Source organism: Anas acuta, chromosome 17 (assembly GCF_963932015.1).
Source record: "Anas acuta chromosome 17, bAnaAcu1.1, whole genome shotgun sequence".
NCBI classification, from domain to species: Eukaryota; Metazoa; Chordata; class Aves; order Anseriformes; family Anatidae; genus Anas; species Anas acuta.
Window position 1 is genome coordinate 10,550,241 of NC_088995.1, and position 121,896 is coordinate 10,672,136.

Sequence of the window (121,896 nt, forward strand, 5' to 3'; positions counted from 1 at the left end):
CAATGACACATTAATGCTGCCAACTACTAAAGACTGAATGTGTAACTATCTTGTACCAAAGCTTAATGTAATTCCATTCATGTTTTAATACACTGCATGCTGTCTGCTGTTTTCCTGGGGAGAGAAGGGATGGGAAAACACATTTTTGTCTGAGTAACTTTCCCCCATGATGGACATTCCATGCCGCATAGTTAGTACGCGATTCTACAGAATATATTAATTGCAGACGCTGTTAACTATAATATTGAATCTGGAAAACTAAAGACTCCAGAAACATACGTCAAAGTTGGTTTCAGATGCAGCTGAAAAGATCTCAGAATCTTTCAGGTACAAAGCTATAAGCAGTTATTTTTCAACTATGTAACGACTCAAACAGCAAGAGATGTGCAAATTCAATAAGAAAAAAAGGCTAAATGAAACTTGGCATGCTTCTTGCCTGCTCCAAACACCCCTATTTTAAACACAACCTGACAAATGTGTCTTCAACCAGTTCAGAACAGAGGACAGCAAATTATGCTGAAATCTGATGAGCAGAAGAAGGCTGCATGAGGGCTGGGGTGGGGGTAGGGGTAGAGGGGAGGGTTGTTACTGTAGAACTTGTGCTTTTTGCTGGTGTGTATTTTCTTCCAAACTCCCCAGTTATGGTATCGCAGCATGGCTTCAGTAGGATTTTTGTTGGCATATGTGCACTGGCAAGCAGAGTATCTGTTACATCACCAGCCTGTCAGATGGAAGGAAGATGGGCCTTACTCTGTAACTGAGATTGTTAGCTAATGGCTATAGCCAATCCTGGGTGTGGTGCTTCCCATCATTACTGTCAATTTGGGCAAGATCCATACAGCAAAATCAGGACAACTGGGAGAAATTGCATGTCATCAGCATGCTACAACTTGAAAATGAAGCCTATAATGGTAATGCCTTTTGGCTACGGAACATGAGGGAACAGTGGGCATTTGTGCATGATTTGCAGCTACAGGAGGTGAGAGACAAAAACAAAGCAGAACAACTTGCTCAAGATACTTGCGCCCAGGTGAAATCCTATTGCCAGGATTTGGCCATCCAGTCAGTAACAGCCAAATACTGCATGTAGTCAAATGCATACCGACACTGTTTCCTAACCAGAAAACCAACTTATAATTAAGCAAACAAAGGGAGAAGCAGGTGACCTGCTTTCAGGCAGTCATGAACAAAGATGCTTACATCTACCAGCAGATACATTAAGAAATTTTGAAATGCTGAAGCCAACAGATAGCCACCTTGCCTTCCTTCCTTAACACATACCATCTATTATTTTTCTTCTTTATATCTCTCTCCTACACCCAAATCATATCTTTAAGCCCTAGTCTTCATAGAAAAATAGCTGACAGAGCAGCAACTTTAGCTTTAGCATTGGAGGGAAAAACCTCAGCAACCCAACCAACAGAACTTGGGTACTTCTTATTTACATAAATTTCTTTCTTATATTTATGTAGGTGCTTCCGTGATTACCAGATTTCTTAGTTCTCCTTTGTTTATTCACCTGCAGAAGCTGTTTACCTCCTATGTTCTTCTACCACAAATATCATCACTTAATTATACTATCTCAGCCAAATCAGAAAGCTCATAACCAATCCAGTCATTTGCTGACAGTGATGATTTCAGCAATTTTCTTGTAGAAGACAATACACCAGCCTTTCCCCATAGCGATAAACTATGAAGTTACCTTCATCATCTATTCATTGACACACTGGAACATTGCCACTGAAAACAGAGCTGAAGTACCATCATTGCGTCATTATTTCTCCAACGGCAGATAGCTATGCACCACGTTTACTTATTAAAACCTTTTAGAATAAAAATAATGTGCCACTGACTGGCTTTCCAACATCTACCATTACCTAAGGTAACTGGAATGCCAGAAAAAAAATTCCCCATCTGGTTTATATTATTAATGCAATAGTGGAGGAAAAAAAAAACTTAATCTATGTCCTTGACAATCTCTAGTGCTCATATGAAAAATGCATTTTATTAGGGAATTCACACTACGCATGAAGCACAGAGACATTACTTATGGTTTATATACTTGGCATTTAAATTTATTCTGAGAAATGCAACTGGCTTTCAGTGTGATGTGCTGAAGATGTAAGTGACTCTGCATGTCCTGGGAAGGGGAACACCCTGTGGAAAACAGTAACTGGAATATTTCAGGTGAACAACTTTTTTTCCCAGAGTCATACCTGTACCGCTGCATTACACTTAACTCATAACTGTGATGTGCTCTGAAGAACAGTATTTTCTTTGAATTTAGGAAAATGCTATGCTATAACTAATATGAAGGAACAGCTTCCTTTCCAACACAGTGTTGGAAGCCTTAAGGCTATCATGGTGTCCGATTTCTGACACCACAGCCGTAGGAAACTCGTCACAGTACTGAGTTTCTTAGCAGCTCACCTTCCTCCTCCTTCCCTGAGCTATGGCCTCCACGTGCAGGTGGGTGCCAATACAAAACCAAACTGTGACAATTGTGTACTGTTCTCATTAAATTCTTCTTTATCACATTTGCTTAGAACTGCTCTAATAAATTCAGAGTCTAGAGTCCCTTTTTCACGTCATGGGTCCTACTGGCAGACTGAGCCCTAAGTGCTAGTTCTCTGGTGATACTAGCAGACCATATGCCATCACAGTGTCCCATAGGTGATGTGTCATTGTCAGTTGCCCATGAACTTGCATTTTTTCATGTAACTGTTCAGAAAATGGCATTAACTCAACACACTACCTAAAAAAAAAAATCCCCAAAAGCTGCAAGCTGTAAGAGTAATTCTTTTTCTTCCATGAATTGGTACATCCAGTAGCTCTCTTCTTGAGAGTGATACAAGGACACACAGGGGCTGTGCTTCATGTCTTCTTCACTGTGTTATGGGGACAACTGCCACTTAAAATAAAAATTAAGGCACTCAGCAGTAAAGGGGCTATGGATAGGCCATTTTCACTTTCATGAACCTTTATTTACACAATTCATTTCCACACCTAGTTAAAACCTACTTAACCCCTTGTCACTGTTGGAACACTTGCTAAAGTTGTCTAGATTAAGTGATATTTATTGCCATTCACTAGCATATACTGAACTGGTGATTATGAGACCTACTTCTGAACCAGCTATTCCAGGTATGTGTAGCTGCAACATAAACTGATATATCCAATTAACTAATTTTCCCTGTCCCTGGCTAGGGCTCTGCAAGTGCAAAAGGAAGCTAGTTGCCTAAACCTCATGCCCTCTTGGTGCTAGCTGGGCTATGCCTCTTCTTTTTGTTTGTGAAATATTTAATGGAATATTTCTGTCTTTCCCACAGCAGAAGGAAAGCTCTATCCATTCAAGCAGAACCTTTGGAAAAGCAATCCTTTGTTTCTCATTTTTATAAGTCATTTATAATGTTCAGGGCATTCTGAGAGCTGGATACTACTAACATGATAAATGAAGATACAGAGGCAATGCCTTGAGTAATGCTAGGCCTGTGTGCCTGTTGCAACTTTGGTAAAACCAGAAACATGTGAGAGAGGGTTGGTGAGTTTTTTTTGTGTGTTTCTTTTTTTTTTTTTTAAATCCTCACCATCTTTTGCTAAGTCTAGTCACATAGCACAAGCATTCTAACCAGTCTGTGATTAATTAGCCAGAGATCTGCAACAACTCTTCTTCATGACTAAATATTTTTTTAGTCTATCAAACTGTTAGTGCAAAGTGGGATAAATGACACTAGAGGGCCAGTGATGCTGACCTGGAGGTTCTGTTGCTCATTGAGGCTCCAGATGCTAAGCGCCCTTTCAGATGAGCCCGAGATCCCCTTGGCCTTCTCTGAGTCAAAGTCAAGGCTCATCACTGGTTCCTGGTGGCAAAAAAGTTGGCTCAACACTTTTCCCATTGACAAATTCCAAAGGACCACTGATCCGTCTTCATAGCCAGCCAGAAGCAATGGTTGGGAACCACAGTTTATCTGATAAAGAGAAAAGTAAAATTGGTTGAAAAGTGAATAGTATGTTAAGAAAATTATCACCCCTGACTAGGTTTTAGTTCAAGCACCAAGAAAATAAATGAAAATGCCGACTGGTGTAGATGTGAAAAGTTTAGAAGCCTGAATATTAATGCTACCATTAATGACAAATCGTGGGGGTCCATCTGTGTTTTTACAAAAAGTGTTACCAGGTAACTGCTAACATGCACATATGGCACCTGTATCTACGTATAAACTTATATATTTGATATACATACTATGTATCTAACGTACATACATATATACACACATACAAAAAATAACTGAAAAGCCAAATTATTGCCATCTATATCACCTGAAAAAACACTGCCTGAAGTCTTCAGAAGCGTTCTTCATGGCCTAACCTGCACTTGTGCTCCTTAAAAAAAAATTACTTATGCATCAAGTAATGATGCTCTTAAGTACATTTTATTTTATTTTATATATATATATATATATAGCTATACAAAACTGCATGGACATTGCAAGAAGTGCCATGCTTGAAGAGTCCAGTTTCACACTGACAAGGGTAGGGTTACACATATGGCTCATTTACGCAAGTGCACGGCCGTGCTTAAAGGTAAACACTGATCGGTTCTTCAGGAATCTCTGGGTGAGTCACCAAGGGGTTAACAGGCGCCTAAGTCCCACTGTAACCAATTGAAAGCTATTTTGATTAATGATGTCACAGGCCAAAGGGCATGGCACCCTGGGCAGACACCTAATTTATTTAAGCCTCTGAAATAACTCAAAGAAGGGAACATTACTGGATTACATGTCACACTTAAGGAAAATATTCATCATTGCTCCAGCCAAAAGACTAATGACCCTGTAAGCAGTAACTGGTTATGTGAGTGAAGATGCAAATCTCTAATGAAAAGAAACTAAAAAACAGGCATCTGTTAATACCAGTTATTTCTTTAACAGGAGAAAACCCACCAAAATAGACACTGGGATTACAACTACCTCTTGCAGGGACGTCTTAACCTAAGAATTGCATCCAATAGCTTATTCAGTTATTTCCAAACCCTGTCCAAACCCTACAGGGTTCCGTTATTTGGTATTCAATTCAAAATAAAGTTAAAGGATGTTTAGAAAACTTATTTTTTACTAGCATCATATTATTGAATGAGGTTCTTCAAACCAACTGGCTGTCACTGGCATGACACAAACCTGAACTAGCCAAAGGCGCACCATCTCCATTACTGGTCCAGACCATTCTCCCACTGGTTATTATTTGTTCTAGGGGCAGTTAAACTAACAAGAGATGGGTGGTCCAGGTACTATGACTGCTGAGTAAAAGCCTGATGTTCTTTCTCAGATTTATTCAACCCAAAGAAGTGTTTGAACAAGGAATGTATCTCACTGTGTGGGGAACAAAATTGCTCCTTAAAGTGAACAAACCAAGGCAAAAATCTCCATCTTTCTAAGCAGGTCTGCTCACACCTTGAATCCTGCATGAGCTCATCTGTTACTTGAAGGTCCCTTTTCCTTTGAAATGGCTGGGACCTTGCTTTGGCTAGAAAGGCCCTCAGAGGTCTTTCATAATACCCAGAAGTGGACACTAACTTTCCGTCAAAATAATGTAACATCAGAGCAATGAATATGTCTCTAATATATGCGACTTAAAATGTTAAATCATCAGCTATTTTGGATGGAGAGTTTTTTTTTTTTTTTTTTTTTTTTAATGTTGGGGAATTGTATTTTTAAAATCTCAATTAAACAAACATTCCAGATTTTTTTTCATACTTACTAAAGATTAAAACCTTCAAAGCAAGAAAGTATTTCATAGGTACTTCAATTAAGTTTAAAAAAGCCCCAGATTGGGCAGAAAACCAAAAAAACAATTATTTGTACTCTTTCTATGAGCACCTTACCCCTCCAGGGCCCTGGGGCTCTGCAGAAGGTAGAGCTTTCATTTTCCAATGAAACAGGATATGGATGGGCAGGGTTGGGTCCTCTGCCTCAATTAAAATGGGGTGGCCATTTTTTGTAGATGCTCATAACCCAGCAGCCCTCATTAAGACAAGAGTGACAGGTGAGTGCTCAAGCATCATGGCGAATGCCAAGCAAAATCATTTTTTTCTGCTGTGGGCATCTTAGCTTAGATTTGAAAAGCAGTAAATTGTAGGTGAGATGTAAGATTGGTCTATCTTGAAAACAAAGTACTGTTTTCTGTGAAATCAAGGCCTTCCACAATTCTTCTTGATTTGTCCAAACTACATGAAACGTATAATATTTTAATGAATACATATACTTGAATTTAAACAGTAATAGCTATTGAAAGATCACGGAAGCTCTCAGACTGATGCCTGGGCTTACAAAGCAGTGGTTCACAACTGCCTATTTATTTCAGCTGCTAGTAATGAACACGTCTGGAGAAAAGTCTTCACTTTCACCAGCCGTGTTCTGGTTTCATTGGAAAATTTAAATTATAAATCATTGTTCTTCCCAAGCAGAATATTTTCTTGTTGCATTTGGATAACTGTCAAGGAAGGAAGAAAAGGTGATGTGCTGTCAGCTCAACAGGAATAATTGGTATAGTTTATATAAAGTAATAACTCTGCATTTCCAGTTTCTACATGCATTGTTCCTGTTGAATTATTTTGTTTGCACCATTACGCAACATGATGCCTTCCCCAAGGAGTGCAAAAAATTTAAGGGAAGACTATCCTTACTCCTGTAAATCCTACCCCACCCAATTAGTAATAGCAGGAAGGTGTAAAGCTGAAGGGATGATGTATTTAAGAATATGAACCTTCACAAGGGAAAAAAAAATTGAATGAACTAATACATTTAAGGACAGACCTAGTAAAATAAGAGGGAAAAAAAAGTTTACAAGCAACAAAATAAACTGCTGCCAGCTTCTTAACTGCTTAGAGAAGGCTTAATCCACAAGTCTAACATAAGCTGCAGCTTCATTCCACTCTATAGTAAAGTTTGTAATTCAAGCTGCTGCTAGTAAGGTGCATTGTTTCCATACATAGATCTTTTCTATTGGCATGCAGAAAAATATGATGATACACATGGCTGTAGTCCCCAAGCTCATGTTGGACAACAACCCTAACTATACTTACTTCAGACCATTATGTGGCTTTCTCTGTGTCAGCCTCTGTTTCAACTTGTTAATTTACTGTGCCATAAGCAACATCAAATAGTCTCTTAGGCAACGTATTGCCCATAAATGATGGGTTGGGGAGTGCTCATCTCCTGGGTATGCCTATATTGCCCAATGCAGGAACATAGAAAGAAATCCTGAACTGCCTATATTCAGGAAGGGGTGCAGCTGGGTTTGCTGCTTTTATGGTTTCACCGAAGTGAAACCACAAAACAGAACACAGAGCATCACTTTGGTGTACCACATGTAATCATTTGCCCTTAAAAGCATCCTCCTCCCCCATGCTTTTAAACTGAGTTGCACATATTTGTAAAAGAACAAATACAGCTGTGAGACTGTAGGGGATTATCTGTCCTTGCCTGTTGCAGTCTAGGAAGTTGTGGTGACTTCCCAAAGCCAGAATCTGCATGAAGTAAATTATCCCTCATAATTCCCAGTCCTCTGCTTTATCCCCACTAGCAACAAAATTAAAAACTAACTAACTAAGAATCTCCACCTGCTCTGCTTCCTAGAGGAATAGCAATGTTACTGCTCACAGAAAAGATGGAAGACAGAGGACTTCTTATACAGGCTACAAAATCTTCTACACTGAATATTTCCTCAGTTATCTTCATCTTATTAAAACATGTCCAGGAAACAGCCACATTTATTTCAGTGAGTACTGAACACTGATTGCCTTTTTAGAATAAACAGCTTTCTGTTTAATAAAAGCCTAATCACTATTTCATTTGCCTTTTTCTTTTTCTTTTTTTCTTTTTTTTTTTTCTTTTATTTTTTTCTCCTAGCTAATTACACCATGGGACCTGAACTGTGGCCTCTCCTATTTTTGCCTGAAGTCAGCAACTGAATTCCTCTGGACTTCCAGGACCCTGAGTGAAGACACTAATGCCTCAAATTCACAACTGATTTGTACTTTCTTCAGCTGAGACCAATACAAATCTTCAGACAAACCTGCAGGATTCAGCTCAGATGATACTGCAGACCTGTGGTATGTGGTCAGGAGTTAAAATAGGGAATCAGCTTTGTAACCAATTCTTTCAAGATTTAAAGCCAATCACAAACTCCTTCCTCCCTCTACTGCCACCTTCTTGTATTACTTGCCTTTCACTACTGTCGCCCCATAAATATTATTTGCTAAATGCTCTGCAAATGCTTTTTGTTTTTTTCATTAACTGTTTTCATTTACCTTTTTGTCCAAAGCCAATACAACCATAAATATTTGTTCCTACTGTATGCCTGTAATAGAAATGTTCATAGAGTGCTTCCTTATCCTGAGGGCACTGAAGTGAATGTAACCTACCATTAAAATCACTGTTTTTAAGTAACCCAATCATTTCTCATCATTCTTAATACAGCGAGAAACCATATCAAACAACTGGGTTTAGTAAGTCACTCATTTTCTTCTTGATTGATGCAAAAACTGTATCTATCCTAAGGATATAAAGCTTTCCCTGAGTATTTGCAAATCTTCCATTAAGGCTTGGAAAGCTCTGAAAGTTACATTAAGGATGTTCACAAATCTTTCCCCCCTTTAATAGTATAATTACTTGATTGGTTTGATAATAAATCAAAATCCAGGTGAAGAAAGATTCATGTGCTTCATATAAAATGAATCACAGGGAAAACATTTCACAATTAGCAGGCACTCTTGCCTTACCTGCCATAACTTCAGACACATGGGCATGCCCAACTTGGCACCCGCCTCTGGCTTCAAGGTACAGACTGATGTCTTGGATGGCAGCTCCAAAACCTGAACCTGACATCAGGAAAACAAGAGAATTTGGTCAGGCTCCAGGTCAAAATTCTGCTGCTAAAAACACAAGTCTTTTAAGGTGATTAAGGCTAGTGTAAGCGCTTCCAGTAAAAACTGTCTGGAGGAAACTGGGGAATACATGCTAAGCTGGACTGGTAGGGGAATCTACAGCTATCTAAATAAACGCATTGTTTAATGAAAGATCACGCAGAACTGCTAGAACACATCCTCATCTTCTGCTCTTCTGTTTTTGTCTGTATTTTACAGTCTTCTTCACACAGACTGGATGATACTGTGCACACAATACATAATATTGCAGACTGCTTAACCTGAAAACACTACCCTGCTTCTCCCTTTCCTCTTTTTCCATCTTTGTTGCTAAGTTTTTTGTTACATTCAGTTGTGGACATTTCCATTATCTCCTCTGTTGTGGCATGGTAACACAGAGCTTGTGTGGATATATAGCCACTATTTATCTAGCTATCTAGGGTGGAGTTTTTTATTTACTGGCTGAATGCATGAGCAAAATATCAAAATTTAAACCCCAGAATCATCTGCTAATGCAAGCTGGAGCACTGATGGCATACAGGTATTTTACTACAATATTGTCTGACCCTGCTTTGAATAGGGTCAGACAATACTGTATTTAACACCTGGTCTCTGTCTACATAGCAGCCTCTACTTTTGCTTGTGCTGATGGTAATGAATTATGGCTCTGTCTTCTTTTCTTTTTTTAAAACATGGGGCAAGAAGTCCTTACTCTGCCAAGGAAGTAGCTCATTTCCACCTCAGGATGATGGCAGGCAAGATCAGGGGAGTCTGCCTTTGCAATTTGGCACTGGAAGGTTTTGAGTCTCTTGACAGACACAAAAGTGTCTCTGGACTGACTCTTGAGCCTGGAACTATGGAGAAAGGTAAGTTCTTAGTTATCAAAAACTTGCTTTGAGGAACATTTTGTTTCATATTGCTCTTTCTCAGATGCTTCCTTTATCACTCAGGTGATGTTTGTTTTAATTAACCAAACAATGGTCTACATTATCTCATAAAAATAAAGGACTTCAAATATTTGATAAATCCAGCATCACCAGCCATCCTCGGCTATTTCAGAATGTGCAAAGGCCCAATAGTGCTGTTGAACAGCCCCAGTCATGCGAATTTCCTTAAGCATCTGAGATGAGGTATTACACAAATATGGCTCCTCTGGGAGCCATCAATCAAGACCACGGCAGCTGCAATGGCTTTCCAATCCTATACCTTTAGTTCAAAGCTTGCCAGAACATCTTCCTATTTCTAGAGGTTGTCAGCTAGCCTGCCAAAAGCCAGCTGCACTCTAGGACTGCAAGTCGACAATGTACTAAACACAATATACAGAACACTTTCTAAAGCCAGTTAGCAATGGAGAAGGAAATCATTCTCCAGATTTGAGGGATGAGGACTACAGCACAGAGCCATCCAATGTGTAGACCAAACCTATTAACAGACCAAAGTTTTATCACCTGGGAATTCTGGTTCTCTGGAGCTATGCTCTTAACAAAAGATTCTTTTCTCTTGGCAACTTTCTTGCTAGCAACATAACGACCAAGTTAGCTATTACAGGAAATGGGCTATAAATATGAAGATGACCCGCTCTCATCTCGTGTCTTTCATCACTGGCTCTCCAAAGGGCATTGCTTGCTAGATCACAAGAAAACCAAAACTGTAACTTTTATTTAATACGGAAGGGTAAACACTGGGATAAATGCACTTCTGCAGGTTAAAAATAAAAAAGTCATTCCTTTGCTTTATCTTGATTCAAAAGGGAAGAACTAGTACAAGGGCTACAGTTGGGCTTCAAAGGACAAAGAAAAACACAAAGATGAGAAAAGTTTTTTGCAAAAGGCAGTCAGGCATGAGCTGCCTGTGCTAGATTGACAGTTCCAGAGATTGTCTGCATTAGAGGCAACTGAGCCTTAGAAATAAATACTATTTCATATATTTTGACAACTGTAACCTAAAACTTGAAGTTCTGTGTTTATATTGGTTTTGCTTAATAGGAGAAAGATTTTCCTTTGCCTGAGGTTAATAGTGTTCCTGGGTGGCTAAAACTGGCCACAAGGAAACACACCCTTTTTCTTTTTCACATTAATAAAGCTTTTAACATGTTTCTGGCAAATTGGCAAGAAAAGTGCGTGTAACTCATAATTGGTGATTTAAATGCAATCATGAACAAATAAATGCCTGTTCAGATCTCATTATTTATGGACTGAACCTGCTTTAAGACAAAATTACTCTTCTTTGGGCACCAGCCAAACATAAACACTTATTAAGTCTTAATTTTAATCATAAGCTGCAAATGTACTGTGTCTCACACAGTGCTGCCTATTTGGAAGCACTATATATTATGGGAGTACGCGAATTTATTGAAACCTGACACAGTTCTAATGTAAAGGTTCATACACAAAGTGGGATTCTTTTACTTCAGGAGACAGCAAATCATTATCAGTTTGCAGGACCCAAGCGAACAAATGAAAATAAAACAGAGATGAGCTGTAAGAGACATTGGGGTAAAACATCTCTTTGGATTAGATGACTACTTAATTCTTCATGAACAGAACGTGTGTACTCTTTGCCTGACACAAACGGTTCTCCACCTGATAAAAGAGTGCACTTTTCAATTTTGCTAAAGTTAAATATTATTGAACACTTCTGTAAAATGGAGGTAGTTCCTTGTTTGATCAGAACAATATATGGGCCTTGGAGTAGTTTTATTTACAGATACAGTGGTTGTTTTTATGGGCTTACTTGGTTCTGTAAAATGCTGAGCATCCTGGCTGTGATCCAACAAAGTACTTAAATATATGGTTAGCTTCTGAACAATAAAAAGTTCTTATTTTCTTGCAATACAGGCATCATTCCCACATATTACTTAGTATATAGAAAGTGTAACTTTCAGTTTCAAGCTATGCATCCTAGGGTCCAGAAAAGCTCGTGACTTTTTATATTCACAGACAGCTTGCAATAAGTTACAATATTTTTCTTATTTATTTATGCCACTTCTTCATTTTATTTTTTGTATTTTTGGTATTTTGATGTCAAGCATCTGAATTATTTTATTTTTGCAGAATGTCCTTAAATAATAATTCAAAGAAATCAAAAAATACAATTTCTACAAAACAGAAGTGGAAACTGCCAATAAAGCTGTCAGTCAATGATTGGTGTGATAATGGGTATTAGATGTGGACTTATCCAGTAGGAACTGAAATGAACCCTACAATTATTTCAAACCATGCAAACCTCTGGCTGCTAATAGTAATTCAACTATTTCCAGCCAAAGTACCAGTTAAAGAATTAGCCTGAGGTGAAAGACCACGTATCACATTACAAATCACCTGTACCTCCGCTTCTCTCACCAGACACGACTCTCAGCTAGAGATGGAAGATGAGTACTGCCATCTGATGACAGACTTTCTGACCATTAGTTCCCCAGAAGGACTGTTTTCCCCTTTTACAGCATTCAGCAGCAGCACCAGAGGAGTTTTCAAAACTCATGCACATGAAAGACCAGCAGCAGCTGCAAATACTTAAATGTCAGACAAAACTTGGGGTGGTATCCTTGTTATTGGAGCGTGAGTTGTATAATTCAGTCATCTTCCTGGCAGGTACTAGTGATTAGAACCCCTGAAGGTTCCTTGTGCTGTCCTCTCTTGAGCAGAGTATTTGAAAGCAGTGATGAACTTTCTGAACTTTCTTCAGAACTTTCCAATTTAAGAAACAAAAGCAATCTCGCGAGCACCAGAAAAAGAAGTATTTCCTACCTCGTCCAGGGCTTTGGCTGCCATGGCCATTAGCCAGCGTCCCTGTGCCACCTTTAACAGAGAACATCTGCAGAATCCCACATTCTCCGTGAAGACAGAATCTGTCACTGAAGCCCGTCCCTCTGCCAAGTCCCACAGGCAGATCTTCTGGTCACGACCCTGGCTTTTACAATAAAACAAGTTGTTCTGTGAGCAGCAGGACTGAGAAAACCTGGCTTCCTGTAGGTTGGTATCTCAAAGTTGGGTGTTCAACGTGTAGTAAGGGCTGAGCTTAGTATGGCTTCTGCAGGTCTATTAATAGGGTCTTTCATGAAACGTGTGCTAACTCGGTGTCACTGAGTCTCTACGCTTCTACTGGCTGCAAAACGGGACAGTAGGTATTAAAGTTTTTAAAGCAGGAGGGAGGACCTGAGTCAGTCAGATACATGGCAGTCACAGTTAGCCATGTTTTCTTACAAAGAGACCCTTGATCAAACACAGTTATGCTATATGCGCAAATATTTATCATTTTTAATGATTATTTGAATATTTACATTATACTTACATTTCAACATTGATTAGAACTAATTTAAAGGGAATCAAAAGTATCTACAGAATAGCACATTTAATATTCTTTCACCCTAGCAATGAAATGGAATTATCAGGCATGTTGATAGCTGAAAGACAAATAGCAAGAAAGACCACAAAGGTAAATGAAAAGCAACAGTCATTCAGTGGTCAACTTCCACAGCCATAGGGAGGGCAGAGAAGACTGCTGTAACTGTCTGTGAGGAGAGGGACTGGCAAGCAGCAGGAATTAAACAATAAAACACTGCAGCTGAAACATCCAAAAAAGAAAAAACAGTGGCTGCAGCGGCACCACTGATGTATGAGTGCAGCCCAGTCAAGCACAGGCTCTCGTGGACCCCTCTCCATGCCACAGAAAAGTCCATGGGTTGGTCCCAAGCAGTAAAGCCAAAGACACCACATAAAGGGCGTAGCATCAGTTGCTACATATTTATGTGATTCCACTTCTCTGGAACAAATTACCACTTTGGAGAAGCTCTGGTTTTCCCAGTTCGCAGAGTACAGTAGCACAGGATGCCTGTCCTTGTGTCATCACTTGGGACAAAGAGTCATCAAAAATCCCTCATCTATTTCTCCTTTTAATTAGCAGTATCACTTGACAGAAGTATGTAACCAAAACAGGGGTAGATGCGAATCTGACCAATTAAGGCTTCTTCAACATCAGTACAGGAACTCCCATCTGCTGCTCAGCTGAGTGACAAACTGAAAACATTTCAGGTACTGGGCATACAAACAATGTGGTACTGCAAGAAATTGTGGTGATTTAGTTTTAGAACAGAGTAACAAAAAATACAGCTAAGTACTGTCCTAGAATTGCACTGCAATGTGAACTGTTATAAATATACACCAAAAATAGAGGTAATGAAAAACTATAATTATACAAACAATGCTCATTCACTAGGATTTTATGGGGGAGAGTGTTGATAATTGTACTTAAGTAGATAAATATAAATGCTAATGAGTTCCACTGTATATTATAAGAGATGTCTTCTCTAGATAAACATGTCAGAACACCTCCCAGTCATACAGACGCTTTGGCATCCACTCTGCTCTAGATCACCTGTCTAATCCAAAGTACACAAATCTTCCCAACCTTCCCTCACTAAATGAGAACGCAAGACATTTTGCAATGCAGGCATGCAACTCAGCATTCTTGCTCATTTTCCACCATTCCACCTCTGGTTCTTCTCTTCCTTCCCTACTTTTTCTCCCTCTCTCCTCTACTTATAAACTGTATCAAATTTGATACTCCCTGAGAACCAGTTGTGAAGCACTTAACTTCATATCCAAGTTCATTTCCTTTACCCAGAGACCTCACATGATCTCAGTACAAGGATGCTACGGACCCAATGAAACTACAATGAAAAAGGATAGAACTAATTTCTTTATGATACAGATGTAGCCACATACTACATCTAAAGAAATCAATTGTATATTTTCTTCCACCTTTGGTTCTTCACCTTTTCTGGATTTTTGTATTTCTGTACATTTTCTGTATGTGTCGAACAGACTCCAGAAATGAGAAATTGCTTTTTTTTTTTATAACTCAGGTACATAACAGAAGCAAGAATAATTTCCACTGCTTTTTGCCTTTGCTAACCTGAGGAGCCTGTCTTTACCATCCATTGTTTCCACCCAGCAGACAGATTTTCTTCCATGGCCATCCAGTGCTTTGTCCACTCTGTGTGTTTTTAGGTTCCAGACATTGATAAGCCCATTCTCAGACCTGGCAGTAATAACAGATATTTTTAGTGTGACCATTGCACACAATCTGATAAGACTGTCTGATACTTTTCTTCCCCCCACCTTAAAACTGAAGTTGTATATACAAATATAACATGCCCATCATTCACCAGTCATGCATTTTGTTGTTTTCTCCAGATACTATTTATCTAAATAATATACTTTATTTTAAAAAGACACGTCTGTATGATGCTCAGCGTAGCTAGAAATCCTGATTTACTTACCCAGAGAAAAGAACAGGGACATCAGGCTCTTGGACTCCACAAGAAAAATGTAGAGCGTGGACTGCAGCACTGGTGCCTCGCAGCACAAACTGCGGATCCGGAGGTGGTGCAGCCATCCAAGCAATGCACTGGGGGAGCAAGATGACACAGGTATTACAGAGGGTAAGACAGCCTAAAGTGAAATTTTAACTATAAAAATATTCTGACCAGGACACTTGCTTTGCTTAGTTACCTTCTTCTTCAAATTGCCATTATTGGATGCTATATCTATTTCCCAAGAAGTTCTGTGGAAGTATTTCCTCCTAACTTTGACTGATCAAGCACCTATCAAATCTGCTTTTTGACACTAGGTAATGATCCCCTTTTAAGCTAGCTAAGTGCTGAGCTGTCCCTGTGTATGCACATACTTGTAAACACAAAATTGTTCAGCTGCTCTCCCTGCTGCAAAAAGGAGCAGGTACTAAATGCAAGAAACTGGATATCCAGAATTTCAGTGGGCAAGCAATTTATCATTCCACTTAGCCTCTTGGCAGGTCTTACCCTTTCCTCCCCATAAAAATGCTATTTCTCAGCTTTGTACCCACAACCATTTGCAGAAGATCACTGCAGCGAATATGTCAAGTGAAAAGAATTTCAGATGAGATCTGAGCTACGATCATTTTTACACACGATTGCCATTACTCTCAAGTGCTTGAACTTTTGGTTCCAAGAATGGTTACTTGAAAAAAAGAAATGCATTATTTCACCCTAACTTGACTACTGTGTTATACATTTTAATCCAAGGGGTTTGTATTCCCCAAAGGATTAATAGAGATGGATGCTTTCAGCTTTATGTCATTGGTTCAAATGTGGCCCAAGTCAGCAAAGAAAAAGACAAGCATTTGGGGAAGCATGTTGCCCAGTCAAACATGGGAAATGTGAACAATGTATTATGAACTAACAAAGACAATTTGTATGATCTGATTAGGCAAACACTTACTGATTTGGCACTTTTACAAAGGATTTCTGCAGCAGAAAAAAGACCGTTCACGTTCGCATCTCTGCAGGCAGTTCCTGCACAGTCACCAGAGGACAAGGACAACTTCCCCGTGTTCTGACTAGTGACAAATGACCCTCCAGACTTGTGCAGGGGCAATGTAACCAGCAGCTGCTACAACTCTAATTTGCAATTAATTGGAAATTGCATTATAGCATGCATTACAAGAAGAGTTTTCACCTTTAATTTTTTTCTGCTTTCTCTGTGAATTTTTCTCTGTGCTTATATTTGTGCTTCTACCTTTCTGTCCTGGCTTCATACAGAAAAGGGTAGCTGTGTCACAGCTGATGCCAACTCTAATTGCTCCTTCCCATGAAATAGGAATGATAGGATTACTTCCTATCATGCATTGGACCAGATTAAACAAGAAGTTTTCCAAATTCAGTAGGGTGATTTTATGCCTCCTGGCTCACAGCAAAGGAATTGCAGAAAACCAGAACAGAGTGGTAGAGCTACAAGTTACATGGTAAAAGCTCAATTTTCAATTGTCAATTCACCTCAGCAGCTTTTGAATTGTGTTTAATGGATGCACCTCATTTGCATGTCTACCTTTGGTGTTTACAGATCACTAATCACCATGGTATCTATAGGTCCTAATTAAACACAATTATCTTTTAGGACTAGTGATGTGGATAACCTCCATGTTTTAGTGCCCTGACTCATCTGTTTTATGATAGTGTCTGACAATCTAGATGTTCAGCTGGAGCAGATTTTCAGATGATTACATGCTGCACAGGTTTGCCCCCATCCAGCTCCCACGTGGCTGTCAGTAACATGTTTCACCTGTGTTACAAACCTGTTGGATTATGTATTTTGTCACCAGAGGTCACCTTTTTGGACACTCCAGCAATATGCTGTCATCCTCAAAATGACACTTTGGAGAACCACATGTAGTAGCTAGGTGGCTTGTCAGAGGGGCAAGGTCCCTCTTCACAGCGCAACGAGCCTGGGTTACTGTACTAGCAAGGAAGACAAAACAAAACTGAGTCAAACCAGAGGCTGCCTGGGATAACAAGGCAGGTTTTTAATAGCATTTTCCTAATTACTGACACAGAAGTTTTTGCTGACAGATACCAAGTGTGTGCCTCGCTACAGGGAGGGTTTTACCTGGCATGAAACACAGTATGAATGCATGTCTTTACAAGGGTAGTCTGTCAGAAAAATCTTTGGACTGGCTACAGGAAAAGCAAAAAACAAAATAGCAACAACTATGAAAACGTATTTTCAGTCTATAAGCAAATCAAGTGACTTTTTACTTCTTTCATCCTGGATCTTTGCTTGCTGTTTTACTGATCAGAAAGGCAAATCTTGAAATTGAGCTTAATATTAAACCTATCTTGGTTTTTATGGGACATGTGATGGATATGACTTGTTATTACTTCCTATCATGAATCAGCAAATGAATGGCAGTACAACAGTATTAAGTGTCTCATTTTTCTTCCTGCAACTATGAAAACGCATCTCTGCTGCCTTCTACGTCCATGGATGTAGAAGCTTGGACAAGTCACTTAAGAGCAAAATTTTAATAAAAGTTCTTAGGTACCTAAATCAGTCCCCCAAGGACTCAAATGGATGGAAATTTTCTACACTGGTGCCTTAAACCCCCCTGAGAAAGCATCAATCTGTTCTTACTGACACATTAGCCGCCTCAGAAACAGGACGTTTAGCCTACCTTCAACCACCAGGCAGCTCACTGTCTCCAATTTACTTTTATGGATAAGGAACTACACTGCAGCATACTGATACTAGCAGACAATATTTATAGCACGCTTTGCTAAGACAGACAGCTCCAAACATGCTAAATATGATGCCTGTGTGAGCATTAAAGCCCCTGGGTAATTTTTTCAAAAGTGCCCAAGTGATTTAGAAGCAAAAGACTCATTTCCAAATAAACATTCAAACCTAAATCTCTAGGACTTTTTAAAGTTTAACCCCAGGTGTCTGAAAATGAGTTCTCTAATTAGCACAACATTTATTTTCTTGTTAACTCCATCTAGCCTCAGGGAGACCAATCTGTTCTTGTTAACTGGGGATATCTACAGTGAATTTAATTAAACGAATTTACTTAGTATTTAGGCTGGTCTGAGATCAAAATTTGGCTCAAGGGCTTGAACTAGCAAACTGCAACCTACAGAAGAAATTTCATTTAAAAGCATCCTATGTTTGTGCCTGAGATATCCTCATGCTCCAGTTCCTGCTGCCTATGTAAGCGCATTAAAATATATGAATGGTTTTGCTTAAGGCATAATTTGTTTGCAAGAGGAAATCACCAGGAAGAGATGAAATACCCCATCACCATTCTCGTCTTGTTTCTTAAAAGATGTTCCACTTTTGATTTCTTCTAGCCTTCCCTGTGCTGGTAGCAGGATCCTCTTTTAGAGGCTAAGCTACACTCCAACATGATACAAACAACTGAAGGTATTTTTCACAAGGTGTGCTGCAAAGCCCTGGGCTCCTGCACAGAATAAATTGCTAAGCAAGCCGCAATTGGAAAACCCAGCTGTTCAAATCAGCATTTCAGTTAGCAAATGGCTAAACACAGCAATTGTTAGGCACTAAAAAGGGTTTTGTACAGCAAAATATGCTTCTGCAAAATGCCAGAACATTTGAATTTCCTTCAAAATTACATTATTTTAGAGAACAATTCACTATTTATGTCCTTTATGAAGCTTATTTTGTTTAGGTTGCAATTAGAATAATCTTCAAGCCATTTGAATTTCTATGCAGTGGTATTCCAGTATCATCACTTCAGCATTTGATATAAAAAAGTTAAGCTTTTATTTAATGAGAGTCATTTAAAATATGTAAATGTCAAAAGGATTACCTTAGAAAAATCTCTCAGAGAATTAAAAACATTAACAGATTCCCACAGGAAAAATTCCAGCAGAATTCAGCAACTCTCCTGTTCCCACTCCTGTCACTAGCATTTCTATCACACATAGAAGCAAAAACAAATTGCTATTAAAATATCATCCAAACACCCTCCTCCCCCTGCAAACTCCACGGTTCAGTTTGAGATACCAATGGTTCAAACAAAGACAAGAAAAAATCCTCTTTTTCTGTAGGCTCATTCACGATAGTACAAACACCATGGTAAGAACTTTTTCAGGTATAGGGGAAATAAATCTCTCTAGGCATGTCTGGCAAACTGATTTGGGACTGAAACCAGCAGGTGTGCAGACATAATTACTACTGCAAAAATTCAACACATCCAGGTGTGCTCACAGCCAGATATATGAAATCCCTGTTATTTTTTGAAAATTCCTAGTCTACCAGGTGCCACCCTCCCAAAGGAAAAATCAAAGCAAAGAATGAGTTGGGAAAGATGTGAATAAACTGATCTTCCCCCTTTCCATGCTGTTTCTTTTCCATTCATACAAAGCCCCTTTTTAGCCTGCACTTCTGCGCGTACCTGCACTCACTCAGAGGTTTTGTGACACTCTGCCGCGTCCCATAGCTTAGTTCTAGTGCGCAGCTGTGTTTTCAGAGTGGGTCACTGGCTGTGCCTGTAGAGGAAGTCAGTGGAAATAAAAGACTCCATCAAATTAATAGTGCAGCACAAAAAATTTTGTTCGTTCCATTACACTTACAATCTCCAGTGTTAAAATACAGCAGGCAGCCTTTGCAGTATGAACTTCCCAAACAGTCGTCCCAAGTTTCCAGCCACTGCAACCAGCTGAGTTTCACAGCAGTGAAAACATCCTTTGCCCAGCAAACCCCCTTGTAAGGGCTGCCTGGGACCACCGTGGCCGCTCCCTGTCCAGCCAACTGTTGCCTTGCTGACGAGCCAGAGTGACAGGCGTCCCTGCAGCACCCGATGCGCCGCGCTGGATTACAGCGCTACAGCACAGCTGGTCTTGGAGACATCTTAGACATCCCTGGTTGCTGCAATGTAGGCAGCAAAAAAGAGGGAACTTGCAAGACAACTTTCTGAAGAAATCTGTCTGCACCTGAGTAAAAAATAACTGACTGTACAAAGAAATGCCTTTTTGGATCGTGTAGCAAGCTAGCATGTACAAAACACTTAGGGAAAAATGAAAAGGCCATTTAAAATCCAAAATCAAAAGCCAGGCAGCCTGATTTCTGAAAGGGACCCCAGTCCTGAAACACGATGTGCCTGTTGTGTGCAAAGGCTGAAACCCACACTAGTAAAAGCAGAATCAGAAGGAAATCTCATACAGCAACTGCCTGCACAGGTCAAGGGATGTGGGAGTGCTACACAAACTGTTGCACAGGTCAGAGCCTCGGAATATATGTGAAAATTCACTCATCAGTCAACTAACACCAGCGTTACTCTTTCAGTTTAAAGCTCCATTTGCAATCTTTGGTGCTAAATGTAGATATAAACTGTACTGTAATTTTATGATTTCCTTAAAACTAATTTTAAAGAAAATAGCTGATTTAAATTGGGAAATAGAAATCAGTAGATATCTTTGAATCAAGAAATTGATTTCAAGCAGAAATTAGCATTTGTAGAAAATTATGATTTAACCAACAAGAGGTATTAATAAAGCACTCAATTTTTAGAAGAATAATCTATTTTTTCTATTAAAATTGGTTATTTTTCCATATTACTGCCTCCTATCTATGACAACCAAAGGAGCAATTAAGCATACTGATGTGTATTCGTAACTGTCTTTGAAAACTAACACAACAAAAAAAATCACAAGAGTGGACTGGAAGCACTCAGTAGTGTGCCTGCACTGAAGAATACCGTGTCTGCACAGAGTTCTACATAGAACGCTTTTGCTTGCAAAACTTATTAGACCCCTCAGTGTCAAAGAGAATGCAACGTATACAATCTTCTATTAACTGATATTATAAGCCTGCTGCCACATGGGCAGCATTACAACTGACAAGAGCCCTGTCCTACTTTGTACAGGCTGGGAACACTAAATGCTGTCAGGGCCTTAATTCTGCATGGTCACCAAGTCATTTCTAATGGCTAACAGTGACTGCCTGCTCACAAACACACTTCAAGAAAAAGTCTCATTTTGAGAAGTGCTGAGAACCTCCATTTCCCATTGACTTTGAGGGAGGCTAGGAGTTCATCCTCTCTCAGGAGCTTCCCCAAACTTGCCTGGTCTCTTAACATTTACACAATGAATGATGGAAGTTTCCACATTTTAATTGTAAAAATCAATGGACAGATAGAAAACAAAATTGCTTATCAGCAATTGGTGATATGCCAAGAAGTCTTATGGGAGCAGAAGAGAAAATGACTAATAACCGTCTTGCAATGGAACACATTTTTAATGATTTCCACTCAGATAATAGCTCCTCACAAAGCGTTAGCATCTTTTCTGTCTCTAAGCATCCCTTAACTAAAAGATGCTAAACCACAATATATTATGATTTTAAGTAATGAAGTTTGCAAGAAAAATGTATGTAAGTGTCAGTGTACAGCCTTCAGGAAGACTGAAACCTAGGCTTTTGTCTTAAGGTTCACTTTCAAATACTTCCATCTGCAATTTTTTAAAAAGTCACTGTATAATAATTATCTTCCATATGAAAACATAGATTCAACATGGGAACAAAACTAAGAATGACTGTAATTATTTGAAAGACACTGAGTTAGCATATGGATCTCATTGCCACTTACAGAGTTTGGTCACTGAAACAAAAAGCTATTAATCAATATGTAAAAGCCATAAATTAACATAAACATTAATCATTCTAATACTCCCACTGTGTCAGACTGATAATTTTTTTTCAGTCTTTCATTCTGACATATTCGCCTTCAGCTATCAGCTGGTTGACCTTTTTTAACACAGTTAAACATTTTGGGCACTGCAAATCTTACTGAAGTAAACATTTTGGAGACAGCAAAATATCATGGATACGTTTATGCCAAAAATATGGGGACTGAAAACATGAGAGCTCCTGCTTCACAATGTCATTGCACTAGCTTTTAATAAAGGAGTCAAAAATACATCATTGAAATACAGCTGAAGTGGATGAAATTCTAGCGTTTCATAAACAGGTTCACTTTGCAGACAAGGGAAGACACCCATGTGTTTTACTTTCTGAAACCATTAATTGCTTGATAAAGTGCGATGATGTAACTACAGTCAACCACGTTTGTAGAAAGCAGGCAAACACAAAAACACACAGTAGCTGAGCTCTGTGACACACCCTCCCATAAAGGTAAGGCGAAGGGGAAACAAAACAAAACAAAACATACAGGACTACAAATGTCAGATCTAAAGAACGTGAAAATGCATAATATAAGTGAAAAGAAGGATTTATACAACAGCCTTCCTGTACCATACCATGAGACCTAAAATGAATTTATGTTTGTACACTCGATAAATCATGGTAACCTAGCAGAAAAATGATAAGCCAAGGACCATCAAAAGCGTGTTTTGAGTAGCCTCCAGTTCAGCCATGCATAGCAATCTGTCAGCCACAGGGCTCTGTCTGCCCTTCCTCCTTAATTAGGGGTGCTGCCTAGTGCAGCATCAGCTACAAATCTTTTGGTTCCAAGAGCTAATAATGTCCTCAGATAGCATGGGCTTAATTAAACATCTTCCAGACATTTTAGCAGACATTTCCTGCAATAATCTTGTTTAGTAACAAACTATTAAAAAGAATTGACAGAGAAGAAATATATCAAGTTGTTACAGCAACTGAAGTTATTTGGGCCAGAATTATGTGTCTGCAATTAAAGATTCTGTAACTCTGAGCAATTAAAATATCACTTTATTTGAAAACTAATTAATTCTAAACACATATTTTTCCCATGACAAACTTTTATGATTATTTAATTTATTCTGTTCTAATTACTTTAATTAATCTACTCTTGTACAATATTATACTGTTATTCTGGCATTTGACCAATGAAGACAATAAATTGATTGCAGTTCCGTTGCGTAAGAGCAGAAACTGTCATGCCAGTTTCAACACCGCGTTTATTTATTTGTCTGTTCTATTACTTTTCTTTTCCTCCCACAGGGCATAGGAACATGAAATACAATACACATCAGATGACATTTTGTCTTCTATACTTTTCTCATCAAAGTGTGAAATATAACTTAAGAGGTTTTGGAATTAAGGAAATGTATATGTAACACGATATTGCATAATAAAAAATAACCTATAGGAAATTAACCTATACATCTAATATACATCGCACATGACTTATCAATTGATTCCTGATGTAGGGAACCAAGTCCAGAGCTGCTAGAAATGGAGTAATTTCCATTGGCACTGAGCTCTGCTCGGGATCTGGCCTGATACAGTCAACAATAAGGGAGAAAGAGGCCAAAACCCATTTTCATGCTTATCTTAAAATTACATCCATTTTAATATCTCAGTAAGTTTTTCACGACACTGTATTTTAATTTTGCATCATTACCTTATATTCAACTAAAACAAAAGAACATTAAACCTTTCCTTACTCTGTAAGTATTCTGTTTGGATTTAACTATGGTAAAACAGAAATGCATACAAATATTTTATTACATTAGAAGTGTATTTTATTTTGCTTTGGCCACACCTGAAGTAAAAATTACTGTCACTTACAGTTTGAAGTCCTCAAGTTTCTTTGAACAAGAATGTCCCTGAAATTCAATTCTTGCATTTTTGGTGGGAGGAGATACTGAGTAGCATCCTTATGAAGACAAAAATGAAAACAATGTACTTTTTAGGTACTTTTAAAATTACTACTTCTCGCGTTCGTGTCTGTACACTTCCTGATGCTTGTGAAGTAACTCCCTATATGCCTTACCAAGAGTGAGACACCTCACAAAGGTAATCAATTACATTAAAATGCACTGCAAGTTGAGCTCTGACAGTGCTTTCCGAAATCATTCCTTTTAATTTAATCAAGCAGTTTACATTTCATAGAATGAAAAAGAAAACTACTCACTACACTCACAAAATGCATGTTCATTAAAAGAATCAAAAACGATTCTGCTCTTACCTAACCAGGCTAAATACTTTACCAGAATTGCCACAGTGGGACATACATTTATATCAGAATATTGTACCTGTGTCCACCCACCCTCCTTTATGTTCTCAATATGTGCTTCACTAAAGACCATACCACTTGGTACATACGTTTTATTTTTTCCAAGAACCTTTTCAATATAATATTTAAACAAAGGAAAGCCTTAGAGTTATACATGAGTCAGAGTTACACTTTATGAAGTATTTTTATGCTATGAAACACCCCCCAAAATTCAAGCCTGATTAATAACTTGTTTATTAGGATTCCAATCCAATACAGTATAAAAAAATGTCATTTGGATAAGACAAGCTATTGGAGAGAAAATTAGTGCTAGGAATCTAGTAAGAATCACTATAATTCCAGTGCAAACAGGAATGACATTTACAAGGCAAATATTACCTGAATATCAAATAATAAAAAAATGTTTATTTTAACAGTTTAGGCTAAGCTTATGCTTTAGATACAAATCCACAATTGCTCTTTCCTGCCAGTTTGATCGTGTAAGTCTATATCCATTTTGCATAAGCATGTAGGATGCATTAATTAAATATATTATCATCTCCAACACTCTGAAATAAGGCTGATCATACATTAAACAGTTAAATTATTAAAATGTGGATACCAGTCAAAAGCTGGTCACAAGTTGAACAGCAGCTGAATGCTGATGATGCCCAGCTCCCAGTCTCTAGTACTGACTGCTACATGTGCGATGTGCTGATCAGTTCGTCTCTCTGTTATAAGGAATAACACAAATGGAGAAAAATAAAACCAAAGTTCCAGAACAGAGTTACATGGTTTACACACATAACTTCAGACTACTCCTGACATCCAAGATAAACTACTCCTGAGCAAAAATATAGTGAAAATGCAAAACCGTTTCACCGCCTTAATTTGAAACTTTGAACAATTCTGCAGTACCTGAACTTGAACTCCCAGACTTTGAATGTGTGCTGAATAGCCCCCCTATTGTACTGCACTTTTATTCTGGCAGGAACTGAAGTGTCAGTCTTTCATCAGATAATCAGATTATGTCATGTTCTGACCAAATTCATTAGGAAAACTTTTACCAGCCCTATTATCTCAAACCAGAAAATCTAGATCAAAGTATAACCGATTTTACAGCACAAGAAAACTGTTATAAATATTTAAACACTAATTAAAAGGCCCCTTTTGTTAAAAAAAGTAAATAAATAATTGAAAGCTACCTCATCTTATAACTGCAATTCAAGGCAACTGTATGTATCTGGTACTTCTCAGAACAAACAGGACCTATATATGGTGGAGGGTGGGAAGAAATGCACTTAAAGCGGTCATCTGAGAAGATGGAGGGTTGCTGGACTTTTAAATCATTTGCCTAAAGTAAGTCACATTGAGCGCTCATTCTAGTGACAAAGGATTAACCCCTGAATGTCTCTGCTAACTCCATTCATATCAGATATACACATCTACTTCACCCAGATGTACTGCATGGACATCACCTCCTTAAGGAGAGAAAAAACATACTTTAAAGGAAATCCTACATCAACGAGTAATTCCTCAATAAACACAATTATATCGGTAATTTTTTTTCTTCCTAAAATATCCAGGATCTTGTCTCCTAAAAAGGTAAATAACTGTAGTCATTTGACAGACGTATTTTCTGCTGAGAAGCAGATATGACATCTGCATAAAACAAAGACAATGTGAGAGATTACTAAGTATTTTCCCTTGTCTTGTTTTCAGGTGGATAATAAGCACAGCATAAGAGGGAAACAAAGAATCCATATTAAGATTATTAACAGAGCAAGGAACCGAGCACAGGCTAATCCATGAGCAGGAGCAGCCACAACAAACAACAACAGGACAGTCATCAATATTGATTTCACTTATTTTTCAAGACTATAATCAGATTCTCCATCTGTAACTAAAACTTTAAAAGTATGATAATTTACAGAAAGGAGATTAATTTAGCCATTTTGAGTCAAAGACGTATTTCATAGCTTCATCCCAAATCCTGTATATTGTTAGGATCCCTTTCCCCTTTGAAGACTTAGTGAATGATTGAAGCTTCTACTTTCTGAGAAACAGATAACACAAGACTAGTAATCTGACTCTAAGCCACTGGATAAAGGCAGTTTGTTTCCTCTTAGCCCATCTGTCAACACCTCTTCAGTAATTAGTCCTAATTATTACAAAGGGCTAGCCTCCCATTCGCATTATTAAATCAGAAATAGTATCATAGCCAGGTATCTTTCAACGCCTACCAGACTGGCGACCTTCGATTTCATTGAATCTTCTATCAGTATCCGCCTTTGGAAGAGCCTCGGCAGTAATTTTAGCATCAGCTTCAAAGATGCAGATCCCACAGTGGAATTCCAGGGATGCATTCATATACACACCCACATCATGTGACAGGAGAGCAAGCAACACAATTGACCTTTGCATTGTTCTCTAAACTCCCGTGATATAAAACACACATCTCTATTTTATACAATAGAACTGTTTTTTGCCTGCATGCTTAGAAGTGCTCCTTTGAACTAAAGGCTGCTAGGAAAATGGTGAAATTGTGTCTGTAAAGATGAGGGTCAAATCTTTGCTAAGAGAACAATACATCTGAAACTTTTTTTTTTTTCACATCAAGATAAATTTGCAAGAAGTAAACAGTGACTAAAAATACGCATAAATATATTTAGGTGTGAAGAAGACTTAAAAGGCTTTTTCAGTTTATTTTTGCCTACAGCTGAAGTACTTCCACATAAAACTGGAAAACAAAAAGGACAATTACATCAAAATGCTCACAGAACCAGGACTCAATTAGCTGAGGTTTTAGTCAGAGAGTTTTAAGCTCTTCATTTGTGTTAACATGGAAAAAAAATATATAATTTTAAGAACCAAGCACCCTGTTTCTCTTGATTAAAACCCAAACATGTTTCCCAACAGCACATCTGAGACCACTAGTGCAGATTTCTTTACACTGGATTTCTCATCAACAGAACACCACTACCAGTTTCCTCAGACACAATGAACTGACCTGAACTGCACCGGTGTGGCTTTTGTAAGTCTCTACTGAAAGTGTCCAGAGCAGAGGAGCTACACAAATACTCCAAGGTCTGCATGTAAAAAAACACCCAAAATCCAACACATCCTCTAATTAAAACAGAGCATATTTTTGTTGACATGCTTAAAGTTTCAAAAAATAAAACATATACAGACAAAACTTTTTGAAGAGCTTTTCTGTATACTACACTTAAATGAATTAGTGTTGTCTTCCATCTTTGCAGGACCCCTCTAAATGTTACAGATGTTGACAATGAGGCAATATCCAAATTCACTTACAAATAAATTGATGTAAATAATAAAAAGGCTAAGCACTATATAAAAAGCAGTAGCCTAAGTACTTTGGGTTTGACTGAGTGATCAGGAGAGGGGCAGGCACCAAGCAGAGTGAGAGGAGAAAGCCCCAGCCCACAGGGTTGTCACTGCAGCTCTGGTGGCACTAAAGCCCAGGGCCTGGAATGGGGACCAAGTCCCAGGCTCTGGGCCCAACCCATGGATGTGGTCAGCACAATGTCCCTCTTCTGTCTCATCTTCTCAGCTTGGCCTACTTCAAACCAGCACAAAGACATCTCAGTAGTGCACAGTACGGCAGCGTGAAGGAACTGCTCCTACTCAGCTTCCTGCATACCTGTGCTGCACACCTTCCTGCTGGAGTACTCGTGGCACCATACAGCTTCACCGCACCTGGACGGCTTTTCACTTCACAGATAACTAAAACTCACTGCCAAGAAAAATAAACAAACTTACACACAAACTTAAAATTAATTTTCCAAGTTGTACATTTTCCAAATAAATGCCATGTTAGTAACATGCATAGTAGCAGGCAGGCATCTGATTATCAATGGATCAGACTTTGAAGCACATTAATACTTCAGGTATTAACAATGCAGTATTAACATGCTTGCTACCGATTTTTCTTGATTATCTTATAAGAACTCAGCATATTAACAATCAGAGCGTCCAAAGGAAAGCATTCAATGGTGCTAGCATTGCATAAGGAATGCCCAGCAGGGTCAAGCGAGTAGTCTGTCTAGCCCAACACCATTTCCAGCAGTGGCATGAATTTAGAGATGCTAGCTAGGGAAAAGGCTGACTGCTTTGGCAGTCCATTCCCCCCAGGCTTCCCCATACACAGTTGCTACATTAATGAAGTTACAAGACACTGTAATTTTACTGTCCATTTGTAGTCCTCCTGTCCGTGAAATTGTCTAATCCCTTTTGAACCTGCTGATACCACCACTGCCTTCACTACCTCCTGTGGGAGCAAATTCACTATCTGAAGTTTCAGAAAATTAAGGCGTATTTTATCTTACTTGTTTTAAACTTGATCACCTACTGGTTTCATTGAGTGCCCTCTAGTTCCTGCATTACAGGCTTTGGAGGTCAACAGTTTCACATTCAGCTTTTTCATCACTGTCATGATTTTGTAAACCCCAGTGATAAATCTATCTTCCTCAAAACTGAAGTGTACCAGCCTTTTTTCTCTCTCCTCAAAAGGCAGTTGTTCCATTTCCCTTGATCATTTCAGTTGTAATTTTCAGTATCATCTCTAACTCCATTAAATCCATCTGGAAAAGCAGAGAATTGAACATAGTACTTCAGATGCAAGCCCACTGTGGCTTTCCTTAGTAGCAAAGTGATACCTTGATGTGACAAATCTTCAGTGACCTCAAAAATCATGTGACTTTAAAGAGAGAAGTTACTTCTTTCTTCAGAGATGCGATTCTGGCTAATACACCTGGCAGAGGAAGCTGTCTTTGCTCTCAATAGTTTAGGATTTCTGCTGTAGGGCAAGCCAACAGAAAAAAGACTAAGTGTAAGTGTACTGTCCAAGGACCTACCTCCGGAAGAAATATCACCGTATTTTAGAAAAGCACTTCCTGAAACACCTACACTTCCTACAATTCCTAGTTTAAATCCCAGAGGAACTGATAGTGTTCGCTGTCCATCCAAGTCTAATAGACTGCTTCCCTACACAACTGTGTACCTTTCAGAGAATTGAAAGGTCCTATCTGTTCTATATCAATGCTCAGGAGCTTTGGTCCATTTTTGTGGCAGTAAACTCTGTAGTTTCTCTTGCTCTAATCCCATCATGCTAGCAGCTCTTTCTCTCTATTCCCAGCTACATGCATTGAAGTGTTATATTCCACAGCTAACCAGATCACTCCCTATTTTAAGGTTACTTTGTACTATTTGAAAAAGTTGTAGTAGCAACAGGATGTTTTTTTCCCTTGATTTTCATATCATTAACTTTCATGGATGTAAAAGCATTTAGGTCAAAAAGAGACAATTATAAAAGCACATACACACAACATAAGCTCAAAAGAAAAAAAAAATCACATCCAACCAGAAGGAAGCATATCTTTGTTCCAGCTGCATGAGTTGCACAGTCATTGAGGAGGTGGTGCCAAAATCTCCCCAATACTGGACACATCGTTGCCACAATACAACCTCAGCCCTGCTTTGGCCTCACTTCTACCATTGCATGCCCAAGTCTTACAGCAAAAATCTACAAGACACAAGAGCCACCTCTCCCTGTGGATTTTAATGAGACTGCTCACATAGTGAAAATGTTTACACACATCCGTGAGCAACAGCCATGGAACAATAACTTACTAACTGTCTTTAGCACTCTCAAATGCAAAAGTCTTCATAATAATGTGTTTTCTATAAAACCAGATTATAATTTAACCTGCGAGGTATGTTCCTTTTTCAAATCTGCAAGTACTAGTTTCAGGGGAGAAGTCTGTGCCAAAGCATATTATACCTACTCTAGCAATAAATTCTTCATGGATGAGGTTTTATACATAAATTACCTTCATTTACAGTCTCAGAATGCTCTTCTAAATTTTACGGGATAATATGAATTATGAGTACCCATGTTTTTCTTGTAGGTCTAATGTGAGACAGACTTTTTCTCATATATGCAAAAGATTATGCAAGTGAGTTGTACTCTACACCTCTCCCTCTCCGCCCCTTGTTGAACAAATGCGCTAACATAGTCCAGTCATTCGCTTCTGAGAAGTGTACGGCCTGCTATAAAGATATGCATGTATGAATTAAGTCTAACCAGGATTAAATATGAATCACATGGTTAAATAAAAGCAATAAAAATATCTGAAAGTTTTTTCTAAACCTTATAAACTTAGATTTCTTAAACTGCTATTTCTTTGGTTTAGTTATTGGTACATTTATGGTTTGGCAAAATAACTCCTTTTAAGTAAATTGTACATTGAAAGTGCACGATTTATATTTAATTGAAACTACCATTGTAATCTTTACAAAACTTGGCTGGATTTCACTGGCTGAGCTTTAGGTATTTTGCTGGTTCTGCTGGATTTTTAAAACCCTAGAGATGTGGGAATGGAATGAGTCTGTTCACTATTATTAGTAGTCTCTAGTAAATACAGTTGGTGACCCACTGGAACCTAAATCCCAGCCGTTCTCCATACATCCATTCAACACTGGGTGCTTTGGACTCAGTTCATACACACTTGCCTCAGGAGCAAAGCGTCAGGTTTCCACAGGAGCTCTCACTTCGGGCTATCACAATGAATGTCAACTGGCAAAGAGTACCATGACCCCAAGGCCACAAACTGCTCTACCCACAGCATCTGAGGGGATTTAGAAGCTCTAAGACCAGGTTTGCAAGACCAGGTCCAGGATCAGTAGAAACTACAAGGTCCACTGTATTAAGCAGCAACACTGCCAACGATGCTGCAATGTACCCGCGCTTGCCGCCACTGAACCAAGGGGAGAAACAGCAGGAATGGTACAGATGGTGTGGGAAGGCTTGCTGGGCTCCCACAGCAGTGGGGGAGGATCAGGCATGAAGGCTCACCAACAAGATCAGACAAAAGAGAAGACACTGAATCATATTAAAGTAATTACCAGAAAATAAGACTTCTGTAAAATATTTGCAATCAGCTAGTTCAAGCCTTCAGGCTCAGTCTTGTATCGGGCTGCATGTAGTGGCACCACCCCAGGAGGCGCTCCAGGAAGAACGGGTGACTCAGAGACACCGTTCCTCCCTGGCTCCCTTCCTCTTGCATGGGAGAACAAATAATTTCACCCGTTCTGAATGAAATGTACTCCCACATCACTCCTAGCTAGCTCCGTAGTACAGGAAGGCATGGCCCTGCTCCCCCCCACTGCATGCCCTGCTCATAGCGAGGGAAGGATCAGGCATGAAGACCCCATTGCATCTCCTTTCCTTCCTCCCCAGACCCAAACCTGCTGCCCAAAGCAGCCATATGGGACACATTCGTTTCCCACTCCTGCCCCGAGGTGCTTCTAGGGACAGGAATAATCTAGCACGAAGATAGTATCAGTATGAAAGAGAAGAGAATCCTAGTTAGGAAGAGCATATGTCGTCACTAGATAATGATAACCACATTTAATGGGCACAAGCATGAAGACGTGAATTTCAGATATTTTCTCTTTATTTTTAAAATAGGAGGTATTATAAAATGCCCAATTACATCATCAGCCACTATGCCATATTTATGGCCGAAAATAACTGTAATTAAATGCTAACTGTTGATTTCAATAATTTAGCAATGGAGCAATAAAATAAGCAATGGAGCAATAAAATAAGCAAGTGCCTTTAAGATGTTATTTCCGTAATCAGACAATGCAAGAGGGGCTAAATGACCTGTCAGGACCTTAAATGTCCCAGGAAGAGACATGAGATTTAAGGTGCAAGGATTCTCAGGTTCTGGGCTCTGCATCCCTCAGATCTTTTTTTTTTTTTTTTTTTTTTTTTTACTGCTAGTTTGTAGTGCAGCTGGTGGCTAGTTTATGGCAGAAGAAAAAGTGAATTCCTGTCTCATGTAAGTCAGAATTACCATGCCACCTTAAAACTAGTCATTTGGGAAAAACAAAGGCTTATATAGAGACCAACAATATTAAAGAACTGAAGCAGTGAGATAGTTCAGTCTACCTCAAATTAAACTTATTCTAGACAGGGGCTATGTCTGCACACGTATGTCCACTGACAGATGAAGGTTATCTGTATTACTGTTGGAAAATCTTTCAAGATTGTATTTGACAACAACAAAAAAAATTAATTGTAAAATGAGTTCCAAACCATAACCTTTATTGAGAAGTAGCATCCAAATTATAGGATATTAAGGATATTCCCAGTAGATATTCTCAGTAAGCTGTCTGTTATAAAGAGGGGAAAATACTGTAGTATTAAATATTAATAATTCTATTTGGGGGCTAAATAACAGTCCTGGACAAATGGTGATAAAAACTTTCAGCAAGCAGGAGTAAAGCCCTGGTAAACCAGATGCGGCACCTGTCCTTAAGCAGGAAGAAGTGCATGCAGTCCTGAGCAGCGCTGCCTCTGGAGAACAGTGAGGGGAAGTGGCCAGGCCACCTTCTCCCATCTTGGTGCAAATGATGGGCCTTTTGGAAGATCTCCAGCACAGATCCCGATTTGCAAGGCTCAAGTGCTGTTGGTGTGCAAGACATCCAGACAGGAGAAAATCATGGGTAGATGTGGAGCTCCTACAGTGCCTTCACCCCTCCCGCATGCCCTGCATAAATTGGAATGGATTATACTGAACAATTCTTCACAATTTGCATTGCATTAAGAAACTTTTATCAAAAAACAAAAACAAAAACAGAATGAGCCCACTTCCACTCACGTTTCTGACAAACACCTGTTTTTCTAAGTAGATTTACAGCTGAACAAAAACTGATCTGGAAATGTCCAGTACAAACTAAATGTCCTGTGAACAAAACATGGCTGATTATTCTTTGCTACCTTCCATGCTTTTCCTTGACTAATAACAAAATACAGTTTGTCAAAAAACACATTTCCAAGTAAGAAAAAACACCACTTCCAGTCCCACAGCCCCATTTTTATAATAATAATAAAAAAAAGTCTTCCATTAGCTTCAGTGGTTGGGAGGGAGTGGGAAGAATGTGTTAGGCTGCCGTGGAGGAAGTACATAGGCCAACTGGAAAAATGAACTATAAAAAGCTTTTCTTACATAAACACAGGAGGAAGTAACCAACACCCTCAATTGTTGAAGTGAAAGGTGGGGGGCCTAAACAAACTAGAAAAAAGGAGAAAAAATTAAAAAGTCCTGAATGTCTTGCATGTTCCCAATTATTCTCAAATTTGAGTCTTGTTCAGTAAGGTCAAACTGTTACCAGCAGCAGATCTGTCAAATCTCACGCAAGGAGCATAAATGCAGTGTAACAGTACCAGGCCAGAGAAGTTTCTGCACCTAAGACTGCACCACACATTTACACAACACAACACCAGAGCTCTCTCCCTCTCTGCAACCTACTTGCAGCTAGGTAGCGAGCCCTCAGCACCTGGGACGTGGGATCAGATTGCAAAAGGCAGACCTCAGCTCCAAGGGCCGCTGCCAGCCAGTGGGTGCCCAGCTGCACGCCAGGGATGCTTTGCCCCAGGCACCCAGGAGCAGCTCCCCCAGCCACGAGTCAATGTGGCCACACCTCGTATGCCAGAGGATGAAGGAATCTGAGGGCCTAACGCAGGTGCTAGGAGTCAAAGCACAGCTTCAGTCACATAGGCCCGTTGCAGGAGAGAAAATGTATTAGATCAGATGGCTAAACTGGCAGGCCAGAGATGTAAATCCCAACATGGCAGGTTACGCAAAAGGAGGGCAGCAAAGCTGGCTGCGCGATGGCACCTCCTCTGCAGAGACTGCTACAGACCCAACAGGAGCAAGCCACCACGGATACAGGCTCATGCATTTCCACGTCCCAAGCAGCAGTCCCATACTCCAAGTACTCTGATCTGTAGTCTCTGAGGGAGATAGATACAAAAAAGAGCTCCCATGATGCTTTACTGACACTTCAGTAGTCTTGTATTTTTCCATTAAGGCATTTTCCTTAACTGTGAAAATATACTGGCTCATGGCATTCAGCATAGTCATGATCTTCTGGTTACAGAGCTTGAACTAATCAACAATTATTCAGTGGGTGCAGCAGAGCCAGGTCAGAATGTAGATACACGGCACGTAGGTTCTACCAATCCTGACAAAATCATTCAACCATTCCTTCCCAGCCAACCGTGATATAAAAGAACACAGAACTGACCTCAAATTAGGCTGAAGTTTCCTTCTACAAGATTTCTAATGAACTTCATTTCACTTAAAATTTCTAACACGGTTCTGAACATCTACCATTTAAAAATGCCTACAAATTAAAACCAGAGAAGACACCACAAAATATTGAAGTGGAAGCAGATAGACCACATCTTCTCCTGCCCCCAGAACATGTCAAGTTGTTTTGGAATTTTTGACAATAACAATTAGAAACACACCAAACACTTGGACAACACAGACCAACCAATGTGGGATAAAACTGTGTTCTTTCTCTTCTTCTTACTTAAGGAAGGTGTCAGCGTTGCTTTGCCCAGAAGAACAACGATAACGAGCTCTGGCACAGCGTAGCGCGTTAAATACCAAAAGCACAAATTCAGAAGTAGCCAGTCTGCTTTGCCCCTGGTATAAAGGGTCAACACAAAATGGACCAGGATACTGGGCTCTTTAACGTGTTTTCCTGATTCTGCAGAACACGCAGAAGGAGTTTAGCGATAAGCCATTTCTCCCTCCTGATTTCAAACTGAGAATCCAGGGCTTTACCCACAACCCCAGGCGCGGTCATGGCTCAGCGCAACCTCACTCCCACGTGCCTCCTGTTCTCCCAGGTCGACGTGTGTGCTCGCTTTGCTGCTCTGTCTCACTCTGCTTTTTTTCCCCTCCCCCACTGTGTCCACAGGTCTTCTCCAAAATTGCATTCTGCAAAACCTACTGATCCAATAAAGCACAGCTCACCCTGTGAACACTGAAATCCTTGTTTGCAGCTCTTCTTCCCCCACCTCCTAGCACTAACTAGGACTTTCCTTCCTCAAATCATCTCACCACTTTCTCATAGCAAAATTGGCCCTGTAGACTTCCAACTGATTCCTGATGATCTATTTATATGCATAGAGCATCCTGCAATTTTATAATGTGAATTAAAAAAAAAAAAAGTCTTAAATGCTTACACAATTCTCCTGTCTCTAGTTCTCAAGCAGTTACTTTTTCGATACTCAAATTCAAAACCTGATGATAGAAACTTGCATTTTAGGGAGAGGGACATAGAAATTCCTCATCAACTGAACAAGTTGAGCTATGCTTCTGGGTATGTATTACAATATCTTTTTTGCATCACACCTAGTCTACTAAATATACAAAACACTGAGCAAGTGATAGTTTTGTCAGCCACCAGCTAATCAAATGAAAAATGATTAGGCTTAGAAAAATAATAAAAGCAGAAGCCAGCTGTGCATTTGTTGGATGAAAATCCCAGTGTCTCCCATGTTAGCTCATGTGCATTTCAATTTCTGGGAAGAAAATAATGGGAGTTTCTCCACCCTTTCTCATGTGAGCCATAAAACAGATTTATTACCTAGGATATATTCTGTGTTTTCTCCTGAGGAAAAAAAGAAAGTGGTGGAACAAGTTCATTTTTTCCCTTCTACAACTAGGATTTTCTTTATAATAAACACAGAGCTAAATTTTGGTATCATATGGCCCTTCTATTTAATGCTCTCGTCACACTTTTTACCTTTCTAAATCTTGAAGTGTAGCATTTTCATTTCAGTGGGGAATATACAGCTGCTCCAGCTGTCCGAGTGTGAAAAATCTGTCCTAAGATTCCTATCTGGTACATTTTAAAGCAGAATCCTTCCCTTCCCTAAATCAAAGAAGCTTAAAAACAAAACAACAAAAACAACACAACCTACCTCTGTTTTACATTTCTTTTCAAATAGTTCCTGCTCAGCTTTACCTTACACCCAACATTTGCCCACTAGCTCTGAAAAACTTAATACTGCAAACTCAGAGTTTTAGGACAGGGTTGAATATCACCTGGGAAGGTTTTCCTGTACTTTTTTTTTTTTTTTTTTTTTGACTCTAACAGTCACATTCAGATCTTTAAAAATAAATCATGAGAGAGTTAATTTGGTGACTAAAAGATTTTTTGCTCCTAACACTCCTAATTTGCTTAGTGTGGTACAACAATTCTAAGTTTCTCTGAAGAGCGGTGCTGGTAAATCCATTTACAGTGGTTTTCCCTGTAACTTCCACTTTTGAGATGCAGAAGAGACTGATTCATATTTTAAATGCTTCTGAATCACGACACAGCCCGGCTTCTCCAGCTTAGTGGTCTGGAAACTGTCAAGGCTGATACATGCCTTTTAAAATGATATCCAGTAATACCCCTTTAAGTAACTCTGCGGACTCTGTAACATTTGTCACCTAAAGGTGACCTACAATCTTCTTTTGATAACAAGCACCTATTGTTTAATGAGTCACTTTTCTCAGCACAGTGCACCTGACATCCCTCAAAGTACCAGTCCTTTCAAATAATCCCACAACATAAGAACACTTACACCAAGTCATAAACGCCATTGAAACAATGCTGGAAAAGATGAGCTATGCCATCATTAGCTGCATATAATTAAAATGTACCATAGGAAGTACGTATATATTGCTTAGGAAAAGCAAAGAGTCTACTTCTTGTTATACAATTGTGCCAGCACAAGGCTCAAAAGGGAGCTGTTTTGCTTGGGCAAAAAATGTGCATTTTTTTTTTTTTTGCAGATTTATTTCTTTCTCACTGCTTTGTGATCACTTTTACTGCTCCACAGAGACCAATATTTTCAAAAAAAACCAGTAGTTAAAGAAGTTTTCAAGCTATTACTAATTTGAAACCCTTCATTTGTACTACCAAGTATATTCTAGTGAGTTAAACTGCATTCATACAAAGAAAACATAAATCCATCCACACTGATTTTTTTTCACATCCAAGTGCTATTACGGCCACTAAGCTGACCTTTTCTCTTTATAGGACATACCCACAAACATGTAATATTGTGCTGAGGTTCAAGTTTCTACAGAAGTAACGTATCAGTACCACAACTTAGAAAAGGTGTTCAGAAAGGAAAGTTCAAACATTTTTTAATTATTACTAAATTTGTCTTCACAACCTTGGAAACCTAACATATAAATAATCCAACCTACCTACAACAAAACAATTTATTATAGAAGAGTAGTCACAGCAACTATTTTCTGCAATGAAAACAATGTTTCACAGACAAATTAGAAAATGAGAATCTTTAGTATTAGATTCCCCATATATGTTAATTAGCTACAACTGACTGATTTCCAGTTCTTACTATTCCAATGAAATGTTACGTTGTTACAGCTGAGCTTGCAGAGAAATAGTGCTCCAACTAAAAATAAAAGGTATGCAAACACAAAACAGAATATAGCCAGATGTACAATAGGATACAGAGCCAACAGACGTCTCTTTCAAATGTACGAACATACAAGGGTCAGTAGTTAAGGGCCGCATTGCAAAAAAGAAACTTGCTGCATTCTAAAATGATCAATAGGTTCAGGAAAGTTACGGCCATACTAAGTCAACAGATTTGCTCCTTAGTACATTCACATTCTCATGCTGTATGTAATTCTAATGCTTAAAAAAAATAATCTTTACACCAATTAACTAAAACCAGACTATCTATTTGAAATTAGAAGCTGGCAGCTATTCCAGTGCGTGCACAAACATAATTTCCATCTGCAGAATCTTTATAACTGATAATGACACATCTGAGCCAGAACAAACCAAGTTAGATTTCCTGATCACAGGATATTTTACACGAACAAGAAAAAACAAGCTTACCTGCAAATCAATAAAAACGTTAACAGGAATAATTAAAAAACACGAGCAAGTTTAAAAAAAAAAAGTTATGCCAGTAGTTTCTTTAAAATATAGAAAATTAGTTAGAAATAAATAAAACATCCTCTGCATTCCATGTAACTTACACAGACAATGCGAATTATTAATGAAATGCTTCCCAGTCACAGAGCCCACTCTAAAAGACTCAGAGAAATACTGCTAAAACTGAGGTTTGGTGGAGGGAGCTTTATATGAATGACAGGTCACAAAGAAACTGTACATTTGAAGAGCATTTCAGCATGCAGAAATGCTCTTCAAACAATTCACAGAAGGAGAGCAGAAGTTAACCAGTGATTTTGATCTCTCACGTCCTTTATTTTTTCTAGAGCACTAGAAAATGCCTTGCCTGTTTTTTTACCTTGTTGTTTCAAAATGAAGTTATTGCATCCGGGCATTGGTTTATTTTCTATTGTAAAGTGGCATATTATGGAATTTTATAAATTTGCTTCATTTCAACCACCACCACTACTGACAAGAAAAATGTATAATAAAAGAATCCAAATTTCAGCTATCAGCATACAAATGTCATCCAAACACTGCAAGATTACATTCAGAATGACAGCTAGGTCCACAAAAAGCTTCACAGAACACAGAGTGCCCATGCTGAAAATATCTGTTACAGACTGGTACAGATACTTCATAAATTTGCAATAATTCGCGGCAGAATCAGACTGCCAGTAGAGGGAGCAACAGCAAGTAAACCCTGCTACCCAAAACGCGGAAATACTGGTGCTGCCCCTCAGTGAATGAGGAGCAGCACACCCATGCCAGGTACCACGCAAAGACTAACGAAGAGTGTTAATTTTTTTCCTTTTCCCTTTAATGAAGCAATATGTGAGAAATGCATTAAGGCAAGATTTCTACTCTTTTCTGATATTTACCTGTTTATAACAAGCTAGTTCTGTACATTTCTGCAGGCTGTCTCTGAATTAAAGTTTGCACTACGACGTGTTGATGTATTAAATATAAAAGCCTCGGGTCGCTCTGTGTGGGGGGGGCGTCAGGGGGCCTCCAGCTCACAGCAGGGCCAGCTGAGGCCAGACCGTGCTGAGCAGCGCTCTATCCAGGCAATAAATAGTGCGTTATTTTTTCGTATTACTGTATGTCGCATTAAATAACAATACCACGGGTTACTTTAGGAAAAGCTTTCAGCTGAGGGGAGTTGGAGCACGCAAGAAAACGACCCCAGAGCAAGGCCCGGGGCAGGGCGGGTTTCCAGGCCAGCAGGCCGCGCTCCCCTCACGGCCACCTGCAGGGCGGCCCCGCCGCGCGCCGTGCAGCGCCTCAGCGCCGCTCCCTGCCTGCTGAACGCCTCAGCACCGCTCCTCGTTCGGGCCACACAGCCGGGCTGGGCTGCGCAGCAGGGCCCGGACGAGGCGCTCCCTGAGGCGTGCGGGACCCCCTGAGGCGGCCGCCTCAGCGCCCGGCCGGGCCCGCAGCCCCCACCTCACCTCAGGCAGCGGGCGCGAGGCGTTGCCATAGCGACGCGCATGCGCACTGCCCCAACCCCCCCTCCCCTCCCCAGCGGCCGCACCGAGCTCCCCCCGGCGCTGCCCCCCCCCCCAGTCTCTCACCGGGCGGGCGGGGAGGGGCGTGGCCGCGGCGCGGCGCTGCCTCGGCGCTCCTGGGCCGGCGCAGCCCCGCAGCACGGGGCCAGGCGGCCGCAGAGGAGCGCCGAGCGCACACGTGATGCCCGGCTCCTGGCGGGCCGGGGCCGCGCATGCGCTGTGGGGGCGCTGCCGGCGGCGTGAGGGGGCTCGCTGAGGGGGGGCCCGGCTGCACCCAGGGGTGCTCAGGGGAAGCAAAGCCCGGCCGGGAGGGAAAGGCTGCCCTACCTGGGACCCTGTCACAGGGCTGTGCTGCTGCCAGGCCGGCTAGAAGGAGCAATAAAACATTCTAAACAACTTTTCTGTCACTTTTGACCGTGGAGCCAAAGAGCCTTTCAAAGCTAAATTACAGCCGGAGTGCCACACTGCTATTAATGCCTACCAGCGTGCTATCTTGCCGAGTTCTTCAAAGTAAATCCAGAATTTGTATTTCTACTCAAATTCTCTCAAACCCATCATCAGAAGGAACGCTGATTCTTGCACACAGCACACTGAGGACTGTATGATGCCTCTTAGCATGGAAAATGTCCTAAGCACCAGCAAATACCTTCAGTATTTTATAATGCCCCACACTTCTGTGCATGTTTTGCTGAAATGATTTAAATTAAGAGATTTAGAACAGCAGATCATTGCTATAAAATGCAATTCCTAGTGAAAACACATGTACAGCATACTTTCAGGTCTTTAAGTTGTTAGGAGCTAGATGTTTATTAGAGCACGGTGCAGTTACTATTCCCTGCAGTCAGTGACAATGAAATACCCCTTTCACAACATAAAGATAACGAGTTATATGGCAAGATAAGGTGGTTACCAGAATTCAGGAATGACAGAATCCAATTAATTTAACATGAATTAATGCAAGATCAAATTTATCACAGTTGGATGCAATTTGTAATTGAAAGTCACATTACAGTGCACGTTTTTACATGTTATCTCCCATCAGTAAGAGATCTCAAACACTCTCCATTTTGAACAGCAGCAATGTATTTATTGTATCGCCCATAACTCTTCCTTACACATCTGCTGTGAAGAACATCAGGGACTAACATCAGGGACTAGCAGCCCGGCTGTGTGCCAGGGGCTTTGCTATTGCTCTTTCTCACAGAGGTCCATGACTGAGGTTTAAACAAAAAACCAGGATTCATCTTCTTTGACTGCCTGTTACTTGATCATCCTTTTTTCCCCATTCTTCACTCCTCTAAGGGCTCACCTCTCTTCTTTTTTGGGTAGGAGGAGTGGAATCGGCCCTCTCGTTAAATAAACCTTTCAAACTCCTATCTTCAAAATAAACACTTTATTGTGGACAGTCCAAGCTCCTTAGGTAAAGCTTTAGGTCTCAAATCCAAAAGATACACTGTGTCCTTTTAATAATTTCATAGTGGAAACCCTTTATTTGCCCATTCCTGTGGTGTTATGGAGGTTTTCAATGATTCTGGTTTAGGTTTCGGGATTAGGTGAAACCAGAGTGCCTTAAACCTCTTTAGAGGTTTGGGATTAGGTCTGCAGCAGGCCTAATATAGCCTTTCTGTGCAAGGCTAAATTAAATGGCAGGAATATTTGTTGTGCGCTGATTCACAGGTGTTTGGCAAAATACCAGAAAACATAAAGGAACCACTGGAAGAATCATGAAGGCAAAGCCATCGAAACATGAGTATTAGCTAAGTACTGCAGTATCACTTGCAACTGTGGGGTCTTTCAGACTGCTTCTAAGTGATTTTAAGCATGGATATCATTTTATGTGTGTCTCTCACACGAATGTGAGTAAATTGAAGATCTGTCATGCAAATGGATCAAGGATTTTTATTTGGGTATCACATTCTGGTAATTGCTGCCTGTTTTATAGCAAATATATATAAAAGTTCATCAAACAGCTGATACCACTGAAGCTCTATTGTTTTATTGTACACATAAATTGTACTCCTTCTCTGAGGTATGCATTGCCCTGACAGCATATGTTAGGTCATGAGGAGAGAAGCACAATAGATTTATGCCTATTATTAAAACTCCACCCTGTCTGGGTCAGGAGGCAGAGACATTTACCTCATTGATGACCGTAGACTAATTGGAGGAGATAGGTTAGTTGTGTAGGCTGTCTACCGTGAGGCTTTTCAGCAGCTTTTCAGTACCTATCTCTAGTATGGATATTTTTCCTTGACATGCTCAGCTCCAGTCTGTAATACTGGCAAGGCCTGTCTAACTGGCCATACCTGTGACGCACAGGCTGAGGTGAGCAGATTTCATCAAGCAGAATGAAGAGCAGCTCAGCACTATGGTGTCAGGATCTCTGCAAAATCCAGCAGCTGGTTTAGCTGCATTTATAGGGAAAACTAAGCTTCAGATGCCTGGCTCTGCAATGCCTGGCCCTGGTATCAAGATGAGCAGGATACCTTGTTACAGCAAGGCAATGCACGGAGCCCAGTGTTTGCTCCTGCAGCTGTCCAAAATGGGTTGTTACTTGAGCATAACGATCTCCTCATACTCCTTTCTTTCACTGATGATGAAAGGCCTGTCAGCCCTCTTCAGAGAATTGTATTCTTAATGTATTTCTGTCCCCAAATAACTGAATTTTAATTTCAACAACTGTAGACTTACCTATTTAGGAAGTCAGCCACATCTCGGAATTACAGGGTTTCTCTGATGTTTTTTTTTTCCACGCCAACAATCAGTTCTCTTGCAGGCAACTTTTTTGGATTCCTATGGCAAGTCTTCCAATTAACAGTGCATACAGCTAGATTGTATCTTCTCAGGGCTGCTTGCAAAATCAAAACAGAAATAGTTAAGTTTCAAAAGAGTATGTCCGCTCTAATCCAATGAACTGTAAAAATAAGAGGGAGGCAAACTGGAAGGATTTAATAATCCTAGAATCAGTATAAAATATTATTTACTGCTTAAATCTAGACAAGGTTTGAGCTTTAAATATGAGTTCCTCCCATCCTTAATGGCGCACGTAAGGAAGAACAAGAGAGAGATGTTACCAGTCAAGGACAAAACCATAAAATAAAGAGCAGAAGAATAATTAAATGAAAGTATTAGGGGCCAAGGGAGGCTTAGTGGGAGTTTGCTTTCATACACGATTGATCTATACTTGAAAAGAAAAGAAAAAAAGACACCCTCCTCATCCTTAAATGAGATGTTATTTGAGCATAAATAACAGTCTCATGTCAAACACGCTGCTATTTCCAATGGAGTCTTTACACTACAAAACCACAACATTCTCAGCCCTAATCTCCCTCAGATAAAACAATACGGCTGGTGGCTGTGAATCAGCACTTCGAAACCAACTTTTGAAAAGAGCAACACATTCGGGGGTAAAGAGAAATGGAGGAGACAAAGAGCTGCTGTGTATAGAGCACTGTGAAGCAAGACCCCTCCTTTCTTGCTCAGAAACCTGCAGTAACACCCAATAATTGTTTTTCTCTGTGTGGGATGTGTAGCTTCATGCAGCTACCTCAAGGGACTGTGGGGCGCTTGGTGTATCTGGGTGTTCAGATGCACATCAGGCCTGGCTGTCACTGAAATCAGAAGCAGTGAATCACCAAAATCCTCCTGGATGCTTGAGTCTTGGATTATTTCACCTTTCAAAAACAATAAAGGGCTCTGACCAGAAATCTAAAGAGTTCTTGTATTTTTGGAGCCCATGAAAGGCAATGGGTGATCTCAGTCCAAGAGGTGTGGGGGAAAAGGGGCATGAAAACATCACAGACTTGCTCAGCTCCAGCCTGAGGAAGAAGGGTGTGGTGAGAACGAACAGCTGGGCCTACCCAAGGGCTCTCCATGCCAAAAAAGCACACTCCTCCTTTCCCAGCCCTTTTGCAGCCACATGGCCGTGTCCCCTCCCTTGTGCTGACCCTAACATGCATCTGAGTAGCATAAGGACTGATGCGAGGCAGGAACATGGGGCAGGAAAGGAGAGGGCCTGGGAAGGAGAGCAATCGCACTGGAACAGACCTGCCCTGGCTGGTGGCACCCAAAGGAGCAGGCCAGCTGGGACGCAGAGGTTTCCGGCCAGCAAATGACACCTCACCTTAAGCAGGAAGCTCATTTCCCTCCACAGCCAGTGAGTAAAAACAGACTGAACTACATGGGAACATCCCCTTCACCTTTGTTTCTGATTCCACTGTTTCCTAGCGTAATGCACATAAACAAGCTTTGGAATCCAGAGGTGGCACCCCATGGGAAGGGGAAGAAGCCTTTGGTCTCAGCACAGCCCCCAGTGCTGCCGTGCTCTGACTGGGAAGACCTGGCACTGATGGTGGCATGGGGTGTCCTATGGCATTGAGCACTGGAACAGAAGAAAAGGGGGAATGTTGTACCATTCACGTTTTCATGTGGGGTTTAGGTGCCTTGGCTATAGCTCAGGGAAATTCCTAGTGATCTTTTTGAGCCCTTCTCAAAAAATAAAAAATAAAAAATAAAAAAGAGAGAAATGAGCTGGACATTGTGTTCCTCAAAGGGATCATTGGAAAATAGCCTGGGGACACTATCCAGGGGCATCAGCTGTATGACCACCCCACCAGTGCTACTGTTGCAGCAAAACCGCTGATGCTGAGAGCTCAGATGAGAAAGAGATACTGGCAGGATGCAAAATCCAAACTAGCCAGAAAAGAGGATCAAGGAGCAAACCTAAATCAAGGTCCATCTGCAAAAGCCAATGTTCTTGTTATATCTGAACCAAACATCCCCGCTTATTAGGGATTCCAAGGCAGACTGAAAGCACAGCAGTTCCACCATAGCATGAAACACAGCCTCTCACATTTGATTTCTGAGGACAGATCATTTTTCTTGGGGTGGGGGTACATGAACAGCAACAGATACCTCATGTCTGGTTCAGACAGACCAACCAAAGGGCTCAAGTGGACACACACACACACACACACTACCAGCAGCATGTGATGGGATTTAGTGCAAGGAAATCAAACTCTCTGTCCCACCTCCCGAGCTTATTCTTTAAAGACCAGTCCTATGCTCACAGCTGGAGTTTATGTGAGTCCTGCCTTATTAATTAAGTGTAGCCAGTGCCTTTCTACCCTGAATTCCAACAGCAGCAATTAGAAAGCAGATACTTCACACATAACAGCTGGTCCATTTAACACCCTCCCCATGCTATTTGCTCCCCTCCCCCAGCCAATGTATGTCCTCCTTTTCCATCCTTTCATGTAATGGAGAAGGAGGGTAAAATCAAGGTAGCAAAGCCAGGGGCAGCAGATAACCGTATTCTTATTAAAAATCATCTAGTGTAACACTGAAAGTGGAGGGGTGTTGTTGAGAGCACGTTTCTGAGCAAGGAATCGTAACATTTACCTAACAGATGGGAAAAAGTGCCTTGGCTGTCTACTGTGTCCTCCTTAAAAGGGGATCTGTATCAAAGTAGCAGCATATTTTCTTCACCACAGGCTGTTGATGTCATTAGAGCAAGTCTCGTTTTTATTTAATGCCAGAGTTAAGAGTCACATAAAATTGGCACAGGTGAAGGCACCAGGCCCATTAAGTTGTGCAACGTGACTCTCTGGGAATTTTTTGAATGTTCATGTACCTCCAATTTATTTATGCTTGGGCAAGTCAGCCCCAGAGCCTCTCCTCCCTATTTCCCAGTATGAATACAGCTTCAATCCTGCTATTAGACCTGTAAAAAAACCTACTCAATCCAACTAAATTTCCTCCACTCTTAGGGAAGATCCAGTTACAGGAAAGGCAGTTCTGCCCCTCTCTGTGTTACATGCATCACTGGGAGATGCTGTGGACATAAAATTAAAGCCAGAAAAAAAAAAAAAAAGCATCAAACCAACAACCCCAAAACAAAAAAACGAACAGTGTAACAGCAAAAGTGAAATCTGCCCTTACCAAACAACATTAAGTGCATGCTCTACTCCCAAACAGGTACTTTAGAGATCACCTCTTGATTTAAAGCAGGTAGAGCTTTTCTGAGGGAAACCAAGTTAAAAGAAATGGAGATTCATTTGCTTCTGCAAGACACTTCTGAAGCAGGAAACTAATTCTGTTGTATTTCAGGCACAGGGCCTCTCAACAGTCACAACATTTCTCTTCCTAGCATGGCTGGCATTTTTTAAATGTAGAATTTATAGGAAAAATAGAGATCCGGTACTAAACAGGTCATCTGGTCATGATATCAATAGGAATAATAACAAAAGAGTAGACAGCCAAAGTATTCCAGTGCTGTGAGATTTTTCTGGTGGGTTATTTCCCACTGATCCTGAAATTAGGCATCACAAGGACATTTTTAGTTGTAATATGGGGAAGATTTAGCTCCAGCTGTAAAGTTCTTATTTCCTTCCTCAAAGGGTGTTGGAGAGGCTCCTATTGCAGCCAACCCCCCATATATTTGCTATTTTTTAATCAATTTTTCACCACTTTTGGTGGTGCACCACTAACATACTCTGTGGAAGCCTGATGAAGCACCTAACACTTATGTTACAGACAGGGAGAACAAGTTAGGATGGATTAAATGATCTGCCCAGCTTCCCACAAGACAGCACAGGTGTGGCTGAAAATAAAAAAAAAAATATCCCAACTTTCAGTCTTTGGTGTTAAACTAATCTGCTTTTATGCTTTCCTGTAAAAACAGAACAAAGCAATTTCATTAACCTGTTTGGTGGAAACTAGCATGGGTACTCCTAATTAAACAGAAAGATCTGCATATTCTTAAAACTGTTAGAGCTAATTAGTCAGCTGGACCCTTTTCCTTCTCCTGGACCCTTCTAAAAGAGAAAACTAAAAGGACAGTCCTTTATAATTGCCAAGGCTTCCACTAATGAAAGCAGAAATGGTATTTTATATTTGGCAGTTAGTAGTAAACACTATTATTAAAGCTATAATAAGAACAGCTAACGTTTTATGAAATATTAGTGATGTCTAAGCGTAAAGTAGTGCCCTCATCTCTTTAGTTAAAATTACAAAATGATTAACAGCCCAATTAAAAACATTTTTGTTTTTGACATGATAAATTATACTTTATCTACCTAGCTGTAGATATAATTGATTATTTTATCCGTTTGCTGTTGGCTGTCATTAAAAAAGACAGATACCATGGCTTTCTGGCCTCTCTCCCGCTGAGAGAAAGAACAAATCCTGCTATTAACGACAGACAGCATCATTATGAAAAAATTCCATTTGCCACTAGGCAACATAGTCGAGTTCAAGTAATTATTGTATTAGTCAAGCTGTTGAGAAGTTCCATAAAATTGAGAGAGTTTTTAAGGAGCATTCAACATTATTTGGCAACTTTTGTGATGTAACAATTAAAACCATGCTCCAGGCCCAAAATGTGCAGCAGATTGCCAAAATCAGATAAAACCCTAGAGGGCCCCTGACTCGCAAAGAAAAAAAAATCAAACTGTTTACTTTTAAGATCAGACATTCATCAACATTTGGCTTTTGTTTCAGCCAGTGTCAGATAATAACAGCACCACGTTTTCAGTCAGCTTCTAACAAAACTCTATGCAGTTTGATGTCAAGCCTCTGAGAGTTAGCTGAGGCTGACACTAGCCTCTCCTCAGGAAAGGGAAACCTTAGAGACAGCTGATGCTACCAACCTTGCTTGGTAGATCAGACACCTGGGAGCACTCAGCAGTACAGTACCTTCTGGAGTGAATCATATCTATTTTCTACCAGTGAGCTTCAGGAAATGACTGCGGAGAAGTGCAAGTTATTCCTTCCTTTCACATCTAGGAGCTGAGCCAGGCAACACCTCAGACTGTCACGGCTCCAGGGGATAAAGCTGAAGTCTCCTGTCCATGTACCCCATTAACCTGTCAGAGAACTGTTGGAAAAAAAAAATCACACTTTAAAACTTCTAAGGGAAATTGCTACTGAACCAAGTAATGGCCAAGTTTATCATCTACCTACTTCTCTATTGAATAGCGGTTAAGGAATAAAGATTTACAGTACCAGAAATGAAGGTACAATATCACACTTCTGCAGCGGAAGGTGAAGTTGGGTACAAAATGCAGACTATAGGAGTCACTTCAAGAGCACATCTGTTTGTACAGGAGTTAAAAGGCATTCATCTCCCTTCACAGAAGAGTGCCCAAGTCAGGAAGTCTTTACATATCAAAGAACTTTGATGGGAGCACTACTTTTCAGGGCAGTCAAACAGAGCTGAGATCTGAACCCATGACAAGGAGGAGCCAGGATACTGCTGTTGCCATTAGGGAACAGCAGGTTTTAGCACTAACATCTTGCCAGTCTCCACCTGGAACAAGCCGTACCAAGTAGGACAGATGAAAAGATACACTGGAGCCTACCATAATATGGCCTTTCATCACACAGGTTCTGGATTGAAGAACGCTGCCAACTGTTAGGATCTGCTATTTAATAAAAGAACAAACCCAGAACCCTCAGCAATCGTGGCTTCTACCTGCTTTAAATGGGAACAGCAGTACACAGCACTACAGGCCAAAGTCCTAGCCACCTGTGGTTCACGGGCAGCTCTTGAACCGTATTATATTGACGAGGAAAAGCGAGGAGCTCAGACTTCTGAGAGAGAGGGAATATGAAAGCAAAGCTGCTCCTCTCTCCCTGTTCTGAGACCAATCTTGCTGCTATGCAAGGCAAATAAGCCTGAGTCCCATTAAGCTCAGGAATCAGCAAATGCTGGAAGATATGGCCACATTCCCCGGCAAATTTAACTTCCTTCTTGAGTCTGACAATTGCCCAGGTGTGGTGAGATGTGAAGCTATAGAAGTATAAAACCCTCAATAACTAACCAGCTGTTTTTTAGGAAACAGCATGGCCACGCAGTTTTCTTCAGCAGAGCTGAAGTACATACATGTATTGTGATAGCATTCAATTTTATTGCCTAGTAGAGCATGTGGAGCCAACAATTTAAGTGAAGCACCCTAGGTCAGGCAAGAACATAGGTTAGTGTCTGTTAGCGTGGAAAACAAATAATTCAATCTCTTATCCTTGAATTATATGAGTTAATTGTGCCAAATCCTCAGCATACTAGACAAGTCCAAGTTGAAGGCTTAGGAAGATTTTTTTAATAAAGATTATCTATTAACATTAAAACTTCCATTAAAAGAATTGTTACAAGATACGTGTGAGATCCATCTAAGCTTAAAAAAAAATCATCTGAAAAAGCTATGTTCCTAATATTTTTGTTAGTCTTTTTGGCTTACAGTTCATCTGAGCCATCAGTGAAGACAATACAAACTCTAGCACACAGCAAGGAAACCTCAGCGACAAAAAAGGGAGAGCAGAGCAGATTGACAGTACAGCATTTGCAGGTATTGCTGAGAACAGGACACTCACTGGAAAAAAAAAATATATATATTGAAATTTTGGGCATTTTTGGATCAACAGCTATGAAGAAGGCTACACTCCCTTGTTCAACCAACTCCTCACAGACCACTCCTACAGTTTCTCTTTGGGCTGTAGGAACAAGCCCATACAATTCAAGCAGTTTCCATGCCAGCTTGTGCTGTTTGGGCTCTAGTTTGTAGGTGCTTGCATCCTCCCCTGTTGTGCCAGCTGGCTGGTGCTGCTGTTCAGAAGGATGCCAGATGGCTAGTGCTTTAGCCAACCTGGTTTCCTGACCGATTTTTAGCTGCCACTTTAAATAAAATAAAACATAAATAAAAAACGCAAGTGTATCAGCTAACACACGCCATCGGATGCCTCTTGTTCAACTGGTGTGCAGCAGACAGAACCACAGACTTCTCTTCCACACCACCAGTATCTCCCCCTCCAAAAAAAAAATAAAAATAAAAATCAGCCCATCTGCTAAAGCTATCAAGCTCTTTACGCTGCACTGTACCACTTCCTATTTATAGGATCCAGTGCCCTCTACTGAGAAGAACAAAAAAAAGCATTAATGCTTCCCAGGCCCTGCACGGTTGCTGTTAAGGTACAGCAGTATTAGACCTGGAAGTCTTCCTCTCCCTTGCATGCACACACATGCACCCATTGACCCATCTGCCATCAGTGTTGCCAGGTTATTACAAAACAACACATGGAAAGTATCGAGGAACTTGCAACAGCTACAGAGCTGTCATAAGAGTAACATGTCACTTTCTGGAAGGGGAAATCCATGTGGACATATGGTAGTTGTGAAAGGAGCTGGACTAGCAACCTTGGCAGGCTCAAGTCGAACAGAAATGTTGCTGCTTTGCCTTGATCTTTATTTACAATAAACGCCTCGGCTCCAGCTCAGCGTTTTTATCTGGGAGCAGCCGCCAGCATTTCTGTGACCGTGTTCCGTCTCATTGGTGCACTGACATATTTACACACGGGCCGGGGCTTGGGCAGCTGTGAATAAGAGGCCATATATCAAGAGAGGAAAAAGGGATGCAAAGATGAATTTTATGAAATATTTTCCATTTTTCTTTGACTTGGTTGTGCATTTTGCTACGGCCCATTGGATGCTCACTCAGCACTTGGACACTTTGCTCCATGAAGTCTCGCCTACATTTCTAGTTGTGTCTACATGCCAAGCCTAGCCCAATACCTGAGGCAGCCTACAGGGAAAAGGAGATTCAAAAAAAAGAAAAAGGTGGGTGGGAGGGAAATTTCCTGCCTTTCAATGGCATGTGCTACAGGAAAGAGAATGATGTCTTGAAAGTCACCAAGCAGTCTTGTCCGATTTCCACGTTGTACAGGCTGTTGTGTTTTATTTCTGACTGCCAAAGCAAGAGAAATTATTCCCATAACTTTGTGAGAAAAAATAATCACGTCCCTTTTGCAATTTAAGGATGTCATATCATCTTTAACTTCTTCGTTGGGCAATGGAAAGGGTTAATTCCTTACAGTGATGACTAATCCTTTCCTTTTTCCCTGTGGCTGACTAATAGTTTAGATGTGTTGACTCTGTTTAAAAAGACAAGCTTTGGACATAATATTAATGATACCTTATGTGCAATAACATTAGAAAACAAACACAGATGCACCTGGGGAGTCTGAAGGCATCTTCTGGCCTTTCTGGGCTGACAGGCCAGAGTGGCCCTCCAACGTTTCCACGTGGAAAAACATTGTCTATGAGAGAGTTTACTTTGAGTGACCCTCTTGCCTTTCAAACAATGAGAAGTCAGGACCATTGTGAAGCTAAAATTTTGTTTCATAAGAACAGGCCATCGCTCAACCAGCTGAAGAGGAGAAAAAATTAAAAAGGAATGCAAAGAAACAATTGGAAAGAAAAACTGGACATTTGAATGGAATAACTGCTGGTGTCTTTCCTCTGGCATTGACAACTAACAAAGGGTGTGAGCACTTTTTCTCCCTTTTTTTTTTTTTTTTGCAAGGCAAAAATGGGAAGAGAGCACCGTTTGTTTATTCATTTGTCTTGGAGCCACGCTAGCACAAAAAAGTCACTGCAAACACTTACACAATGCTCAGGTTCATTCCACTGAGATGCAAGAACTCCATATTCCCTTGATAGCCTATGTGAGATCCAAACAGCACATGGAAGTACTTATTTCCCTCTGTTGTCTGTTTAGGAGATCTAGGGGACAGAAGCATTAATTCCAGTTACGTCACCTTGACATGGTCTAAAAACTAGGTAGACCTAGCTGATCAGTTGTAGATACTACTTACCACAGGTGTACGCAAAGCCTTGGCACAACAAGTCTCACTTCAGAGACTTGTTATGTCTTGTGGAGACATCCCATCCTAAGCGTCATAGCACAGGCAGAATAAAACAGATGTCCTATTGCTGCCAAACCATAGATAATTCTGGTACAACTGTGATTCAAGGGAGCTGAGTCAGGGCAATCTCACCTAGAACAAAGGGCCAGCAGGTCCCAGGATAAGATTATTTCCACTAGTGTCAGTACTGTTGAAGAACCTTCTTAGATGTTTCCTTGGATCTTTCTTCTCTGAATGGTTTCATTAGCTTCACTGCAGCAGCTGAAGTTACAGTGAAAAGCAGCAAAGGTCCTCAAGTATGCCCAGAGCTCTGCAGGAGACTGGCAGGGAAAAACACACCAGTTTTAACAGGTACTTGTACGCCCTCTGCCATTAACATAGGATCACTACTTCAAACTAAGATGTGAGGATCATTTAGTGACTCACCCAAGATCATACATATGGTGCTTACATCAAGAATTTGACCCACCAAGCCATCCAACACCTCTGAATTGTTCATTGAGGTTTAGGAGTCCATTTTAATATATAAATGTAGAATTTGGAGCCAGGAAGGAACAGTAAATTAAATACTGAGGAATTTGTCACATCTCTGTTCAAAGAATGCTAGCATTTCACGTAAGGAATTACATGCTACAGACAGTTGCAATCATCTTCTGCACAAATAATTTAAGCTTACTTGGTCTGTTTTATTCTGATTTAAATTTTTATTAGAAATATAAATACCTACGTTGGTCACCAAACCAAATAAAACAAACATATTGAGTAGGGTCTATTATAGACTAATATGGAAACAAATAATCTGCAAGTCTGGTTTTATTTATAAGCTTATTTGAGTCTTTACCCTAGGCTCATATTAATCGGGTTTGTGGTTTCCACATCTGTACTGCTGATGCCCAGTGCAGACAGCATGCCAAGTCAGACCTGGGCATCCTCCAAGCTCTAAATGGAAAACACATGCTTCAACTCCAGCTACCTCAAGACAAGCAGGGCAAGCAACCTACCAAATAACCACAGCGGGTACAGCAGGCAGAGTAAAACTCAGGGGAACTTTCTGAGGTGCCTGCTTGAAAGCTTCTTGCTTCTGACTTGCTCCGGGGGCAGTCAGGCTGCCGCCTGTATTATATTTGCTCTCTCTGATGATCAAGAGATACCAATTCCCTTTGTAGCCTCCTTTTCCTGTAGCTGCAGCTAGAAATACACAGGCTGGACCAGTTAGTTCCCAGTGTCAACTAGTAATACATATTCTAGAGGAAGATGGAAGAACTCCTGCAGATGATGGCAATGCAGTATGAATTCTTTCCAGAACCCTTGATTATTTTTAATATTTATAAAAAGCATTCTGAACATTCATGAGAGCCATAAATATATATATAAAAAAATGTCCATGCCCCTTGTCAAGCCAAAATGGATCCAGCTGTTCTGCGGTGCTGGTCTCTGAGTGCAGAGAATCCCTGTATTAATGAAAGATGTATAAAGGGAATCCCAAACTAGAAATATGATCTCTGCTAAAGACTGCTTAAATCAGCTATTAGAGAATATTTCAGGGAAGGATGTGAATACAAAGCTGATTCTCAATACAGCTGAGATACAGTTCTGAGAACTTATCTCCATGAGGACATCTGTATTGCCTGTAGACAATTTTTAGGGCTAGCTGATTCCAGACACACTATGCTTTGTTCTGGTACGATATCTCCCAAGTTTTATGCCAGTGTAACTGCATCACTGCAAACTCACCCTCTAGAGTTCAGCAGAAACAGCACAGTATGAATGCCAGACCTGCTTCCTTCTTAGACAGAGGACTGAGGCCAATATGTGAGCTGTAGCAAAATGATACGTGAGCATAGTGGGAAAAAGTGAAGCAGCACTGTTGGCATAAACACCAGAAATTTGGCAAAGGCAGTCAAATTTTTTCCCTACGTGCCCTATGATGGTCATCTGGAAGCCTCTGCCACCTGTAGCAATCACTGCTTTCCTGACAATTTTGCCAAAAGTGACACAGAGCAGCATGATAAAATGTTCTTACAAGTTACCGTAGCATCACCTGGGTGTGTTGTTCAAACAGTTACTTCATGATTCGTTTTAAGAATGCACAGCAGGAGAAGGGTGAATATGGGGAGACAGAAGAAAATTAACCTCAGTGCCCCAGCTATGTTGAAGGGAATCAGTGTCATCCATCATTCTTCTCAGAGGATCACTTTGCCCAACATGGCTGATCCACTGGCTCCCAGGCAAAGGCAATTGTTATGAAACTGAGATGACAAAAGAGCAGTGCCTGATAACAGAAGGGCAGATCTGTCATCAGCACAGAAGGCAGTCACTCCTTGTGGCAGTGGCTAGAGAAAAGAAGATGCAATTAACAATTAGATTTGGTAAGAGAAGACAAAAACCTTAACACAGTTCCTACTGCAGGAAATCAAGGCACAGACTTAGGAATTAACGGCTCACAGTTCTGGTTCTTGCCTTGGTGCATATACTCTAAGATGAAAGAGAATGAATTTCTTTTGCCACTTCATTCTGGCTAGCTAAGAACCAGAGCTTAGCCATGGAAGAAGGCCAATCTCGCAATAGTTACAGGAAATGAGAATAGCTTTGCAGCATTTCCAAGCAAATCCAGCACACCTTCAGCTTTATATTTTAGGCACAAAGTTCAGGTTTCTCACCCCAGAAAACAAAATGGAAGCATTTCAGGGGACGCTGCACTATTTTCCTTCTCCCTTCTCCTCCTCACAGCTCCCCAGTTTCTGATGTTAGAATCAATTTCAAAAAAAGCTCTTGGTGCATCAAGCAGGCTTTGCTTTCATAGATTTGGCCTCTGAGGTGCATCTTCCTTCTCCCAAACTTGTTTAATGGTTCTGTAAAAATAGACACAGAAATTAAGACTAGAAAGTTTGTCATACCAACAACGTTGTTCTATATGCACAGCCTGAAGGTTCATCTACGTTGTTTGCTTCTAATCAACTCCCTTAAATACTGCTTTTAGTGCAGCCCTAGCAACAACTCACCCAAAAAGCTGTATCCTCAGGCAGCAAGTCCAAGTCCTGATGTACCTGGGCAAACTACGTGGGTTCTCCCTGGTCTCCAGCAGTTCAAGGGAACACACTGGAGCTACACTCCGTGGCACAGCCCCTACTCCGATATACGACATCTGGGTCAGACAATACAGCAGACACCTCAACCAGCCACAGCGTGGCTCTACTCCGTGGTTCAGAGAACTCCCGTTGCTGCTTATACCTGGGCAGAACTGTCTGGGGCTGGTCCTGCACACAGCTACATGGGGCCAAGACACAAGAATTTCATGTGTGTGTCAAAAGCAGGATGCTCTTTGAGAAAGCCTCAGTCTACTAAGGAGAAGATGAAAGCAGTCACTGCTCTGAATGCTATTATTTCCCGCTGTCAGTAACAGACTGTAGAATTTGGCAAAATGAAAGGAAGAAATAAAACACACTCCCATAACCTCTTTTACTGTCAGTCAGTTCCATGGGTCCTGCTATATAAGGAGGGGGCTGTCGCTAAGGAAAAATATGTGATTCAGAGGACAGCATTCCTATATCACACATGAATTGTCAGGTGCTGCCTCAGAAGGATGGACTAGACTCTCTCCTTCGAATTTCCAGTTACAAATTAGATCTGCTGGACTCCATTTCCAGCAAGAACTACACCCATGCAATTCAGAGTTGTGATTCAGATCGTATCTTCCACAAGCCAGTGGAAGAAAACTTTTTTTTTTTTTTTTTTTTAAGTGAACATAAAAAAAAGCTTTGATTATTTGTGGAGAGTTTTCATAGATAAATGTGTATCTGATTACACTATCAGTGTTGCCCACTTGGCAGATGCAGCTTGGACACAGCTCAGTCTACGTCAGTGGCCAGAGCTGCAGATTCTCCTGGAGTGCCTAACTGTAACAAGCCCCATGAACATGCTTCTGGTGGGGACACAACTCGAGATGCACAAGGAATGCCAGCAAATAATGCATGCACTAGAAATAGTGCTTTTATGCAAAGAGAGGCCAGGTATCTTCTCCTCTGTATGACATGTTGTGTGTAGATTAATTGGGACTCTCAGGTGACATAAAAGAACGACCTTGTTCTATGATTTCATAGTCCTCAGATGCAGCAGAAGAAACCCAGCACAGCCTATAGACTTCGCTCAGCATCCTTGTACATCATTGCCAGCTGTTCTTTCCTCCTCTTCCTGACCATTTTGGTTCTTTGTGTCTACTATAATTTCCCCTTCTATAATTCAGCTTCTTTTCTCCTTTGTCCCTATCACACTACAAATTGTTTTTGCTTGTAATGATTAATTTCACAACTCACACCTAATTTGACCTTAATAACTTCGGCTGCAAAGAAGCAAAAGGGGCAATTTCTTGTTGGTCCAGACAACTTATCACCCCCTGAACACAATAAAGGCAGAGCTGGTTATCAACAGGGAGATGCCCATTAGTATTTTTACAGGCAGAATGCCAGGAGCTCCCTTATCAAGCAGGGAGAGTTGGCATGTACTCCAAGCACGCAGCAGGGAGGCAGACTGCTTTCAGCCTGCAAGGCCACACAATGTGGGAAGTGGTCGCTTGAAAGAGGAGTGGGAAGAATGACAGATGGTTTGTGCCTGTGCGTTTTTTTAGAGGACACTGGGTTCCTGCCATGGGAACAGGGTGGACAGTAAAGGCAGTGACTAGACGTGAAGAGTGACAAAGCAAGTCAGGCACGGACGGCCCGTAGGAGGCCAGAGGAAATGCACCATTAGTCAAAGTTGGAGGAAAAATAAAATGCGATGACAACTAGGCCATTCATGTGCTTCCCCTTCAAGGACTGACCAGATCCTTCACAACTCAAAGGACTCAAGTATCAGCTTCTTTTTCTCTTCATCCAGGCTAATGTGCACCAGCTCCGGCTGAGAAACTCCCTTGTCACTTTTATTAATTCTTATCTTGTTGTTCTTGGCTACACTTCACTGAAGTACAGGGAGAGAGAGTGCTTCAATCAATAATGCAGATCCAAGTGAGCACCCCCTTCTGCTGTTCTTAGCCATCGACTCAATAGCTTAAAGCAAATGTTCTTCCAACTTGTGAACTTGAGAAATGTTAGGACTTCCAGAACCAGAAGGCAAGACAAGGAGGTGGCTTCACAAAGAGGTTTAAGCCCCATGTGCAGACAATCTTAACACAGTCCAGGGTACTTCACGTGCTTCGATAATTTGCTACTTGATACAAAAAGTGCAAGACCTTAAAGCTCTCAATAACCGCAGCAACAGAGAAAACCACCTTGCATTTTACAGGCAGATTTCATCCAATTCTCCAATTTACCTACTGTCGGGCAAACCCTAAGGCACTTGTCACACCCTATGAATCTGATGCATTTTGTCATTAAGGAAGGATGATGTCCTTCAGAAGGTCACAATATAAACACTCCCAAATGGATGATCTCTTATTCTTCAACAGAGACTATGCCACAGCTAAGGACAGGACTTACTTAGAACTGTCTCCTCTGATGCTGTGGCATTACCAGGTTCAGAAAGTACAAGGGAGTTAAAGGAAGAGGCAAGCAGAAAATCCTGAAATGCTCTCTTAAGAATACAATGGACTCTTTGGACTCCCATCCAAAAGGGATTCACTCATTAACACTTAAACAGGACTAAATGTAACCAAATAAAATAGAATGAAGATCTTACAGGAAAAAAAAAAAAAAAAAAAGAAAGAAAAAAAAAAAAGATATTTAAAGGAGGAGATCAAAATCTTGACGTAACACATTCTACATATATCTGGGATATATGGCCAGGAATCAATGCAAGCAAAATCCAAAGTGTCAAGAGAATTGTCCTTATTTTTCCTGTGTTTGAAATACATCTAAAAAATAAACTCAATAAGAATTTGAAGAGGCAAAAACCAAAAGGTCTCTCATGATTTAATTAGATCTCAGTATGATGTAAATTAATTAAATCCTTTGATAATCTGAAAACCATTTCTTAAGTCTTCAAAACAGCCTATGTCCTTTAAATTACTTCCTGTTATATGGTTAATAATCTCTGCTTTCTATATTACTTGAATCGGGAATCATTCATCTAAGCAAGCTGAATTGAACAGTGCTATCAGAGTATGAGTGTCCGAATTACTGTGCCCAATAATTTAGGAGCCTCTTTCCAGCAGAACATTGGTTGATTACATCTCTCTAAGGAAAATCGCTGTGTTTCCTGATATTTTCAGCTGTGTTTGTACAATTTGCCTTCATGTGAAAATTAATGCACTTCCTCTTCATCCTTTGAGACACAAAAAGGAAGATTATCAGGATTTAATAAAAATGCCAAAGCACAATCCTTTGTCCCTGTTGAACAAAAGTGTTTAAATAAAGATTCCTGAGCATCGCTAATTGTGCTAGAAACTCTAAGGCATCATGTAAGACAGCTCAACCTCCTGCATAAAGTCAAAAGCCACAACATAGCTTGTTGCTCTGACACTATGTGAATAGAATATTGTTTGGTTGCATTCAGTTCTGACTGTTTTGTTAGAAGTACACAGCATAATAAAATATCTGAGTATTGCCTCACAGGAACACTGCAAAGAAAATAAAGTCTTAATGTATTTTCTTTATTATTTTTCAAGCATAAAGCCTAAAAGCTGTCTTTTCTTTTTTCAGTTTTCTTCCCCTTGGTATTTTAGAAAATGTTAGTTATTTCCTTATTTTACTATATTATTTATTTAATACTCTAAAAAACATAGAATAAACAAGTATCTATAGTCCTTTTGCCTTAGATTTGTTACCACCTATATAATTCAAAATCCGAACAGAGCCTTGGGAAAAAGAAGTCTCCTTGTGAAAGATTTAAGAGGAATCTTGTTGTTCTTCTGTTTTCTGCCAAAACAAGGAAGAACAAGTCTGATTCCCATGTTGCTTAAAGGTGAGGGAAAGAAGGACAGAAAAAAAATCCACGCAACGCTTTCTGGTCTTCGTATATGCTGAAGGAAAATGGGAGAGGAAACACAGAGCAGGTGAGTATTCATCTTTCATGAAGCACATAGGGTTTCCTTAAATTGTTTTAATGCATTAGACATACCCCATCACAAACTGCCTAGATTTTTGCCTGGAAAAATTCTCCCCCGCCCCCTCCTTGGAGATGCTGGTTCTGACAGGCTGCAACTCCCAATACCTCTACCTAGCTAACAATGCAAAGCACCTTGTTCAAACAAGACTGGTCTCCATTTCACACAACACCCCCAGGTAATATCCACTTTTCTCTTCGTACTATATCTTTCTGACTGATGCAATCAGATTCTGGAAATGTGCCTTATTAGTTTATATTCCAGCTTCTAAGGGATGATGTTAATTTTCCATAGTAGGACCAGCAGATTTTAAATGTGCTAGATCTTGTCTATAAGAAACAACAAGGAAATGGCACACAGTACTCAGATGCCACGCTTAGAAATGGACTTTAGTGAACAGCACTGCTTTCAAAGATACGGGTAAAATCTTCCTAACTCCAGTAGTGCTTGAAACAAGGTATTTTTTTAATCACTTGACAAATTAAAAACACCTGCATTTTCCTTCTTAAATGAAAACTTTTGTTTAATTTCTGTACCTATCCACCATCCTATTTGCTTTCTTCCTAGACCAGTGGTTTAGTACTGAGCTTACATGCTGCGATAGCCTAAGAGTTCCATTATATCCTTTAAAGATTTCATCGTTTTCTTTTGTTTCCCACAGCAAATAGAATCCCATTCATGTCCCAAACAGAACGTCAGCAGTTGGAATGGTGTTTTCTTAAGGTGCATATTAGATTAAAGACTGAAATCAGATGCAGTGTTGCCAAAGCCTTTGTAATATACATGTTTTTCATGGCAAGATGATTGACAAGAATTGCAGTAAGGTGCTGAAGGGGATATTTCACCTGGCCCATCAAAATTCAATGTAGAGGATTAGAACTAAGAAGAGCTGACAATATTGACTTTGAGTGCCACAACGGAAACATAATTAGATCTCTGACATGCAGTGGACAGAAACATTCCATTTCTTAAAAATCAGATAGGGTAATTACACCAAATCTGTTGCATGCTGCCCCTGCAAGCAAACAAACAAACAAAAATACCGCAAACCAAAAAAGGTCTGCTCTTCTTTTTTCTCCTCTGCCAGTAAAATTCAGGTTTGGCACTAGAATAAATGTATGTAAACCTAGCCTTTCTGCTGGAATAACATCAGGAAAACTTTGGGCATAAAATAAAAAAAACTCTTAAAAGAGAGCTCACATCTGAAAGAATGAAAAAGTCAATGAATTTTATACAAGTTTACTTATTGCAAAACAAACTGTCTGCACTATGCTTATTAAAGGCATATTTCACTGCCTAATCATAGATGTCTATTGTATCTTTTATGTTTTGAATCATAATTGTAGCCTGTTCCCCAACTGTAATAATGAAGTACATTTTGGCATATGCTTATATTGATTCCCCTTTAACAAAGCACTTAAGACACATGCTTGCATCCCATTGGAATTAACGGCTAACATTAACTTTTAGTACACTGATTTCACTGGAATTTAGACAAATGGCAATTTAGATGGGCACAGAGTTGCCTACTTTGTTGGATAAGCATGACCCTCTGAAAAGAAGCCTTCAAACTTGAAACTGTACAATAATTAACTGTTTTTGGTTAGAAATGCACTTGTTTGTTAGCATGGTTATTCTGGTAACAACATAAATCCATACTGCAACATGTCTGCTGTACTGAAACTTTTCTAGCTCCTGATCTGGAATTATCTGAACTGCAGAAATGTTTTCTGATAGGTATAGTGGCATGCAGTAGTATATGCATAAATGGGAAAATGCAAAACTTAATTGTAGAGAACAAGCTATCATTACGTGTAAGTAATGTGGTATGTTCAATTCCCAATCTTATAAATTCATGAAGATGACTGTCTATATACTGTCTGTTATTCTTGTTTGCTGTAAGATTAAAACAGTATATGAAAATACAGAGAAAAAAAAATCAAGAACAATGCTTACCTTATTCCCTTTTAAGCCACTGTTCCTAGCTATCCTAAATAGTTAGAACCTGTAGCGAAATATTCCAGGAAATTACAACAGAGTAAAAATGTAGAAGTAAAAATAACTTTAAATGCAGTTAAGTCCATATTCCTTCTCAGTATCAAATCCAGGGAAGCCACTAAAATAACGTTAAACTAGCTGTTTTCAGAAGCTTAGCATCTCCCAACTTAATGGGAACTTCTGATCAAAGTAACTGAATGTAAAGAAAAAAACCCTGAGGTTAATTCAAACAATGCAGCCCCCTTCTTTTCTGACAGAATCTCAGAGTTTTTAAACTTATATTGCTAGCATTTCTTCATTCATTTTCCAGTGTTTTTATCTATTAATACCCACAGCTATTATTTGGTTTTGCTGTAACGTATTTTTTCCACTACGTTTTCTAGTTTAAAACCCAAATAGCTAAATGTGTAATAGCGCAGCCCTGCACAACACTGACTGCACTGCATTTCAAGGGAGTTTCCGAGTTACATCTTGATGAGTCTTCACAAAGCACGTCAACGCACATGGACTGTGAACATACCTGCTAGACCTCATTAGTTGGAATAAACAGAATATTTGAAAACATACCTACTGTGTCCAGAGGTGCTCTTAATTTAAATTTAAAATAGTTTAGGTCACCCAGCCCAGAATAATGGCTATTCAGTTTACACATCAGAGACAAAGAGGTATCAACATTTCCTTATTAACAGGTTTGAGTCTGTCAGCTACTACTAGTTCCCTTAACATATATTTCAACCACGAGGAACAGCATTAAGATCAAAAAAGAAATCTTTTACAAGCTGAAACCAGATGTGCAAAATTAACCAGATACAAGCACTTACTAAAAAATACAATGTTTATTAATTTGTTAATTCACATCACAATAAATATCAGGATAATACATATGAGGGACCCAGCAATGCTCAGACTTGTCTGCACCATGGTGTGGTTTGACAAACAAGACTTCATCAGCTGGCATCCTGAGAAAAAGCCCGACTAGAATTATTTTTAACTTTCACATGTAATAATAATTTGTGGCATACATCAGCCATTCCAATTGACATTAGTCAGGCTTTTAAAAACAATTCTTAAGGACCATCCCTGGAGAGTTCCTCAAAGAATCCTTCAGGAAAAAAAGCACAAAGCACGCTAGCAGTCATTTTTCTATCTTACTGTTGATTCTGATATTAGGGTTCTGTAGGTGTGAATGTACATTTAATTTTACTTCAGGTGACAACATTTTCCACTAAATGAGGAAGAGAACTAGGCTGCAGTTCAAGATACAGGATCAATTTTCATGCAATCAACGTAACAATTCTAAAACCAAGAGAGTTCCTGTTATTTCAAAGATGCTGAGAGGCCTTAGTTTCAAACACCAAATGTATTGAGGGCACATTTCCTTGAAATCTCTTTAACTAGTTGTCTCAAATTATTTTCAACTTTATGATGAATGAAATTAACTCATGTTTCCATTGATATGTCTGTGGGGGCTGATAAAGTCTCCTGCATTAGTAGGACTGGGAAGAGAAGCCACTTTAACATGACTGACTACTAATTTTCATTCAGGGGTGCGAAAGGATCTGTAATAAGTAATCAGGAGGAAAAATATCTTGCACACATCACATTAGAGTTTAGTCAGATGCGGGATGTTTCTCAACACAAAATCTCTGTAGTCGGAGATGCTCGGTATCTCAATGTTGCAAAATATCATAAAATTAGTTTATATTTTATAAATTATATTTTTAAATATTTTCAAAAATCTATTTTCCTGCAAACATTTTAACAGCTTGGAAAATCTATTAATTTTCGTTTGTTTGTTTCTAGTAGGGTTTTCATACCATTTTCTCTAAAGGCAATATTTAGGTAGTATTGTGATTATACTTCCACTCAAAGAATTTTTTTTTCCCTATTACAAGCTTACTGATGATTTCACAGACAAAAAATTGCAACAGCAGACCTGACAGGGAACACTACTTGCAGTCAAATTGCATCAGCCCTTCCTTTCTCATGGATCAGAAATTTCAGGAAACTCTGAAGATAAAACATTTAGTATTTCTTTTGTTGCTGTTAAAGTCAGAACAAATCCTCAAAAACAGTATTCTAGTGAAACAAGAGTGTGATAAATGCTATTACTGCATATTTTAGAATGTCCGATCAATTTTTGTGCAATAGTTTCTCTGACAGGTACAATTTTAACAGTAAAGAACTATTTCACACTTGAAATAAATCAATCATTTGTCCATGCTGCCATCTGTAGCAGCAGAATAGTCAATGAAAAATTAGTAAAAGATATGCACGATCAGACTGCTCTTCCAAAACGTGTAGCAAGCAGAACATAAGACAGCTATGAAAACATCAAATTACACATGCAAAAACACTGATATAAATTAATTGCTAGAAGTATACATTCTGATCTCTCCCTTTCCCATGTGTACAAGTCTCTTATGCAAGAAACTGACTATACATATCAACATGATGGCAACTGCAACTTAGATTGAAATTTAATGAAGTTTGGTTTTTTTTTTTTTTTGGCTTTGTCACACTAGCTATTTAACAGGCTTCTGCAGAACAAGTTTCACTATCATATTCGTTTTTTCCTTGCCACAAATTGGCCAGCATCTCCCCCTTGTGGATAGCAGGAAAATAATCAGAAACTTGCATTAAGAAGCTTGCAACAGATTAATGCTTTCTTATTCTGGCCAATACTCTGAAAAAAGTTTGCAGATAATTATTTTCCATGTGTGTTCTGAGCAGGGCCATTTCTGTTTGAGTTCACTGTTTAATATAGTTCCCTTCAGTAACATATGTTTTTATCTAATTCCACTTAAAAGCAGAATCCAGCTCACAGTTAGAAAGTATTAAAAACAAAACCAATGAAAATACACCTCTTCATCGGCCAGACTTACACATTCTAAAAGAAGCAACAAATGCTCCATGAGCTGGATTATTACTGGCTTTGATTCTACTTTTCAACATTGCTTAATATACAGTGTTTAAACAGTAATTTGTGAGATATTATACTACATTTTGAAGGTTAAAAAAAGAGATGATTGCTTACCTATTGTTGCATACACTGGGAACTCGTTTCTGCTGGTGAGCAAAAAGATTTGATGTTCAATATTAGGATCAGTAATGAACTATCCAAGTACTTAGGAGAAAGGACCATCAACAAAATCCTAAGGGAAGCCCTGTCTGATGCCTGGCATCTGTACCCAAACAGTGCGAGAAAATTCTGTTGGCAGTCAGCCATGCCAACACAAACTCAGACAACAACTGTTTAAATTTAAGGCCTCAAGATGTTAATGATTTCTGATATACTTTTATACATAAAGCTGTGATTATTCCCAAGCTCCTAACAAGAGAAGAGCTATATGCACTTTGGAAGAGAGATTTGTCACAGCACGACTGCATTGGCTTTAAAACTCTGCTGGTGTGAAGACAATTTCTTTGGCTGTGAGTAAAATCTGCCCACAGGAAGAATGAGAAAGATTTCTGGAACTCAAGCCACTGGGTTTCATTGAGTCATCTGTTTCAACTCAAGTGTCCATTTTCTTTTCAGATATACTTTGTGCTTTTTTTCCTTCTTTCCAGGGATGGTATTTAACCTCAGCACCCTGTGACTGTTGCATCCAAGCCAGAACGTTTTGTAATATGCAACTTGGTAATTTCTTCAGCACAGGTAGGGTGAATGCCAACTGTCTTCATTAGTTGAGGATAGGTAGCACCACATCTACCAAAAAGAAAAAAAAAAAGACCCACAAAGTCATACACTGTTCACCTGAAGCAGGTAGAATGTCCTAAAACATCAAGCTAATCCCACTCATGTCGATTTTATCAGGTAGATGTTTATTAGTGTTGTTTATTATTTCTTAGGCACTCACACAACACAATTTAAATGCACTACACTGTTCGGCACAGAAGAATTGTCCTAAGAGTTGAGACAGAGAGAATTAAGCGATTTATCCCAAGTAGGAACTGAGCCTATGGCAAAAACATATGACAAAACTGCAGCCTTCAGCTTTTCTTGTACATAGATGTGTTTCAACAACTCCAGATGGAAAAACATACATACACATCCACGCATACACAAGAAGAACATCTTAAATTAGGACTGCAGGCAACAATCTGATGAAGGAAGTAATACCAGAATATTCTTCTATGATTGTTAACAAAGTCTATTGCTTACACTTAAATTATCAATGCTATAGGCAGGAGGAAAAATTCCATCATCTGAGAGAAAAAAAAAAAGCTGAGCTAAAAATCCCACTAGCCTAATTCCTTTCCTTGTCCAATAACATTCTTAGATTTGATGACTTTCCTTTGAGCTGCTATTCCTGGCAGGTCATGCTGTAAGAATAGCTGAAATGGACTTAAATGTGAAAATTATTTCAAGCTCTCTATGGAATAACGTACTCTGTCTGTACAAAATACAGGGAAAACAGTCACAGAAGTCTGTCCCACATATATCCAAAAAAGCACCAACAAGCAAAAACCACTGCTGAGCATAGATGTTACCAGAATGCTAAGAGGAGAGTGAAGATGAAAAATCACCTTTGGAGAGACAGAAGTGAGACCTAATATTTGAAAATGGAGAACAGCAGCTTTTACAGTGGGTGTTCCACATTGAAAACTTTGGATTTGTGAAATACAATAGAAACCAATACAAGAATCTGACCTGCTGAAAACCTCTTACTGTGGCTAAAGCTTTAATTTCCCTCAGGCAAGGCAGAAAAGCACTCCAGTTTCATATGCTTCCTTTTCACTGGTTATTTTGGATAAAACTTCAAAACAATGACATCCTAAAAAATGTAGTTCTAAAATCTATACCACTGGCAATTAATGGACTACAAACACATGTTGAAAATGTGTATGCAGGGTACACTGCAATCAATGATTTCCAAGATATTGCTCACATGATAGTTGCGGTCCTGCCTTCTTAATCCTTTCTGCTTTTCATTTATGCTAGTCACTCACAAGAGTGACTAGCATAAATGCAAGACTAAAGTAGCAAGACTAAAACTGCAATAAAATAGTGATGGTATTTAGGACAATGAGCTAGTACCACAATTGGGAGGGCATTTCTTGAAACCCAGATTATTGTCTTTAAAGATGAGTTTAAAAAACTATAATGTAAATATACAAATCAACATTTCTGAAGATGTAGACCAGCAGTAAGAAGGGAAATGAAAAACAAACAAGTCTAGCACACAAGAGAGAGAGCAAAAAAGCTCCATTTAACGAGAGAGGACAAGGAGTCATTCTTACTCCTTCAAAATGAAAATAAAGATGTACAAGTGAGGAAAAGTGCACTCCTACATTTAAATCTGAGTAAACTCAGGAACCAGATCAAATCACAAAAGTTCAGCTACTTGGGTAAATTTCTTATTGGAATTATCAGACAGTTCCAGACAAAGGTACCTCCCTCTCCATCATCCTACAGATATTGCTTCTTACCTTATTACATACTGGTTGGTTTATACACAGAAGCTTAAAATTCATGCAACTCCTTGCTGAGCTTTTAAGAAGCAAATTGTGCACATTTAAAGATGAGATTAAAAAAAGGAAATGATCGGCAGGTGTAAGAAAGCTTTTTATGGAAAACACAAATACCCTTTTTAAGGGACTTGCAAAACTATGCAGCAATTTCCTATCCTGTGCATAGGATGTAAAAGCAGCTACACTTCAAGAAAACTAACATTAGTTTGTTAATGCACAATTACATTTTTTGCTGTAATGATACCAAGCCAACAATGTATTTTCATCAGTCGTTCCTTAACTATATCCAGTATCACAATAACTAAATCCAGTATATCTTAATGAAGAACCGCAGTATTTTAGTAGAAATACGTGCAATACTACATAAAGTAACAAAAAGCAAGGATTCTTTATAGTGTTGCCAAAACTAGGCAGCTATCTTTTATAATCTTACAATAACTTAAAAAGCAGGCTTTAGAAGCTAGAGACATTCTTTTGTACTTACTTGATTCCAAGAGCAAATCCTTGAATAACTTCGCCTGCATTTGGTCCAATGAAATGAAGGCCAAGGATTCGTTGCTCCCTCTCTCGTAAGCACACCATCTGAAAACAATACATTACATAGAAATCTTTTCTTAGAACATCTAAAGATAAGGCACGAAGTTGAATTAAATGAAACTGAAGTGCCCCAAGATTCTAGTTCAGCTGTTGATTCCCAGTGTGCCAAGAACTTACGCATTTGCTTAAATCTTAGTGACTTCAATAGATCCTTTGCTTGTCCCTGAGCACTTTCCTGAATCAAAGCTTTATTAGCATATTTCTTTCAGACTTCAGGGAGCCACTGACAACAACAATTTGTGGTATATTGAATACTTCCCTGTTTGTCATTTGTATGAAAATTTCAAAATACCTTCATTGGTTTGATTGCTACACTACAGACATCTTGACACTGAAGAACCACCTTTAGTGTCTGAGCTTTTGCAGGTACATGAATTCTTAGCAGCTAATCAGCAGTATTTCCAAAGACTGCTACCAATTATAAGATATTTTGTGCCTTTGTAATTCCTTACACTTACGGAAGCCTGCTTGGCAAGACGCTTTTACCACATCAGCCACATAACCTAAACAACAGTCAAGTCTTGGAAGCAAGCAAAGATGAAGGTAACTAAGCATCTGTGAAGGCCTGAGTCAGTGCACACAACTTTTATCAGAGAACTTACTAAAAAAAAATAAAAATTGTTCCTTTAGGGACATCATGTTTATCGTTACGAGAATAAAATCAGTCTATCCCTATACCATCCCATTAAACATTACATCATCACTAATCTGTTTAGTTCTGCTACTCAGTAAAGACTTGGATTTTTTCATTAAGACTCCCAGTAACAGCAGCAATTCTGACATGGTAGTTTAAATATAGAAGAAGTTTTAAAGAAAAAACCCTCTTGCACTACAGTGTTAAATTTTAAGTTCAACATTTGTGTGTTTGAGGAGTTTAACAAGAACCATATTCAATGGCACCCAACAATTATTACGTCATTACTATTTTGTCCTCAAATATTCACCTTCATTGACACAATTCAAAGGGAATAGCTAAAAGAACTAGCATAACCTTAGCTGCAATGGTGCTTGGGATAGTTAAGGCAAAGCTGCTAAGCTACTTGCAAAAGTCAGATGTGACAAAATACTATTAGGAAAAACTGGTTACAGCTATTAATAATGGATATTCCTTACTTAACACACTCATAATACCATAATAATTTGTGATGGACATACAGCAGTTATAACATTTATTCCAGCAAGATAGCTCCCTAGTATTTAGGAGAAAAGAATGAAGAATAAAACTATGATATATTCTACCAATCAGATATATTCACCTTATTTAAGATCCTCTCTTATGGGCAAGTGTATCAGAGAACTTTTGAAGAGGGAAGAAATTGGACTGCTCTAGAAGACATGCTTCAAGTCCAATACTTTGGTCTAAACCAGGTGGTTTTTATTTTCATAACTAAGACAGGGAACAGTTATGCTAGTTTTGTTAGCCTTGTGCTTCTTTTATTTTAAATGGTAGTATACTTTCACAAGAGATGGCCTCAAATATTACTAGAGCTAGTTAAGAATTTCACTGGGAGGAGCAGAGATTGATCTCTATGGAAGTTAGAATATTTGTTTGGACCTTAACAGCAGCCCATAGATGGTATCAATCAGTAGAACGTCACCTCTGAAAAATGCTAATACCTATAAAGCACTTTCAAGATGCAATGGAATAAGTACTGAATATTAAATATTTGTAGCTACGCTAGAGAAACAGGCTATCATTAAAAAAGATCTCAACCATTTCAGAAAGGTGTTTTTTTTTTCTTTGCTAGACAGTCTTCCTCAAAGCTGGCTGTACCACGTGTATTGTTTTAAGTTAAAAGCAAGTTAAAAGTCCACAACACTCACTTTCATATAGCATTGAGTTGCATCTCTTTCAGCCACTGTAAACTCTAAAGGTTTATAAAATGCATGGTACACCTGGTAAGGAAAACAATACCATTTATATTAGAATGTACTAATACATTAAAAAAATGCTGTTTTATATTATAACCATTACTATTACTACATATTTGATAATGTTATAGAAAAAAACATTAATTCACATTCATTATTTTAAACAAAAAAACAGGTAACAATTCCGGAACACTCGAGTATAAATGTGAAGTATACTTCAAAAGCATTAAAATGAGAACTAATAACAACTGGAGTACTGCACTTTGTATTTCCATAAATTACTGCATCATATACTGACATTCTTTTTGATGAGTGAATAAAGATAACACAAAATATCTTTTCAAGTGTGATTTGTTTGAATTTTGTCTTATTACACAGTGATTATAAATTTCTTCACCACATGTACCTTAATCTCATCCTCATATCAGAATATACGGCATATCACGTTTCTTCATCAAAATGCAATGCACACGCACCATATCAAAATATTTCAGCCACAAAGATAACACTGAACAACTTGTGAGAATGTTTCTGGGGACATCCATAAAACTTAGACTAAAGAACCTGACCAGCAATTCTGACAATTAAAAGGAACATAACTGTTATTTAATGATGCTGTGCAATATCGTTTATTGAAATGGCAGCTAGTTTAAAACCATCAGACAACCAATAATTTTAAGCCCACTAGGTAATAGTTTCCATTGTGACATACTGCAATATTTTTAAAGTCCTGAGCTCTTCTGAAGACACCAACTCCCTAGCTGCAAACACAGCATTTGGAGGACTTATTTTTTCATAGTGCAACTCCGACACAAGCTATAAATTAAAAATATTTTCATACCTCAATATTATCTGATCCATAACGCTGCACAGCCTTTTCTTCCGACAGCCCAACACAACCATATTCTAAGGGAGTGAAAACTGTAGTAGGTACCTGTTCATCAGGAAACAAAGTGTTACTGTGAACCATATGAAGCAGCTGCAGGGGAGAATTTTGCATGACTGAGAAGAGCAGCTCTGTCACACACATCTGTTTCGGCTGTCAAAACTAGATTCCAGATGGAAAAAAATACAATTTCTTTAAATATTCTTTTAAGGAAAAAAAAAAAAAAAGATTTGTTTTTATTATTGAAAAAAGAACTCACATTGTCATAGTCCATCAATTCTGAAGACTGGCCAAAAAGACGCTGAGCCAGCAGTTTTCCTGCAGCTATTGCTGTGGGTGTCAATTCAGGACGGCCCTGAGAAAAGAGCACAAAGCTTTGTTTCATCTAAAAGAGAAGTATCATCCAAGGATTTCTCCTGGGACAACGGGCAGAGGAAGGCCAAATCTTTGGAATTCCAGCTTAGCAGCCAGTGCTCCAAACGGAGAAGGCACTAATAATTTCTGTCCAAACATGCTTTCAATCAACATATAAAAACTTCACATCTGATGTCACTCCCTGAAAAGCAGAGGTTGTTAACATGTTAACCATCCATCTCACCCTCTCTTTCCATAGTAAGCCCTCTGTAAGCTTACCAGCTGGTCTTTTTAAAGCAGGAAGAAAAACAAACTAGTATAAGGAACAGCGTTTTAAAATCTACCAGAACTTTTTTTTTTTTTAAAAGTTGCCTGATGCATTTTTACAGAACACAGAGTCAACAGGTGCAAACTTTGCTATTTGTAGACATGGGCTCTCTATGGACCTTTGGACTCATGGACCTTTTCCCTGGATTGGGAAAAAGGAACGCTATTTTGCCCACTTTGCAACCTATAGTTTGAATTGGTCCTAATCTCAGACTCTGGCATTAGAGGGAGGCATGAAAAGGATGCTGTTGGCAAATGCTAACGTCCTGCAAATGAAAAATGACATAACAGCAGAATATGGCCAGGACATGCTTCAATTCAAGCCACAAGTCCTGACTACTTTTTACATCCAAACAGGTCAAGCAATGTGCCAGAATCCTAATTTCTAGTGCTGACACAATGCTACTGGAGCATCAGAACTCCAATGCTAGTTTTAAAGAAGCTGGAAGTTTTTGCAGACTGAAGAATGGCATCTTCAAAGCATTTTTTTTTTGAAGCCTGCGGAAGAATAGTCCATTTAAGTTGATAAGCCAGAGAAAACTTCATGAATCTAGTCAAAAAGAGTTATTTAAGAGTTTATCTAAGTCTGTATCATCAAGATGCCTGTCTGCAATTAGGAAAGGGGTCACAAGTCTAGAAGGAAAGATATGGAGACATAAGAAAGCTATAACTGAAAAACACCTTTGTGGGACAATGAGGAATGCTTTGTAAAGACTGTGAAATTTTGCTTCATACAGGTCCTATCTAGATCCAACACTTGCCACATTTATGCAAAGCTCCACTTTGGAGCTGGTCATTCAGTAAGCCCTCAAAAACAGTCTTCAGCAGAAAACATAGTAAGGATTTCCCACCACATACATTGAAGTTTTTCAAATGTTTCTTCATTAACCTGACTGTTCTGAGCATTTACTGGAAACCATTCTTCTTTCCCAGCTTCTCTTTTCTGTATATTCCCTTTAATTAGTTCTGTACATGGTGTTAGCTACCATTTACTACATTATACATACTCTATCAATTATCTGCATATTAAAACACTTTTGCGTTTTTATCTATACTAATAACGCCTTATGCTGAAACTTTAATTGCAAAAAATAAACCGAAACATTACGTCTAACCTGTTAACGGACACTACTATTCTGTTTACAAAGACAAACCTATTTTTCCCCACTGCTCACGACAAATTACAAAACTGTAAGTCTATGCCTTTTTCCCATAAGATATATCAAGTCATGGTTTTTCAAAACCAGCATTTTGACTTTCAAGTCTGTAAATGTCATTTAGCAGATGAAATTTGCCATTTGTTTTTTCTTGCACACATTTGCCTGAAACATGGCTGCCAATCATTTCTGTAGCAGGAAATACAGATGTTGTTTTGGCATTCCAGAAATGAATAGAAGATTGGAACTAGAGATAAAATTGTGAAAGCACTGCTATGCATTCCATAAAACCCAACTAATTACAAAAACATCCATGCAGATAAAGTCTAATTTCTCATAAACAATGGCTTAAAGACCTTCCCTGGTAAATATTTGAAAAGAACATTCACTTTGCAGTCATGTGTAGAACTACCCTCATGATTATTATGGATACAAATAGTTCATAAGTATCCTCCAATGCATTATACATTTAAACGAGATGGCTCCTAAGAGAGTTTAAAAAGCTTTGAAGTACTGTGTATTTGTTCTAACACGACTCTTTCTTGGTCTTATTTCTATTCAAAGAAACATACGGTACATTCCACCTTCTCTACACATCTTTGTTACAACACCCTTTGAAATATGACAGATGTATACACATACATACGATAAACCTCCTTCTAAGAGAACTTCTTTATGCTGTGTGCCATGCTTTTCACCATTAATACCACTAGAGGAAGGGTTTTAATAGACAGAGCTTATATTATCACTGAAAAAAAAAAAAAATCACATTAAAATTCCAGCCTGGTCATCCTCATCCTGATTACAGAAAATGAAAATTCTTAAATACAGTTTTACCTGTCAGTTGAAAATATATTTTTGCCAAAGCCTGAGAATCTTTTTTTGAGGGTAGACAGATTGACCAACCTCTGAGAGGTTGTATTTTTTCCCCTTCCCTTTCTCCAAATGAACAGCTTGCATAACATTAGGATTTAATTTTTCATACAAGGGTGCAATAAGACACCCATGCACACATAGTTTCCCATTTGTGCCAGATGGGTATGATTCCCAAATGAAAACACTCATTCTAACCATATCATGAAACTCCCCTTTCCCTTCTTTCACTACTCCCCTTCCAGCCAGGGCACTGAATTAATAAAAAAAAATAAAATAAAAAAATTGCTATTCAGTAAAAATTTCGCATCTATTCAGTGTGGCCTAGTAAAGGAGGAAGGAGGAGAGGTTGAAAACTACTTGCAAACGTATAAGCAATAGCACTTTATGGCAGCAAAGAAAATCTGGCAGGTAGAGAGAAGACCAATGAGAGATCCTAACAGGGACATAAGAGACAAAAACCCTATTTTATAAATAATATTAGGGATCACTGATGCTCATTCACATGGAACAAAATTCCCTTTCCTGCCCCTTGAGTGGTCTGACCCAGACAATATTACATGCCAAGCTCTACAGTTTTGTGGTTCTGAAAGAATACACACAGAAGAATCAAGTATATCCAGCTGAGATGTACACCAACACCAACAATGGGAACTTTGTTCCACTGCTGATTCCCATGCCAATAAAATTTATTATCTAAATCTATTCTGCTTTTAAAAGAGACAAAATTCATTTGGATATTCAAACAAAATAACTGCATTGCTTAACAAGTGGAATTACATAGCTCATATTGTAATGGAGTCAGACAAGATAGTTCCTTCTATCTTTAAACTCTATAAATGCGCAAGTACTACATTGTGATTCCCTTAATTCCCTATATTTAGCCCATATGGAGACAAAAGCTTATGAGAATATGTCTACAGAGCACTGATTTAACTGTCCAGTTTTCCCAACTGTACATAGTAGAAAAGCGTGTTGCTTTTCTTAACACACTTAGAAGTGCATATTACACAACTCGGGTTCAGAAATCTGCACTACCAAGAACAAAAACAGGAAAAGGAAATCCAGGTTTTAACAACAAAATGAAAATGACAAATAAATGTAGACCTGACTTTCTAGATGCAGAATAGGAAAGATGAGAGCATCCTGCCTCCAACTTTACATTTCTTATTTAACTAAATCCTCAAAAGGCAGAATACCAAAAGCACCCAAACGGAAATGACCTGCCCAAAATAACACCGCAGATTGGGACAGCAAAGTGAGCAACAGAACTGAAGACCTTGCCAGCATTGCCTCTAACAACTGCCAATTGGATTAAATTAAAAAGAATAGTTTGGAAAGCCAAAAGCCTAACCAAGGCATGTATCAGGGATGAGCAGGTCACTGAGAAGAAAGTGGACTTCAGGAAATATCCCAGAGCATGAAGTGACAAACACAGAGGGAACCTCTATGTGGAGAGAAGAAAGGAGAACTGAATGTAACCCCAAAGCTCTCTCTGAGTGACTGGATAGTACAGAGAAATTGTGGAGAGCAAAGAATAAAAGGAGAAATAGCTGAACAGGAAAGAGTTTTCACAGTCTAAAAGGAAATGGCAAGTCATTCACATGAAGATGGAGACAGACAGGAAGAAACACATGTCTACAAAGAGGGAAAGAGGTCAGGAATCACCAATAGATTTATGAGATTTAAGTGTCTCTGACTGTTCAAGCATCCAGTCAGGGATCTGCAGGCTATTCAAAGACATGTAACCTGTTACATCTCTTCAAAAACTCAAGAATGCTTGGGAGGGGGGGGGGGGGGAGAGAACGTTATGTGTGGCAGAATGTGAAATCTTTAAAAGATCTCAAAGATCTCTCAAATCATACTATGTATGTGGTTTGGGTAACACCACAGTATTTAGATTTACCAGACTTCTATAAAGATGACCACACTATATATAAAAAGCAACTTTAATAGGAAGGGATGTGCTCATTTCCATTAAGTTAAGTGACGGATAAGAGATCTTGTGATGCCCACAATAATATTCTATATTATTGCACAATTTCTTTGGGAACAGCAAGCAGCTGATGAAAACATCCTCCTTGTACCTGCACAGTTCACAATCCAGCCATACATTATATTATAACATTGTCAAAGATGCCCAACTCAAGAGTAGAAATTCTGAGTTCACCTGTAAACTGAAAATATAGGGATCGAAAGAATTTGAGTGCACTTTGATCAGAGAAAAATATTCTTATTACAGATAACTGTACATCAACAAGAGTGCTAGACTAAGGTCACAAAATCCTGGTTTTGCACCTGTAACAAGTAGTAAATTGTTCTGCTTAAGTTAATAAGTTAAGTTTTTTACAAAACAAAGGAACAAAAACAAAACAAAAAAAAAACAACACCACCACCGCTTATGTTTACTTGGCATAAACATTCACAAGTCATGTGAATCATCTGACAGAAGTCAACGCCTTTGCCTTTGAAGCAATGGCTTTTTCTTGTTCTAGAGGCATATACTTTTGTCCAGACCATTTTATGTCAGGAAGCAGAAATGCTATTGTATGATTAATCTCAGTAGAATTGTTGTGGTCATTCCCCAAAAGTGTATTCAACATCAGAAGGTAAGAACTACTTTCACTCAGCATTAAGGCAGCATGAAGTCATACACCTGAAGTGATAAAAACTTCATTAGAAAGATAATTGAAGTGATAAAGACATTATTATGAGCCTCTGACCAATGATGCATTCCCTGATAAACATCAGTAATAATCTCTAATGCTGATATTTCACAAGATCCATGTGAAGGAAATTACTGACCCAGGTGGCGGGCATAAATACTACAGCTGTACAAAATGAAAAAGAGCAAAACACTAAGATATATGCTAGAGCATGACGACATCTGGGGACTAGTTATTAGTCAGGAACAAAGTTGGCTTCCTGTTATTGTAAAATAGTTTATGTAGACTCAGTACCTCTGTTATGTCTCCAACCGCGTAAATGTGAGGAACAGAAGTAGCTTCACTGGCATCCACAATGATCTTTCCAGTTTCAGAATTAGTTTTCACTCCAACTGCCTCCAAATTGAGAGCTTTGGTGTCAGGAGCCCGACCTTAAGGACGAAAGAAATTAAAGTAAAAACTATTGGAAAACTTTAGCAGTGTTAATCTAAAAAGCTGGCATCCTCCAACGCAGATTTCCAAGAGCTTTGTGCGATTTGATAGTCCAAGTACAAAGAAGACAAAATATATCTGACACAGAAAAAGCCATAAGAGTATAAAGTATGGCTACCAATTTCTTTGTGAAAGCAGATCTATTACTATTGCCTTTGCTCAGATTATTTCAGCAAAAGTTATTTTTTAAAAATATGCAGGACACCATCCACTGCAGAAAGTGCAAAAAAGCCAGACGGTTTAAAATTTATTGCACATTATAAATGTGCAATATTTTCTAAAGTACCATAAATATATATATGTAATAAAGCAACTTCACGATGAAAGTTTCTAACAAACACTAACTGAATGGCACTCAATACTAACAAATAGCCTGTTGTGCACACTTGTGGATACAAATGATTAGTGATTCCATTCAGTGTCAAACATCCCTGAAGTCCTCTTTTCTTGTTATCTGATATTTAAAATCTTTTTTAGTTCCTTCAGCCCTGGTGATAAAGTTTATCAACTTTGCTCTCAAGTCCTTAATGCTGAAATATTTACTATTTAGCTCAAGCTCTGTATAACCATTCTGTAGAATTTAGAACTACTATTTCAATGCATTTAAAAACCAAATTAGGCAAAATTCTACTGAACTTGGATTTTATTAGAGCTTCCCCTTCCAAAGATTTTAAGTTATATCTTTTCCATATGACTTTTCTCTCTCTAAATTACTTTTCAACCTACACATCTTCAAAAAATATTTTCATAGTATCTTCTGCATAAAGTCTTGATGCAAGCTCTACTGAACTGTCTACAGAGTATCTATTTGATCCAGAAATTGAATCTTAAATACAAATAATTTTTTATGCGTATTTGAAGGTTAAGAAGCACAGTGAAAATATCAGATACTCATTGTTAGGGGCACACAAGATTGTATAGCAGAGATTATCTGAGTAAATCCAAATGAAGGAAACTTAATAACATTGCACTCATTTTTAGAGGCTATAAATGGATATGAACATATCGACATCTACATATATATATCTCCGTCGTGTGACTCATGATTTTGTGTTTGAAGTTAATACAGAGCTATAGCAAAGCAAAACAAAAAGGGAAATGTGTTTTCATTATAAAAACAAGCTCTTTGATGTTAATGTAGGAAATTATTAAACAAAAGGAAAACCTGGCTTGTCAATACAGACCTAATTATATGTAAACATATGATTCACTGCTTTATACATCTGCCATATAGGCAGGCCCCCCAAACAATGTCACATCTGAATGCCTCTGTAAAGACTTCTGTGTATTAATTTCATCTGGTGAAACCAACACTTCCTCTGGGAGTACTGACTGAAGCTGTCGGCACTCAGCTATCTGTCTGTCTTCCCTTCTGTTGTCCCCATGGGATGTTGATCTGCTGTTCCTTCTCTGCCCCCTGCTCCCCAGTCCTGATGCTATCAGGCAACAAAAATAATAAACCTCCAGGACCTTATCTTGGCTCGGATGTGAAACAACTTCCTACCGTTGTATTTCTTTGTGTATTGAGAGTAAAGCCTGGATATTCTGCAAATGGACAGCTAATGGGGTTTTCTAGTTTCCCCTTTTTCCTGCCAGGCAGAGCCAAGAGAACGCTTAGCACGCAATGGAAGGCACTGAAATAGGGAAAAAAAGAAAAACCCGTCAATAGAGTCATTTAAAGACTTGTGACAACAACAGCAGCTGAGTTTATCGAATCTGCAGGATAACACTTAACCTTTCAATTCCAATCTATTTTAACATGCATACAGTTTGGTATTAATAGCTGAGAGTTACAAAAAGGTGTTGCTACTTAGTGAAATTTCTCATCTTTATTGTCTAAATATTATTTTTAAAAGCAATAATAAAACATTAGAATATAAACTGGACCTTTATTGGCCTTTAGACCCATGCTGGATCACAGCCATAAAACAAGATTAGAATTACTGATCTTGCTTCACCTCAAATTCACTAGCTTAGTTTCATGACTAGCTGAAGTGGCTTGGTAAGTTTTAAAGCCAAATTTAGGAAATTGTCAGATTTCCCAACATTCACATACACGTGTTGTAGAATCAGTTCTCACCATTTTTCAATAGTATTGGATAAAAAGAACATTTGTTTCATACGCATTAAGTCCTATTTAAAAACAAACAAACAAAAAAAAAAACACAGTTATAGCTTATTGAGAGTTTACAGCTTATTTAGAGTTCATTGAGAGTTTACAGCTTACTCCTACAATCCACAGGGCATTTCAGAACACAAAGATACTTGAACAGTTTGTTTGAAAATGCCCACTGTCCTGAAACTCCTGAATAAGGAGCGTATGATTATTTAAGACACAAAACCAGCTTTAGCTTTCACTCAAAACAGCAAGGTATTATGCCAGACATCTAGAAGAAAGAATGATGCCAATTCAAACCTTAAAAAGGTTACCTACCTCTACTAGCACTTTTAACACCATATCATAATCTCAGACCTATACAATAGCCACAGAGCTGTGAAAACCACATAGAACCCGTTCTAGGGGCCTGCCCTCATTTGCTTAACTTTAAAATAGAAAACAGCTTTTAATCCGTTTTTGTAAAACCTAGCAACATGGCTTCTTGAGGGGGGCTGTCAGCCAGCTTAGTGACAAGAGACTCATTAAAGCACACGTCTCAGACACAAACCAGGCTGGTTACATTGTGATGTGACATTTCCATGCTATCATCCGTGGAGTGGCTCTGGTAGTCACGCTTCCACGCACAGGGAGTTGAAGGCAGTATCAGGCTGCTGTGACCTTTAGGTACAGGACCTACAATGGTAGAGACTGAAGCAGCTGAACTGAGGAGAAACCATAGGACTAGACATAGTCAAATATCAGCAGCAAATGTGTGACAGTATATTCCTGTGTACAGTAAGATTTCCCAGGGTGATAAAGGTGCAGCTGACAGCAACCCTGTAGAATTTTATAATAGGTCTCTTGCAGCTTCTTAATCACGGAAGCTGGAATGTCTGTTTGCCCCCTAGCATTTGAAAAATTCAAACTAGAGCCAACTGAGTATTTTCACATTAGGCATGATACCACAGATGGCCACTGTCAGGATACCGCAGGGTGGCAGGATGGCTTTTCTGGCATAAAACCTAAGCCCAAGCCTTCTGCACATTTTAATTTTTACACATCACTTCATAACTTTACCAAAACTGACCTTGGTTTGACCTTAATTAAGATGTGATGTGTTCCCAGTCTTGGTGTTCTCTTTCATCTTGTTCTGGGTGCCTGACACATTCACCAGAACAATTTCAAGACCACTACCCCCCTCTTCCTTCAAATCCCTCCTGAAAATCCAAGGTGTTCACAAAAGCACAGTCAACTGATAATGACAAATAAAGATCAACTCAGCATAAGCTATATTCCAATTACAAGGCGACAGAAAGATTAACTAGGGTTTAAAAAAAAGTTCAGAACCCATACCCCTGATGATGGTGAGTGTACCAGTTTTACATTTCTGAACACTTCATCCATTAATAATAGAGTCTCACCACGTTTGCCACAATTTGAAAAAAAAAAAATCTAATGGCAGATGAAAGCTTGCAGATAGCCCTGGGCATTAGCAACCAACGTACATCTGAAGTTCCTTGCACCTGGTGACAAAAAGCCAAGGATATCTGACTTGGGTCCTACCTGAACAACAAAAAAGCAGCTCCAAATGCTGTAACCACCACAGGTGAGTTACATGGGTGGCTGTGAGGTTTTCCTTACAGCATGAGGCAGACTTCTAACAATTGTTATTTGTTTTGTTCTCAAGGTCCCATGCAAGGCAAAGCGTGCTAGAAATACTTCCTGGAAAGAAAGCTGCAGTTCGCCTTTACATCAGTTCTCCCACAGTAAGCTTGCAGTAACCAAAGGTTTTGTGGAGGCTTAAAGGCTGGCTCTGCAGTTTCACAAACCCATCAGCCACTGCCAAGTGAGGTCATGGGTTTCAATCTCTCCTACACACCGATAGGTGAAACGAACCGGTATTCTGAAGAAATAATTATACTGGTTACATAAAATTACTTTGAAGCATTTTCTGCCAATTTTTTTTTTATTTATAACACCACCCAGGCAAACGCTAGCCGTCACATACCAACTAAAACATTGCCTTATACTTCATGTTCCCAAATGTTCTCTCACGTGCAGATTAGATGCATAGCCTAGTGTTTAACTTTTCCTCAACATGAAGTGATTTTTGTAGTCACGCTGCTAAAATAAGCAGCATTTAAGAGTTACATTCAAAGTTTATGGGTGGGTTAAACAAAAACCAGAAGCAAAACATATATTCACACCCCTTTTAATGCAAACAAATTACCAGCACATTAAAAACAGCCGTTAAGCAAGGCTGACTGAATGTCATTAGAACTATACACTGGGAAAAGAAGCACTGGCTGATGTAACAGGAGTGACTACTTTCATTAGGACTGCAGAGAACATACCTCATCAAGAAAGTCCTGGACTAAAATTAATGAGAAATAGACGTGGGGAGTTCAGAACAAAGAACCAGAGCCTCAGCAAACCACACCACATTAGCACTAACCATTTTCTGAGATCAACCAAGATGTGTTATTTTTCACTGAACAGTTCAAAGGTTAAAAACTGGATGGCAAGGTTTTGTTCGCAAAGAGGAATCTAAAGCCAATCCCCTTCCTACTGGGGCTGGCAGAAAGGTTCTCACATATTTCACCACGTGGGACTTTTCAAAGAAAAACTCCAAACAACATTTCTGTTTTTAATTAATCCAAACTGATTTGGTTATAGGATTTCAAGAGAACTACTATAAAAATGTACATACTTAACCCTTTCTTGATATTCAATAGCGACGATCTTATTTTACTGCACTGCAAAATAAATTTGCCACACATCCAATCTGACACAGAGGGCAACATGCTTCATACCATGATGTGCAAAACCAGATACCTGTTCAACTTCACATGGAGCTAAAGGTGTGTATATATATATAAATATATATATATGTTGTTTGTTTTTTTTTATAGCAAAGACAATATTATTTCAAAGGCACAGTGGCTTCCCTCTACACCTATGAATGCAAGGGAACTGAAGAAGGGTTGTTCCACTGCCCTCGTTAGGGAGGCAACTCTTTTGTAAAGCTAAATTTCAGATCTGTTGCTGGCCATCACTCTTTCTATTAACAATTTACTAGTATTCTATCCCACTTTCTCTGTCAAACTCACTCCAGAATACTTTATAAATGTCTGCATAGTTTAATTATCAGTTCAGTGATGCTCCTCTACACAGTCAGACATCAATCAGATAAATAGTAATTCAATATCTTTACTAAGGACTTTGTGAATAATCTGGACAAAGTCCAGTTACAGCATTAATATTTTGCCATCTATCACAAATTCAACTGGAAATATTATTTGTCCTTTCCTGTTCTATATTAGCTGTGTTACAGCTGCAGAACTCAATATACAGGTTTTAGTGCTCCAATACCTGAAACAAGTTCTGTACAAAGTTTGATTTCCTGCAAGTTCATCCTGCAGATCAGCAGTTGCATCTATTTATAAAGGTATCAGTCTGTACCCTTTTCTTTGGGCAAAGACCCTACATTCCATCTGTATGTGCACAAGCTTACCATTGCTTTGTAGCTCGGGTACATCAGGCATCTATCATATAAAGGTGTTGGGTTTTTTTTGTGTCCTTAAGAGCAGGGGCAATACTATATAATATTAAAAGTTTATTGGTTTCATATAGAAAAAAATACACAGAAGCGTAATTCAGGTGAATTCTCAAAAAAGTAGAAGACAGAGCACTAGTAAAAGACAGAAGGACATTACATGACAGACAGAACCAAATAAAGGCCAAGAAAGAACTGTTTCAATGACCCGGTGCATAACTGAGTACAGTCACTCAGCAAGGTAACACAGCCCTGTAATAGTAACCCACAAAAGCTTTGGATTTAAACTTTTAAGTTACATTAAAAATATATCCAAATAATTTTGTTGCCTCAAATGTTTTGATTGGTTTGAAAATCCTAGTAATTATAATAAATTCCAAATAAAATTCCAAGATGCATTCACAAAAATTAAGGAAATATCTAGTATAACTCAGGCTACAATTAGTTAACAGCGGGTGCTTTTTAACTCTACAAGCTGACTTTCTTCAATCAGTATTGTAACTGGCACATCTGCAGACAGGAAATCCTCAACACTACCCAGTTTCCCAGTCTATTATCTGAGACACCTGGTGTGGGTGTGTTGATACAGAGAAAAACAATGAATCATACCGACTGCACATCAATTAACCAGCTTTAACTGTTAATGTGTTTAATCCTTAAGGATAGAGTGCCAACTTTAACACACACACAAAAAGTCCACTAAAAAAAGACCTCCTCAAACCCCCAAACCATTCATTTTGCAATTTCTAAATGTGGATTGTAATTATATCCATGTTTAGATTGCTAAACTTACGAAAATGGTTGGCCCCACTGAACACGAAGGAGCTTTGTTTTCAGAACAGAAAGCGTTACAAATAAACAATAAGATGATCAAGATTACCTACTGCCCACATCACTGTGTCAAAGGAATCCGCTTCTTCTGTGCCCGAGTCAGTATTTTTCCAGGTGACGTGTAATCTGTTGCTTTCCAATTTTTCAACTTTTGTTGGGATACATTTCTTTAAAAATTTTGTGCCATAAGATTCCATGTACTCTGTTACTAAAGATGCCATTTGCTGTTGAGTAGGGGGAAAAATGTTTATACTTAGGTATGGCATTTTTAATGCAAAACTCTCATTCAGCTGTCTTTATGAAATCCAGTAAAAATATAATGCCTTTCAAACATTCCTTGTCACTTAGCTACTGTGCATTGTCAACACATGATAATACATTAAGCTACTATGGCCTGCAACTCTATTCCAAGAGGTATCTGCATCTGAATATTCAAATCATTTTCAAGAAACTGAAATAGCACTTTAATAAAATGGTTGCTTATAATTCATTTGATTCATTTATAAAAATAGAATCTAGAGCACATTTAGTTTAACATTACCATAATTCCCATTTTCTGGCAGCTTGAAAAGAATTAAACGCTTTGATAAAGTTAATGAAGAAAAATATTTCCCTTTGCTGTGACACCTGTCATTTCTCTGCAGTAACTATGAATCACTAAGGCTTCCTGAAAAGTTCTACTACCAAAAGGAAATAATGCTTTTGTCCTAAGAGCTTGTTTGAAATAATGCCACACTACAGTTGATTAGTAATGTGTTGAATTGACAGGTTTATCCAAAGATGTCATTGCTCGTGACTGCAGTAATTCAGGTCACACTTTGTCAAAGGATATATTTATTACTTAAAGGATATTATTACAAAACCACTCATGCAGAAGAGCTACGTGTAAGGTCTTGACTTACACAACTTTATTTCTGAAGTTGTTTTTAACTAATACAAAAACAACAACATGGTTATATCTCTCCAGAAACATGACAACTCACTAATCACTTTCCATCTCAGTGTGACTACATATTGAATAAAATTATTTTTTCTATTTCTTCTTAACCTTGAAATTTCCATTGTATTATTTATATATTACAGAAAATCATGTTCTCAGAGAAAGCCCTGCTGTTTTATGAAGTGCCACCCACACACTCTTAGCACTATTCCCTGCTTGCTCAAATCTCATGCTGTTCCAGGTGTAGATTTCTTCAATGATGAACGCAATTCCCAAGACACATCCTTAAATGGTGTTTTGCAAAACTGGTACACCTACCACTAGCTTTAAGGAAGAGACTTCAAAGTGGGAATAGCTGGCGTGCAACCAGGAGCTGTCACTACCTGCATTCGTTACTTATCACTACTGCTTCTGACAGCGAAGTTCTCTCCTCAAAAACTGTACTGTTACACATTAAAATATTTTCCTACACTCCACGTATGCAAAGCAGTTCTTGAAAACAAGCCCATAGGCTCTATCACTCTTTGATCAACTTTGGTCTTTAAATGTTTTGCAGTATTGCAATTTAGCATTAAAAAACACACTCCTGATCCATGCTACCAGGAACAATTAATGTGCATTCATTTCCACTCTGGAAACACTATTTTCAAGAGATTAACAAGACAGTCTTCATTCTTAACGCTGAAATTTTCCAAAGTTATAAAAAAAAAAAAAATATTAGAAAATTAAAAACAAAAAGTTCAGCGCAGCAGTGAGTGAAAACCTGTAACTCTCCTAAGAACACTATAGAAACTTTTCCTTCAAAGTAATGTTAGCATCAAGTCTCGCAGGGACAAAGATCTACAATCACCTTTAAAACACTCTCCCTACAGACTTAGGGACCATCAAGGCAACCAATAAGGCTATCTAACTGGTAGAACAAAGCCTACAAAAATCACATCCAAGTAATGCCTTTACTAAATCCAATAACTTGTCTTTAACCTAAACCTGCTATACTACCTGCTATTGCTTTTTTAAGCAGCTCTGTATTTAACACAAATGTTTAACAACATTCTTCATTTTTGTTGCTTTTTCTCATTGTTAACTCTATTCCCTTTTATTGTCTTTATACAGGAATGGAATTCTAGCCAAGACTGTTTTTTGTTTTGACAGCACAATCATGATTACTCACACTTGAAGAAAACTCCTCAAAATTGTTCTTGATCTTGAAACACAATTCTTTCTCTTAACATTTCTCTTTCGCTTATAATTTTCTCCAGCTTGATAGCTCCACTGAAATCACTCACACTCTCTCTACATACCTTTTTTTTAAAACCTAGTTATAACTGCCACTGTTATGAAAGCAGTGAAGTCAAGATTTCCAGTTCTTATATCATTAAAAGCTTTCAGCTTAGTGATTTATTTATTTGTCATAATGAACTCCACATTGAACTACTTCATGTTACATCCAGTAATTTATTTTAAAAGTCATTATCTGCATCTCTTAGCAACTCTAGATTATTTTAAAGAAATCGGCTAATACTTTTAGCAGTGGCATAATCCAAATCTCTCCCCTGCTTCCTGATCTTTTCAATCCTGTTTTAAATTAAGTGAAGGAAAAAAAAAAAAAAAAAGGTTTAATTTTCCAAATACAGGATCAAGAGATATAATAGGAAAACATGAGCTAATATTTATTTAGTTACTCTTCAGAAACTGTATGCCAGGAAATGTCTGGAGAAGCCAACGCCACTTTTTCTTTAGGAGACAAAACTGACCAGACATACCTTATATGTGATATAGGAGGAAATGCAAGATGTTCCACACTGACCTGATCAAATCCACGAAGTGGGATACTTCTCATCATGACTGTAGTGTCTAGTCCAATGCCAGTTAGAAAACCAGCACATTCAAGTGAAATATCTGGTGAAGTATCAATTAAAGAAATATAAACAATAATTTCACATAAATGCAACACGGAGAGTAATATACACGTGGTGTTTCTATCTAGAGATACCACGTTTTCCTTACATATCTCTAGCTTACTTTTGTTGTACAGAATAAAAACCCAGAGCCTTAGAATACTTTCCTAATAGGTAAGAATGTTTTCAAGATCCTGAGAATTCATCCTCAACTAACCTTAGTTTCCTACAATGATAGTGCATATAAAACTCTTCCTATTATATTACAAATTATATTTATTATAACTTATAGGGCATGAGCAAAGGAATTCAGAAAATTAAGCTTTCATAGGAAAGGCAACTATGCTACTTATAAATCACAGATTTTTCAAAGGATACAGCTGGCTCCAACAACCAACCTGTTGCATAAAAAAAAAAGAATAAAGCAATGGAATGAGCTTGTGCATACTTCTGCATAACCCAACAAATTACTTTTTAAATATGTATAGTTGTAAGAACACAGGTTTGAGCGGTGGATCTGATACTGTTAGGTAGGAAGAAGAACCTGGCTTGTCAACTCCAACAAAGAGAACCTTTTAACATTTGAACATATTTCATTAACAGAATCAAAAACAAACAAACAAAGGTTTATAAGACAAGAGGAATTGTTTTTATATTGTAAAGAGACATTTAAACATGTAATCTGAAAGACAAGGTGAAGAAAGCCACGGAAAAACTCAGAACAACTAGCAAAGTTAAGAGGCATCACAAATACTTCAACTGTGCCCTGTGATATATACCTCAGTTGGAAGCATCTGGTGTGGAAGTTGACACTGTTCCTCCCCCCTCACCCTCCGCACACTGCCTGTTGCTTCTGATGCCTCATTTTTACAGGGCCTCCTGACACCATTGCCTCTGACACAGCGTACAACATACATGTATAAACACACAGACACGCAGCTGCCTTACCAGAATTAAAAATATATCTCAAAATTTCTAGATGTATCTTAGCTACTAAATAACTTGTAAAATATTTTTAAGAAAACTTAAGACGTTCAGAAGTTAAGTACGTATTAAATTCACCATCTTCTTACCAAGTAGATTATAGTTCTCAATAGAACTTACAGATTTTTGTCATCACTAAATTTCAATTTGATTTATAACCATCTGCTTTTTCATCATGTTATCCAAATGCCAAATATTTGCTCTTCCTAACTTTAAAAGTTTGTGTACACAGCTATAGATGATCTGTTTAATAGACTTAACTAGACTACTGTTTACCACATACATCCATTTGAGATCTTGAATAAAACGCCGGTTCCCATCTCTCCCTCTATTTTATGCTCTTTCAACCATGAATACCACTAAAGCTGTCTGTCCATCAACACTTCTAAGTTATGAGGTTTATCAGCTCTCCAGCACAGCAGTTTCTACGCCTGTCCCCAGATGCCTATACGCTGCAGCATTCCTCTCTTTTCTGACCAGATCCTCAATTCCCTGCGTGTGCCGGGTACCTAAAAGCACTCAGTCCCTGTTCCAGGGGTAAAAGTGGGTCCAACTGGCCCGTCACTGACACAGCTGCTGGACAAGCTGCACCCACATTTCTTTGCTACCCATGTATTATTCAGGCTTGTTAAAAGCTCACAGCTTGGAGATGCATTCCAAGTAGTATTTCCACCCACAGGAAAGTTTTTCCTTATATTTTTAAATTAGGAAAAACATCAATAAGGACCAACATTTCTAGTTACTATGAGGCTTGTATAGAATGCTAGGCTCTTTCTGACTGTGATCTTCAGCTATGGAAACATGCTTCCACTTTTGGGGGATTTCCTTTGTTCTTAATGCAGGGCTCTCTCCTCTATATTCAAAAGTTAAAAAAAAAAAATCAGGGTTCGGGGTATGGAAAAAGTAGACTGCTAATTGCATTTGGAAAGCTATAGATTTTAGAAAATTACTTAAATTTAGAAATTACTTTAAAAACTCAAATCACGAAGTCATATAATCACAGAGTTTAACTAGGTTACTTAAAGTCAGGAGAAATGAAGCACAAGCATTATAAGCATAGCCATACCAAGAGATAAATATCTACCAGTCTCCTGGTCTGGGTTTTATGTTTGGCAAACAATTTAGCACAGTGGGAAATAATGTTTACAGCATTAGGACATCTGATTGATCTGTAAATGGATGAACATCCCCTCTTTTAGCCTCCAGCTCCAGGGAAGTGCTGCAAAAAGCCATATACTGCCCATAAAGAAATATCTGAGGGGAGTTACAGGGAACAGAATAAAAACATACAAAATTTATGCATTCATTTGCTCTTCTTTTTCATTAGATAAGAAATAGCTGCCAGCTGGCACCCACTCATAACATCAGCAGCACATTATTCACAGTGCCTCCTAAAAATCCTGGGCATTGTCAGAGCCTAACAGAAAAGTTTTGAAAGCAGAACCTAACATCCACCGCACCTGCTCAATCTCTCACTCATTCTGAGCACATTTCAAGGCAAAGTTTCTAATTCACTCTGCCAAAATCCTTCATCTCAGTAGCAAGAATTTCATCAGTGTTTGTATATTTAAGAGACTTCTAAGTTGGTTAACGGTTGCTTGGTTAACGGTTTGCCTTTTAAGAAAAAAAAAAAACACACACACACACACACGCGCTTTGTATGAATAACTGCAGGACTGACAGTTCTACAACCCCCAGCCATATAATTTGCAGCTGAGATATGCACGTTTGGAGAGGAATGGGAAAGAAAGAAGTAGAACACAGCTCAGACTAAAAAACAAAAGGTGTTAAACTGAACCTTGGGAGTATTTATAATAGCAACAAATCCGTCAGAAACAAACCTTTAACAACTCCCTCCTTCATTTGCTAGGACACAGCCTGATAAAGCACAGAAATGCTACTGTACCCCCTGCGGGCTTATTTTGACTAAATCTTAGGAATGCAACATATAAACACTAGACTCCCACATTACACTGTTACAACTTGCATTAGCAGGGACTGGACAAAAGCCACATTTTCACAGAAATGTCTTATAGGTATATATCTTTTTTTTTTTTTTAAATAATTTCCTCACATAAATCATGCTCTCAAAATTCAAGAGGTGACTGATATACCGCAAACAAATGGAAATTTAGTTGCCTTTTTAAACTATACCAATGAACCCCTGTTTTATCTATCTGATGCTTAGCTTAACACACATTGCAATTTTATATTAGCAAATCATGGCCATGATTTTATATTAGCAAATCATGGCCATGAATGGCAGCTCTATTTTCTTTGAAAGCACCAGTATTTTATATATATATAAAAGATACTTGCAACAAATACAATTTCTCCATTCACAAATATGTATTTAAAAAACATATAGTTGTGTTTAGGGACATGGTTTAGTGGTAGACTTGGCAGTGCTAGGTTAACGGCTTGTCTTGCTGATCTTAGAGGTCTTTTCCAACCTAAATTACTGTGATTCTGTGTGAAATCCTTGATCTAGGGATAGACTGCAACTACAAGACAAATAAAAATACCCTTAGCTGACTTCCATGCTAGCAAATACACATTTCCTATCACAGTTATTTGCATAAAGAAATTGCTTTGTAGTGCAGCGCTGACTCCATATCTTACTGTACTATGCACTCTGAAACACAGACTGTGGTAATTTAATATTTCCACTAAAAACAATTTTCAGTATTTTAGTTAATCAATAGCTTCCAAGCCATAATAAGGGTACTTTTGTCCTTTCTTGTCTCATCAGATTTGTTATCAATAGTCACCACTGAAAAGAACACAAAATTATGTCAAAGTTTCTACCTGAGAAGCAATTTCACATATACCCACAGCAAAAAATAGGGAGAGTATAGGGACAGTAGAGCCTTCATTTAAGTTTATGCTGCCCTCTTGTGTCTTCCAAGAGGAAGTTTGCTACAGCAAATAAGTCACCTTAACCTATGGTAAAAATTTAAATATAACTTGATTTTACATAGGAATATTATGGGGGAAAAAATGTATTAGTTACTTATGAAGATTAACAGCATGAGGTTGCTGCATGGCAAAACAGATTCTCAAGAGGGAAAACACAAGGAGAGAAAAACTGGTAATATAAAAGGCAATTTTGTACATTTTTCACCTTGCTGTAAGGAAAAAGTATGAATGACAGCATATATTAAAGCCATTGTAGAGGAGCTTACGTTTTTCCAGGAGATTCTTTTAACCAGAACAGGTCATCACTTGTGATTCCATACTCCAGCGCACCTGCAACCTGTGAACACACAGGTAAGATCTTGACTTTAAAATGCCAGTGCTGGCAGCAAAAAAAAGCTAATAGCCCCTTGGATTGTATTAGCAGATATGTAGCCAGTATATCAAGGGGAGTAAGTACTCTCTTTTACTTAGCACTAGTTAAACTTCATCGAGAACACAGTGAAGTTTTGGGCCTCCTAATACAACACAGAACCTGACTGACTGAAGCAAGTTCAGCAGAGGGCCATGAAAATGGCCAGCTGGTGGAGCACACTACCAGTGAGTAAAGGCTGAGGGGAACTGGGGTTGTTCAGCCAGGAGTAAAGGTGGCTAATAACAGCTTTTCAAAGCTATGAGGAAGCTATCAAAAAAAGACAGCCAGGCTTTTCACAGTGGTGCACAGCAGGATAAGAGACAACAGACAAACTGAAAGAGGAAAGGTTCCAAGCTGATAAAACGTATCGCTGCCTTTTACCTTGATAGCGAGGTGGGCCCCTCACTACCAAGAAGGATATTGAGCTGCTCTAATGTGTGCAGAGAAGACCAATGAAGCTGGTGAAAGGAGTAGAAAACAAGTTAGGAGGAGTGCTTGATGTTATTTAATCCAGAGAAGAGGAGGCTGATGGCTACTCGAGAAAAGGTTACAGCAAGGAGACTGTCACCAGTCTCTTTTCTCAGGTGACAGGACACAAGGAGACAGTCTCAATTTGTGCCAGAGTAGGTTCAGATTGGATATTAAGAATTCATGTAGAAGGTGATCAAGCATTGGAACAAGTTGCCCAGAGAAATGGTAGAGTCCTCATCCCTGGCGGGATATGACGTGTGTGGACATGGCATTAAGGGACATGATTTAGTGATGAAACTCAGTAGCTCAAGTTGATGGTTCAGTTTGATGATCTTGAAGATTTCTTCCAACGTATGTGAGGATTCCATGATTCCAAGAACATCAACATACTAAATTAATGCAAATTGTTTTCTAGGGAAGTGTTTTTCTGAAAATTTTAATGCAAAAAATATTTTTTCACACTCAGGTACGGAAATTCCTTGTGTTAGTTTGTTGACATCCTTAATCCTCTAAACATTAATTATTATCTGGTAGAAAGACAGTAAAGTCATTGAAGTTGTCAGATGGGAAGTGTAACTTACGTGTGTAGGATATTTTGGTCTTCCTCCAGTAGCAATGACAATTTTTTCTGCAGTAAGAATAGTCTACAAACAAAAATACAAAACAAAAATCAAGCATTTGATATCCTTTTATCTGTCTTAAGTCTTAGCTATGTGCAAATGAGCAATATGTGAGAAAGCTGGCACTACCATCTGCTGTTTATCTGACATAATAATAAGCAATACTTTAAAAAAAGGTTGCAGATAAAAACAAATGAATACAGGAAGAAGGTTTCTCCTACACATTCTCTATCATTTTTCATTTTAATATTAAGCTTACAATTGTTCCTATACCGGACAAGATTCTGAGGACTGCTTGGAAACAACAGCTGTACACACACAGCAGTTTATTAAAGTCAGCTTATCTTAGGACAAAACACAGAAATCACACCAAGTGAATTCTGTCTCTAAGGCCTAGAGTTAAGGTACCTCAAAAAGGATATGTTTTTAGACAATGCTAGGCATTTACCTCAAAAAACGTTTGCTCTCTCAGGCTGATATTAACCAGTAACATTATATAATTACCCTCAAAAAGGCATTAAAAATGCATTTTCAGTCTTTTGTTAAATATGCAGAAACAGTCACCATTTTATTACTTGACCTGTCTGCTTTAAGTTAAATTTGGTACATTCAGCATAATTGCTTCCCACACACCACTTTGTATTAGAAAGCTAAGTGCCTTTACAATTCATCTGAAGGAAGAAATCATCTCAGACTGATTTAATGCCCAAAGCAGTAAAGAGATTTTGGTTTTCTTTACATCTCTGTCGGTATCCATCAAAGCAATTTGAATCTGAATACAATGAATAACCCCGTGTCTCAGTTCTTGTCTTCAAAGGAAAAGCAACAGCACTTAACCTGCAGGTTAGGGGCTAAGGGCACAGTAGGCAACGGTCAAGTTCATAAACATCTTCTCTAGAGGGAAAACAGATCTCCCTCACTGGAACAATACTGAATACCTAAAGCAGTTTGGAAAAGTATTGCCTAGATTCCAGCCGATCTGAAAACCAACACAAGAAGACCTGAGATGGTTGAAGTGAACAGTACTGCAGAACTGAGGTGCACTGTAAAGCAGCTCACCTCTTTACCTCCTTTTGTTAAACCACGGATTGTATGTGGATCTGAAAAACTCCCTTTGACATTGAAATATTTCACCTTCCTGTTTGGAAGAAAACAACATAAATGTACATTTAATGAAGAATAGGAATTAAATAAAAACAGCTCTTCTTCCCCTATTTGATCCGTTAAAAAAAAAAAAAAAGCAAACAGGCATAGAAAAGGAAGGAAGCATCTCATATCATAAGACTGTGTGCAGCTCTATCACAGACTTAATTTTTGTGTCACAGTTCATCTCCCTATACAGCAAAGTATATGGCATGCTTTGGGATCAGGTTATTAACCTCTTCAATTGATACATGATCCGCTATTCGTAGCATTACTATTTATAACATTACTACTACAATACTTCTTTTAGAGCACGCAAGAGCGACTCAGCACGAGTCATAAGACTTGTACCTGTTAAATTAATACGATCTCTCTATAAAAGGAACTGCATGCTGAAAAACTTGGAAACGTTCCTGCACTGAAAGCAAAAAAAATCAGCTGCTCTAGTGTAGTGTTATCTGTAGGACTGTAAGCAGGGCATGTAAGCTTTGGTGGGCAAGCCCAAAATTAGCTTGATAAACCCAGACTACTTAATATTAACGGAAAACCTTTCCAGATTAGAGAGAACATACCCAGATCACTATACTGTTAGAAAGTTTTCTCCTGGGGCTGTTTTCAACCAATATTTTCCAGAAAAGAAGAAGGGAAGGGAAACATGACTTACTTTGGTAAGGGCACCTACAGTCCTAAGAAGAAAGGACTTACAAACTAAAAATACTAATTATAATGAGAAATTCCAAAGGCAATTCTACAAGAGCTCCTTGATTATGGGAGGACAGATGAACCTCAAGTCTTATTTACTTGTCTTGTAGCTGCACTCTGTGTCCCCAGTTCAAGGACTTCACGTAATTCTGAACAGCTTGAGCCATCTCTGACCTATCACAAACCAAGAAATTGAACATAAAATCATCATGTTACAAATTCAGATAATGCAACTCAATTTACAGGCAATTGCTACAAATTATGATGTTCTGTAATACTTTTTTGTTATGAAAGTAAGGTAACAAGTGCAAACTGACATAATATCTGCCCTGATGAGCTATTAATTACAGTTTTGTGTTTAAAACAAGGAGTAGACTAAAAAGCATCATCCAAAATTCAGTTCTCTAACTGTAAATAAATACCAACAAGAAAAGGTTTTCATATGCATTTTCAGAACATAGGAGCAGATAGGGACAATATTCTTTACCAGTTATGATGAACAGGGTGGGCTATATTCCAGCCATAGCGCTGGGCATCTTTAAGGGCGCTGCCTAAAAGGGCTGCTTGATGCATGAGCTTTTTAGGAATGCAACCAACATTCACGCAAGTTCCACCAAGTCCCCATTTGGTTCCTTAAAAAAAAGTAAAAAAAAAAAAAAAAAAAAAGTAAACACACCATGTTAGTTTTACTTAATGCAACTAGATTATTTAGAGAATTGGATTATTCATGCAATTAGTATTAGATGTTCTGAAACAACACACAATTTACTCCTACAGATCACTTTTTGACTATGCTTACATTAACATGTTTTGATAAGGACCAACTCTAAGTATTTTTCTTCTAAAATTCAAAGCATCTCAAGATTTTTTGCAGGTTTCGGAAGATCCAATTACTACACTTTCACATTTATTATTTGTATTTGCAGACATTACTTTACACATTGTGCATGAAGAGCCTTAACACAACACAATTCATACGCTTCAGAAATTGTAAAGACATTTTGACAGACAATATTCTCACGCATTTAAGTCCAAAGTCTATCACAAATCAAACACTGCTAACAACCTCAGCATGCAGGAAAAGGAGGTAGAGCTGGGAAGCAACGAGCAAGCTCAGCATAAGGACTTTACTGCAAGCAAAGCATGCAGCGTGGCTTTGGCCACATTGCTGCCTGCATCAACCTGCTCAGCCAGACCACGGCTTTACACACGTATCCAAATATCCTAGTATTTCTTTTCCATACCTTGTGGAGAAGGTTCCACGTAATCCAAAACGGCCACTTTCCTTCCAAACTGAGCAGCTTTAAACAAAAAACAAGAAAAGGCACTTAGAGGACAAAGAAATGCACAAATTGAAATACATTCAGTAGCACAAGCACAGATTAAGAATACAGGAGATGACAGTTGGTGGTTTATACCAATTCAAGATACCAGACTAAGAGCCCAGGCTACCCATGTAGTCAGCAGATTCTCCAGAAGGCACTTAATAACCCTTACTAGAGCTTCCAGCTTCTGCCAACCCTAAAAATACGATGTGATACCAAATGAGATGTTTAAGAACCTTGTGTGTTACTGAACATGTTACATAAGGGTAATGCATTACAAAGAGGAAAAAGTTCTCTACAGAAGTTAAACAATTCCAAACAGCCTGAAAGTACTGTTGTTTTAATTCATAAATAAGAAAAAGTATAATAAGTAACAAAGAAAATCTATGGAGGCACTCAGAGGCACACAGTAACAGTGAAATAAATGTTTATTAGATTTTCCTGTGATAACAGAAGAAATACTTTTAAAAAAGAGTAACTGGAAAGCCAAGTAAGATTACCACACCTGAGGGTGTGAATAATTTGCAGATTAACTAGATGGAGCTGAGTTAATGATTAAAGCGCAGGGCTTACGCACAGGATACTGTTTCTTAGACATCTTTAACATTTTCAGTATTGCTTCTCTTAGCTTCCATAAAAACCACTTAAGCTAAAAGAAAACTTTTACTTATTTATGTATGCTGACCTTCTTTTGCACAAGCCAGGCCTCCAGATCCTCCACCGATTACCAGAAGATCATACTCAGGCTTTCCTGTGAAGATGTGAGAAATGTAGGAATAGTAACAAACAAGAAAGGCAAGGTATGTTAAAAGGCAAATAGAAAATGGTATGCTTTTTTTTTTTTTTTTCACAACTGATTATTGTTGATTTGTGTTTCCTTTACTAGAGCACTGTTTCCTCAGCGTCCCAAAGCACTTTCCAAAAATGATGAAAACTGATGAGGCTGGTTTTGTAAATGAAACGCAGGAAATAAAGCAATCCAACAGTGGAAAATAATTACATTTTACACAATGTCCTGCGAAGCTCTTCCTGCATACTTCGACAGCTGCAGCTGGAGTCTGGTACGGGCCTTCCCTTCCTGCATTACCGCAGCAGTTTCTACCCCTACATTTCTCAGCAGTCACCTTATCGCTTTCGAAAGCTTCAGCTGCAACTCAGGACTTGCAGAGGCGTGGTGAGGCTGAGGGCAGCTGGCCCCTTCTGCCGCCTCGGCCTCCCCACAGCTCTGCCCATTCTATCTGAGCAGCTTGGAGGCGGTGGAAGAAATGCCAAGGTGAGAGAGAACTTTCTGAGCGAGGGCAGGAGGGCTTCCAAAGAGCCGCCAGCGGCTCGGGGAGGGCAGCCAAGCCCACAGCAGCCTCGAAGCCCCTAAGCCGCTGTGTGCTGAGCGCAGGGTGGGGACCGCTCTGAGCGGTGCAGCCCCCCGGGGACGGCTGGCAGCCCCCCGTCACGGCGGGGTCAGCCTAAAGCGAAGCCCTGGCGGGCTCTTGTGCCGCCTCGGGACCTCCCCAGCAAACCGCAGCGCAGGGGGCAGGCGGCCTCGCCTGCTTCACAGCCACCTGCGGCCGCAGGGCTCCCAGGAGGACCTCCCTCAGGAGGACGGCAGCCGGGAGCGCCGGGGGGCGGCTCCGGCAGCCCCTGAGGATGGCAGCAGCCCGACAGCCGCCCCGGCCGGGCCGCTGAGGGGGCAAAGCGGCGCCTCAGGGGGGCGGCGGCGGCGGCCCCGGCTGTCGGCAGCGGCCCCTCAGGTAAGGCGCTCGCGGGCCTCTCGTGCCTCACACCGGGCGGCGGGGGAGCGGAGCGTCCCGCCGCGAGAACCGAGGCAGAGGCGCGGCCTCCGCGCGGCCACCCCGTACCTGAGAGGGCTCGCGCCGTACGGCACAGCCCCGCCGCGCCCGGGAGACGCCGCCGCCTCCACCACAGCGCCGCCATGCTGTACGGCAACGCTGGGCGGCAACGGGCCGCCCCGCCGCGCCGCGCCAGGACCCCGCGGAGGCGGCCGAGCAGCGCCTGAGCGGAGGGCGCTGATGGCGGTGCCCGGGCGAGCAGCCCTGAGGGGAGCCTGCTGCTCCCCTACCCGTGGGGCGCACGCTCTGCTCGTACCCGAGCTCCGGCTTCTTCAGCCGCTGCGAGAGCTGGAGGTTTTTTGTTTTTGTTTTTTTAGCAGGTGGACACCGGCTCCAGTTAGAGTTAAAATCGAACTTTTTTGGAAAGGGGGAAAAAAAACACATAGTGCTTTTCTTGCCTGGCTTGCCGTTAACATAAAGCCGCAGAGGGGGGTCAGGGAAAGTTTTTCAGGAAGGAAGGGGAACACAGCTGTCCAGAACCGTACTGATACCCAAAGTCCTGTTTTCTCCTCTGAATCTGCACGTCCCTTTGTAGCAGACATGAGGGGTGTGTGATGTCAGAACCTCTTCCACAGGTGCTGTACACAGACAAAGTTAAAGCCCCCCTGAGAAAGCAACGTGAATAAAGTCCTTCCCTCCCACGAGGCATTACAGTCAAGTTGTCGTGTTGGCTCAGGTTCCCGTGACTGAAGTGCTTCCAGCGTTGTGAGCAGGAGCGAGGGACTCCCGGCTGACCCCAGCCAAAATGGTGGGGCTGGGCCCACACCACACGTCAGTGAGGGAGACCAGCACCAACAGCTTTAGTGCAAGGTTTAACAGCGACAGGGCAAATGTCCACACAGAACAGCCTGTTGGAGCACCACCAACACTTCGCAGGCTTTGGATGACCCTTTTGGTGCCCCACATCTTCTGTTGGTTAAACAGGGGTGAAGCTGCTGACCTGCTTCAGATGGGAGCTATTAATGCTTGTAATGTATTTTGACAGCCCAAGGTAAAAGGTTTCACAGTAGGTGTTGAGCAAAACCATACCACAGGGAACAAAGTTGTTCTCTGTCAGAAGTGTTGGCTGTTGGTCTGTACTGCAGCATATTAGTAGCTCTACCTGCTGCTGTACAAAGTGGGTCGCATATAATAAATATCACCACGGTCAAATCAATTTAGGACAAAGAAATCAGCTCCTTCCTCTTAGGGAGAAGGAGCTGGTGACAGAAAACAGTTTTAGGCAGTTGTGTTCAGCTGGCTTTGGAGTAAGGGCTTGTCTCACAAGGGGGCAGCATCTAACCATTTTGTACCAGAAACATCCATCTGATCCATAGTCCAGGGGAAGTGGCAGTACATGCTCAAAAGAAACTTTTTGTATAACTAGTATCACCTCCTAGTATAGGTCAGATAATTATATTTTTTTCCTCTCAGTTAATGTTTGCAAATACATGAAACGGGAGTTACTAACGGTCGATGAGTTGTCCAGTATCACTGCTGGAAATAAAAGGCTGAAAACCTTGTGTTCTACAGCAGTACAATCAATAAATCACTAAAGATACTCCTTAACCACTGCAACAGCAGTAGAAAGACATGAGTAGAACGCACTGAGACCTATACATGAAAAAAACTCGAGCATATTCAGATGCTAATCACTTATGCTCTTCAGGTATGTGCATGCAAAGTTGTTTTAGCTGTTCAGTTTAGCCACTATGCTGAATTGAATCAGGCAGTGTTGGGCATATGCTCTTCACATAGCATTTAGTTCAGCTGTAGTAGGATCAAGGGTAGAATTAAATAATCTCAAAGACACAGCAAATTTATGTGAAGAAATGTTCCAGCAGCATTATGTTATCTTGTTATTAAGAAAAGGCCTTAGATGTGGCAAAGCTGTTGATATAAAACACTACCTTAAACAGCAACATCAGTGGCAATTTAGGAAAGAATTGCCAATAAATTCGGAGTAGTGCTTCTAAACTGTTTAAGGAGAGGACTTGGCCAAATGCCCTGTGTAACAGCCACATCATATAGTAGCATTCCTTTCATTCCTGGCTGCTTTTTATTATTTTAAAGCTCAGTATCTGTATGAACTGCAGCCTACACAGCGGTGGTGAGTTTCTAGCTTTTTTAGATGTTTATCTTTTCCCAAGCACGCCCGCTCTTTTCTATTTTGAATGTGAGTCAGTTGCTGCCACTTGGCACCTTAAGCCATCTAGGAAGCTATCCATAGCTGCTGCTGGCAGGCTGTGCGAAGCTGGGGTGAAGCCCTCCGGCTGGATCTCACAGCTCACGATAAAGCACCGTGGAGTTCCACAGGCAAAGGTTTACTCATCAGCACTGCTGTCTTCAAAAGAAAGAACAAAGTTTGTGTAATGCCACTCTGCTTGTTCTTGAACGTTCTCACAAGTATGATCACTGAGATCAAAGTATGATCACTGAGATCAGCAGCGGTGAGTAGGTTTTGCCCATGATCACAGTATCAGGTAGTAGAGCAGCCACAGATACCTGCTGCAGTCAGCACTGAGCAGATGTGTCTGCACTACACTTCAAAAGCCTGTCTCAGGGACCAGAAACAGGTTCTGGTCCTCAGTTTCTAGTGTGTATTTGGCTCATCTCTTACAGTATCCTATCCTATCCTATCCTATCCTATCCTATCCTATCCTATCCTATCCTATCCTATCCTATCCTATCCATTATTTTGTGGTTATCACTAAGCTGATCAGAATAACTAGTGTTATACATATTTTATGCGTATTAATATATGTATAAAGAAAGCAAGCATGAAGTCCTTTAGTGACAAATACATTTTAGTATAAGGAAACATTTACACAAAGTATTGTGTTTCTGCAATGCAATAGTATTTTTTGGAAACTTGGGTTTTAAAAAAACCTCTTAGAAGATAGCTATCAGACTGAACATCTTAGTTCTGTGGATTTGTATCAGTTGTAGCTAGCAATATTTAAAGTCATAAATTAATTTCATACATTAGAATCATAGACTATCCTGAGCTGGATGTGGTTTTGTTTATTTCCTGGGGGATATTTATTTGGTGTTCTATAAACAGTGCAGTATTAAGAGGGCAAAGGAAATGCCAAGGTGATACGTTTCATAAATGTCTATAAATCCAGTCAACAATAATATGAGTTTTGGAGGCCATTAATTGGTTCTGTTAACAGGCAGACTTTCTGCTTTTGAATGTATTGTAAGGAAAACTTGAAATTTTCTTCTTAATTTTTCTTCATAAGAAGTAACTTTTGTTACATTTATCAATGGTTTATTTAAGTTCTTCCTCATGAAGAGTAAGTGAAAACAAGCAGAATAAAACACCTTTCTGTTTAATACTTTAGAAATTCTGACTTTTCAAGCGCTTTTTGTCTGTTCTGTTTTTCTTGGCATGGATTGCTTTATGTTTAATGTTCCTGGATTAGGGACCTGGCAGGGTGGGGAAAAGTGAGAGGTGTCAGGAAGATACCATCTTTGAAAGTCATCACATTGTTTCTTTCTTAGTGGGTGGTGTGAGAAATGAATTAAATCAGAGGCTGCATTTTGTGGTGTGACCTAATTAATCTTTTATGGTAGTGTCAATGAACTGTACTGGATCACTGAACTAAGAGGTCTCCGCAGTGAGGTAGGGCTTTCTTGTTTCATTCCATCTCTCTTGTGATTACTTTTACCCTATTTTTTTTTTTTTTCTAGTTGTTCCTCTGCTAGTGTGTGACATGGTGTTCCTATCATTAATGAAGAAAGGGGAGGGAAAGAAAAGCACCATGGAAGAAAGGCATGGCACGTGGTTAAGACAGAAGTCAAAATCATGACATAGGCCCTGGCAATTGAGAGAATTGCCTGCCAGAGCTACAAAAAAGGCATAATCTATGGTAGCAGAGGAGAGGAGGGGTGGTTAACTGTTCCTAGACTTTTTCCAAAGCAAGTTAGAACCTTTTCACAAATCATGGATAGTATTCTTGCATGGGGGTTTATGCTGACAAGTGAGGACACTTGCTTGAAGACAGATCCTGGGTAAACAATAGATGTATTTTTACCTCTGTAACAAGGCTTCTTACCTGGCTTCTGTAGCAAGTGTTTTCCAATATTACTTTTAGTTGGATGTTGCTTTACACTGGCATGAATGAGTCTGTGACTGTTTGCTTACAACCAAACGCTGGTGTACCTGAAAATAGAAAAGCCTTCTGTATTTTAGATATCTTTCATTGAGATTCTGCTTCTAAGAATTTTGACAAAACAGTCTTTAAAGAGTTACAAGTTAAATTGGTAAAGGAAGAAAATGACTAATTTTGGTTTATGAGATATCAAAGTGGAGATCAGATTTCCATGTGAAGTCTACAAAGGTTACAAAATTGTGTTAACGTGGGACTAATATCACGTCCCATTAGTTAATATTTTTTTTTTCAGTGTAAGGCCTGAAAATGTCTACATTACAACTACATTAAGAAGAAAGCTAAGAAAGGCATCCACATCACAGAATTACTCTAAATAAGGTCATAATTTAAATTACATCTTAAAATGCTATTCTAAAAGGAAAATAGCTGTTTTAATATACATGTATGCTATACATGTATACATGTATGTGCCTGGTGACAGGACGAGGGGGAATGGGCTAAAGTTACGCCAGGGGAGTTTTAGGTTAGATGTTAGGAAGAATTTCTTTACTGAAAGGGTTGTGAGGCATTGGAACGGGCTGCCCAGGGAGGTGGTGGAGTCACCATCCCTGGAAGTCTTCAAAAGACATTTAGATGTAGAGCTTAGGGATATGGTTTAGTGGGGACTGTTAGTTTTAGGTCAGAGGTTGGACTCGATGATCTTGAGGTCTCTTCCAACCTAGAAAATTCTGTGAAATTCTGTGAAATTCTGTAAGCACCCCAAAAAGACATCTTGTCACAAAGAATCTATCCTTTAGCTAACAGTATTACCTCTGCTGGAAATATTTGTGCATAGATACATAAACCAGAAAAATGGTTAAACATTTCAGCTTTGTTGCTCTTTTACCCCTTTGTTTTCTTTTTTATTATTATTATTTTCAGAAATTTGTCTGAGGGTAAGGCTCGTTTTTCAGAAATTCATCTCTGCCATTTTTTTCCTTCCTTCTCTAACCCTACAGAATCTTATGCTCATAGTTTGTCCTAAACAACTGATTACAAGTGATGAAATAACAGCAAGAAAAAATAAAGCTTTAAGTAACACAAATTCTTGATTTCATTCAAATGTTTTAAAGTATATTAGAAAGTGTGTGGAGAAAATACAGATATATGATAGACTTAACAGAACTCCAAAGTTTTCATGAGGAGTTTCAAAGTCATTGAGAGCACGAAGTGTTTCCAGTCCACGTGGTAACCCTTTAAGATACACAGTAAACACAAAGTAGCCTAACTGCATGTAGTTTCTGTTAAACTCTAGACTGTAACTTTGCTGGCCCTTGTTCTTCTCTGTTAGCTGTTTCTTATTTTAGATATCTCCAGGCAGTTTCCTGATTCATAAGAGTAGTGCTTCCTTTCTCAAAATTCCTCTTTTGCATGTTTCTCAGCAAGAGAAACTAATTTGACTGTGGAAAACAGCAAATGCACATAAAAGCAAATCCCTCCTGCTATTCTGAAAATGCAAGCTCAAAAGAATTTTCTTCCGCTCAGTGTTTCACATGATCTGTGGGGTTTATGATGTGCTAGCTCCCCTGTCTTCTTTTGTTTAGGCTTTTAAAAAGTCTTTGGCCAGGGCTGTTAGAAGCAGGGAATGCCATTTGTTGTTATGCCAGGCATGGATTTACTGGGAAAGCTTTAGCTCCGTGCTATGCACAGTGGGGATAATGCTGCCACACCGCATCTTGTGATTGCAGCTGTGTAGCCTCCGTTTGAGACTGGGAGCAGTGTTCTGGAGCAAGTCTGGTCAAGTTTGTGCAGACAGCTCAGAGCTCAGTGCTGTCACTGTCTGAGCAAGTCAGTCTGAACCAGCCAGTTATTCCTACCTGCTGCCATTAATGCAGCGCTGCGCTCAAGCTCAGACATCTGGGTCTACATCTTTGCATAGAGATTCCCTGTGAATGTAATATCCTACTGCTTTACAATACCAAATCCACCTTTTGAGATCTTGTCCCTACAGTTGTCTGTGGCAAAAAGGTAAATTACAGAAAGGCATAAACCAATGTTTAATCAGCCTCTCAAAGAAATTTCTCTTACATAAAAAAATTATCCTGTAATAACCTACTACAAGATTTCTACTTCCAATTTGCTGCTACTTGGAAGCAACTTAACTGACATTATCACACGGTTTGGGTGGTTTAACTGAACCTATAGCTTTACCTGGTTTTGCAGTTATTGCCATTCACAATTTTTTCTTACATAATGGAGTATCTAGACAAGATAAAGGGTTACTTTTGCAGGCATAGCGTTTATCATGCAAGTAAACAGTTGTGGGCAGGCAGAAGCAAGTTTGCTCCTCCCATGCTCCTAGCCTGAAGAATATGATTCAGCTCAAAACTAGAACTTTTAAAGTGTTGTCATGGGACGTTGCTCGGGCTGGTAAGTCTTGGCACTGGTTTATTCTGCTAAGCAGAGTATGGGCTGATACCACCCACCAGTTCCCAACCATCGCTGTTTAACTGCAAGGACATCTCCAAATAATAACTTCCTGATTACTGGACTAGGTCAGTGCATAGAGTAAGTTTTACTGTTTTAAGCTCTTTTCACCACAGCCCTGCAGTTAAAGAAATTCTCAGTTAAGATTAACTGTGGGTGGCATCAGGGATTGTGCAGGAGCAACCTGTCATGTTTTTTGAACTAGCTTTTGGCCAGGCAGGAAATTACTGTTGGTGGAGCTAGAGAATGCTATTGCTTTTTTCATTCTTTGTTCTGCTTGATGTTTAGATTATAAGAAAATATTTGTTGAGCTAAAGCTCTGTTATATGTGGGAAGGATACTTCAAAGTTATTCTGTATTGACATTGGGCACTGTGCTATATTGCAGGGTCCTAATCGTATTTTGTTTAGAGTTACTAGAAACACTTTCATCCTCACTTACCTCCTTTTCATACAATTCTTTGTTCACTTCATCCACTTCATATTTTTATTCTTTTCTTGTCATGCTCTGAGGCAGCCCCTAATACTTTCAAGGACCTCCTCCCTCATATGACAAAACCTGGTCTTAGTTCTTCATTTCCAGTTGCTGCTGTGTTTTATAGAAATCCTTTCTTTGAATCCTTTAAATATTTTCTAGGCTAGAGCTTCAAAAACTCACTGACTAGGTCTGAGCTTAGTGCAAATACAGCAGAGAACTATTATAATGTTGTGTTTGGTTTCTTTTTTCTTTTTTTTTTTTTTTAATCTTTTATGGTGTAATCTATTTGCAGCTTGATTATGTTGTTTCCACCTTGAAGGTGACAAGATAGATAGTAAAGCCAAAACCAAAATTTATTGGAATAAGCCTCTTCTTTTATCATACAGCTGTTAGTTGGATTTTTTTTTTTTCAATAAGAAGCTATAGAAATTCAAATATGCTATTCATAATGTAGCTGTTGTTAAGCAATTTGCTATACATATCTCCACTCACCTCCCTCCAGCAGCACTCTAAATTTAACCCACATGCTTAGGTCTTGTTTCTACAACTTCTGCCCTGGCCGTACGTGCCACGTCTGAGCTGAAAAAAGAACTAAATCCCTTGGGCCAAATTCATTCCTGGAGTTGCTTGATTGAACACAGTGCATTTACACTGAGCACAGATTTGGCTCATACCTGACTTTGTCAGCATTCACTGTGCTGTAACTAAGTAACGAGAACACTGTCATTAGGGGACAGACAAATAGCTTTAAGGTTATTAGAGCACTGAGCACCTTTAAGGAGTGCAGAAATCTGTGAAAGGAGGAGTTGGGGAAAAGGACACCGCTCCTTTTAGAGTCCGTGTAACAGAACCGATAAGCTATTCCTCTGATGTGATTGAATGTGACTGAATACTGCAGGCTCTTGGACTCTTATTCTACAAAGCCCACATCACAGCAGCACAGGAAAAGATTGGAGGGAACAGCTTCTGCTGTACCGAGAAAGGTACATATTTATATTTTTCTATTTCTCAGACTTGACATGATTTGTTGTGTTAGATAATGCCACAATTTTAAACCGTGCCGGATACGAAAGAAGCAATGTTTTCCACATTTTGACTGGTACTCATTGTCAGGAAGCCAGTCTGTGGGCAGTTACAGCTTTCACAGAGAAAGAATAGGACATATTTGTGTGGAAGGCATTTCTACTGCATTGTAAACCTTGACAGCTGAAAGAAGTGAGATGAGATAACCCCAACTAAATTGGAAAAGTAATTTATGGCTATAAGTATGCTAGAATTTGGTACTCATTTGTACTCAAGAGAAAGCTGAATGCAAGTCAAGCTTCAGTTTATTCATATTTGACTATGAATAGCTGCTTTTATAAATGTGTTTCTGCAGCTGTATTTTATGGGGATTTAAATTTTCAATAGGGAGTTCTGCAACAGCAAAATGTCTGTGAAGAAGTATAATGACAAAAGCTAGTATGCTAGCCCTGTTGCTGCTTATAGAGTATCTTTCTGATGTCCTTTATGGACATCCCTTATCTTCTGTTCTTTAAAAAAACAAGCTCATATTTACTTGTATGGTCAACAGCAGGTCAGATTGGTGATCTTTGTAAACAACCTGTGCTTCATCTCTGCACTTAAGCTTACTTTTTTCTGCTTGGAGGCATGGACTCCCCTAACAAAGCCCTCGGATTCCAAACCTCATGTATTTGCACAGCACTGCAGTATTTAAATGAGAAAGAAAAATTACCTGATTTACAGCTTTAGTTTGCATAAGTGGAAAAAGAGCTTAACCACATTAACACAGCAAACAATTTACTTGTCATTCAAGTTTAACAGTACTTCTTAGCAGCCTGGAGCTGGTATCATGTTTATCTGCCAGTCCCACACTTTCAGCATTCCTTCAGGATCACTGGAATTGGAACTGACAAGGAATTTTCTGAAAAAACATGATTCTGGCAGTGGTCATTGAAACCAAATCTTATTGTGTGAGGCGATCCATACCAGTTTCACTAAAACTCTCTCAGGAGGGATTTCTCAGAAGGCAATTTCTAGCTGAAGTATGAGAAACTCTGTGCTCATTCCAGCTACTTTTTTTTCTGGGGCTATTTACTCAGGATTGGAGACCAAGGTCCCATGCCCTCCTCTGTGAGGCTGCCATGGGAATGCAGTGCTTTGGTTACCTGCTGTGCTGTGGTGGATCCCATCGTGCCTGGCCTGTTAGAGCTGTTCACTTTGATGGATATAAACCTTCATTTCAGCAGTGATTTCCTTCCTATTCTCTCAGATCCCTCAGTGGGTGTCCTCGGTACCAGGTTTCCGTCATTCATTCTCCCTGGCCCGAAGAGCAGCTTGTGCAGAGCAGAAAGCTGTGCTGGTAGAGAGACAGATTTACACTGGATTAGCTGGTAGCCTTGGAAGCAGGACAGGACCGTGTAGCAGGGATTTGGGACACCGAGGATTCAGCCCTTGGTCCTTGTGATACAAGGAGAGAACACGAAATAGGGCTGTCACAGGTGGTTATGCTGAAGTCAACTAGCCATTTTGGTCTTTCCTCTTTCAGCCCTTTCTCCTTTTGGGGGTGGGGGGTCAGAATCATGCAAAAGGAGCTCGTATCACCCCCTGGGCAATGTGAAAACCTCAGCTTGAAAAACTTTCTCCAGGCCAGCTCACACTGTGCTGACAGAGCAGAGCACTTTGTTCTTTCAGGAGTCCACTGCCTCCCAGGTGGGATTTGTACAACCCAACCAGCTTCAAACACGGGGAGAAATAGTACAAACACAGCTAGCGCTCGGGAGCGGGAATAGGGACTGTCAGAAACAAACGCTTCCTAGGGGTACTTGAATGGAGCTCATTCCTGAAAAGTAAAGTGCTTTTCTTAGCCTAGAAGAATTCCCTCGCCCCAGACTTTGGCATTAATTGCGCACTGTGTTCATTAGGCCAGTCTGAATCAGAATTCTACAGCTCCTTGTGGGGCTCCTACTGGGTGGAGATGAGTGAGGCCAGTTTGTTCTGAACCCCACTCTGTTTTATGGGGCCAATAATCATTACATAAACCTTGTCCTTTGGGTGATAGTACTGACTACCATTCAGACAATAGCTACTGTAAAGGAAGTTTTAAGTGCATACTAATTATCCTAATTGAAATCTTTCCAGGGAGAATGGAGTTAAACACCCTCAAGAAGCTTAGCTGATGGTGTCTCTGGTAGGCAATAGGCACTTTTCTGTTCTTTTCCTTTCATTCAGTAACAAGAAACTTCTATTTGTTTCCTTTCAATCTCAGAAGAGATTGAAAAAACAACAACAACCAAAAAAACCACGAAGAAACAAACAAAAAAAACACAGAACACCAGAGGACCAGGGAAAAAAAATAATCAGAACTTTGCATTTATAGAAGTCTGAATTTTTGTAGTCACAGTAGTGAAGCTAAATTGGAGTATCTTGAAAAAGCCTAGGGAGAGAGAAATTTAGATTTCATGCAAGAAATACTTAGTGAAAAATTATATAAAGTCTGTTCAGCTTGTTTTCATGATGTCAGTGGAAAATCTGAATGTTGAATGCCCAGACTAAGTTTCCATTGAAATACAAGCTATTCACATTTGGCAATACGCTGATTATTCTTCACAGTGTTGCACTCAATTGAAAATACATAACACTGAAAGAATAAGAGGTAAAAAGAATATTTTTTTTTGACCTTTAAAAGTCCTAAAATATGAAGCTGTTGAATTGCGTTGCCTACAGCAACAGGGTACAACATGTTTGGCAGAAGTTAGTTTAGGCTTTTTGATGAAAATACTTTGCCTTCGTGCTCTGGGAAAAGATCAAGAAAAGCAAAATGTCACAAAAGAGAAATTGCTTCAGTCAAGAGAGCACAGGACAAAGAGTCAGAAATTCCTGTCCCTGTCGTGGCCCAGCACAGATCTCTCTGACCTACTGCGGGGTATCAGATTTTTTCTTAAACATGTGGAAATGTGCCAACTCTTCTGCACTGTTTTTTCAATGCTTCTTAAACAGCTAATATATCTTCACTAATATGCAAATCCTCCATGTGCTTTAGTGCATCAGCTATTTAAAGGCATAATTTCAGTGGAAGTGTTTAAAAGGTTTTAATTCAAACCTCCTGAAAAATGTTTTCAACCCTTTTCTAAAAATAGGGAGTACTTCTACCTCTTTGACAAAGGTGTGTGTGGAGGGGTTAATCTGTTAATTTGTATGGCCTTAGTAGAAAAGCTCTAGGAAACTGTTATTACATTTTCTCTGCAGACTTAGCAGCAGTGTCTCAGCAAGTTCGGGCCCCAGTGCCCCCAGGCACTCTACTACTGTCGTCCATTTCTATTACCATCAACATCACTGGACTGATGGAGAGATTCTTCTGTGAAAAAAGGTTGAAGGGTATAACTTTACCAAGCACTCCCCATTCACCATGTTATGTGAGCTAATAAAACCTAAATTAGAGTCTGAACCCTTTGGTATGAGAATGCTAAAGTACTGTCTGGATGCTTGGAGACTGGTAATAAACTCTTGAACAACCAACTTGTACTTGGCAGTTAGATCAAATGTATGCAAAATTATAGCAATGTTGGATGTAACATCATCTTTCCGCAGACGCCTGATTTGTCAGCGGGCTGAAATCACTTAAGCAAGGTGTTTGAAGCCCTCTTTGTTTCTACATTTCCCCTGTTTTTCATAAACTCAAGAACAGCAATGTCACGTAGGTGTTTGCTACTTTGGTATCCCAGAATGGATCTGTCTACTAACACAGATAAAATCACTTTGTTCTTCCTTGGGTGTTATCCATATATCCATAGCACAGACTTTTCTGACAAAGATGAATTCGGCTTCACAGCACCTTGAAAGTTACAGAAGTCGCAGTAACGTTAACTTACTCACGGCAGCCAAGGTGTAGGTAAGACAATTCACACAAGATCAGATTAGGAAACTATTGCCAAAATGAGATTCAAAGCTAAAACCCCTGACTCAGGATCACAACATTTACTCTCATGGCAGTCCTGGAGAATGGTAGTCTAATGTACGTGCTGTCTTTGTAGAAGAGACTTTTGTGATTATGTTCAGGACTTCATTTTCAGTACAAAGCAAAGCAGTATCAGTTTATCCTATAAATATGCTTGTAGGATATCATTCACCTTGATTAGAAAAATATTCTATCCAATAGTTTTCAACGTCCCAACTATTTTTAATACCTGCCAGCTCTTATTTCTGCATCTCATCTCTGTAGGAAATGAGTTCTTGTTAATTATTCATAATATAATGAAATGAGCTGCAGACTAGTTAAATAATCAAATTCGATACTTTCTTAATCCACTAAGTGTAATGCTCATTAAGGCACATGTCCTTATTAAAACTCAAGTATATAAATGTGCTTATTTTCAGTATGTTTATTCTTCTCAGTAAATATATATATATATATATATATATTTAGCAGAGGGAGGTTGTTTCAGAATGTGAGAGAGAAACAGCAGCAATCAGTAATTTAGATCAAATCCCCATACACCTTGCTCTAGCACTCTTAAGAAGACTTAATGCAGTTTTTATTGAACACTAAGAAAAAATCTCAGTTTGAATTCACCATGTTACCTAGACTTACCTGAAAAATTGATGTTACCAAGTGTTCTAACCCTTATTTTTTTCACTTGAGGGAATAATAAGACCAAACAGTTTTTAACAGTGCTTAGAAAAACTTACCAGAAGGACTGATGAATAGTATCACTGAAAGGCCCTTGTAATCTGTGGTGAAATGGCAGGAGTCACCTGTGCAAAAATGTACATGTGTAGAATATGATGTATTGTTTTGTGCTCCATCACACAGGTATTTTTATATTTTTAGAAAAATTGGTGATCCTATAATAGTGGTGGGGGTAGAAATCCTGTAACTTAAATATTGCCACAATAATAGATCCTTAAGTCTGAGCCAGTCTCCTGAGAATTCTTTTATACCCTTTGGAATGACTTAAGTATACTATTGTCAAGACAGGTAAGGCAGGGAAACAGATTCCCACAATTTTTGTTTGCTTCTTTCTTTTAAAGTATTTTTTTTTTTTCATTTCCAAATCCCTGTAATCTGAAACGGAGGAATTCCCATTTAAATGCTGATACTTTGATTACAGTTTGCATTGGGGAAAAACTACTGAACTACTTTGAGTTATAATTTGGCCTCATGAAGCCCAACAGAAAGAGTAAGATTAGTTGCAGAAGAAAATAATCCAGTGCCTTAGAAAGACTTGCCAGTAGTTTGACAGGTTTAGGCATGAATTTTTTATATGTTTTCTTTTAAACTCTGTCTTACTAAAAACAGATTTAGTTAAAAGTATTACTCATCCCTTTCTGTAACGTTATCCATTCACTTTTCCGTTTATTTCCTTCCTCACTTTCACATTTTTCAAAGGGAAGGGTCATATTATCAGGACATTTGTAATGCACAGAAGAGGTTGCAGTGCTAACCTGTGCATTTGGAACCTCACTGATTAATAAAAGCGACTGTCTTGTAATAAGTGGTAATGGGAAGCTTGACTGTGCACAAGTTCAGTTTTATTGCATATTTAATGAATCCCATGAATCCACATTAAAGTTAAAATTACAGTCGCATTTTCTACAGCTGTCATAAGACTGTCTCTTATGTAGTGGTAGCTTGAAATTGGTTGAATTATGCACTTAATTTTCATATCAAATATTTTCCAGCTAGGCTTATGAAAGCAATTACCTATTTTGGTACATTTTTTTCCCCTCTTCCTGGTGCATGACCATCACTGATGCATCTTGCTTTTGGCAGGCTATTTTTACAGTTTACTGCCATCACTAAATTTATTTTTACATCCAAGAAGACAGAAATTAAAGGAGGAACCACCTTGAAAAAAGAGGCAGTGTTCGAAAAAAAAGAAAAAAAAAAGGAACCAGGAACCAAATTAGTCTGGAAAGTTTTTTTCAGTATAATTGCCTCCTAAAGGAGGTTTTGTTAAGAACAACTGAAATTGACAGTTTAAGAAGGTGCTGGGATGTTGTATAGTAATTAAAATCAAACAAAGAAAAACAAAATAATAACTGAGAAATACTCCTTGATACAGCAAAACAAGTGAACTGGTCTAACAGAAGAAAAAGAGTATGTACTGAATAGGTTGTTGCTGCCAGTGAGTGTTTAAGGATCTGTGGAGGCAGGTGGGCTCTGCTGTTATGTCTAGTAGCATCAGCTAAGGGATTCAGAAGTCCAAAGATCTGACTGACGCACTGTAAGAAATGGATCCTCCTGAGCACTTGATCATAGGAATGGCCAAGGCGAATTTCCTCCTTACTTCAGTTTTAGATCTAAGATCATCCCTAAATTACAAACATTTGGGTTTCCATTTATTGGCTTTTTTTATCTACTTGACAAATACTGGACAAAGTTTACACACAACTCTGTGCTAACAGCCACTCACCAGTCTAGATCCATTATGACATGAAGAGAAATGCAGGTCTGTATTTTGCTTTCCAGGAGGATCCTTGGGTGAACTAGAAGCAATAAGATTTCATAGCTGAAGATAAAAAAAAATATTTTGTGGGTGGCCCAGCAGAACCAGCAGTTGTTGCCCTTAGAGACAAGCTGAAAAGACTGTTAGCCAAATCATATTTTTGAGTGAGAAATGGCTAGAAGAGACAGAAGGCAATAGCTCACTGTGTGATTCAGAAGTATATCCCGAATTACCACTTTTTGTCAAGCTACTTGCTTCTTGGTATCAGGATATCACACTACAATACCTGCTAAGGGTGGCAGCAGCCTAAATACAACCTATGCCTTTGAAAACATGTCATATATCTGTAAAATGAGTTGTCTTGCTCTACACCACTAAGTTCACTCTCTTAAAATAACAACATCTTTAAGAAAATACTGCTGTCCAAGTAAGCATGAAAGCGAAGCGTTCAAGATCAGATGAAGTTACTAAAAATCAGCAGGCCTAATTCAAGCCGAGTGTTTTCTCTGTACTGGGTAACAGATAAGTGTTATGAAATAGCATTTCACAGGCTACAGAAGATGAAGAAGCTGCCCTTCGGTAATACATGGGCTTTTTGAGCATGTGATGTTCTATAATTCTGGTATATAAAACCTGTGTCAGTGTGGGAAAATAAGACAAAGGAAATCTGGTTTGCTGACTTACCCTGTTGCATGCCTGGGAACCAATATGAAAGTGGACAGATTTTTACCTTCAAACAGGTCCTTTTTCTTAAGGTTTTAATACCAAACTGGAACAAACACCACCACCAACTAAAAAAAAAAAAATCCAACAAAGAAAACCAACTCTTCACACTCTGTTCACGAAAAGAAAGCCTGAGCATTCCTGCAGGACAGAGAACAGGGCTGAGTTAGCCTACAGACACGCTCTCTCCCTCACCAAATGGTTTTGTATCTATACTTGGCAGTAACGGAGTTACTCACAAGACACCAGCTAGTTCATCCTATACCTATCCAGTTTTGCTGCCTGACATCTTTGAAGGACAGCCCCAAATCTACTGGCAGAATCTCCAGTGCCAAAGCAACAGCCTTTGGCAGGTTGTACTCAGAGGATGCCCGAATGTCCATTGTATCCAGGGAATTATGTCTGGCAATAAGCTGAAATGGGTGCAAATACGCAGTTCAATTCTAGAGGGAACTGTGTACAGTTGGACTGCCACCAGGTGGGCTGGTGGTATGCAGGGCTTCCCTTGTCCAGAGTCAGGAAGGCTCGATGGCACCAGTAAATGGCTTCTGGGCTCCACATGTATGGTTCTGAATAATTCTCTCTCAACCGTCAGTTATCCCAATCCACCAACAATGGCCATACAGTCAAGTTGCGGAAGTCATACAAAGACAAGCTAAGTGAAGTTAGAGAGAGATTTTTTTCTATTAAACCAGTGACATTTTCATAACCCAACCCAAATCTCTAGAGGACAGGTCATATGGAAGGAACATCTTCACGTAGGACTGGAAAGGCCGTAGTATCACAGAATAGCCTGAGTTGGAAAGGATGAAATATGATCATTGAATCCAACTTCTGGCTCCACTCAAGACCACCCAAAAATCAGACCGCATGTCAGAGAGCATTGTCCAAACGCTCTTTGAACTCCAGCAGGCTTGGGGCCGTGACCACGTCCCTGAGGAGCCTGTCCCAGTGCTTGACCACCCTCTGGGTGCAGAACCTTTCCCTAACCCCCAGCCTGACCCTGCCCTGTCCCAGCTCCATGCCGTTCCCTCAGGTCCTGTCGCTGTCCCCAGAGAGCAGAGCTCAGCGCCTGCCCCTCCTCTCCCTGTGAGGGAGCTGCAGGCCGCCATCAGGCCTCCCCTCGGCCTGCTCTGTGTGGGCTGAGCAAACCGAGGCACCTCAGCTGCTCCTCACACGTCTTGCCTCCAGAGCCCTCACCATCTTTGTAGCCCTGTTCTTCCTGAGCAGTCCTATTTGGAAGGCACAGGACAGTCAGGACTTCTAAGTCAGCAGAAGTACTACTGCCTAGAAGAGAAGAAGAAAAACTAACATCTAGGCCTTCGTGATCCTGCTAAGGTCAAGAAGCAGGTGCTTATTAGCTAGGAAACAAAATTCGGAATGCCAAAGAAACAAGATTTTCATGCACTAATGATGCTGGTGAGCCCTGAAAAGAAGTGTCAGGTCAGTCTGCAAAAATAAAAAAAAAAGCATTACAAAGGAAAGTATTAGCATTGGCGACTGTTTGGAAGAAATAGACTTTTAACTGCTCCAAGGAAATTATACTTGCTGTGCCACTAAGATAAGTAGATGGGTGAACAAACATCAGCTGCACTGTAGGTTGAGCATGTCTCCATGGCAACTCAGTCATCTTCTGAACTCGAAATGTGTTCTGCATGGTGATTCAAAATTCAGGGAGATGCTGCAGATTTTTCCCATGGGTGATGTGTGTGCCAGGTCCCACTGCAGAACAAAGGTCTGACCACCCATAAAATTTAGGACTTTCCTGGGACAATTTTGGGGGAAACAAACAAAGAAAGGAAGCAAGAATAGGTAGGAATAGATCTAGGGGAATACTTGGCTAGTCGTGTAGCCCCTTTATGTCTGGTCTTGGCAATTTAGGCAAAAATTTTGAGGATGTTGTAGCTCCAGTTGCAGCAATGGTTCTGCTGAATGTTCCACCAGGTAGGTGCAACATTAATACAATTACAAGTGGAAGCTGTTAACCGTCTTTAGCAAGCTGGAAGAGGAAGAGTCAGTAGAAAGAAGCAGAGACTACAAAGTGTTGAGTGTCACATTCTTTAAAAACAACAGTTTAAAAAACACTGCGGCTCACGCCAGCATGCTGCGGTTAAGAAATAGTTTCTGAGTCCTTTAGACCTGTGCTCACATGCCAAATCAGACTTCAAGAACAAACGAACTTGGCATTCATTCATCCTAACGCGAACTGCAGTGCATTCCAACCTGTGCTGCCCTCCCAGTAAAAAACTGTCAGCCCCTGCTTGCAGGCAGCAGTAGTGGAAACGTGGTGCTCTAAGGGACATCAGCAGAGATGAGCTGTGTTTTGGGATGGATGAGAGGAACTCCTCATGCAGAGAAGCCTCAGGCGACTCACAACCCTTAGTTTGGCACTCTTTCAAAGGCTAAATCAATACCTTAATTTTAAGAACCCTTACTTACCACATCTTTTGTGCTGTGACTCCTGCATGGAAATAAATGCACCTTTCTTTATACTGGCTTGTCTGAAATCCATCAGAGTAAATGGCTTTGACAGGATTTATTGCTTGAGCTGTACAGGGTGACATGCATCCCATCTGCTGAGCTTTACGTTCAGATGCCCTGAACTCACAGAGACGAACAGAAACTCGCACACACGACCCATGCTGTGCAAACATAGGCACTGGCAGCTGACACTAAATTTCAGGGGAAGAATAGGCACAACTCCATCAGATAATTTGAGCTGGCCCATCGGAGTAATACAATGTTCCCTTCTGTTACATTTCTCAAATTGCATGAACCTAGGCTCTTCTCTGGTTCAGGGATTTAGCTTCACATTTTTTTATAACTAGTGCGAAAACTTCCCTACTTTTAAACAAAAAAGCATCTTTTGTTCTCAAAAGTGTCAAATTGATGGTTCGTGTCAAAAGGTTTATGAGCAAGAAAGAGGCTACCATCTTCTGTGAACCGTTCCACCTGGGTACCTCTGTTTCAGGCTGTCAGAGGAGGGAGGCAGCTCAAGTCCTTCTGAAACGTCCAGCTCAGCTTCTCTGCAGAGCATGCCAGAAGGGCAGGCACCAGCAAAGGGGGTCTGCATGCCACGGAGTAACTTGACCTGCAGTCTGATTTCAAACAGAATGGTGCCTAACACTGTCCAGCTTCTAATGATGCTTTGTTCAAAATTAAAGGGTGAAAAGTTCCATGTTTTCTTACCAAGGCTCAGAAGTTTCCCAGTGTTCAAAAATGAGTAGAGTGAGATCGCATGCAGAGTCTAATTAAGATTTTGAATCCTTTGAAGACAGTTAGAACAGATTTGATGCTGAGAGGCTCCTTGTGCAGTGGCATGCTTGGAGCCAGGACTGAGCAGCTGTGTGGGGGAAGGGACCAGAGCATTAAATAAAGCTACTTGTTGACTGCCTGTAAAATTGGCTTCTAAAGGGAGTGCCACAGAGCACCATCCATTATCGAGTGACAGAGTCGTGTTCAGCTTCTCTGTACAATATCATAATTAAACTGTGTGTGTGTTGCTGTTCAGGATGGTGGGTTGTGGTGATTCAGATTAATATTTACAAAAAACAACAGCTCTCTCCTGGGCCACCTTAACTCTGGGCTGTTTTTTCTCTTTCCTTCCAGATGCTGGAGAGCTCTTCAGTCCCTTTGTTCATTGTCTTCGTCCTGCTTTTCATTTTGCTGCTTTCTGTGGTGTTCATCAGGAGAAACGGCACTGCTGCCCTTATCTGGAATGAAATAATCCGGGAGAAAATAACCAATTTCATCATGAACCAGAGCAAAGAACAGAGGATTTTAAATTTTGTGCTACAGAATGCAGTCCGAGGGGACCCCTGTAGCGTGATAGATGCTATAGATACGTACTGCTCCCAGAAAGAGTGGGCCATGAATGTGGGCAATGAGAAAGGTAATTGCAGTGGGGATCAGCACTTGAAAGATCCTTCAAGACTAGTAGATTATCAGACATTTTATTGTATTCACGTGGTCACTCCCATCTGCTGGGAGGGAAAAAAAATGACATCCATAACACCCTTGTGGTCAGCAGAGTAGTTCTGTAAACAGTAATAAATGCTTGTGCAGATGTCTTTGAGGGGGAGGATCTAGTGAGTAATCCAGGAAGTCACAGGATCAAATCTAGTTTTGCGTGGTGCGTGCAAGTGTCTAAGCAGAGGGTGACAAGTTATGGGAAAGAATCTATGGTTATGTTGTGCCTTAGTTCCCATACAGAGTGGCCTTGAGGAATAATTCCTTACATCAAGGACTTTTAGATCCTTAATGGAAAGATACTGAATATGAAAAAAAAAAAAAACACACCAAAAACAAAACAACAAAAAAAGCAATCATGGGAAGTATTTTAAACTATATGAACTTTGTATCTACAAATATAAATTACAAGTTACTGTTGAAGGGAAAGATCCTACCCATGTAATACACAAAAGCAGCTATCATGTCTTTTTGCTACTAGGCAAGTAAATCATCTTATTCTTGTCTACTAAAGGAAACTATGTGGACAAAACATTTTTTTCTTAACTGCAGGGAAATGAGAGTCTGTTCAAAAAACTGTAATGGCAAAATGTTAACACATTCCCTTATGAATTAGACACAGAAGTACCTCTTACTGGGAAATTGCAGGGAAATTTAGCTTAGCCTGGGATTAATGCACCTAATGAAGTACAACTGCAAGCACTGTAATAAAAATGCTTCTCTGTCATGGGTACATTTTTTGAAACTAGCTTCTCTGCATACCAGTCGGGGGTAGTTAGGGCAACAGAACAGTAGGTAATAGTTGAGTAGGAAATCCTAAAACTCTAACCTTTGACCATTTTTAATAATTTCACTCTAATTTTTCTCTAACAAATGAACTTTCCTCAGAAGAGCCATCAGAGTTAATACATCTTTAGTTCTGAAGATTTCTAGAACTACATGATCTCAAGATGCAAGCATTATCTTCAGACTATGCATAAACAAACAACACCTAGGAAAATTCACATAGTGAAATGGGTGCATGTCCTGAGCAAGTCCATGGCTCCGAGTAAAATCCCTTCAGATACTTTTTAAGATTAGCTATCTAGTTTCTAAGCACATAAGTAATAGGAGACAAATCTGTAACAATTAAATTCCCTTTTTTTTCAGGACTAGATATAGTACACTGTCACTCACTTTTGAGAGTATTTTTTGTTAATAATTGAGTATTTTATGTCCCACAGTTCATCAGGTGAATTCAAATACTTTGCAACCTATAATTAGACTTGTCTTTTTCCCTTTAGACAACTATTTAGACTGAGACATTTTGTATCAGACTACTGCATGTAGCATTGCAACAAAATACCAGCACTTAGAAGTCAGGATTTATGTATTTCGCAAACATCTCCACTTTCTGCAATAAGTTATTGGAAAAACACATTGCATTTTTCCCTTGTAACACTATAAATATTTTAGTTAACTCAGGCACTTCTTCACTCATAAATATTTAAATTGTGAAACTAAGGAACATTTTTTTTTAGTTGAAAGTGTGCCTTCTGAATCTTGGAATGTCCCTGATCAACTTAATCACAGACAAGCCAATTTGCAAAGGAAACAGTACGTAACTTGACATCAACCCTTATATTTTGAATGTCCCGAGCACCTGAGCACATAGACTTTGCAAGTTTCTCATCACTAATTTGCCCCTCTGCATGCAAACTAGTTTGATTTTAAGTTAACCTGTTTTCATTTTTTCAGGTTTAATTCTAGACAAGACAGTGGAAGAGATCAATCCATCAGTTGCACTGGAGCTGGGAACATACTGCGGCTACTCAGCAGTCAGGATTGCTCGGCTACTGAAAGCAGGCGCTCGTCTTCTCACTGTGGAGTTCAACCCAGAATTTGCTGCTATAGCTAAACAGATGATTGAGTTTGCTGGAGTACAAGATAAGGTAAATACCATTTTTCTCAGAAAGCAATACATGGAGAATGGGACTTTATGCACAGAAGCAACAGTAATAGGTTTAAATTTGTTATTCTACTTGTCAAGCAAGTGTAGCACTGTGTCTGGGAACAAGCAGAGTAACCTTCAGGCTAGATCGCAGGGAAAGCTATCATTGTCCATACAGAAGACCAAAGTTGTCATCTCTTTTGCGTGGTGGAATTGAGCTAGATGTGTGAGCACCAGTCAGGGGCCCAGGTATGATGCAGACCCAGCTGGGGGTCAGGGTTAGGGTTAGTAGAGTCTTGGGCTTGTCAAGGCTTGTCAAGACTATTCACTGATTATTGCAATAGACACTATTTGCTGAGAGCTATTTTCAAAGCTCATGGTGGCTCTAAGAATATGGACCTGAAAGGAGGCTCCTGAGTCAGTTATTTCATTTATTATAGTCACAGGACATCAGCACACCCATTTCTTTCCATAAAATTAGCAACCACATTGCAAAACTGGCAGAATTTACTGCCATTACTGAACTACCAGACAACACAACTTCACAGGCAATTCCTCCTGATAATCAGGAACCTTTCTATGATTTCTACCCCACATTTATTCATAGACATTTTGTTTTCCTTTACTTGTGCACCGACAGCTCTTATTAATTTAACTAGCTCTGTGCCTTATTAGTCTCTGACCTCTCACAGAAGCAGGACTTCACAACATTACCTCCCAAAAGCTAGAGTATTGGTTTTTTGTGTGTAAACTAAAACATTCAGATCTGTGAATACTGATTACTGAATACAAAAGAAAATTGAAGTATAATTTGTTACAGAATCTCACAGAGGAGAGTTGCGTTATGTGCAACAGACTTCAGATAAGATGTATTTGCCCAAATCTAGTAAGTCACAGTATACATATCTAAATTTTGTACAGTGCAAGGTGTCTCAACTCCCCAGACAGGTGGCTGAGCTGCAGGTATTTTCAGTCTATAACCTGTCTCAGCCCAGAGCAGACATCTACAGCAGGTCAGGTCTCTTGCCTGAGAAATGCCTCTCTACTGACTAGCCAACTCACTTCAACACAGATAAAACTTGAAGAAACAAATCCCACCATGAGATCTTCAAATGTGTTTCTTAACTTTTTGATGAGAACACAAAAAATAGTGACATCTAAAATTGCATTTCTCGCATCTGATTTTATCTCCTGATCAGCTGTGAGTCATAGACCAGACAGATTTCCTTTCTACTTTCTTCCTGTACTTACAGAATATGGCACTTGCTTAACAAGTCAGCGTGTGGCAGCTTTTTGCACTTTAACAGTACCTACGCCATTAAACCTATAAGGGAGATGTAATAGACTCTGTCCTGCCTTGTCTACCAGCCATATCAATTTGACATATAGTAACTTCCAGCTGTATTATAAAGTAACCTGTAGCTTTTTCTGCTTCCCTTTGGACTACTTATTTAAACTGAGGTACAACTACAAAAATAATAAAAGTTCTGTTTTCAACAGAAGATTCCCTTGTTTCCACTAAAAATCATTATCCAACAGAAACAACAGACCACTTTTTTTTTTTTTTTTAATAGTAATAGAGAAGAAAAATATTTTGGAACACGTGTGGATTGATTCCTCAAAAAAGAAAAGCCCACACGATCCAAATGTATCAGATTAACTAAGGCTATACTGAACTATAAAAGGATCACTGATGTCTTGCCACGATTTAAAATAAGCTAGGGGCATATGACTTTTCTCTATGGCTCACAATTCATCAGGTAGATTTGCTTTTCAGGTAACACTCATAGAAGGACCTTCAGAGGAAATTATCCCTCAGCTGAAGAAAAAATATGAAGTGGATACTCTGGATTTTGTCTTTGTGGACCACTGGAAAGATAAATACACACCAGACACCATCCTGCTTCAGGTCAGTTTGCACAATTTGCCTTAAAAGTAAAATAGTAAATACCTAGATGTCTGTGAGGCCTACATGCTAACAGAAGAACCTCATCCTCTGTAAAATTAAGAATGGCAGCCAAAATAACAAACTTACAAAAAAAAGAGGATTTGGGGACAGGATCCCAAACTTTTATCTGGGACAGCTTACCCACAGTACACAGCTCAGGACTTGGCAAATAGCCTTAAGCCATTTTGTTTACTGAACAAACAGGTCTGCAGTAGAAATCCCAGCTGCAGGAGAGCAGGGTCTGGGTGTTACACTCACTGGAATATCTGCATGGTCACTGAACTGGAAAACTTGACCCAAAACCATCCTAGTCCTGGGAGCAGGTGAGACTCAGGACCTGCATATCCCAGCTCTACCTGTACCTCTCTGATTTCCTTTTACTTTTCAGTATCCCTTTTTCTGCCCGTGTTTGCTATGCAAGCGGAGCCTTTTGATGAAATCAAATTTTGGTAGCGCAGCTGGGTATCATCTTTCTGGGAGCCTTTACTCCACCTAATTAACTGGCTGTAAAGCAACCTTTAGAAGAGTGCAGGCTGCCCCAGTCAAGCACTTGCTGGAGAAGTGCTGTCAAACTATCTCCAGCCCTAAATGTGGAAAAAAATGCGTTAATTTCTTCCCAACTCCCCTTAACAGTTACTGCTAGCATTACAAAACAAGTTGTCCATAACAGCAGTAGGCAGTGATGGGGTAGCACTGGAAGTGAGTTAACTATATTCTAGAGTATTTAGGGAAGGGAAGATAATTTCCAGTGTTAACTGAGATTCACAGTATTTGTATCTATCAACACAGCACACAGATATTCTCCTGACTTTGATACTGCAGACTGATAAAACTTCTTAGAACTGCTTATTTGGATGGAAGTGCCATTATGCAATTATTTTCTTCACAAATAAATCCACTTTTTTTGAGGCTGCCTCTTACATTGAAAGCCCACCATCTACTTCCTGACCCCAGCTTGAGGCCTATAACAATATTTTCTCATCCAGGCTCTCCTGTTTTTTAACTTCACCTCTGTCCTGATAGCTGTTTCAAACTTGGGGTTCAAATTTCCAGTATTGAATTTACACAGAAGTAGCTGAAGAAAATGTTCCCTGCCCATTATGTGTATCCAGAGAATGTTTTCTTTTATACTGGCTGTGTAAGGATGACTGAGCTCTTTCCATGGGAAGAGATATCTGCACTCTTATCAGAGCTTAACCTTCACAACACAACCAAAATAAACATGTAGCTTAGCTCCAAGTTTGTGGTTAGTCTGATGCAACTGTGACACAAAGTTGCTTTGCTTAAAATCTTACAAAATTCAGAGGAGAAAGATAACAAGAGTCCCCACGCTTTCTCAGACGTTAAAACTTGCAAGTTTGGTCTGTATTTTGAATGATCCAGACAGCATTCCTCTTCGTGCATGTCTAGAAAAGCCTGACACAAACAGTGTCTGAAATCCTTGTGACCAGTGGGAAACACAGCATGTTGTCACTTCTAAGCTTCTGTAAGTTGCACAATAGAAACAGACCACAGGATATTTGCCAAAAAATCACTTCTGTGTGCTGACTGATGTTCAGTCACCAGAGGCGTGAGCAGTAAGCTGAACAGCTGAACAGCCTCAGCAGCACACTCATCAGCAGGACTTATCTGGTGGGAATAATGCTGGGAATGACAAAACCCACCATGTTCCAGCTACGACTGCTGCCTGCTACCACAGGGTAATAACGGGCCTGATAAACCTCAAAATTCCTGTTCTAAAAGAGCTGGTTAGCTCAGATAAGCAACTTCTAGTGGACAAAATTACCAGTAAAAATTAGGTTTGTAGGTTTGCTGAGGATAAACATTGAACTTGAAGTGGCTATTGCAAGATAATTATGCCTCGTGGAAATCTGTCAGTGATCTTCTCGTGCACAAACTCTGCTTCATGCCCAGCTCCTGAACAAAGCAGCAGAAAGTTATACAAGATAAAAGGAAAACAAGTTCAGAAAGTCTCATTTATTCAGCTAGTGGTTCTGAGACAAGCCAAAGCAGACTGGTACATGCCAATCTCTTGGGTGACCTTAAGAGCTACTACAACATTTTAATGTATTAAAAAAAAAGTGGAAACAATATGAACAGCACGGTTGGAAACAATATGAGCAAACTGCACTCCTCCACTGCACTTGATTTGTTATTTCAGAACCTGAATGACCTAATACGTTATCAGCATCTCTGTGTTCCACCGACTGTGTTAACAGAGAAAGTCAGCATGTTAAACATGGCAACAAAGAACTGGATAGAGTTTTTCAGCTTTTCCCATGTCTATTCTTCCATTTCAAAGTACAATGGGTTTTGGGATGCAGGCACTTGAATATGATATGATTAAGACAAAAGCATGTTACATTCAGGTCAATGTCCACTTAACAGCCACCATGAAGCAATTTTTCTTCTTTCTAGGAATGCAGCTTGCTGAGAAAGGGCTCAGTTCTTCTGGCTGACAACATCATCGTCCCAGGAGCTCCAGAATTCGTTAACTATATCCGCAACAACCCCCGTTTCCAATGCACTAACTACCCATCTCATCTGGAATATATGAAAGTGCAGGATGCTATGGAAAAGGCTGTGTTTTTGGGATAGAGAGCCATTAATACTCAACCTTTGTTTCAAATAACATAAATGCGACTGCACAAGTGAATTGTCTATGCTTTAAATTTTGCCTTTTTCTTTTCTTCTTTTGGAGCCTGTAATTAAAACAAATTCTAGAGGAGATCACTTTAGATCAGGTGGAAACCAAGATCTGAAGTAAGTAGGGTAACTGCTCCAAGGCCTGTTACACATTGCTCAGCAAACTCAAGGTAACGCAAATTGCCTTGCCTTGACCAACACATTGTCAAAACATAGTCTGTTATGTAGAGCTCAAACCCAAACAACTACAGTTTGGGGTTAGGGCATGGTGGAAAAGGTCACTCAATTTTTGAAAACTTGTGTCCCAAAGCTAAACTGACTAATCACTGTCCAGAGTGAAAAAAGCATGCACATTGCAAGGAGAGCATATCAGGAACACCGACGATTCTGCTAAATTGTTAGCATGCCACTTTAAGCACTGAAAGTTCCTACAGTGATGTCAGATGCATTTTTTCATTGTTACTGCAAGAGTTAATTATCTCTATGCTGGAGAAAAGGGCATATACTGAAAGAAGAAAGACCCTTGCAGTGATAAGAAAACGTATCAGAACTTTGCACAGGACAAGGAAACAAATTTGTTAATCTGCATGTGCCGAGGTAGAGAAAATTGAAGAAGTAAACAGATTAAAGTAAATGCAGTGACAGATAACAAAAGCAACAGGTTCTTTCTACAGAATACCAAAACAACAAAGTCACTGAGATCTTGAGAAAATATTGTTTGTCCCTTTATTATGCTTACTTATCCCCTTATTATAGAGTGTATACATAGTGTATGCTTTTTAGAGGCAGGGCAAGTTGCTTACTCTAAAGTGCTGTGTATGTTTAAGAAACAAAAATAAAAACCAGAGAGAATGGGTTTTTATCAGGTGGGTCCTGGTTAACCTGATTGTTGTACTTATAACTATGGCATACCCACTGGTATTTTCTGCCATGTTTACTGTGATTATATAATGAAGCAATGTTTGCATTTATAAATAAAATCTGAAAAATAACAGAGCAGGCAAGCGACTTCCTTTCTTTCCCACGGATTCTGCACTGCAGATTTCCATCCCTGGAACAACCACAGAAAGACCCAACAGTTGAAAAGTGAGGATAACCGTTTCCTTGTCTTTTCCACCAGGGATTACTTCAAACAGGTTATCAGCTTCTTCCTTTTATAGACCAGACCACCTTACTGAAGTGGCATATCTGCCCTGGCCTCGATGAATTCATCTTGAGGACACCAATAATGACCATCATAGAAAATTGCTCCACATTATAAAAGAAAAATGTAACAGGCTAAGGTGACACAGTTCAAAAGTGGACCCGGAAAACCATGGTGACCCAGCTGGCTTGTAACATGTACATTTCACAGGGATAAGAGAAGACAACATTATCAGGATTTCTTTAACAATTTAAACTCAGTTTAGTCAGTTGGGAAAGAGACAAGATTTTCTATGCAGGATTGGATCATACAGAAGCAGCCTCTCACGATTCTGTTGCGCTGCTAAGGAGCAGTCCCAGTGT

General features: G+C 39.4%; 4 protein-coding genes across 28 annotated transcripts in view; 2 read left to right on the forward strand and 2 right to left on the reverse strand.

Annotated features, from left to right (window-relative positions):
* The window catches only part of TBX1 (T-box transcription factor 1), a 38,421-nt gene extending 25,747 nt beyond the window's left edge, over positions 1-12,674 (forward strand). For 3 of the 5 annotated variants that reach the window (XM_068701208.1, XM_068701207.1, XM_068701201.1), the window contains 2 exons: positions 7,635-7,776; positions 7,908-8,447. The gene's annotated coding sequence lies outside the window, so the exon portion shown is untranslated. Of the gene's footprint in view, positions 1-7,634; positions 7,777-7,907; positions 8,448-9,625; positions 9,790-12,267 lie in introns of those variants that run through there. The other 2 variants (XM_068701205.1, XM_068701204.1) reach the window with 2 other exon arrangements.
* The window catches only part of GNB1L (G protein subunit beta 1 like), a 41,457-nt gene extending 1,743 nt beyond the window's left edge, over positions 1-39,714 (reverse strand). The window contains exons 1-9 of one of the 13 annotated variants that reach the window (XM_068701213.1): positions 39,577-39,714; positions 19,652-19,745; positions 19,064-19,168; positions 17,070-17,198; positions 15,204-15,331; positions 14,837-14,962; positions 12,670-12,832; positions 8,780-8,878; positions 3,753-3,968 (exon numbers count right to left, since the gene is read on the reverse strand). In XM_068701213.1, the coding sequence (XP_068557314.1) occupies positions 3,753-3,968; positions 8,780-8,878; positions 12,670-12,832; positions 14,837-14,962; positions 15,204-15,319 (720 nt within the window). In that variant the 5' untranslated portion in view covers positions 15,320-15,331; positions 17,070-17,198; positions 19,064-19,168; positions 19,652-19,745; positions 39,577-39,714. Of the gene's footprint in view, positions 1-3,752; positions 3,969-8,779; positions 8,879-12,669; positions 12,833-14,836; positions 14,963-15,203; positions 15,332-17,069; positions 17,601-19,063; positions 19,169-19,651; positions 19,746-38,883; positions 39,335-39,576 lie in introns of those variants that run through there. The other 12 variants (XM_068701214.1, XM_068701217.1, XM_068701216.1 and 9 more) reach the window with 12 other exon arrangements.
* A 21,344-nt stretch (positions 39,715-61,058) lies between these two features.
* Positions 61,059-94,848, reverse strand: TXNRD2 (thioredoxin reductase 2). 4 transcript variants are annotated; one of them, XM_068701211.1, is made up of 17 exons: positions 94,696-94,845; positions 93,525-93,590; positions 92,759-92,815; positions 92,002-92,146; positions 91,614-91,688; positions 90,729-90,807; positions 89,631-89,693; positions 88,433-88,503; positions 84,642-84,661; positions 84,173-84,264; positions 81,475-81,649; positions 74,743-74,879; positions 69,331-69,426; positions 69,027-69,119; positions 68,138-68,209; positions 66,201-66,298; positions 61,059-63,950 (listed from the first exon to the last, which is right to left on the reverse strand). In XM_068701211.1, the coding sequence occupies exons 1-17, from the start codon at positions 94,769-94,771 to the stop codon at positions 63,827-63,829; spliced, it is 1,539 nt and encodes a 512-aa protein (XP_068557312.1). In that variant the 5' UTR covers positions 94,772-94,845; the 3' UTR covers positions 61,059-63,826. The 4 variants fall into 4 exon arrangements, with proteins under 4 accessions (XP_068557312.1, XP_068557310.1, XP_068557311.1 ...); XM_068701209.1 differs by lacking the exon at positions 94,696-94,845 and adding an exon at positions 93,840-93,963; XM_068701210.1 differs by lacking the exons at positions 61,059-63,950; positions 66,201-66,298; positions 68,138-68,209; positions 69,027-69,119; positions 69,331-69,426 and adding an exon at positions 69,434-73,959 and having other exon boundaries at positions 94,696-94,848.
* On the forward strand, positions 93,980-121,386 carry COMT (catechol-O-methyltransferase). 6 transcript variants are annotated; one of them, XM_068701233.1, is made up of 5 exons: positions 93,980-94,112; positions 113,507-113,789; positions 115,604-115,797; positions 117,574-117,705; positions 120,163-121,386. In XM_068701233.1, exons 2-5 carry the CDS (start codon positions 113,507-113,509, stop codon positions 120,340-120,342), a joined length of 789 nt encoding a protein of 262 aa, XP_068557334.1. In that variant the 5' UTR covers positions 93,980-94,112; the 3' UTR covers positions 120,343-121,386. The 6 variants fall into 6 exon arrangements, with proteins under 6 accessions (XP_068557334.1, XP_068557333.1, XP_068557332.1 ...); XM_068701232.1 differs by lacking the exon at positions 93,980-94,112 and adding an exon at positions 94,441-94,587; XM_068701231.1 differs by lacking the exon at positions 93,980-94,112 and adding an exon at positions 101,055-101,192.
* Positions 121,387-121,896: the final 510 nt, after the last annotated feature.

What these genes read in the sequence shown, in the direction of transcription:
- TXNRD2 (XM_068701211.1), bottom strand. Translation starts at nt 94,771, where the DNA reads ATGGCGGCGCTGTGGTGGAGGCGGCGGCGTCTCCCGGGCGCGGCGGGG. An exon ending in TACGGCGCGAGCCCTCTCAG is followed by an intron (nt 93,591 to 94,695) that starts GTACGGGGTGGC and finishes ACATCTTCACAG; the next exon opens with GAAAGCCTGAGTATGATCTT. An exon ending in GACCAAAATATCCTACACAC is followed by an intron (nt 88,504 to 89,630) that starts GTAAGTTACACT and finishes GTGTGTTCACAG; the next exon opens with GTTGCAGGTGCGCTGGAGTA.
- COMT (XM_068701233.1), top strand. Translation starts at nt 113,507, where the DNA reads ATGCTGGAGAGCTCTTCAGTCCCTTTGTTCATTGTCTTCGTCCTGCTT. An exon ending in GAATGTGGGCAATGAGAAAG is followed by an intron (nt 113,790 to 115,603) that starts GTAATTGCAGTG and finishes TCATTTTTTCAG; the next exon opens with GTTTAATTCTAGACAAGACA. An exon ending in CAGACACCATCCTGCTTCAG is followed by an intron (nt 117,706 to 120,162) that starts GTCAGTTTGCAC and finishes TCTTCTTTCTAG; the next exon opens with GAATGCAGCTTGCTGAGAAA.